The sequence below is a fragment of the Pinus tabuliformis genome, chromosome 6 (genome assembly GCF_031772625.1).
Source record: "Pinus tabuliformis cultivar Carrire ecotype Pingquan chromosome 6, CPIR1, whole genome shotgun sequence".
NCBI lineage: Eukaryota > Viridiplantae > Streptophyta > Pinopsida > Pinales > Pinaceae > Pinus > Pinus tabuliformis.
In genome coordinates this window covers 40,276,647-40,420,825 of record NC_142292.1, presented here as the reverse complement: position 1 = coordinate 40,420,825, position 144,179 = coordinate 40,276,647, and positions in this window count along the sequence as shown.

The window sequence follows — 144,179 nt, the reverse complement described above, 5'->3', positions numbered from 1 at the left end:
ACAGGAACGAACCACTCCTTCTTAGGGTTCGAATTTAAACTAAGTTGGACTCATCTAAAGGATGAGCTTATAATCAAGCAAATGTTATCCTCCTCAAGCTTGTCAAAAATAAAGAGGTACTTGCCAGAAATGGTGGGGGAAAAGAGAGAAAAATGAGCCTGCTTGTCATACTTTGTAACCACTCTTGAACACGACACTTTTATTCACCTGGGTTGGGAAATCCTTTGCCTAATAGTTGATCAAACTACATTGAAAGTCTTCAGCCGGTTTCTGGGTATTAACTTTGGGTCAATTATCACCAAGCCATCTGTCGTGTCGTTATGTGTTCAAGAGGTCACTGGCAATAAGCCATTCATCTGCAAAATATCTGTCATCCATCTTGACCATCCTTGAGTCAGTCCTTGCAACTAAATTTCTTCAACTTGATCTATGATTTCGTGTTGTGGGCTTGCCTGCGACGGATCGCTTTCTATCGACTTTAGCTCATTATCTAGAAAGATGATCTAGAAATCGTTAGTACCTTGGGATTTGCATGCCTCAATGGCAGGTTTCTCGCCTTTGACGACAGGTTGCATCATTGACCTTCGATCAAAGGATTCCGTGACATGTTCGACATCAACACATTTATTCACATCTCATGGATTGTACTGGGTACTTTGAGAGCCATTGACATCACTGGTGGTTTCTCTCACACTTGTTAACAGTCTACATCATTGACTGGTAATCAAGTGGTTTTTACCATGTTCGACATCAACACATTCATTCGCATGGATACAATCGTACTGTTTCGGGAAGTAGAAATGAAGACCCTGGATCTAGTTTCCACAATCCAGGCTGCGAGGAATTTTGTATTCATTATATAATGGAATATTCATAAACAGATGGATGTGTCCATACTGTGTCCACATGAGTCTATACTTGTGATGTTTTACAAGATCATTCTTGTATCAGACCAATTGTTAGTTTTTAAGTCAGTTTTAATCTGAGTATGGGAATGCCTACCTCAGCGATGATATGATCTCATATATATATCTTTCATTGAATGTTTTTACAGGTTCCAACCGGGCTCTCCACAAGACGATCCTCGAAATGATAAAGTACTTCACTCTTCCTAAATGATAAATGAAATCCTCATCTACTACAGACTTCGCACTTTAGGGGGAAATCTGTTACACAAAAATATCGTCACCATGATTATTTGCAGTCAGTATGGGTCTATCATCACTTGTACTATCCTCCTAAGCAAGTCTCAAACCTCAGCTCTTCAAGTCAAGCTTTGAAAATAAGAGAAAGACATTAAAAATCAATGAAACTCTGGATCCGCACTTTCTCTCACTGCTATCTGCGGTCCCGCGCCTTCTGTTTACAAAAACTGTAGACCTGCCTGCTCTGTCCCTAAAGGTGTGGGTGCGGGTCCCTGTGAAAGTCAAAAAGGCGCAAGTTTATTCTAAAAAAACTCACTTTGGGTTAATTCTAGATGATTCTAGAAGGAAGTTTGACATGGATTTGCCACTCTTAGGTGGTTCATGCATCCCAAAAGAGAAGGAGCTAATCCCTTGATGAGAGGAGCTATCCCTTTGAAGGAGGGCTTTATCCCTTTGAAGGAGGACCTAGTAACTTCCCTCCATTGCACTATAAATTCAGGCATTGGGTTGGTTGCTGAAGAGGTTGGAAGCTGAACATTTTTTAGGGTAAATGCTGGTGAAATTAAGACTTCCTAGTTGAGCTTAAGAGGAGAGATCACATACCTTTTTGGCTTCATTGGGAAGTGAGTGAAACTTGTCAAGGTAGAGGAGACTTCTTGCTGGACCCTGGGAGGAGCTTGTACAACGTCAAGGCACAGGTTGTAAAGTTCTTCTTCTTTGGAATCAATACAATCAAACTCATTTTTCTCAACAAGTATCTCATGTTATTTGTTTCATGAACTCCTTGACTTTCATGTTAAATATGTTTTTATGATATTAGCTTTTCAGGTGCTATTTAATTTTTTTGCTTGTTTGTGTTTGCAGATTCGCGACAAAGAAGCTCATTTGGATCGAAGGAGCGAGAGCATCCACAAACTTGCATTGGACCTAAGGTAGGCCCTAAAACACTTGTCTGCCTTTGTTTATAAAAGCATATTTAGATAAAGATAGTGTCTGGTTGGTTTTCTTGTCATTAGGTATTCTTTAGATTCTAGGAAGGTATATCTTGTCTGCAAGATTGACTTATTTCGTGTGACAGACCCTAGTGAGGCCCTTGGCCTCTCTACTTATACATCTGAAGCTACCAACAAATTCCTTAAAATCAGGGAGGCTTGGCTCCCAAAACTCGAGATAGCTATCAATCATTTTCCACTTGCTCAGTTGCCTTTTAGTGCATGATTCGGCTGCTTGTACTCTGAGCTGAATGAAGGGGAATTTGAAGTGAGGAGAAATAAATGAGGGGGATTCCCTTCTATGAGTCCTCTCCTCTATCTAATTCAATCTATTGTTGCAGTTTGACCACTAGATCCTTGACTTTGACCTCGAAATCCATCAATAATCTACATTAAATACATGTTAGACCACATGGCATAATAACTAACTCAACTCACCCTATAAGCATAAATATAATCAGAAAATCATACAATAAGCTAAGAGAATTGTTTATTTGACTAGGTTAGGAGGTAAAATGAACCCATATAATTACTCATTTATGAGGCTCATCACTACATGTGGTTGATGAAATCTCAAAAAAAAAAAAAAGTATTTTTTTGGTAGAGTTGTCATGAAAAACATAAAAAGACAATAGTTTCAACAAAATATCATCTGGGGATAAATATTGAAGGGGTTTGAATAAGTAACATTCATTGAAGAGGAAACTACTAATAGGACCATTATTATGCAAAGGATATGGACCTTATAGATAAGGAAGTAAGGAATTTGCATAAACAATTAAAATCCATGGAGGAGGCATTATGAGTTAGACACACAAAGAGAAAACCTAAGAGAAAGGCCATAAGAAGTAAGCCTGAAGTTTAGAAGGCTCTACAAGAGGAAATGAAATCAATTCTTAGATGACTTAGACCTTGGAGAAGGCACAAAAGGAAGAGACAAAAGGGAATAAATATCCAAAATTAAAGGAACACCAATGTGATGATAAAACTATGAAGTCACTACTATTTGAATAATCATCGATTGACGAATCTTACTAGGTAGGAAAAACATATTTTCATGTTGAAACATAGTAGATAGTAGGTGAAGATATGGTTGTGGTAATACATTGGAGGAGTTTCCTTGAGAACACAGATATTATCTTATAATTTTCTTATTCATGAATGTGCATGCAAAGAAGCTAGCAGTAAGCTTGGAGTGGCAACAAAGGAGCATATCTTTGAGTTGGTAGCATTAAAAAATGAGGATTTTCACTATGTTGAGATAAGAAAGGAATAATGATTCCTGAAGAGTAATTGAGGGAAGTTGAGGATGAAACTACTTGTCAATGGCATCCTAAGTGGTTGAGATTAACAATGTTAATGGTTCCCTCATCGATTTGAATCCTAGCTAATGTGTTTGATATGGTTTACGAGATACTATATTAAACTAAGGGTTTATAATTCTAGTAGTTTGGTGTGAGTCTTTGTGGAATGGATGATTTTATGGTTCATTTATGTATTCCATTTTATTTATAAAAAAAAAAAGGCTAAGGGTGAAATGTGTTGGGTATGTGTTATATTCTTTGCATGTCTACGCCCACATGTTGTATGTTGCAATAGGAATAGTGAAGGGGTCACAAGGGGTGGAAGCTCCCTTGTGTGGGGGTTTAGGAGTAATTCTCCTAAAAACATTCATTTGGCTAGTTTTCTATGGCTATTTTTGGTGGTTTTCCACACATACTTTTCACTCTTAGCCATTTCGTGCTACATGATGGTTTAGCGCATGGTTTTGTAATTTCAGTTAAGGAAATACTATTACATTATAATATAGGGTAAATGGATATGGGATTTATGGATTTAGTTTGGGTGTCTAGTTTTATGCTAATGTGTGTGTGAAATTGTATATTTTATATATTAATAGGAATCTATTTGTAACAATTAATTATATAGGGTCAAAGCCTACAAAACTGTCAATTCAACATAAGTGAATGTGAAAATAGTCCATGAGGACATTGGCGAAGATGAGTCAAACACAATTGAGGGAGTACAACATGTGTCGAAGAGGATAAGTACAATGAGGATGCAAAATTTGAATTCAATTCCAAATTTGAAGGCATCAAAGTATAGAATGAATAACAATGAAGAAGCCGCCTATAATAGTAAGTGAAGGAAAAATATCAAATTAATGGAGATAAGAGAAAATGATGAGAAACATAACAAGTAATCCACAGCAAAGTTGATAAAGGATGATGTTACACGTAAATAATCATTTCTCACCTAAGGATGGAGAATCCCTAGAGGAAATCTCCATGAGACTAGTGGATTTAGCTAGAACATTTCATAGTTGTGAATACACATGTGTAGAGGAAGGAAGAAGCAACCTCTTGTTACTGCAAGTGAAGAAGAGGAAAACAACAAGAATGTTGTATAATTTGAAGGAAGATTTGAAGGAGATGACAATAATTAAAGTGTCACAAGATATGAAGATATTATAATCGATGAAGAGGTTGTAGGATATGAAATAGTGATAGAGGAAACAACGATGTCAAGAGTTGAAAGATAATACAACCATGGATAAGTTGTATACTCTTGAGGCATATTTGAAGGATAAATGATCAAAATAGATATCACAACAATGAGTGAGTAAATCAAAACAATAATAATGTTGCACCATCTAAGAATAAGCAATATGAAACAATAGAGAAGGATACATATAAATCTATGAGATTTAAAGAGGAAATATCTTTGAATGTTATGGAGGTAGAAGAATGACATAATTTTTTTCCATTACCCATTGTTATTTTGAAGGAGGAGGATCCCATACGAAAGAGGAGCATAATGATGCCATTTCCATAGAAGAAAAGTGTTCAATGGAAGAGAAGGAAACCCTTGCCATTACAAATGCAATAGTAAATTATAATAGAAAAATATGTGGGCATCCAAGGCTCCTTTTTTATCTAGTCACTTATTTGTTGATGAATGTATAGGGATAAACAATGGAATTAATGCTATAAATGAATAAAGCTAAGGCAGTAGATGGACTACTAAAGCTACAAAGTAGCATAAGAAAGGAAATAAATTAAAGATGATGACATTGAACTAAGTAAATAACCAATTTCTGTAATAAAGAAAGACTCTTGTATTGATGTAGAGGTATCAAAGAAGATGATGAGTATGTTGCTAAATGTATGTCAAAATAATACGGGGATGATGTGGATAGAATTGCAGCGATAAGAATGCAAAAAAGAGATTTTATGGTTTATTTGCAAGTAGTTTAAACATAATTTATGTGTTTTCCTGAGAAGAGAATGAGGAACAAGATATTGCATTTAGTATGCAAGCAGATTTAGTTGTGCATGTCACTAGTTACACACCAAAGGTGGAAGACGTGATGGAATAAAATATTTACATTGCATGTAGGCATGAAAGCCTATGATATGAGTGCACTAAAGAGGTTCATGTATCTTGAAGCATCAAGGAAAAAAATACAATCAAAATAAGGAAAAGTGAAGAAGGATTAGTGGAGGGAATTATGTTGATGAGGAGAAATAAAAGAAAAAAAAATGTGAGACCTTCAAATTAGAGGAATTTTTAGGTCTAAAAAAAATTCTTAAAATGAGAAATGTACTATCAAAATTGACATAAAAAAAAAATCAGTCAAATTTTTAAAAATGACATCAATTCTTATGATTAAATTGACATTATTTAAATTAATAATATTTTTTTCTCATATTCTAAACAGTAGATGAAAACTCATATTTAGCCATAATAATAAAATAAAGAAAATACTCATAATAAGAAAAAATATTTATAAATTGATTTTAAATATAATATAAATTTACTAATAAAGTAAAATACTTTTAAAACTCTTATAAAATAAAATACTTTACCTCTGTAGAAAATTATAATATTAATTCTAACTTTCACTTATTCATATATTCACTTACTTTATATTCAAAATTCAATTTCAAATAATGAGTATGCATGTTCATAAATTAGTTTGAATATTTACTCAATATTTATATGATATATCACACTAGTACTAACTTCAATTTTCATGTGGTTTCATAACATAATATGAATAGATTACACCTTGAACATTTTCACATAGACTCTTAACAGTATTTGAATATGGAAGAAGATGGCTGCGGAGCAGCTAGTCCCTGTCTTAGAAAGAAAATAATGGCGAGAGGAGCTTTTCCTGCCGGCAGCAAGCCTGTTGAAACACACATCTAAGAAGTAGCATTACCCCAGGTACAAATAGCACCACAGCAAGCAATGGTAGCAGAGTAAAAAGTCAGGAGTAGATTCAGAGCCTGTTGAAACAAAAGTTGAAGTGACATTGTTTTTCTAATGAACTCAGAATAGGTCATGTTGAAAGCCTCCAGAGAATGAGATTTGGACCTCAGTGATCAGTATCCACCAGAGCTTGTTGTTGTTCGTGATCGATATCGAGATCCAGATCCATAGCCATCAATCCTTTCTCGTTATACCCCATTCTTAGCAGTTTTTCATTTCGATGATCCAGAAGTCGAAGCAGTTGTTCCAACAGTGGCTTAGGAGGCACCACCACTACCAACGATTGCTTAAGCACCAAAAGTTGATTCATCAGTGCAAGCACCCGGACCACTATAAGCATCGACAGAAGTCAAGGCAGTAGCTCTCCTGGAAGTGTTTGTTGTATCAATTACGTAAGTAACTGATGACTTTCGAAGTGGAACGGATGGGAGAGGCGTCGACTGAATCAACTGAATCATCAACAACTACAGAATTTGGTCAATCAACAGAGTCGAAATGTTTCAATGGTTTTTCAGTAGTATTAGTAATTGCGGGTGACCTATGTTAGTAATTGAGCATGAAATTGTTAAAGCAAATATAATTATTGAGCAACACTTCGGTGGCAATATGCCGGATCATGGAAACCCTTGTCAAACGTTAAAATGTGTTGCACATCAAACAAAACTCTAACAAATTAGGAATGTGAATTAATGTTATGTGATTTAGGTTGTATCATATATATATTGTATCATTAAGTTTAGGAGGAGGCGACAAGTATAAGGCCATAAATTCTTATCGCTCCTGCACCAAGGTAAGGTAAGGTCCACCTGTAAATCAAAGACAACGCCAGATAACTCGGATTACTCCAAAACTATTACTTTCAAAGGACAAATCACATGCAATAGTTGTTCTCCTCAATATTAACGCTAAGAAAATCCCAAAACAATTTAGAGCACTCCATTAACGAGCTAGAATTAATAAAATAACTTGGAAATTATGTTCATCCTCCGCACTGCGTATGGGCGTGGAAAGTTTGGCAACGAAATGATAAATGGTAATAAAAGTAGGCTGTTACATAGTCGGTTACTCAAGTCAGAGTAGTAGTTAGGTACCCCAGATAGGAAGTATAAGTAGTCGCGGCCCACCAGGACTCTCCCAGAGTGAGTAGCCCACTTGTTAAAAGCGCTGGTTAGTAAAGACGTTCAAATTGCATGCAGCACACTTGTCCACTTTTTTCAAATTGGATGCAACCTACTTGTCCATCAACTATACCTCTGCCATCATCAGTTGTTGCGTTCTGCCATCAGTTGTTGCATTCCCCAGGCAGCTATACCTCTACCGTCAACTAAGAAGCTAAGTGACTAATTCAACCACCAGCTGCCCATGCCTCTGGATCTTCTACGTTGTTTATTTACTCAAAGCCTAAGGGTAGTGAGAGTTTTGAACTTCAGCATCTACGAATTTTAAAACCCGTCAATAGCAGATCGAATTGCATATCCACCAACATCAGAAACAAGACCAGATTATTTACCAGCTATTATACCAGATAGCCATCTATTAGCGATAGCTGTTGCACTATATGTTCCAAGCAGCGGTGTTTCGTTATTGTCTGTTCCTACTACTTATGATTTTGAAACAGGTGCTGGGTAGTGATCCAGATTTGGAACCACCCGCAAAAAAGGGAGTAGAGGATGCTAAGGTAGAGGGTAGCAGAGCATGGCCAGTATCAAAGGCAAGGGCTACATGAGTAGGTGTCTAGGAATACATGTTGTTCCAGTCTCAAAGTCTAGTATGCTGTTGTAGTGAAGCAACAGGTCAGTATTTCATTTCCACAAGATCTGGTTTAAATTCCATTTGTGGAATAATGCATCATACATAATAGCAAGGAAGCACTTTTCTCTCTCTTAGTTATGCGTTGATTTATTTTTCAAATTATCAGTGATAACGTAATCTGAATCGAGAGATGAGACAACAATGATGAAGCTTCTCCATAGCTTGTCTGCATGAGCGTACAATATGGTCTCATATGCCTATGTAGCAGTGTTTTCAATGACCACTGATTCTTACTAGGATGCAATGACCATTGATTCTTACCAGGATGGCTGGCTTGCCCTGTTCTTTCCCTCGTGCTCTAGTGCAGTGCCCTCAGACTTTAGACCGTGCATTCAGCTAATGGATGGGAGGAACTAGTCTAACCCTGGTTCAGGATTGATTGGTCATTTTACCAGCCAAGTGCCATATAGCACTCATCATCTGATCAATCGAGATTTGGATGTGAAAGCTTCATTAACAGAGTTAAATTTCCTATCATAGTACTATACCCATTTGTTTCTGGCTGACAGTGTTTTCTTAAAACAAAAACTAACAGTTACCTTCATGTCTATTTTTTAGTTTTTGTTTTCATTGGAAACAATCAAATCTAGCTAAGCTATAGAGTAAAAAATGAATGAAAATTTGCAAATAAGTTTGTAAATTTATGGAAATTGTTGGGAATTTGCTGAAAATTGAATGAATATTGTTGAAAATTTGTGATTGAATCATAAGAAACAACTATTGCATAAACAAAATCACTTGAATCACCCATTCCTTCCCTTCTGCATTGTTTCTCCCTATCCGTTGCAGATAACTCATTCTAATTAGCTCTTTATGTACCAAAAAGAGGTCGGACAAATTATGTACCAAAAAGAGGTCGGACAGGTTGTTGTTGTTGCTCATGCTCCACTGTGCAGAAGGAGATGTTGTTCTTGCTCATGTTCTAGATTTCACAGAGGCACAGATTTTGCAGAGGCACAAATCAGAGAGAGCCCAAGAATGTTGAGTTTTGCTTGCCTTTCATTTTAAGAATGTTCAGTCTTGCTTGCCTTTCATTTTAAGGCAGGCAATTAAAGTTGGTTGCTCTCATGCATTTGGAAATTTTGACATGGCATGGTATGCTGGCATGGTTTGACACGACTTTTCTCCAGACTGTACTTTAATGTGAATTTCAACTTATACTAATACCCAGTAGCGGTTGTTTATGAGCTAGCATTTAATTTTATCGACTAATGCTTACATTAGTTCACCAGTGCCAAAATGCCAAGCAACTAGCTAGTTTCAAAATATGTCGAGCAAACATAGATGATATGGTTTTTGCCTCCCCGCCTCGGGAAGAGGCCAAATAAGACTCCGAAATAAAATGGAGTGTAAAATACATAAAATATGTCATGTTCATTAAAAAAATCTTTGGGTAAAAAAAATTGAACTTGAGTAAAAACAGTTGAACTAATGCTAAGTTTGAAAATTTCGATTACTATAATCCCTGGCCATTAAGAGATGATAAAGACTAATAATTATACTTTATAATAATATTCATAATATAATATAAATATGTCACGTTTTGAATATTTTTACATAGACTCGTAATATAACTGGAATATGGAATAACCCTACTTTATTTTTTTTTTTAAATACTTTATAATATTCGTCATACTTTTAATATAATATACAAATTCTAATTTTCAATTATTTCGTTATATGATATGAATATGTTATATTCTAAATATAATATACACATTCTAATTTTTAATTATTTCATAATATGAATATGTCATATTCAGAATAGAATATCAATATTTATACTCTTATTTTTATTTGGATATATAGAATCTTTATATTTTATAATTTTAATCGTATTAGTCATACTTTATAATGATGACGATAATTATAATTAATGTTCACTAATACTAATATGGTTTATCAAATTTTAATAAAGTAATCGATTAACTAAGGCTCTTTAATATTTTATTTCTATGATAAAAAGAATATGTGGAAGTATTTCAAGATCATTGTAGTTTTAATGATTTAACAAGTCAAGTAGGTTGGTAGTGTGACAAATGTTTTGAAGGGCTAGGCAATCCAAGCGAATGTGATTTTCATCTTCAATTTTCTTAGTATTGCAAAGGGGGAAGATTCTTTCATCCCAAGGTGTTTTGGGAATAGACCAATGTCCAATTTCATTGCAAAGCTCATGAGAATTAGTTCTTATCTTTGCAATGTTCATTTTTCTTCTTATTACTGGGCAAGACAGAAAGATAATTCTTGTTAGCAAGAGTGGGATTGATCACCTCCTTATAGTACATTAGCTTCATTTTCCCCTCTAACTCCTTATCATCCAACAATTTATCACAATATCAGTTACACTTTAAATATACTATTAATACTAATTTCAATTTTTAATTAAGTTCATAACATAATACGAATATACCCTACTTTTGAATAAAATATAATATTAATACTCATTCTAAATGCACTTTCATATGGTATTAATACAATTTGAGTGGGCCTAATGGTTAAGAGCACGTGTTTCCTCCTAAGAGGACAGAGGTTCATAACTAGAAGAGATAGAGTATGTATGCCTTCATAGACTTAATAGTGAAATCGATGCGCGGGCTTCATGTCCCATAAATAGAAAAGTCTCATACACTAATTTGATGTATGACTTACCGTGATCTTAAAATTAAATAATAATAATAATAACATTATTTGAATTAAAATATTCATAATTTTAATATTATTTGATATAAATATTTTATAGTATTATTTCAAATAAATCTGTTAAATTTTTTTAATATAAAATATTCATAATTATTAAAATATTTATTCAAATTTTATAATATTAATTATACTCTAACCAATAAAATATAAAATTATTTACCCAATGAATATAATACTGAATCCAAATTGTAAATAGATTAATCCCACTTTAAATATAATATTAATACTTATTCCAACTTTCATGTAGATTCAACGTGATTTGATAGGGAATATTCATACTTTCTTTTATTATTATATTAGTACTAATTCTAACTTTAATGGGGTTCATAATAATACTAGGAATATGTCACACTTCGAATATGATATATGAAACGTTCATAGTCCCTAATATATTTTTTATATTTTAAAATATATGTATATCTATATAATATTGTATTATTTATATTATTTAAAATAAATTTTATTTTTAGTAATAAATTTTTTTATTAGTTTTATCTTAAAATATTTTTACAATTTAACTTATAGATACATAGATCTTATTGTAAGTGGTAAGTTGTTTTTATATATCTTTCCCAAAATCATTAATTTTTATTTTATTATCCTATTTTTTAGGAGTTTTATTTTAGATTTGAAAATTCCTCTAATAGGATTGTATGTACATAATATTAAGAGTTGTGTTTTTGGATAGTTGCTCAAAAACACGAAGCCATCATGTTTTGAGTTAGTTAAAAGATAAGAGTGAGGAGGGATTGTGCTAAGTTGGATATGGAGACATTTTGGTCCATGATAAGTTTTATTCACTTGTCATGAATATGGACTTAATGAGACATGAAAAAATGAGGAGAAGGAAAGTGGAGAACCAAGAATAATCTAAGGTATGTAGTTAGAGGGGAAGTAGAAGAGGTACAAATTTTCTACATCCATATATAATGGCTACTAGAATGGTATGTCTAGTAGAAACGTTTTAGTCATATCTTGTGGTCACAACACGAGGTTGTGATTTTATCTTACATAGAGAGCGTAATGCAAGGGCATTTCGTTGACTTTATCTAGAATTTCTAGACATCTCATTAATCCTATTCGATGGTCTAAATATTTTGTGGTGATTTATTAGATTCATGGGAAAAAATAGATTTGGTCACCATGGATTTCCAAACTGTATGTTCCGACCTCATTTGATGAATTGTAGGTGATCATATTAGGTTGAAGGATTATATTGGAATGAGTAGTGGGCCATCAAAATGTTTTTTAAGCATTCGATCTATTCCCATATCAAAATAGTTATGCATTCAAGTGTTTTGTTTTTGAGTGTTGGATATAAAGGAGAGTCAAAACACAATGAAGTTCTATCCATTAGATTATTTTCTCTTATTTGATGGTTCCCATTGTCCCCATGAAATTCCCTTTTTTTGACTAATGTTTGACACTTCCCTTAAAGAAAATATTCACTTTAACATTCTTCAATAAATTTAGTTAATGCTTTAGCACTTGAATTGAGGTTTTAAGCCATTTAGATTTGGTGGGTTAGATGGATACCATAGGGTACTCGCTTATAGGCTGAGCCTCATTCCTTTTTATGATAGGATCTTTAATCTTAAGGAGGAAGTATTTGTAAAGAGGGTTCATTATCTCCCTCGTGAAGAAGAAGAGATAGGGAACAAGAGAATGAACAATTCATGGAGAAGACAAAAGAGGAAGAGGTAACTTATCAAGTTCAGGTTATTAACATTGTTTTATATTTTAACAAAATATTGATCACTTCGTCAATATAAATTCCATTTAAAAAAATGTATTCATCAATTCATTAGTGTTAAGGGAATAATTACCCTAGGGCTTTGGGTCAAAACCCTATCAGAGAAGGAGTAATCTACAACAAGAAACACGCATACAACTCAGGCAACATGCTTAAACAAACTAACTATGTGAGGATTAACATACCCAAATGTCCTTCGTTTGGGTAGTTCCATCCAGGGTTCAAACCCTTTGCAACTCCTAATGATATTTGAACCTACAAATCAACCAATTTGAATACACATAGCAACATATAGATAAATCATTTTAGTGGAATCAAATTTATATCATATAATTAGATGGTTAGTTATACATTGAAATAGTCATTCATATATAAACCATAACAATCACATCTGATGCATAAACAAAGGCGATCTCAGGGAAAAGACAAAATTTCTTTTTGTTGTAGAAAACTATAGTAAACATGGAAAGAGTTCACCTGAGTCTTCCTCTTCTGGCTCCAAGCGGGACCGTCCTCCAGGTCTGTCCAGTCCCAGTCTTCAACATCCTCCTTCCATAACCAATACCATGATATCTCCAACAAGTGAAAGAATATCAATACTCAAGAAAACAAGGGTTTCCTGAAATTGGGGAAGTGCTTGAAGCACAAGGATACTTCAAACTTGATCAGGGGATAATCTCAGTATAGTAATTCTATCATTTCTCTCCCCCTTAAGGCCTTCCCATTGAAGTCTTTTTATACTTCTCCCAAATTAGTTTTTTAGTTGGGAAATAGTTGGGAATAGTTGGGCCATGGGCACTAGGAGGTAATCAACAAGTAAAACACGTGATCTTCGCCCATAATTAAGGAAATTTATTTTTTTAAATGTTTTAACACATATACGTGGGTTGGGTATGCCCTAACTCGCGTGTACACACTTTTATCATAGGGAAAAGTAGCATATAGGGAGTAAAACACTGTTTTTAAGATATTTGGACCAAGTCTGGAAGGAGGGGTTGCCCTAGGCCATAAACCAAGCATCAAAAACATCAAGGGTGATATTTGGAGCTATAATAGATGCCCCCTAATATATGAGGTCATAAGGGGTACATGATGGCCAAAATGTATTAATTATATGGAAAGGAAACCTATCAAAACTTAAGAAGGACTTCACCAGATTTTAGCCTCCCAAGCCATCGAAAAGAAGATCAGAAAGAAACAATTGTCTGAGGCAGGCATACCCATGCTCAGAGAAATTAAAGCATGCCCGCATATCAAGTACAATCGGATCCACTATGTATACAAGTATAAAGAACTAAAAGTACATAATGGATCATCTGATCGTGATCGAACAAGTAAATGTCTGAATATCACATATAATAAGATGATCAATGAAGCTGAAATATTACATTGATCACTGATGTCAAGAACTGATCCCAGTAGTACCAAATGAACATGATGGAATAAAATGATACTACATCACAACTCGGATGCCAACATATAAGATGCCACTGTGAAGGACTACAACATATAAGGTGGAATGGTGTCAACTAGCAGCAACATGAGCAACTGACAGGTGAACCAAAGAATGTTGATACAACCCGAGGTCTTCACCGACCGCTGTGGTACATTTCTGCACAATGGGAATAAATGATCTGAAATCAACCATGTGAGAAATCATTATATTACCCATCATTGATGTATACCATTAACAAACGCGAGACTACTCACCGATAATGATAATGAGAGTCAAGGCACCCTGTAAAATCTCACAAGTGTGAATAAATGAGCTGAAGTTGAACACCTAGAAGAGTCTATCAATTAGGGGACAATGATGGTTTCCCACTATCGATAGCAAAGGATCTGCCACTGATGACTGCAAACTACAAGGTACTGCCAAATGGACTCTAGATGTTTGCCCCAAAGCAATGAATCGTAGTCAATAGGAAAAGATCTGCTAGAAGGAAGGAATTAAGGCATCCTTCATCAATCTAGTGCAAGTGTAACCCGTATGCCAATAATGTGGAAGGAATCAGATGAAAAAGATGTAGTAACCCAACCGAAGCACGTTTCTGGCTTACACAAGATGTAGCTAGCGCATGATAGAAACCCTCTGAACCAACCAATAATGAAATTTGACATAGAGGCGAGGTATCCACCAATAGGGTCAAATGGAAACCAAGGCACTGCACGAATCCCAATGTGTGATAATGAAAGCTGATTTCGAACACAAGGGAAACCACTCAGTCAAAGACCCATGATACTAATCGATGTTGAGCACAAGGTGACCTATCAATAATGAAAATAGGGCCAGGGTGCGGCTCTAGGCTTTCCCTCAAAGAAATATGTCATCATCGATAAGGACAAGAGCAGCCAGAAAGAAGTCAATGGAGACATTCTCAAACCAGCACGACTAAAAGACCAATATAACTAATGTGATAACAAACAAGACACTGAAAACAGGAATGATCGAATGAAAAATAGGTCAAGAGACACTGCAGAGAGGCCAACTCAAGCTTACTTCCCTTGAAAAAAAGCACAACTCAACGATGACTATGTGGTAGCATATGATAACTCTGTATAAGTTCATCATGCAGGAGGCATGAACGAACTCTCCATATGATTGGAAGAGATAACCAATCGGAGGAGAACTGACTCAATAACAAGTTTAAGTCGTACCTAAGTCAAATTAAATCCTGCCCAATTGGAGGATAGACTTTCTTTTGAGTGCTTTGTTCAAGGGCGACACAACTGAATCTAGTTGCCAACAATATATGGAAATGTTGTCCCGTTCCCACTCTTTTTGGAATATATAATTTTTTGTCTTTTTCTTTAAGCTGGAAAAAGAATAAAAGAATGCTATAGTACAGTGGAAAGAACGAATATCAGTGAAACAGATGATCTAGTTCCTAGGATGGGAACAATCCTATGCTCAATGCAGGGAGGCGAAACTGGTCAAGGAAACTCAAAGGGATGTTCCTTCCATGGGTCTGAGGGTGTGTCAAGTTGTAGAAGCTAAGGGATTGTAAGTTTGAGTTTGTAGAAGACATGGTCAAAAAGTGGCTTAAACATGAGTCCAAGTGAAACCGGCTCAAGGCCAAAAGGTGCAAATGGTCAAAATGCAATGTAGTAGTACAACTCAACACAAAGGAGCCTCTGGGGTATAAGGTCAGAATGAAGTGAAGAAGCAAAGAGGAATGAGTCTTCAATGCACAAGTCGTGGCGGGACTAGAGAGGACTCTCGAGCCTACTCAATAAAATAGCATGGGAAACCAATGTTAGTGAGGAGCTAACTACGATGCCCATGTAAAGGATGGCTCTACCATCGTGTCATGACCTAAAAATTGGTGAGTGAACATGGTTTACTCACCATAACACGATGGGATCGACCCTATGGAAAGTGTATTGACAAATGGAGGCTAGTATGCAAAATGCAACGGAAAAAATGGTTTCCATAACCTATATGCCAGTGAGTAAACGATACCTGCCATGACAGGTTAGCAGTGATGGAACCATTGTGAAATTCCAAAGAAGCGTCCAAATGTCCTGAAAAAACAACTTATTCCCGACAACGCAAGCTCACAAGTTAAAAGATTCATGAGACGAAAAAAATCAAGTTTTGAAAAAATTTGACATTTTCGAAGCTTATAAAATGACTTTTTGACTCACCATTTGTACCATTTGTGTCGAGAGAAAAAGCTTTGGAGAAAAAAGAGCACACTTTCCCCCCAAAGAATTGGACCATTCAAATTGGATCAAAATCATCAGGTAACCCCCAATTCAAGCTTGCATTACTTTATGATTGTTTTTAGAAATTTTAATTTAGGTTTGACCGTAGGAATTTATGTTAAAAATTTCAACGTGATGTATACGCAGGTTGGATATTATAAACCCACATACACGCAGGACCTCCACGTGACTATTTATGAAAGGGACCCACGTATACGCAGTTTGAAATTTAAAAACAAAAATCTAACAGTTGAAATTATGTTTTCTTTCAGGATGACAATCACATGGAGAGAGAGGGAGCATACTACCATTGATAATGAAGTTATGAATGATCAGCAGGCCTTAGATCCATTGAGGGGATGTGGCTTATTGAAAATTTTCAAAATGCCAAATATGAAGGCCAATACCCATTTGCTTGAAATGTTAATACACTATTGGAGTATCAAAGATGATGCACTTATGATTGATCAAATGCCTTTGAGGATAGAGGTAGAGGATATTTACTTTATCACTCGTCTCTCTCGGAGAGGAGAAGTTGTAAATTCGACTGGCCGGACACAAGGTAGTCTTTCAGTGCAAGACTATGTACATATATACTATCCTAGGCATCTGAAGAAAATTAGGAGCGAGATTCCAATAAAACATGTGGAGAGCTAGTCCCTCAAGATCTTACTTTTCACCATAGCCAGGATAAACGGATCAGCCTCATTGCACCAAGTGTCACGAGTATCCATGAGCTTGGATATGGAGTGTCTCACCACTATTTTTGATTGGTGTACACCTCTTCTTATCAATACGAAGAGCCAATTGTCCTCCATTCAGAAAGGACAGACCAAAATTTTATTATATGGGACCATTTTGTGCTCCCTTCTTCTTCGAGAAGGTTCCTGGGTTGCGCCCCAGAGTATTAGTGTCTATTACTAGCCCCTGAGATCCTCAGATGGGTACATGGGCCGACCTAATGAAACACCTTGGAGGCAGGGGCGTGCCGAGGATCGCTTTCAATGATGAGTTCTTCTCCTAGTGGGAACAACAAATCATCATTGTGGATGACTATCCCTATGCTGGCATGGATTTTAGAGGAGATCTGGATTTGGTGCTGCCACCAAACGCAGCATGGGGAGAGATAGGTAACCATTTTTTAAGTTTTATCAATTTTAAGATTTTTTATGTTTTTCAAATATGAAAATGAACTTAAAGATATGTTTGATGGGATTAAAATATTGATATAATGATCATGTTCCAGATGTGGGTCCGGTATGACCAGACATATTTCCGCGACACAGGCATTGCGGAAGAGGTGCTGAAGAGGTGACTGCTGAGATAGGGAGGGTCTTATATGAAGTCCAAAGAAACTTGGTGAGGTTGACTCACCAGGTACTGATGGTGGCATAGAAGACCTACCTGAGGAGATGCAGCACTACGTGGTAGGAGTACCAGGAGACTGGGTTCGCATTCTTCGGCGTGTGGCCAATGCAGTGGTCACGTTCTTAGCTGCTCATCCTGAGCTGGGTCATAGATAAAATGGACATGATTATGGGCATTTAGTCTCAATTTTGTATATTATTTTTGAAACACTTTATGTACACACGGGCAGTTTTATGATATATATATATATATATATATATATATATAGTTCCAAATTTTTTATGTTTGTTTTTATCTTGATGAATGAATGATATGCCAATCTAATGTTTGATTAGGGATAGAATCCGCTAATGAATTGTCCGATAGTGGAATGTGAAAATAAGTAATAAAAACAAATGATCTTTGCAACACCCTCACTCTCAAAAATTAGCTATATAAATAAGGATCCGAAACCCGATAAATGTTATTCAATTGTGACAATACCAGCTGTGAGTTAGATACACTACCAAGGAATCCATTCCATAAGAAATAGCTTCGGATAGTAAATTAATGACGACAATATATTCAGCAATATTATTTGACGCAGAACCAATACATAATGCCCCTGACACCATCAACTGACCAGTTGGATAATAAATCACCCAAGCTGCGAAAGCAAGGTTCCAAGTGTGTTGACTAGCACCATCAAAAAATCCAAAATAGACCAAGTCATCTATCAACACCTGCCAAAACAGATCAAAAAAGTGTCGATATCACAAAAACTCCCAATAACATACGTACAAAAATACAAAATATACAAAGAGTCCATTGCTTGGGCGTAACCTAAGCAAAGTACTTCTTGAGGTAGAACCCATCAGGGGGCACCCCCGGCTGGTTCCTAGAGACGTTTACGGGTACATTTCTTGAACCAATCAATATATGACCTTCGGCAGATAAATGTGTTGGAGCGAAAGTGTTTGACACTATACAAACATTTCTAGTAAGTAGAATGGAGGACCTAGATTCGACTTCTTACAAAGGAGGATGAAGATATGAATGATGATGTAAATCTTCCAATGGTTGATCTACAACTATCATTTCTTCGAAAATTGCTTCGTCAAATGGAAAAACTATATCTAAGTAATCCATAGGAGAAGTAGAGTCAAGCGTCCAAGCAGAAGCCACATCACCATCTAACTCCTCCTCTAAAAAAGGAGTTGGATGGTCATCTATAGACTTATCGATAAATCCATATCTAAGTTCTGCCGTAGACATAGGAAATGCTATTCCACCCACCTGACCCGTTCGCAGATGAAGGTAAGGTTCCAGGATCTGAAAAATAATGAGTTTGAACAAATTCTTTTTGTAAAGGCTCCTTGGAGGATGAAATCGTATCGATTCTAGCTAAAGGAGGGGGAAGATAAAATACACCCATCAAGGAAGAGCACATCCCAACTCCTAGATTCTCGACATGTTGATGGGGGTTATCCACCAACGGAATAGTATAATCTGAAGTTGCACGAGGGTCAACTAGAGAATAATCCAGTTGATGAACTTTAACAATTTTCCCCTCATGAGGAAAACAAAGGATGTGAAACAGAGTCGAAATTACGACATCCATTTCATAAATCCAATTCCGTCCTAAGAGGAGATTGTAATCGAGGTTGGCATCAATGATTTCTATTTTGACATTAACGACCTTTCCTCCAACACATATAGGAAAACATGAAATAATTCTGTGTGGCCTATGAAAATGACCATCAAATGTTGTTAAGAGAGTCGGTGAAGGAACGACTGAAGGTGATCCAATTGCCTTCCAACATGACTGTAACGACCCATTTATAAAAGTTAAGAAAAGTTAAGAAATGATATATATATAATAATAATTAATTAATATAAAGTTATAAACCTTTTATTTTAAATAATATTAATAAAAAGATATATGATAATCATATTAAATGTAAAGTTCAAATTCAATAAGTTAGAAACTTAATACTAAAATAAAACACATTAATAGGACAAAAGGGCAAACCATAGCTAAATGATAAGGAACGGGATAAGCATAGGTCTGAGAGCGTGGCAACAGGGAGGGAGGTGGTGGTTGCATGCGGGAGGGCGGCCACCGCCAAGCCCGTGGATAAAATCAGAATTGTGAACCGAGTACGGGGGAGGAATGGAGGAGAAGCCAAAGGAGGAATTCAGCAGTGAAGTGAGAGAAGGAATTTAGCAGGGAGAGAGGTCTGACATTGGAAGAGCTTTAATCCGACTGAGGTTCTGGGCATGGGGGACAGTGGGCTTCTGTGAGAAGCTTGCTGGATTGAGCAACCAGCCTCTGCTCAATCAGGTTGGGTGGAATTGGTCTCCCTGGGTAATTGGAGAAAACAGCAACAGTATCGTCAACTTCACGGGATCAGCTAGCAGTTCAGGTAAGTACAAATCAAATTTTTATGCTTCCTGCTTTCAAGTTTATGAGTATTACAATGACATAGACATTACATATGTGGAAGCTCCCTCATCTATAACTGTCCAAAAAATATTGGTTTTCCGGTAAGTAGACTTTATCTGGAAAGCCATATGATGAAGGAGTCTCTTTTTGACATTGAGCATATCAAAAGTGAGTGCTGAAGAATTTTTTGGATCTACTACCCCTATTGCTGAAAGCAAAGCACTTCTTTGAGAAGGACACAACTAGAGTACCTCTAAAGTAGACATAGCGAAAGGACTTTGAGCCAGATCTTCCACAATGGAGTAGTTCTAGGCTGCCCTAGCATTAGGGTTGATAGTCGCACACTTGGCGGAACCTTTCGGTATCCGAGGTATAGACTCGACAGAGGGTTGCTAAATATGAAGTGGACCCGTAGTTCTAGGAACAGATTTATCCTTAGATGTTTCTGCTTCACCATAATCTCATGACCGTGTAGCCACATTGACATTATAAATCATCATGAAAACATTTGAGGAATTGTCCCCCTCCTGGTTGCCCCCTGTAGAGGTACTAGGATTTGAGTTCGGGCCAGAAAGTAGCTACTACCCTTAGGGCAAAAGGGTTAGTTAAGAGATCTTGGGAGCTAGAAGACCCTTGCTGCACTAACAAGCACTGAGCATATTCAATTTTTGGCCAGAGATGAGTCAAATGGTCTCCACTACATAACTTGCATGGAAATTTAACTTTCTTCTTAGATTCTTTTCCACCCCCACCAACACCATTTCCGGGCTTGTTCACATTACCCTTCCCATCCTGATTCTTCTTTTTACCTCATCCCTTCTTCTTCCCATCGGAATTTTGATTTCTTGAACAACATTTACGGAAGAAGGTTGGGAAGTTGAAGGAGTAGACGGTGCAGCCTGATTGGAAGAAGCAGTTTGTAGAGACAACTGCTGCAATTGGCTTAAAAGGTTCACTCCATTTGCATCAATCGATCCAACAATACTGTCAGCATGCGGAATTGGCTTCGGTTTGGCTATATCAACGGTGGATCTAGGAGCATCAGGCAAGATTTTCTCAAGAGTCCTAGACTAAGAATATATCAGTTCTAAATGTTGGGAGTGAAAGATAGCCTGCTCTTCCGAATAAATGCTAGATATAGAAACATCCTTGGAAATCTCAGGTTGTAACGATTTTAAAAACCATTCAAGATGGAATTCAAGTGGAATTTCGGCTTTGATGAGCCTCTTTATTCGTTTCCATTCATAGATATGATCCAAAATGTGAGTGGTTGTGTCCTGATGAAAATTGGCCAGAAGTTTAGTTCCAGCTTCATAACGAATAGGCAACTGAAAATGGTTTACTAAAATGTTAGCCAAATCGGCAAAAGACATAAAGATGCCCCCAGGAAACTCTATATACCACTTAGCTGCATTCCCTGTTAAGATGTGCTGAAATAATCTCAACCTGATCAAATCATCGATCAGGGAGATAGATGAGCACCATAAATGGAACGTGGTTACATGGTCATCTAGGTCTTCACCACTCTTCCCTTCGAATTTAGAAATATCTGATGGAAGTTTTGTTGGGACTGGAGGCCAAGCTAGATTGTATCTGATTGGATCATTCGTCAACTTAGTCAAGTCTGGAAGATTAAGCGTGGCCAGAAATGGAAGTCGTGGAGGTCCTTGGGGATTCCACCCAGATTGGGCAGGGTTCCCAAAAGTCTGAAAATAATGACCTGGATTTTGAAAGGCACTAGGTTGCCTGAAGTAACTGGTAAAACCTACTGAATAAAAAGGTGACCCTTGTGGTCCAAAAAAACTCAAAGTTTGACCAACTCCAACCGAAAAACCTTCGTAACCAGCAAATTTTCCCCCTAGCGAATTATTGTAAGGTGCTGACAGCCCCTGGTAGGGGTTCCAAGCATTAGCTAAGGGTGGAAAACTTTGAAATGAATTCACTGAGGAATACGGCACATTCCCTTGTTGGCTAAAAAATTGATTCCCAGTTCCTATCCCACTATCCGCAAGGTTTGTCCAACTCTGGAAGGGATTACTATCTTGACCTATGAAAGGAAAAGGCATAGACCCCACTGTCGGATTGGATGTGATATATGACAAATTCGAAATGGGAAACCCTAAAAAGAGGCCGATCTACTCATCATGGACGTGGAAGCAATTAATGGTACACTTAATTGAATTGAAGGAATACCTTGAGAGGGCATTTCAAAAGGGAAGAATCCTAAACTGGATGCATTGGATTGAGAACTTCCACTCGTCGACGGAATGGAAGTAGACCCAAATAAGGATGTGCTAGCAGTAGACCCAAATAAGGATGTAGAGGGGATGGAAATAGTTCCTCCCCCTTGCACTGACATAGGAGTCTGCACACTCACAACACTCGTGGTGGATGCCATGCTTCCAGCAGTGGTCATCGAAGGGATAGAGGTGTGTGGACATGTGCTTGAAGGCCTGTGAGTTGGAGTTCCAAAGTATAACAATATGTCTGGATGATCGGGAGGTAGAGGAGAATTTGGAGCCGAAACCAACTCTACAAACTCTTCCACTTCAATATTATCTTCCGAATAGAAGAATACCCGAGAAAGAACTAGTGCGTTCCTCTCTAACTCTGTAGTAGTACCGGGTCTATCTTGTGAACTAATGCCCCTAAGCATAGGATCAATCTCCAATGCGCCTGCTGCCACTGGTTGAAAAACACTGGTATAATTACTCCTACGCCTTCTAGGAGAAGGCTCTGGACTCGTAGGTGAAAGCCCACGAAGTCTACAAGACCGCCGAGGTGGTCAGTCAGCCACTTTGAATCATTTTTATAATATTTACTTAAAGACTCAAAAAAAAGTGAAAGCTAGGCCGACTAGGAGCGCAAAACACTCACTAAAAATGTCCCTAAAGAATTCAGCAATCAAACAACTTCCAAGTATTTACGCTCTGGGTGACTAGGACCAGACACCAAAATACAAGAAAGTTAATAATAAGGGCCTCCAAAAATAGACTAGGGTAATTACGCCCCAGGTCTACTAGCGAAGGTATCCAAGGTAGTTACGCTGACCTCCAGACAATAGCCTTTACCGGTGCAAGCTCCCAAGCTTCACAAGGGTTCTCTCCAGAAGTACTGTTGAATGTGATGCAACATCACTTCAGGTGCCACAGGATTCCCCTCCGTAGCCACCTATTTAGATCCCTAGGATAGGCAACTAAAGATACCAACTCGTATCAGAATCCAGGCAGAACAGTCATGAGCTAAGATCCGACAAGTAAGAGAGGGGGTATCTCTCGTAGTTATCTTCATAAACCCTCATGCTTAACTCCCAGTCACGAAGCTTTCCCAGTATCCCTAACACTATTGGATTTCACTCTTTAATCAAACTTCTATGTTTTACAATTTAGAATGGCCTTGGAGAGTTTACTCTCCACTCACCTAATCCAAGGCCCTAAATAAACATAAAACTTGTTGGTGTATCTGGTTGACAATATAAAAAGTTCTAGTTTATTTTATTAAGCGCTTGATTTTAAGTGGTTGTTCTTCTTAAGTCAAGGGACAATGTGGAAATGAAACCAATGGTATTTTTATGACGCAAAATAAATTAATGAAAAACAAACTTATATGCAATGCACTTGTTTGTTCTTCGATGAAAAGAAACTTCTGCTTGGGTTCTAAGAAACTTCTATAAAGCAAAAACTTTTTCCTTTTCTTTTCTTATAGCAGACTTCACACTCACAAAAACTAAAAACTATTGATGCTTTAATAATGCAAAACTACCCTAATTCAAGGTGTACATGATAATGCAAAATTCTAGATTACTCTAAAAAGAGATGAAAGCAATTGTTTAAAACTTTTTAATAAGCCAACTTAAATGTTTGAAGGGAATGCGAGTTTCAAGTACAAATTTTCCTCCAAATAAGCAAGGCAAATCTTGAAAAATCATCATTCACTTTCACAAAATCAAAGAAACAGAAATCAAATTTGGCAAAAGAAAGCAAAAACAATGTTTTTGAACAACTTTTTTTTTTCAAGAAGCGATGAAAAACAACTTTTCAAAAGTACTCAAAATGCCACCAAAGACTCAAAGACCGAAAGCAAATCACAAGGAAACTTTGTAAGTTAGCAATTCAACACGAATGAAAACTTGAACAAAGAAAGGTGTTTCAACTTTCACTAAATGATACAAAAGCAGCAAAAAGAGCTTTGAGAAACTAATCAAGAAATCAGGAAAGACAAACTCTCAAATTCATCAACAAGAAACTTTCAAAAAGAAAAAAAAGTGTGTGGCCACAAAAATGAAGGGAAGCAATGCAAGCAGACCAATAATGAAGTTTGACACAAAGATTACAAACAATCTTCTGTTCTGGAAGAACAGAACAATCAAGAACCTCTATGAGAAGCCTTGTGTGTCCAAACACAAATCATAAAACTCACTCTAACATAAACCGAGGCCAAAACTATTCAAAGCAAAAGAGAATTCAAAACAGTAAGCTCACTGAATAATTAAAATCTAGAGACAGAAACTGACCACTCAAAAACCACACAAACCAAGAAACAAACTTTTCTGGGCAGAAATATTTGAAGAAAGCATGCAACAAATTGTATACGCGACTATGTCCCTACACAGGTGCATGTACACACACTTCTGCCAAAATAAAATCGCGTATACGTAGTTTCAGTTCATAGAAACAAGCCTGTGTACACTTCTGTAAATAGACAAAGGTGCATATATGAAGTTTTACAAGAAAAATAAAAAATGAGGCCTGATGAAGAAGATCAGACTTGCAGTCTGAGTTCCTACAGGGGTAGGCAATACTATCACAGCAAGCAAACTAAGAATTGAGCCTCGACTAACATTGAACAACCCAAACTAGGAATAACAAGATTGTTATCCGCAGCGGAGTCGCCAATTCTGTTAAGGGAATAAGTCCCCTAGGGCTTTGGGTCAGAACCCTATCAGAGCAAGAGTAATCTACAACAAGAAACATGCATGCAACTCAGGCAACAAGCTTAAACAAACTAAATATGCGACGATGAACATACCCAGATGTCCTTCATTTGGGTAGTTCTAGCCAGGGTTCAAACCCTCTGCAACTCCTAACGATCTTCGAACCTGCAAATCAACCAATCCAAATACACATAGCAGCATATAGATAAAGCATTTTAGTGAAATCAACTTTTTATCATATAAGTAGATGGTTAGTTATACATTGAAATAATCATTCATATATAAATCATAACAATCACATCTGATGCATAAACAAAGTAGAGCTCAAGAACAAGACATCGTTTCTTTTTATTGTAGAAAACAATATCTTAAACATGGAAAGAGTTCACCTGAGTCTTCCTCTTCTGGCTCCAACTGGAACCGTCCTCCAGGTTCGTCTAGTCCCAGTCTTCAACAACCTCCTACCATAACCAATACCATGATATCTCCAACATGTGAAAGAATATCAATACTCAAGGAAACAAGGGTTTCCTGAACTTGGGGAAGTGCTTGAAGCACAGGGATACTTCAGACTTGATCAGGGGATAATCTCAGTATAGTAATTCTATCATTTCTCTCCCCCTTAAGGCCCTCCCATTGAAGTATTTTTATACTTCTCCCAAATTAGTTTTTTAGTTGGGAAACAGTTGGGAATATTTGGGCCACGGGCACTAAGAGGTAATCAATAGGTAAAACCCATGATCTCTGCCGATAATTAAGGAATATTAATTTTTTTAAGTGTTTTAACTTATATACGCGGGTTGGGTATAAACTGACCCACATGTACATGCTTTTATCACAGGGCAAAGTAGCGTACATGGAGTAAAACATTGTTTTTAAAATATTTGGACCAAGTCTGGAAGGAGGGGTTGCCCTAGGCCATAAACCAAGAATCAAAAACACCAAGGGTGATATTTGGAGCTATAAAAATTAGTATAAATTCAAATAATTCCACAAATAGAGAATTGAAATGGTGTTTAGAAATTTTAAATAACTATATTTTTACTATGGCTAGAAAAAATTATTTCCAGTATTGTGTTACCTAATCCCAACTCATAGAAAAATTTTGTGGTTGTTTTTTTTTTTTTCCTATATATATATATATATATATATATATATATATATATATATATATATATATATATATATATATATATATATATATATATATATAGAGAGACTCTATTAAGAAACATGTTGAAAGCATACATTACTCATTGGTAAAAACAAAATTCCCACAAACATCAATTTTTTGATGTTAGACATATTAACAAATTAAAAAATGTGCATGGATACTTGACATCAATTGAGAAATGTATTAGATGAAAATTAACTAATTAACATTGAATAATAAATATTTATCAGGGTGGGAGAAACATACAACAAGAAAAAAATCACCAATTTTAATTTATTTTTTAATCTTTTTTTTCATCAAATATATTTTATGAGAGGTTACTAGAATTTATGGACGAAGGTTTAGTTTTAGGGATGAAATTTTGGTAAGGATGATATGGACGAAGGTTTAGTTTTAGGGATGAAATTTTGGTAAGGATGCTTCATACTCTCCCTTACGAAGAAGAATATATGGATATGAAGAGTGGAGAATTCTTGGAGAAGAAGAGGAAGAGGGAGCTCATAGGACATGAAGAAATAATTCATACTTATGATATAATGAAATCATTATAATTAGAGTACGCTTATTCTAGAATTCTACATGTGATCAAAGATGAGGAGAATAAGAGAATTTAGGGATGGAGATCACAAAGAATCAACTAAGATATTGTGGAGAATGTTATTGATACAGTTGAACAAATTATCCATATTGGAAATATTTGTATAAGCACCTCAATGATTATTATGAGGCATCATGTTGTATTGGTGAGTGAGGGTGTGAGTATTATTACTATAAATTAATACAATGTGATATTCTTATTCTAAATGTGATATTTTTGTTTGTAAAGGTTACTCATAATACTAACAAGAATAAAGAGATGGAGCTCATGAAACAAGGATATGGACAATTCATAGAGGAAGGAGGGTTAATATGAATATAGAAGAAGGAGATAGATAGAAAATGAAAGAGGAAAGAATGCAAAGGAGAAGAGGAAGAGGAATGGGAAAGAAATGAAGAATAGTAGAGGAGTGGAATAAAAAGGAATAAAATAAGCAGAGTATAAGAGCTAAGAACGAAGAAATTACAAGTGAAGGAAGAAGAATATATAAAAAAGGGAGGTTGAGATAGTTGCAACAAGTTGTTAGGTAGAACTATCATTAATATATTATATTCATAGAATAATGTGGTTACTACAATAGAGGTTAAAAAAATAAATATAATAATAAATAATAAATGAAGAAGAGAAGGAAAACTAGAGAAGGCAAAGAAAAAGAAGAAAATATAGGAGGACAAGAGAAAAAATAGAAAAGAATAAGAAGGAGAATAAAAAGAGTTTGACGGTCGCAAAGTAGAGGAGGCTTAGGTTAAATTGATTTCATTTATTTTTTGTTTGTCATCTCTCTGAAAAGTATTTTAATCCTCAATGAGACAGACCAATAATCCCTCCAAATATTGTTTTTGGAGAGAAGGGAATTTGGATTTATAATTAGTTAGTACTTGAAGCCTATTGTGGCATACACATGTCATTTCATAAATTTGGAGTTTAATTGAAATGTTAGTTATGATTTTTTTGTTTTCATCCTATGTTATAATGTTTTAAATTATATATGTGCTTTCTATATTTTTTGCATCCTCTAAGTGTATATTGGTAGTATAATGTGATTGTAGTTTCATGCTAGCATAGGCTACAATAATTTGCATTAGATTAAGAATATCTATATTGTATATTGAAAATCCGTCAAAATAAAGAAGACTGGGTAGACTTTTTTAAGGAATAGATCCAATTCGCAATGGGTAGACTTCTAGGGGAACAAATACAAATAAATCCAACTAGTGGTTAGAAATATATTCATGTTAAAAAAATGAATAGTCACATAGTAAAAGGAGAAATTTGCACTATGAGATGGAGTAATAGTGGGGAGACATGGAATTTGTTTTTGATTATTAAACAACCCATGGGCCTAAATTTCTCTATGCATAAAAGAAACCATTAGGGTTTTGAATATTGATGGGTATATCTTAAATCTACATGTGGTTGAAGGAATATGTAAAAAATATATTTTTGGGTATAGTCATCATTAAAGTCCCAAGAGGGCCATAGTTTCCACAAAATATCATTCAGGGAGAAATATTGAAGTGTTCTGAATAAATTAAAGTCATTGAAGAGGAAGCTACTAGTAGGACCGTTATCATGGAAGGGATATGGAGCTCATAAAGAAGGACGTGAGGGATTTATATAGACAACTAGAGGCTATGGATGAGGTCCTATGAGTTAGACCCACAAAGAGAAATGTTAATAAAAATGCCATAAATAGTCAACTTGAAGTAAAAAAGTCCCTAAAAGAGGAAATGAAATCAATATTTAGATTATTTATAGCCTTGGAGAAGGCCCAAAAGTAAGAGACAAAGTGGAATAAATATGCAAAATCTACAACAATGAGAGGACAAAATTGTGAAGGCAATACTATTTGAAGAATTGTTGGTTGATGAATCCTACTAGGAAGAACAAGTTTATTTTCATGTTAAAAGGGAGTATATAGTCGATGAATACCTAAATATGGAAAGGCATTAGAGGAGTTTCCTTGGGACCATAAATTTTATCTTATAACTTTCTTGTGGATGATTGTACATATAAATAAGATAGCAATAAGCTTGGGGATGCAAGGGAGGAGCAAAACATTAAACTCATAGCATCAAAATATGAGGAATGTGACTATGTTGAGATAAGAAAATAATAACAATCCATATATAGTAATTTATCCAAGTTAAGGATAAAACTATTTTTTATGGGAATCTTGAGTGGGTGCGACTAACAATGATAATGATGCCCACCTTTGTATGAACCTTGGCTAACTTGTTTGATATGGTTTGTGAGATATTACATCAGAACAAGAGTTTATAGTAGTAGAAATGTGGTGTGATCCTTGGTGGTGTGGATGATTATATGTTTTATTTATTGATTCCATTTTCCCAAAAAAATCTTAAAGGTGAAACTATCAATTCAACAAAGGTGAAAGGGATAATAGTCCATGAGGACATTGCTGAACATGAGTCAAATATCGATGAGGAAGTGACAATAGGTGCTAAAGAGGACAACAGTAATGAGGAATTCAAATTTGGAAGTTAGTTTTAAATTAGAAGGCATTAAAGTGTAGAAGGGTTAACAAATTGAAGAAGCCTTCTATTAGAGTAAAATAGAAAATTTCAGATCAATGGAGATGAAAAAAATGATGAAAAAAAAATCATATAATGGCTACTGAAGTTGATATAGGATGATGATACATAAATAATCATTGTTCATCTAAGGATGGAGAGTCCCTAAAGGACATTTCCATTAGAGCCGTGTATTTAACTAACAAATTTCATATTTTTGAATATGTAGGTGTAGAGGAAGGAAGAAGAAACCATATTGTTGCTACAAGTGAAGAAGAGGAAAACAATAAGAATTTTGTAGAATTTTAGGAGAGATTTGAAGAGCATGACAATGACCAAAATATCACAAGAGTGGAAGATACTATATGCCATGTTAAAGTTGTAAAATATGAAATATGTTGGCATTATGACTAATATGTTGTCCCTGATGGAAACGGCATGAAAAATATGTCCTTGATGTCAACTTGGCTATAAAATTATATGTTATAGAATTGTGATTATAATATGATGTGTTATAGAACTACCGCTCATGACATGAATGATCGTACAAGAATTGCTAAGAATAAGTGATGCAGGAGCATTCACCCAAGAGAAAATCATTGTAATTAAGTAGACATAGGGGGTCATGCATTTTTAAGAAGTTGGATTCCTAAGTGATAAATTAATGTAATATTAGGCTTTTGAGCATAGAATAGGAATTAATTGGATAATGAGAAGAAGTGGTAAATACTCTCGAATTAAATGAGAACCTGAGTGGTGAATTAGTGACAAGAGTCAAAAGTCAAATAGAACTCTTACAACAGTTCCATGATTCGAGGAACTAGGAAGATATTTTAGTAATTAATTAAAGTAGGAGTGGAGAGAACATTTAGGATTCAGTTCAATAGATTTAGGAGTCGAACTAGGATGAGTTCAAAAGAACTAACTGGCATAAATGTAAGCCTACAGGCATAGCTCAGAGGAGGCCACTGATATTGAATAAAAATCTTGTGAGAGATAGAGGTATCATTATATAATCATTGTTGATATTTATTAATACAAGCAACTCATTTTCAAGTTGGAATGTGTGTTTCGAGTGTTGAATTGTATGTGAATTCGTAGGTTCTGTAACAGGGGTTGCAGGAAGAGTTCTGTAGAACACGCAAAGGGAGGAGATGATACAGCGAATCGTAATGGATCATTGAATCCATTCGAAGGATCCAAGAGGACAGTGATAAAAGGAGCATATGAAGTTAAGCTAGGAGGAAGAGTGTATAGCGAAATAACAGAGGACGAGAACCTTTGAAGAAAACTGAACCATAAAGGAAAATTGAAGAAATAGCATAAAACACAAGTGAAAGGAAGATGAGTGAAGTGAAGGAAGAATGAACAACAAGTGTTAGATCTTATAGATCAACATCCAGGATCCAATCGTACAGGAGATGGAGAAAGATCGCATCGGCGAAGTTCAACGAAGGAAGGTGGGGTTTATGTAAGAAGTGGATTTCGGGTGGTGAAGAAACTATAAGCAATATTCTTCGGCTTGGCTCTGATTCCATTAATTGGAGGACATGTAGCACAAGGTTTTGGAAGAAAACCGCATATCGAGTAGTTAAATCCCGTTCTCATCATCTACCCGAAGTAAATAGAAATCATCATATTTAAAGGAGGAAGACCGACGGTAGAGGATCATCATTGTGTTTTGCTGGTCGGGTAAATCGGCAATCGGAGAAGGTGAATATCGGAAGTTAAAGTGGAAAGGCTCAAAGGAGGTGGACCCAATGATAACTATAGTCACATTTGTAATGTTTTTGTGATCCGCTTATGGGTTTCAGAGCAGAGTTTTAATATAATTCCTTTGCATTATATAAAGTGCATGGACGAGTCTCTTAATGCAAAAGTGGTGTTAGGGATTCTGATAATCGCATATCGGAGTCGGAGAGGTGATGATGTATATGTATATGTGGTGTGCACGCGAAGGAGCCGATTGCAATCAGCGATAAAGGTGGTGTCTCGGGATCTGTGCGGAAGTCATATGAACGGCGGAAAAAGGTGTGTTATGCACATAATTCCTTTATAAAAGGGTTTAGAAGGAAAATAGTGTTGATAGAGCATTTCATGCGATATAACATATATGAACCAAGGTTTTGAAAGGGAAAGGTTATATATGTGTGGTTTAAGGGTTATAAAGGTTAACAAAGGTTTCTAGAGAGTGATAGAGTTCCAATAAGAAGGATATAATGAAATACTTTAATAAATGGATAAATGAAGGCTTGAGGATTAATTTAACTCTCGATAGGAGGTTTAAGCGGGGTGATTGGTTCCGATATAAAAGGAACTGTGGCTAAAAGGGCCTTAACCATGTATGGTTGAATATTTGACTCCTTTGTGAGTCAAATACCTGGGACAGATGTATTTATGCATGTTTATGCTTACTATGGGTATGTGCGGGGGTAACCCTGCATCATAGTGGTATCAGAGCAAGTTTGTAATCAAAGCAGGTTGTAATTAAAACCATTGAGGTTAAACAAAACAGAGAAATTCTATGTGAACGAATTAAAAGTAGAGTTATGTGTTAAGGTGTTTATGCAGGCAATGAAGGATCAAATTCTAATTTGATAGAAGGAAGGCACACAAAGGTGATGTGTAGGAAAACATACAGATGTAAGAGACAGAGGAAATCCATTCAAAGTAAAGGTGGAATGGTGAAACAAGATCACGGTGAGATCTTGAAAGTGGGTAATATGTTCTGTTTTAAATTGAGAATGTGTGTTTTTACACTAATGCACAAATGATAGCAAGAGAAGCTGTGAGAGGAGAACTAGATGTGTTCTTGAAGACAGAGTAAGGAAAATACTCTGATGGAGAAGTGGCAGTGAACCTAAAGAATCCAACAAGAGATTGGACAGAGAGGACAGCTGAAGTGTTCTCAAGAGAAAGTGAGAGATTTAATAAGCCTAGAAGGAGCAAAGGTGTTGCTCAAGAGGAGGTTCCAAACAGAGGACCATGCTTACCAAAAGATTGAGTCAGAAGAGGTTCAGAGAGAAGCCACAACAAAGGATATGAGAAAAGAAATGCCAAAGAAAATGGCAAGAGGATGAGTCAAGAGGAAATTGACCAAGAGATTGTAGAGTTAAAAGAGCAACTCAATGCATTAAGAAGAATACTAAAGGAAAACTAGAGACTAGGTTGGGTCTTGAGGAAGAAGCCAGTGAAGTGGCATGAGATGCAGAGAAGGCTACAAAAAAAGCAAGTCAAGTGGCTGATGGAAAAGCTCAAGGAAGCTAAGTTGGAAATGGAAGAGTCCATTTGTGAACCAGAAAAGGGAGAAATTCTGGGAGAAAGTGAAGATGAAGACTTGAAGACTAAAACTTCAAGTGAGGCTAAAGGGTCACATGGTTTTAAATCTGACAATTTGTGTATGTTTCCAGGTGAAATATGTAAAGAAGGACAATTTGCTGATATTGTAATAAAGGAGGAATAAGACAAGTAGAATCAAAATTCTGTTATGGGAGAAGATGAGATAGATAGGTCTCATATATAGTTGGAGAAGGATATCAAGCAACCAAGTGAAGGGCTTGAAGAGATTGAAGAGGAGACCACCGAAGAATTTGTGAGTCATAAAGAGAACTTGGAAAAGCAAGGAGACATGATGGCTGAAGCATCCAGTGAGACCACAGGGTCTTATGTTTTTAAAACTGATAGTTTGTGTATAATGGCAGGTATTGCAGGGAAAAAGCAGCCTTTTGAAGATATCTCCAGAGGAGATGAAGATCTAGAAGTAAAAGGTGACAAAGAAAACTTCTCAGAAGAAGAAGAATTTGACTGCATACAGAAGAAAAAGTCTATGGATGAGTCTAAAGAAGCTGTCATAGAGATGAAGAATCGGGATCTTATTCTGATGAAGAATGAAGGAATATTGTCTTAGAAATGTAATTAAATGAGTTTGATTAATGTTATTGATGAAAAACAAATGCAGGAAAATGTTAATGCAGATGGTGAGACAAGGATAACTCTAGGAGAATATTTAAAGAGGGACAGTAAGGAAAAATTTACTGAAGAAAAACAAAATATGTTAGCTGAAATCATAGTAAAGGATCATCAATTCACCATGATGATAGGCACAGTGGAAATAGCCATGGAAGTTGTTGAGACAATCAAAAAAAGAGAAGGACATCTACTGAAAGATGTTAAGGAAGAAGAAGACTACGCGAAAGACTTAACAAAGGGAAAAAGCACATCTGATGATTTATCAATAACAAAGGAAGGTATGGAAAATTGTGTACAATTTCCAAAGTCTACTCCAATTGAAATTATTGAGTTATATAGAAAATTATATTTTCAAAGAAGGGAGTTGGAAAAATAGAGAATAGATGTTCAAGAGAGATTGCTGAAAAAGGAAAACAAAAACATTGTCATGAATGACAATCATAAGAAAAAGGAGATGGATATGAAAGTTCAGCAGATTGACACTGCAAAGGAAGGAGTTCACTATGGTGGACAAGAGCAGGAAGACATCATTAGAGCAGATGATGTGGAAGAGAGACTAGTTGATAGTCTCATGAGTTCTTTTGAGAATTCAAATTAGCATACTGATGTGTTGACAGAGGAGAAGGAAACAGAGCAACAAACTGAATTGTTGCGAGAGGAAGATAAGGCACATAAGCCTTATGTTTTTTATTTTAACAAGTGTTTTGTGAATGAAGGTTTAGTTGGAGATGCTGGAGGAAATTTGCCACAGATGAGTAGCCAAATAAATATGAGAGAAGAATATTCTATGGAAGGATTCAATCCATGGAACAAAGATGCTCAATTGCTAGAGAGAATGTTGGAAAGTCATGATTTAGTGCAGACAGAAACAATCATGAAAGAGGGTAAGGATGATAGGGAGGTAGCAAGAAAAGCAAAAGTCAGCATAGCAAGCAAAGAAAAGTTGGAGTAAAAAAACCAAAAGTTAGAACAAGAGAAAAAGAAGAAGAAAAAGTAAACCAACAGCTACAAAGAGAAAGTAACTAGCAGCATTTTAAAGAATTAGTGGACAACAACAACAACAACCTGAAACAAAAAGAAGGAGGTGGAAATATGAAGCAGAACATGGACCAGTACAAGGATGTACTAGAGACAGAGATTGAAGAGATGTGGCAACTGATGATGAAGCAGTCCAAATGGAGAAAAATGGTAGCAGCAGGAAGAAATATCAACCAGAACTTGAACCTGATTGACAAGAAGAAGAAGAAAGAGAAGAAGACAACAGAAGTGCAGCAACAGCAAAGAACAAGACATTTGGACAATTACAAAACAAAGTGTGGGATCCAAGAAGATAAATATCAGAAGACACATGATCAAGAGATCATGAATATTTTCTACTTTGGGAGTCTGATGCAGGAGCATTCACCCAAGAGAAAATCGTTGTAATTAAGTAGACATAGGGGGTCATGTGTTTTTAGGAAGTTGGATTCCTAAGTGACAAATTAATGTAATATTAGGCTTTTGAGCATAGAATAGGAATTAATTAGATAATGATAGGAAGTGGTAAATAATCTCGAATTAAAGGAGAACCTAAGTGGTGAATAAGTGACAAGATTCAGAAGTCAAATAGGACTCTTAGAACAGTTCCATTATTCGAGGAACTAAGGAGAGCTTTTAGGAATTAATTAAAGTAGGAGTGGACAAAAGATTTAGGAGTCAGTTCAATAGATTTAGGAGTCGAACCAGGATGAGTACAATAGAACAAACTAGCATAAATGTAAGCCTAGGGGCAGAGCTCAAAGGAGGCCACTGATATTGAATAACAGGCCTGTGAGAGACACATGTCTCATTCTGTAATCATTGTTGATATTTATTAATACAAGCAACTCATTTTCAAGTTGGAATGCGTGTTTCGAGTGTTGAATTATATATGAATTCGTAGGTTCTGTAACAGGGGTTGCAGGCAGAGTTTTGTAGAACACGCAGAGGGAGGAGATGATATAGAGAATCATAATGGATCATTGAATCCATTCGAAGGATCCAAGAGGACAATGATCAAAGTAGCATACGAAGTTAAGCTAGGAGGAAGAGTGTGCAATGAAATAGGAGAGGACGAGAACCTTTAAAGAAAACTAAACCACAAAGGAAATTTAAAGAAATAGTGTAAAACGAAAGTGAAAGGAAGATGAGTGAAGTGAAGAAAGAATGAACGACAACCGTTAGATCTTATAGATTAATGGCCAGGATCCAATCATGAAGGAGACGGAGAAAGATTGCATCAGCGAAGTTTAACGAAGGAAGGCGGGGTTTATGTAAGAAGTGGATTTCGGGCGACAAAGAAACCATAAGCGGTATTATTCCGCTTGGCTCCGATTCCATTAATTGGAGGACATGTAGCACAAGGTTGTTGAAGAAAACTGCGTATCGGGCAGTTAAATCTCGTGCTCATCATCTACCCAAAGTAAATAGAAACCGTTAGATTTAAAGGAGGAAGATCAACGACAGAGGGTTGTCACTGTGTTTTATTGGTCGGGTAAATCGGCAATTGGACAAGGCGAATATCGGAAGTTAAAGTGGAAAGGATCAAAGGAGTTGGACCCGATGATACTATAGTCATGGTTGTAATGTTTTTGAGATCTGCTTATGGGTGAGAGAGCGGAGTTTTAATGTAATTCCTTTGTATTATATAAAGTTCATGGCCGAGTCTCTTAATGCAAAAGTGGTGTTAGGCATTCCAATAATCACATATCAGAGTCAGAGAGGTGATGATATATATGTATATGTGGTGTGCACGCGAAGGAGCCGGTTGCGATCAGTGATAAAGGTGGTGTCTCGGGATTTGTGCAGAATTCGTACAAAGGGTAGAAAAATGTGTGTTATGCACATAATTCCTTTATAAAAGGGTTTAGAAGGAAAATAGCACCAATAGAGCATTTCATGTGCTATAACATACATGAACCAAGGTTTTTAAAGAGAAAGGCTATATATGTGTGGTTTAAGGGTTATAAGGGTTAACTAACATTTCTACAGAGTGATAGAGTCCCAATAAGAAGGATATACTGGAAGACTTTAATAAATGGATAAATGAAGGCTTGAGGATTAATTTAACTCCCAATTGGAGGTTAAAGTTGGGTGATTGGTTCTGATATAAAAGGAATTGTGGCTAAAAGGACCTTAACTATGTATTGTTGAAGATTTGACTCCTTTGGGTGTCAAATACCTGGGATAGATGTATTTATGCATGTTTATGCTTACTTTGGGTATGTGCAGGGGTAACCCTGCATAAATAAGGAAGAGTATTGACAACTTAGTCACAAGATGCATGAAAAATGTGAAGTTTGAAAAGTATAAGTGACCCCTGTGAAGAAGGTTCACATACATATGCAAGTCTAATGAAAAAACGTTGCATACATGACCCTACCCATGGAAGATAGAAAACCATGAGATTCTACCATGGTAATCATCCACAATATTGTGACAACAACATCTATTTGATCCCGTCAACAATTACAACCAACTACTACGAAATAATTTTCATGTGGTATTGGCAAGGTAAATAAATATATAAGGAGAAGGAGATCAAGGAGTCGGGTGTGCATTTGATGGGTTGTTCATGTGTGATCTGATTTGGAATAGGTGTGCACCATGGAGAAAGTAGAAGGCTCAAGTTTGAAATATCTAAAAATTTATTAAAAATTAATGGATATGCTTGATTGATTTACTAATGTTAAGTAAATAACAATGCAATATTTGTAGTGATAGTGGAGTTGTGATCTAAATGTGTTAGTAGAGATCTATGATTTTGACAGTGAAGTATGCAAAATCTGTGTTTGACATGAATTTTGTTTGCATAGGTGATCTAATTCATTATTTTGAGACCTATACGTAGGTTGTATTCATGAGTATCACATAGATATGTGGATCTACCTTACACCAACCATGTATATGTTCTGAAGTGTGTTATTACTACTTTATCTGGGTGGTTGACAATTGTTCTTCCTACTAAATAATGTTTATGATGATGATTAATTTTCTTTGAACATACATAATGGTTTGGATTTGGTATTCAGTGGTCTGAGATCTATACACTAATGCTATGCATGAGAAACACATATATACATAGATCCCCTTAATGTCATTCACGTATATATTCTAATTTGATCAACTTTTGCATTGTTTTTTGGTTATGGAAATAGATTGATTTTGTATTATTTGTTGTTGATTGTCAAGGATGTTTTGATAAGAATGTTTGGCATCTGATTGGTGACCTAAGATTGCTTATGTGTGTTGAGTTTTATTAGTGATTGTTTGGTTGTGCATTGGTATGATTTGGTTGAAGTCATTCAATATTGGTATTCAGTGATACAATGGTTGTTTCAATGATTTAGTTATTCAGTGATTCAATTTTTAGTGATTAGTGTTTGGTATCTTGGTATTTTGCTTGAGCATATTATTGGGTGTGGGTCGAGTTGAAAATTTGATGAAAGGTGGCCTACAGGTTGGTTTTTGATTGAGATAGATGGATCCAATTTGAAATATTATTAAATGTGGTCCTCAGAGGTGTTGAGGGTTGGAGCCTTTAGTAAGGGAGTCAAAGTTTCCTTCCGGTAGTAGTCGATAAACTTGATCAGGGGGTTATCGCTCCCTTCCAGTGGATGCTGGAGAACAATAGGAGGTTTCAGCCTCCCATATGTAGGATTTTGCGTGATGGAAAGGGTTTGCACCAATAAAATATTGTAAGAAACCTTTTCTTTATAATAAAATAAGAAGAAAAAACAACAACAACGGTGGTTTCTCCCACATTGGGTTTCCACCTAAAATCCCATTGTTATTATTTGTTGATGTGTTTCTTACCTATTATGGTTTATCTACTCTTTACTGATCATTCTAGTTGCATAATGAATGGATAATGAATTAATGATGTAATGTTTATGAACTAATGATGCAATGGTTAAGTTTAACAAATTATGGAAATTGTGAAAAGTTGGTAATTTGCACATACACAAATTTCATTCATCGAAGGCGCATACACACGCAAGTTGTGTGAATAATAGTAGCATACACGTCTCTGACATTGAGATTGAAGATTAAGTGAAATAAAAATATTGTTTCTTATCTGGTATGATCTATCTACTCTTTACTGCTCATTTTTATTGCATAATGATTAGATAATTAATTAATGATGCAATGGTTAAGTTAAACAACTCATGGATATTGTGGAAAATTGGTAATCTACACTTACGCAAATTTCATTCACCGAAGGTGCATACACACACAATTTGTGTGAATAAGAGTAGCACACACTTCTATCACATTTAGATTGAAGATTAATTTAAATAAAAATATTGATTCATCGTGCACCACCCCCCTGCTCGTATGTTTCCTAACAAAGTGGTGATAAAGGAAACAACCATTTCAAGAGTTGAAAGGTCAACCATGGAGAAGTTGTATACTCTAGAGGCATACTCAAAATAGAAATTATGGAAATAGGTATAATAACAATGAGTGAGGACCTCATAACAACGAATAATGTTGCAATATTCGTGGATGAGAAATATGAAACAATAGAGAAGGATGCAGATAAAGATAATGGAATGGAATAGGTAATAACATTAAAGGCTATTCAGGATGAAGGAAGACACAAAAATGTTTCCATTATCCACTGTTATTTTTTGGGAGGAGAATCCTATATGCAAGAGGAGCATATTAATGAAAGGAAGGTACATAGGGATTATGGGCATGAGGATGACGTTATTTCCATATAATAAAAGTGTGCGACATAAGAGAAGGTAGCCCATAGAGTTGTAATTACAACAATTAAAGTTGTGGAAGAAAAATATGAGAATACAAATAGAGCCCTTATTGTATATAGTCACTTATTTGTTGATGTGTGCGTAGGAATCAATAATGGAACTAAGGCTATAAAGGAATAAAGGGAAGGCATCAAATGGACTACCAAGGCTATTAAGTAGCATAAGAAATGAATGAAATTAAATATTATGACGATGAGCTAAGCATAGAACCAATGTACATAATAAAGAAATACCCTTTTGTTGATGTGAGGTAGCAAAGAGGATGAGGTATGTTGTTAAATGCACGCAAAAAGAAGATGGGGACGATGTGGAGAAAACTTCAACAAGAAGCATGTAAGAAGAAAAGTTTTGGTTGATTTACAAGTAGTTTTCCTAAGGAATAAAATGAGGAAGAAGATAATGCATTTAGTATGCAAGCAGATTTAGTGGTACACGTCCCTATTTACACACTTGAGGAGGAAGATGTGTTGGAATAAAATATTTACATTGCAAGTAAACAAAGAAAAGCCTACGATAGGAGTGGAGTGAAGATGTTGATGTATCTTGAAGCATCATGGAAAAATATACTATCCAAATATGGAAAATTGAAAGAGGGTTAGTGTATGGAATTATGTCGAAAAGGAGAATTGTGGGCCTTCAAATTAAAAGAATTTGGAGGCCTAAAAAAATCCTAAAATAAAAAATTTACTATTAAAATCAACTTTAAAAAAACCAAACATATTTTTAGAAATGACAACATCTTTTGGGTTTGAGTCGGCATTTTTTAAGTTAGTAATGTTTTTTTTTCATATTTTAAAGGTGAATGAAAACCCACATTTAGCTATGATTGATGTAAATAAAATATTCTTAATGGGAAAAAACTCATAAATTATTTTTAGATATATATAATTGTACTCACAAAATAAAATAATCTTAAAATACTTATAAAATAAATTACTATGGATATATAAAAATTGAAACAATTATTCCTCTTAACTTACTTTATATTCAAAATTTAAATAATAAATATATATTTTCAAAATTTACACCTATCTATTCATATGATAGAATATATCACATTTCCAATATGATATTAGTACTAATTCCTAACTTTCTAAAAAAATTCATAATATAATACAAATATGTCACATCTTGTAATTGTATTAGTCCTTATTCCAATTCTCACATAGAATCATCACATAGTTGAATATGGAATAGTAATACTTTATAATATTAATCACATTTTGAAATACTTTATAGTATATGTCATACTTCCATTTCATGTTATAATATAAATATGTCATACTTCTAAAATATTAATAGTTATTATTATTTTTTAATATAAAATATTCCTATTTTATATTATTAATTACATTGTAAAATATTTATTCATACTTATATTATTTATGCTATTAATTACATTATTTATATTATTATAAAATATTTATTTAAATATTAGTGTTTTTGAATATTTCTAATAATCTTGAAATTGTGATAGGGAAGTATTATAATATTAATAATATTATAAAATATTTGTTCCAATTTTATAACATTAATTATATTATTTTAATTTTATGATGTAATATTTAACAACAGACCACCTCGCTACGTTTAGGATCATTGTGGAGGAATGTCGTAAAGATAAATCTAACCTCTTTTGTTGCTTTGTGGGCTTTAGAAAGGCTTTTGATACGGTTCCTAGAAACAACCTTTGGAATAGATTATAAGAGCTAAAGGTTCCTTTCGAGTTGAGAGCTACCGCTATAAGGTTATACGAGAATGTAATTGCCAAGCTAAAAAGAAATGAGGGGTGGTCGAAAGATATTGAATGTAATATCGAAGTTAAACAAGGTTTCCCCCTCTACCCAACCCTATTTAGCATTTACATTGACAAGCTTGAAGGTTATTTAGAGGAAGCAGGATGTGTTGGTACGATATTAGCTGGGATAGTCATCATCCTTCTTCTCTATGCTGATGATATTGTTCTTCTCGCAAGGTGCCCATCTGATCTTGATAAACAACTTAGGATTCTTAAGGATTTCTGCTCTACCATGGGTATGACTGTTAACACTGACAAAACAAAAGTTATGATTATCAAATCCAAGAAGGACACTTACGCTAATTTTATGTATGAAAATAATAACTTGGAGGAAGTGTATTCTTACAAGGACCTAGGAATTGATATTCATCACAAGCTCAATTGGAACTATAACATTGAGAAAAGGATTAATGTGTGGTGGAAAGCTTATTTTGGTCTTGAAAATAATTGTAAAATGACAAACCTCGTAATGTGGGATAAAAAGAAGTTCCTCTTTGAAACTTTAGTCACTCCTGTTATTTTATATGGATGTGAGGTCTGGGGTTGCAGCATCTTTTGAGAATCCTCGAGAAAGATTGAGCAAATCCAAAAGCGTTTTATAACGTATAGCCTGAAAATTAAAAGCAATACACCCTATCCTATTCTCGTTATAGAAGTAGGTCATTCCCCTATTGAAAGCTTAGCTATGACTAGGCTTCTGTTGTACAAGCACAAACTCAATAACATAGGAGATCATAGACTTCCTAAGCTAGCTCTAAATTCCAGCCAAAACCACCTAAGGCTCAAGCGGGGGTGGTATAAAGACACGAGGGCCTAGTTAAACCATTGGGAGGTCAATGAGAATGATGCATTGAAAAACATTAATAACATAAAAAATATTGTTACCTATAATTTCAAAGAAAGGATGTGGTGTGAAAAAGATTTAGCAGCTAAAAGAAAATTAAGTTATTATAAGAAGGTCATCAACCCCACCCTAGAAGATCAAAAGTATCTCTCTGTTTTAACTAGCTCAAAGAAGAAAATTAATACAGCGAAGATTAGAACAAACTCTCATGAGCTCCATAGCGAAACTGGTCATTGGGTAGTTCCTAAAACACCATGGATGGAAACGACCTACCATCTTTGTGAGAATAGGAACATCGAGGATGAAAACCACTTCCTCTTAGAGTGCCCCACGTACAACCACATTAGATCTCAGTTTCATAATCTCTGTCGCAATACTGACCTTCCTAGCCTTTTATGATGTCAAAATTATAGTGAGCTCGGGAGGCTTCTCTCCAAACTTTTTGAGTATAGGAATAAAATCTTAAATCAAACTAAATAATTTGTTTCTTGAGGTCCGATAGACCAAAATTTGGCCTCAGTGGACGTTAACCATCATCATCATCATCGTCATATTTTATAATATTAATAGTATTTTGAATATATTATTAATTTTAATTTTCAAAAATATAACATAATATTAATATATTACACTTGTATAATATTAATATATATTTTAATTTTCATATATATATATATATATAATATTTTTTTTAAACATGTTTTTGATAATCATATCAAAATTTATTTGAATTCATTTATTAACACAAACGAACAAATATGGGTTTATAATAAATATTATAAAATATTTGTATTTTATAATGTCATTTAATATAAATATATCATAATATAACTATTATATTATATAATATTTATTATTTATTGTAATTTTTACTACATTTATAATTTAAATATAAATATTCAAATAATTTATATTATAATTACACTTCAAATATAATATTAATAATAATTTCACATTTTAAATAAATTGATAACATGTCATACTTTAAATATAATATTAATTATCAATATGTCATGTTACATGATTTCATAACTGATGCGGGAGCATCCAGCCAAAAAGGAAATTATTGTAAATAATAGACATAGGGGTCATGCATTAGTTAATTAGATATTCTCAAATAAAACTAGGAGAGATTTTAGGCATAAAGGAGTGGATGTGGATCATTAAGTGATAAGGAAAGCTTTTCTATTTTAGAATAGGAAAAAGACAGAATAAAGCTAAAAAGATGCTTTTTCCATATGTATGCATTGCATGAGCTTTAGTTAGGATTTTTAGAGCATGCTAAGTTAATGAATTAAGAAGCCTCCAAGGCATTGAGCAGAGAAGTGTGAGGAGTGAGTGTGAGAAGGAGGAAGATTTCTCCTTGGGAGCCTTCGGGCAGTTTGTAAGAAGGCCATAAATTTGCATATCTGGCCATATATGTGTATACTTGTTTATGTAAATATGAATATGTGAATTCAGTCATGAATGAACTTGTTTGGGTTAATAAATTCTGAGATATGGTTCTGTGTATAATGTAAGAAATCGATGTTTGATAATGTTGAATTTGTGTGAAGAGCGGTGGTTATATTTCCTTCATGCGCCATTGCTATGGTTGTTAATCATTTGGAATCCGCTTGCCTTTCATATAGTGCTGAGAACGAATTGTTATGCATGTTCAACATGTGTAGATTGAATGTGGGTGTATAAGGATAATTGTTTAATTAATGAATAACCACGAAATACAGTTGTATTGGGTCCGGACCTCTGATTCTTGTAATTGTTCAAACCTTCCAACGCATAGCCAGGACCGAGGGCAGCTCGAACAAACGATATAACTGTTTATATATCGGACTCCGGCAGCAACAGGCTTACCCATAGATATATATTAGCCAGGACCAGCATACAAGCCTCGGTTGCCTTCCGGACGGAGACAGAGAACGAGTTTGGAATTGGAAGCGAAATATTATAACCAGTGACATAAGTATCCCTGAGCCATCATTTCAAAGAAATGATAAAGAGCACGGCGGAATTGCGACTTGATACCTGCATCAACTTTAAATTACAGTCAACCGAGATCTATATGTTAGTGGGGTTCGGTCTTCATATGCCTGTTATAACTGCCGAGGAAGCTATATTCAGTTGAGTGTATTCTCCATCCATAAACCATAAGTGTTATATTTATGTATAGCCTCTGTTGCAGTGCGATATGAATTGGACATAATTCATCCGAATTGGATTTAATATGCACATATGTGCATTCCTGCGGCGAGGGTAAGACTCCATTTATAATATCGTGTTAATTAAACTCTGAGGTAAAGCGCACCGTTTTAAATTGTTCTCAGCCAATATATTTTGAGATTGATTATGGAATATATGCTGCGGTGGGTGTGGAAATTGTTTGTGGAAATTGAGTGCGTGAATTGGATTTGATTCTGAAAGCTTGGTTTTGTAATTCATGAAGATTACCATATTGTGAATTAAGTAGCCAAAAGACTAAGTATACACTCTGGTGGGTATTAAGGGCAAGCTTTTATATGCATGGGTGGAGGAAGATCCTGGTAGAAGTGGCCTGGGAGTGGTCTGGGCTACATCAGGTGGTATCAGAGCTAGAGTGAGCTAGAATAGTTCTGGTTGAAGATTCAAGTTTTTTAGTTAAGTTAATTGCATGTGATGAATGAATGTTGGATTTTGGAACTGATGAATATTGCAGCACATAGATGCAGTGCGTATGAGGAAGTGAAACAAGATCAACAGGATCTTGAAAGGTGAGCTGACAGGTATTAATTGTCTCTGGTTTAAAGGTTCTGCTTGATAATTTGATTACAGGCATAGGGAAGAAATCTCAGCAGGAAGAAGCAGATCACAGGTGGAGTGCAGTGATAAAGGAGTCGAGCAAGGGATTCTAAGTGAATGTGGCAGAACCTAAAGATTCAACAGAGGTTGAATAAAGTTGCAGATGAGAGAAGCTTACAGGAGCAGTAGAGGATGCTCGAAGGGTTCCAGCAGAGGACCAATGATTACCAAAAGACCAGATCCGGAGGGAAGGATTGGTGAGGTAAGTGGCAGCAAGAGATCTTGTTGTGGTAGGAGCTTCATGCAACTCATAGGTGAGGAACTTATGGCGAAGGAGATGACTACTGAAGGTCATAAAGGTGAGAGCAGAGGTTCAGAAAGAGGCCACAGAAACAAAGAGAAGAAATATGCCAAGGCGAAAGGCATAAGACAGCAGTTGACTCAAGAAGAGTATGAGAAAGAGAAAGTTGAGATAGCAGTTCAGATTGAGCTATTGATGGAGTTGTTACGGGAAAATGGGAAAGACCAGAGATATGGTTTACTGATGAGGAAGAGAGTGAAGTGGTAGAGGCTACAACAGAGAAGAGATTTACAGATAAGCATGCAGTTAACAGAGGAGAAGATCATTGATGATTTCTTGAGTTATTGGGAAAATCCAGACCAGATGGATAATGTAAAACCATATATTTTTGTAGCTGACAATTATGATGTGATTACGGGTTTTACTGAGGAGGATGTGCAACCTTGTGCAACTGTTACAGCACAAGAGGAAGTTCGTGTGGATGCAGAAGAAGTGGATCAGTCTATAGCACGGATAAGTAAAGCAACAGTTGAGACTGTTGAACTCTGTGATTTTCCAACTGACAGCTTTTGTGTGAATGCAGGGACTGTAAGTGATGATGAGATGCTTCAGCAATGCTACAGAGAAATTGCATTGTTGGAATATTGGTTGGAGAATCCAAATTATGACAAGGAGATTGCAGCAGATGAAAGAGTTCAGTACAGTGCACGAGAGCAGAAAGACATCCTGGAGGTAGATGGTAAGAAGGCGAGAGTAGCTGACAGTCTCATGGTGAATGCGAATCAGCATACTGATGTGCTGACAGAGAAGCTGGGAAGAAACTCAGAGCAGCATATTGAAGTGTTGCCAGAGAAAGCTGAGGGAAAAGTTGCAGATGAAATTGTAGATGAAATTGCAGGTGACAAGCAAATGAATGTTGCAGAGGGACAGGAAGTTTGGGAAGCAGCAACATTCATAGTGACAGCTAGAGAAACATGTGGGGCGACATTTATGATGGCAGCTGAGACAACACTAGCAGCAAAAGAGGCACTGATGCCTTATATTTTTTATTCTAACAATTGTTTTGTGAGTACAGGTCTTATTGAAGAAGCTGGAGAAAATCTGCTAGACAAAGAAATTGAAATGATGAGGCCGATGATCATGAAGGAATTCCGGAAGAGACCAGCAGCAGTGAAACAAAAGAGAAGCAGCAAGAGGAAGACAACAGAAGATTGCAAGAGCACAGCTAGTGGAGCAAAGCAGCATAAAATATGGAGACCTGGAGAAGAACAGAGAGAAGCAGCGGCAAGTGCAAAGTTACAACACAAGATATGGGATCCAGGCAAACATGGAGCTGAACACATGATGAGGAGATCATGAAATTTTTCTACCTTGGGAGTATGATGCGGGAGCATCCAGCCAAAAAGGAAATTATTGTAAATAATAGACATAGGGGTCATGCATTAGTTAATTAGATATTCTCAAATAAAACTAGGAGAGCTTTTAGGCATAAAGGAGTGGATGTGGATCATTAAGTGATAAGGAAAGCTTTTCTATTTTAGAATAGGAAAAAGACAGAATAAAGATAAAAAGATGCTTTTGCCATATGTATGCATTGCATGAGCTTTAGTTAGGATTTTTAGAGCATGCTAAGTTAATAAATTAAGAAGCCTCCAAGGCATTGAGTAGAGAAGTGTGAGGAGTGAGTGTGAGAAGGAGGAAGGTTTCTCCTTGGGAGCCTTCGGGCAGTTTGTAAGAAGGCCATAAATTTGCATATCTGGCCATATATGTGTATACTTGTTTATGTAAATATGAATATGTGAATTCAGTCATGAATGAACTTGTTTGGGTTAATAAATTCTGAGATATGGTTCTGTGTATAATGTCAGAAATCGATGTTTGATAATGTTGAATTTGTGTGAAGAGCGGTGGTTATATTTCCTTCATGCGCCATTGCTATGGTTATTAATTATTTGGAATCCGCTTGCCTTTCATATAGTGCCGAGAACGAATTGTTATGCATGTTCAGCATGTGTAGATTGAATGCGGGTGTATAAGGATAATTGTTTAATTAATGAATAACCACGAACTACAGTTGTATTGGGTCCGGACATCTGATTCTTGCAATTGTTCAAACCTTCCAACGCACAGCCAGGACCAAGGGCAGCTCGAACAAACGATATAATTGTTTATATATCGGACTCCGGCAGCAACAGGCTTACCCATAGATATATATTAGCCAGGACCAGCATACAAGCCTCGGTTGCCTTCCGGACGGAGACCGAGAACGAGTTTGGAATTGGAAGCGAAATATTATAACCAGTGACATATGTATCCCTGAGCCATCGTTTCAAAGGAATGATAAAGAGCACGACGGAATTGCGACTTGATACCTGCATCGACTTTAAATTACAGTCAACCGAGATCTATATGTTAGTGGGGTTCGGTCTTCATATGCCTATTATAACTGCCGAGGAAGCTATATTCAGTTGAGTGTATTCTCCATCCATAAACCATAAGTGTTATATTTATGTATAGCCTCCGTTGCAGTGCGATGTGAATTGGACATAATTCATCTGAATTGGATTTAATATGCACATATGTGCATGCTTGCGGCCAGGGTAAGACTCCATTTATGATATTGTGTTAATTAAACTCTGAGGTAAAGCGCACCCTTTTAAATTGTTCTCATCCAATATATTTTGAGATTGATTATGGAATATATGCTGCGGTGGGTGTGGAAATTGTTTGTGGAAATTGAGTGCGTGAATTGGATTTGATTCTGAAAGCTTGGTTTTGTAATTCATGAAGATTACCATATTATGAATTAAGTAGCCAAAAGACTAAGTATACACTCTGGTGGGTATTAAGGGCAAGCTTTTATATGCATGGGTGGAGGAAGATCCTGGTAGAAGTGGCCTGGGAGTGGCCTGGGCTGCATCAATAACATAATCTTAACATGTCACATAGATTCATAACATAACTTGAATATTCATACTTTATCATATTAGTCACACTTTGAGATACCCATTCATAATATTTAATATCAATCACATTATTAGATCTAAGACTTTTGTGATCCATAATGTACATAAATTTCTTTCAAATTAATCACATAATCAGAATTTGGTCAACATTTCAAACCAACTAATGTGATGCATCCTCATTTTGAAATCAGTCACACTTTAATTTTAATATAATACTAATTCTAACTTACAGTTAAGTTAATTGAATATATCGATATAATATTTCAGCTTGCAACTAGATTTTATTGAATATTTCAATATAATTGAATTGAGACTTCTGTGATCCATATCAAAATTTTGAAGAATTCTTCGGCGAAAATCACATGGAGAAATTTTTGTCGACGCGTTTCGAACCAACCAGTGTGGTTCATCATTAGGACAAGTTGAATGAGCAGATGTGGCTAAGCACTTTAAATAGACGGGGCAGAATATCCAATGACTCAGATTTCTCGATAAGGTAACCGCTAAAAAGACAATAACTAGATTTAACTTGATAACAACGAGTTTGCCCATGATAGGGGTATTATATTAATTTATATTATTTATTTATTTTATTTATATAAAAGAAAATTTCAGTTATTAATATAGAATAAATTAATATAACATAATAAGTAAATCATAAAATAAATTTAAATTAATTAATTTTAAATATATTAATAAACCTAAATTAATTTACATTTGTTAGAAATGTATACTAGAATAAGTAAAATTAATATATTATAATAAGTAAATCCTTAAAAATATTAATAATAAATAAATAATTTCAAATATATTAATATATTAATAAATTAAATTAATTTAAAATGGTTAGAAATATATACTAGAATAAATAATAATAAATAATAAATAATTTCAAATATATTAATTAATAAGAATAAAATTAATTTTAAATTGTTAGATAAAAATATTAAATATCCATCAAAAAAATTAGAGACCTCAAGGGTTGGAAATATAAAAATTAATTCAAGGTCTATTTAATGGTAAAAAAAAATTAGTATATTAAAATAGATTAATTTCAAATTAACTTTATGTAAATTAAGTTGAAATTGATACCCAAAAAATAAAAAAATAAAAATAAAAATAAAATAATAATAATAATTGTTACACAGTAATTTCTCACTGCCTTCCTGTCAGTTACCCTGCTGTGCCCAGAATTCACAATCACTAAGTTCTTGCTCCCTGAACTGGTTAAAAACCCATTTTTCCAAAGTTTTGTTCATCAGCGCGTCTGTTCGTAAAATAACCGTGATGACAGGCGCCTTGTAGTGTATGCTGTGCGCTGCCAGCGCGGAAGAACATCACTTTTCCGCGATGGCCTACAGCGCGCCTTTCCCGTGTGCTTCCGCGCTGATATGACTGTCCCAGTTATTGAGATGCGCCGACAGCACGGCAGTATCCTCATAATCCGCGTTGATCTAGTTTGGGCGAATTTGTTCAAACAACCAGCCTTCCAGATCACTCCAGGCTTGGTTGTTAGCTTTGTGAATATCGATTTCCTCCTATGGCATGTCTGTTCGACCCTTTTCAACAACTCCCCTTGAAGATAAGCTCATCCTTCCACCTTTAGGAGACTCCTTCTCCTATATAAACTCTCACCATTACCATGAGCAGCTAGTTAGACTTAGCTTGGAATAGCTTGGATTGTACAGAGCTTGTAGTGCTCAGATTGCTGCTATAGGTTTGGTGTGCTAGGTGTGGAAGTGACTGATTGCTTAGGGAAGGTTGTCTTGTGCCATTTGTGAGAGAGAGAGAGTTGTTTGTCTTGGGAGAATCATCCTCAAAGGTGAATGCTTGAGATACATGCTGACTGGCCCCTCCTGAGAAGGTTACCGACGTCAGAACATTTGGTTGTACTCTTCTCTATTCTGATTAATAATAGATGACTGCTATTATTGTTCCATTCTCATTTGTCTATGCAATGGTTAAATGTGAATTACATCTTTTCTGACTGATGTATGGTTGCTTTTACTAGATTTCACGCTTGCGTTTGCTCTCTATTCGTGTGTGCAGGTATCTATTCGCGGAGATCGCGGAGGATTGTGACCAGCTGAAGCGAAGGAACGAAGGCAACATCTCTTCGTCAAACGACAGCGCAGGAATCCAAGTAGGTGCTCTTTACCTCTTGTTTAATTGTAATTAGGAACATGCGTAGCAGCATTGTGTGATTGTTGCTAGACCCCTGCCGGGCTAGTAGGGATCGCCTCTATCCGTAGAGGGGATTTACCTCTCCAACAATTTGGCGACTCCGCTGGGGACCAGCCTTTTTGTCTCTTGAGTCCACTTTTGTGTTTGGCTTTGATTGACCTCTTTTCGAGTTTTTGGGATTGTCTCTGTTGCTTATGAACTTTCTGGGTGTTTCCGGGAAGCATCTTTATTGTTGAAAAGCTCCTGCCTTTGGTTTTGGAAGTTTTTATTTTGGCTTTCCTTGTTTTTTGCTCTCAGCGCGTTTTAATTCCGAACAGTCGCGCTGGCATCGCGCCCCCGTTTCTTTGTGCTTTCTGTCATCGCGTCTGTGTGTTTTATTTCCGCGCTGACCTCGTTTTTCTGAGACAGCGCGCTTTATCCATGTTCTTCCGCGCTGACGTCGCAAAGTTGCTACAGGCCTCCCCCTGTCAACTCCGAGTTGCTAAAGGCTACCCGCGCTGAGCCTGAAAAATTCATTTTTGACCAAATTAGCCTCCTGAACCTCTTGCTGTGACTTTCCCTTCTTCTCTCCACCTGTCTAATGACTTGTTTTTCACTGTCTGAACTCTGAACTGCTTGATTACGGAGCTTGGTTCCATAAAGTTTCGTTTTTGCTTGGTTCTTAAGTTTGCAAATACCTTCCCTCCTTGCTTTCGCTGCTTGGTTCGCGTTTCCATCATTACTTTTGCAATTGCTGGATTGTGTTAAGCCTCTAATTGACTGGTCGTGACTCTTGTCCGTCGGGTGTTCGCTTTTCTCTTTCGATTTCGCACTCTAGCCCTAGGACGTCTAGAGGCCGTGTGTGTGTCAACCTACCGTAGGGTTCTTGTTTGTTCGTTTGACCGATCGATTTCAGACTTGTCTTCGCATCTGTTCAATGATTGTTGGAGTGTTTTGGATTGTGTTTCCGAGTGGTTTCCTTTCGCTCCCTCCTTGTTTGCAATCCTTGCTCGTCTTGCAGAGCTTAGATCACATAGCTCGTGCAACACTTTGTTTTCCTTTGATTTGGAAACTTTGGTTGAGTGTTTTGGGAACTCTGTGTGCTTTCATTAAGTAGTTTGCTTGGTGTTCCGGTTCCTCCAAATTCCTTTAGGTGTTTTATGTCATTGAAAAGAAATCAAACTAGTAGCTTTGCTTTAAAAAAAAATTGAAAAGGAAAAGAACATTTCGTTGATTTGCATTTTCAAAAGAAAAGTTTCCTTTCCTCGCTTTAGTTGCATTAAGCTACTTGTTTGCTTGCACTTGTCTTGTTTAATCAAAAAATTTCTTGCCCTCTCGTAGCTAGAATTCATCGAACAAAACGGAATTCTTTGGCATATAGATTGCATCTAAGTAATTGTGAGCGAACATACGATAGAGCTTGAAATCGAAACTTAATCTCAAGATCAACTGTAAAATGAACCAAATGAATCTAAAAACGCATTGGAACTAAACGCAAATATCTAGAGGTCTAGGTTAGAGACGTGTTCCGGCGTCTTTAAACATAGTCACTGTTGTTTCACATTAGGTTGGGTGATTCCTCCTTCTGTGACTCGATAGTGGTCTAACACGGATTGCGCTCCCACGTACCGTCGCGTATATAGGGAGACCCCATTAGGCTTTTATCCTTTATCCATAGGAAGCCGAGTCGGCCGCCCTACGATTCGCAATGCAGTGAACACAGCATTCACGAAGATTGACCACCCGTACCCTAAAAAGTATTCTGTGGTTTTGCGAAAAGTTTGGCACACCCTCTACCTAGAGTTCCAGAGCAGTCACTTTTGATCCTTTTCGGACTCCCTAAACGAAAAGGTGCCTGTGAGCGTCTTGTCACTTCGTGCTCATTAAAAATTCGAAGGAGACTGGAGTCATCTTTTCGTCCTTTTCTCGACTCCTGAAACATGAAAAGGTCAAGTTTGGTTGTTGTGTTTTAAAATTAATTTGGCCACGATAACATCACCTATTTTAGATCTTGTGTGCAATAGTTTTGAGTAGGGTTTTATCGTTAGTTTCCTTTAGGTTTTCTAAGGGGTCTGGTCATCCTGGCTGACCCATCAACTCCCGGTCTAAGTGATCAAGGTTCTCCGTCCTCTGTTGTCCCAGAGGTACCAGTTGTAAGTGGTACTCTTCCCATTGTTCCGAGTATCCAGCCTATCAACGTACGTGCCCCAGACGACGAAGATTACATAGAGGATTGGAATCCCATTTGGGAGCCCGATTATACCCCCCGTACCCCTCGTACCCCTCTCGGTATGTCGTCTCCAATGTCTTCTTCCCACATGGATGAGACAGCCTCTAGCACCGGTGAGATACCCGTGGTCACAGACATCGAGACCCCGATCCCGGCTTCCTCTCCCCTCCCTCCACGATATCAATCAGTGAGGGATAGGTATGCTGCTAGAACGACTTCTACAACTATATGGGATCCTAATCTTGTTGCCTCCACCGGGCCTTTTGTTTCGCAGCCCCTTAGTACACCCCTTACGATAGGGCTTAACACGCCCGTCACCTCAGTTCCCACTCAACCTACTGTCTGTGTAGCACGTTCGACTCCGGCCGTCAGTGCCGTACCGGTTTCCTCGTCTGAAAACCCTCAAGCTGGTTCCTTTGTTGGTGGCATTCCAGGATCAGGACCGTATGATGCTTTTGGGGAACCCATAACGGACCCGGATTACGAAGGTCCCTTCTTTTTCTATGATGAAAGAGGTGAGTTCCTTGAGAGCATCTCAGGCCTCCCTCATCGCCCTTTCGAAGAAAACGAGGAACCCTTGAATGTCGCGTACGATCACGCTACTCATACGTTCATAGGGAGCCGGGATCCTCCCAGGCAGCCCATAGGACCACCCAATTCGGGCCAGCCATTCTACGTGCAAACCCCTCAGGGGCAACCACTATATGGCCCGCCTGACCCAGGACAATCTGGGGGCCCACAAGGTCAACCTTACCAGGAACAACCCATGGGCATTGGAGGTCCGCCATATCCATATCAAAATCAACCTACTGGACAAACAGAGCAACCGTCTTTTCAACAAGGCCAGCCCGGTTTCCAGCAAGGGTACCCCTCCGGACAAACTGGCTCAGTTTACAATCCTCCAAATCAACCAATGGTCCAGCAAGGGTATCCTCTCGGGCAGGGTGGACAACCCTATGTTCAACAGGGCCAACCTACCGCCCAGTCTGGTCAATTCCCTGGGCAGGGTGGACAACCCTATGTTCAACAGGGCCAACCTACCCCTCAAATCACTCATCCTTCTGGGCAAGGGGGGCAACCTGCTATACAGCAAGGCCAACCCTCTACTCAGCCCATACACCAAGGAGGGCAGCCTGTCGTACAGCAAGCCCAGCCCTCTTCTCAATCTGGTCATGCTGGGGGGCAAACGGGCCAACCGTCTATACAGCCAAACCAACCCGTTGTCCACCCTCATCGTCAACCTGGTCAAGCTGGCCAACCTCGTCATCAACCAGCTATCCAGCCAATTCGACCATCCGTTTCGCAAAGACAACCCTTGGTCGCACATGGACAACCTGGTGCCCAACAGGGCTACCCTGCCGGCCAACCAGGTCCATCTCGAGTCCGACCAAGTCAACCTTCGGGACATATGGCTACACCCCAGCCGGTTCAAGGACATTACTCTGGGCCTCAAACTCAAACAGGTTATCAACCCTCCTACCAAACGCAGCCTGCCTATCAGGCTCCGTATGGGACCGAGCAGTCATCTGGCTACCAGCAGCCCCAGGGGCAAAATCAGTATGCTCCTTATCAAAACTATCAGCAACCACAGGTCACTCCCTATCAAAATTATCAATATGGTCAACCTGTTGGGCAAGCTGCTAATACATGGGGAACCGGGGGGCAGACACAGGGACAGTCGTCCGCATATGGCCAAAATCCATACGGAAAAAACTCCTACGGACAAACTCCCTATGGACCAGGTCCATCGGGACAAAATTCCTACGCGTCGGGTCCTTTCGGGCCGGGCCCGTCCGGCCAAAGTTCGTGGGGGCAACCCCAATCTGGGTGGAACCCTAATGTCGCCTCGAATCCGCAGCCATAGATGTCCTTCAACCCGCAGCTACCATTTTTGGCAACGTTGGAACTACCCGATGTGTCCAAGTTAACAAACGACCCTATTTTGCATAACCCATATTGGCCACCGGTTCCAACCATAATACCAGGTGACTGTCCAAAGTTCGACGGCAAAGCCGGAGAGGATCCTCAGGCTCATGTAATGACTTATCACCTTTGGTGCTCATCTAATTCATGGCTTGACGATTCTATCCGACTTCGCCTCTTCCAGAGGACTCTCACCGGTTCTGCTGCTAAATGGTACATCGAGCTCAATCGCGGCATGTTTTCAGATTTTAACTCATTGGCTATGGCCTTTTTAACTCATTTTCAGTTACCCATTCGGTAGGAGACTGGGACCCATCTGCTCACGTCTCTAAAACAGGATACAGCAACGCACATCTCCGATCATATACATGAATGGAGAAGGCGCCGTCGCTTGATTAAATTTTGGATTCCTGATCAACTCCTGACCGACTGGTTTACCACGTCCTTTGTCCCTAAAATTGCCAAGGATATCGCAATGGGGGCGTGCGTAACTGAGGAGCAAGCAATCGCGCGAGCTCAATACCTGGACTTAGTGTACTCTCAGTCAGGTACTTTGTATGAGTATTTGCCAGATGCCCCGAGGCCCGGACAACCCAAAGCTCCACCAAAGCCTTCTCTTGATGGAGTCATCGGTTCCGTAAATTCATCATCTAAGAAATCAACCGCGAACTCTGGGAAGCAGAAACAAAACGCCTCTAATGAGAAGGCTTCTCAGAGCCAATCTATTCCTGGGAATACCTCCGAGGTAAATGCTGTTCAGTCCACAGCGGCAGACAAACCCTCGAAAGGCAAAAAGAAAGGAAAGGCCAAAGAAAAATCCGGACAGCCCAAGCAGAACCCTCCTAAACCTCCCTCCGAGGAAGGAGCCAAACGGAAGCCTAAATATCCTTGTCTCATTTGCGAGGAGGACCACTACACCAAGGATTGCCCCAGGCGGTCTGAGGTTAGTCGGCTTTTGAAAGGTGCTCCAGGGTCCCCGGCCGTGCTTAAAGAGCCTTTCCCATCCCAGCAGACGCATCAGGTGGCAGATCCCTCTCAATCCTCTTCCTCGTTCGGTTCTCAAGTGTTCATGGCTGGAACCATCCCCATCCATGTCACGACTCGAGCGAAAGATTATCCATCTTCAGCCGGGAAAGAGCCGGAGGTTCCCTCCAGCGCTCCTTCGTCCAGTTCTGGTCCCCTTCACATTGAACGGCCCAGCACCGAGACGATCCCCCGACCCCCTCCCAAAGGTGTACTCAGGAAGTCATCTTATAACCCCAATGCTCGTGCTGCCCAGCATTATAGCATTGTCGAGGACTTAGCTCAGGCTCCGTCTGCTATGTCCACATTAGAAGTCCTCCAGAGCTGCCCCTCCCAGAGGAAGTCCCTGCTATCAACGATTGGTGGCATAGACCCGGCAGATTCGGATTTAATCTCTTTTGATCTCGAGGGTTTCACGCAGAGATTGCCTCACCAGGTGGCTTTCCTTATACAAGTTCTCATCAATGGCAAAACGATCCATCGTACAGTCATCGATGAAGGTGCCTCGACCTGCATCATGTCGGTTGCTTGTTGGAAAGCTATTGGCTCACCTGCTCTGAGCCAGTCTCCTACCACCCTAGAGGCTTTCGATGGAAGAGAATCTCGTCCATATGGTATTCTCCCACGTTTACCTATCTCTTTAGAAGGGAAAACAGTAGAAGTCGAGGTTGAAGTCGTTGACGCTAATCTCACTTACAACCTTCTCCTTGGACGAAGCTGGACATATGCCATGCAAGCCGTGGCTTCCTCCTTATTCCGTGTCGTTCACTTTCCCCATCAAGGGAAAATCGTCACAGTGGACCAGTTGTCCTTTTTTGCTTCCTCTTCTGAAGGGAATGTACCATTCGTAGAGCATACCTCAAAATCGCTAGTGAGTGTGGGTGCTGGATTATTTAAAGATCCCTCCCTGATGGGAGTCTTTCCCCTCCCACCTCCAAATCTCGCCTCCGTTAACATGATCACAGTACGTTCTGATCCATGGGTTCTCCCTCCCTTGAATCAAGAAGACTCTTGGGGCGAGATGATGCCGTTGAGCCCTGCCGAGCTCAACTACATCGAGATAGTCGCTGCATCGGCTTCACCTCCTGAACCTGCTTTTCCAAGCAGCGTTCCCGATTCATATGACCACTCCCCTTGGTTGGGAGAAGAGGCCACTTCGGATCCTCTGAAGGAATCATTTCCCTCCGACGAGGCTATCATTGAGACTATGTCTCCCGAGGAGCTCCCTTGGTCAGATCACCACCATCGCTCTTCGTTTCTCCCTCCTCATTCGGAAATGGCCACATGTCCCGAGTGGTTTGCTTCATGTGTCCCATCTATCCCTCTCCAAACGCCTGTTCAGCTATATCAAGTGTCTTCGGAGGGAAACATGGGTAACACTACGCAGACTTTGGCTATCGACATCTCTGTCAAAACAGGGGTCGTCGAGAATATTTACATTGGGGTCACATGCACTCCTGAGGAAATTCAACTTTATACCGATTTATTTCGTGAATTCCGTGATGTTTTTGCATGGTCTTATGAGGAAATGCCCGGCATTGACCCCAGTATCGTGGAGCACGAAATCCCTACCTGTCCCAGCGCTAAGCCTGTTCGTCAGCGTTTACGCCCAGTGCACCCCCGAAAGGCTGCAGCCATCAAGGCCGAAGTTGAAAAACTTCTTCGAGCTGGTTTCATTTATGCCATTCCTCTCACGGAGTGGGTATCTAATATAGTCCCCGTAAATAAAAAACAGGGTACCATTCGGGTTTGTGTTGACTATCGCGATATCAATCGCGCCTGTCCAAAAGATAACTTTCCTACGCCTTTTATTGATCAGCTTATCAACGATTGCGCAGGAAGTGAAATTTATTCCTTCATGGACGGCTTCTTTGGTTATAACCAAATCAACATAGCCCCCACAGACCAGCACAAGACTGCTTTCATTTGTCCTTGGGGCACCTTCACCTACAAGAAGCTACCTTTCGGTCTTAAAAATGCCGGTGCCACTTTCTAGCGTGCGATGTCGTATGCTTTTCATGATATCCGACACATCGTACAACCTTACCTGGATGACCTACCGGCTCATTCAGCTAAACGTAAAGACCATCCATCTCATTTACGCGAAATCTTTCTCCGTTGTCGACACTACCGTATTTGACTCAATCCGCATAAATGTGTCTTCTGCGTAGAATCTGGCCGACTTCTCGGGTTTATCGTCTCCCGGGAGGGCATCTGTCTGGATCCCCTTAAGGTCGAGGCCATTTTGAATCTTCCTCCCCCTGCCTCTCTACAGCAGTTACAGAGCTTGCAGGGGAAAGCCAATTTTCTCAGACGATTCATCCCAAATTATGCCGAGGTGGCTAAGGGATTCACGCGATTATTGAAGCGAGACACGCCCTTTCGCTGGGACGCTATCGCTCAGCAATATTTTGAGCGTCTTAAAGACCTCCTGGTCTCAGCTCCGCTCTTAAGACCTCCAAATTACCACCGTGACTTCACCCTTTATTTGGCCGCCGCCGAGACCACCATCGGCATGGTTTTAGTGCAAGACAACGATGATGGCACCGAGCATGTTGTATACTATCTTAGCCGCAACCTTCTGGATACGGAAACTCGCTACGCATATGTCGAGAAGTTGGCATTGGCAGCTGTCTGTGCCGTCCAACGTTTCCGTCATTACATCCTGTTGCGCACAACGACCGTGATCTCTGATTGCAACCCCATGACCTATATTCTGTCACGTCAGTTGCTAGGGGGCAAATACTCGAAGTGGATCGTAATCCTCCAAGAGTTCGACTTGGAATTCACTGCAGCCAAGTCTAAGAAATCACTGGTCTTCGCTGAACTGCTCTGCTCCTTACCATCTCAGTCCGCACCATCTCGTTCAGAGGAGCATATTCCGGATGAAACACTATTTCTCATCAGCACTCTCGACCCATGGTACGGGGACATTATCGTATATTTACAAACGTCTTCGTTTCGTCCCAACACATCGAAAGATGCTCGACGACGAATTCGCCACCAAGCTCAACCATATCGCATTTTGGGCGATACCCTGTACCGCCTCGGCGTCGATTCTATTCTTCGCCGATGCTTAACTCTCGAGGAGGCTGAGCGAGTCTTGAATGACTGCCACTCCGGCGCTTGTGGCGGTCATATGTCCAGATACGCTACCGCTCAGAAGATCCTCCACGTTGGTTATTTCTGGCCTTCTATCTTCAAGGATTGCATCCTTGCTGTACGCGCATGTCACGAGTGCCAGGTTTACCACTGGAAGATGCGTGCACCTGTTGCACCACTGCACCCTGTCGTAACCGTAGGTCCATTTGCAAAATGGGGCATCGATTATACGTCCTGTAACCCTCGTTCGGCCGGGGGGCATGGGTACATTATCGTTGCTGTGGATTATTTCACCAAGTGGGCCGAAGCGATGCCTACATTAAACGAAGACGGTCATACAGCGGCGCAGTTTGTATTCAACCATATTATCACTCGTTTCGGAGTCCCTCAGGCTATTGTTACAGATCACGGAAAGCATTTTCGAAATCATATGATGACGGAATTAACGACCCAGCTAGGCTTGCGCCAAGATAGTTCGTCACCATACTATCCTCAATCAAACGGTCAAGTCGAAGCCGTGAACAAAGTTTTGATCACCATGCTTCAACGCACCGTCAATACACACAAGTCAAACTGGCATCTTATGCTTTTCCCAGCCTTGTGGGCCTACCGGACTTCTCTGAAGGATGCCACCGGTTTCACCCCGTTTCAACTGGTCTATGGACTGGAGGCTACCCTTCCCATCGAATGCGAGATTCCTTCATTGAAATTAGCTTTCGAGTTGCTTCCCAACACCACTCCGGTGGAGGAACGGCTTCTTTACCTAGAACGGTTAGACGAGACTCATCGTTTGGCTTCTCTGGCTATCGAAGCACAGAAGAAAAGAGTCAAGGCTCATTTCGACCAGAACATTCATCCGCGTTCCTTTGTTGAGGGAGACTTAGTACTGCTCTACGATCAAGCTAAGGATAAGCTGGGGGCAGGAAAACTCGAATCCATGTGGTTAGGCCCATACATCGTGAAAAGAGTTTTACAAAAGGGCGCATATGAGTTGATTGACTATGAAGGAAATCCTCTTGACAAGCCCCGCAACGGGCTGTATCTGAAGAAATACTATGCATAGCTTCACACATTCACTTTGTATATACGTGTGTTTTGTGTTTTTCATGCATGAGTTTCGTTTTTCTTTGGTATAAAGGCGTGTCTTACTCCTTATTATGCTTTCTCTTTCCTGCGCAGATGTCCAGTGCACCTTATGTTGGTTTCGCTGATGGTGCCTGCCGTAGCACTTGTCATTTGTCTTCGGCAGCGTGGGTGATCTACGATCCTCACGGAGAGTTGCTAGACCTTCAGGGTGTCTGCCTAGGTCGTACCACTAACAATGTTGCCGAGTACAGCGCTGTAATCGAATTACTTGCCGAAGCAGTTGATCTCGGCATCCGAGAACTAGTGGTGAACCTGGACTCCCAGCTGGTTGTCCATCAACTCAACAGGCAATATTCCGTCAGAGACCAGCGCATTTTAAGGTTGTACCTACGTGTAAGATTGTTGGAACGGAATTTTGATTACATTACTTATCAACACATTCCGAGACGATTAAATACGTTGACTGATGCATTGGCAAATCATGTATTAGATAGGCATTTGCGTAACAGATAAACATCATACAGGAAAGCATAGATAGCACAGTAAGACCATAAGCATGTGTAAATAAATCATTTCAAGCAAAGTTTGCATGTGTGTACTTTTAAGCTTGCATTAAAAATATAAAATCCATGGGTCATGTGTTGTGCAAATTCATACATAAGATCACAATTGTACTGAATAAATGCATAACTTAAATAACACATCATCACATGTAACAATGACCCATCCAAAAAAAACCGGTATGTATATATATATATATATCGTGTGGCGCACTAAGGCGCTCAAAAATAGATGTGCATGTCCAAAAATCTCAATACATCTGAGTCATATGTCTCAAAATAACAGTGGAAGTAAAACCTAGACAACTAAGGAGCCGGATGATGCTCTCTGTAATATACAGCGGCTTGTGCCACCCGCCTCAGAAGGCGGTGCACCCTGAGTTGCACCCCCACTATGTGGATCTGATGCTCTATGGGGACCTCCTCGACCCCCTGGTAGTCGGGCACTCCCTCCAGCAACCCCTCAAGGTTGCGAGCCACAGTCTCTGACGTGTCAACCCCTGGAGGGACTAAGGCCAAGACCCCAGCTCCCTGTCCTTCCCTCCGTGCTGTGGCAGCCAGGCCAATCGGTCTAGTAGGCCCCACATCTGCATACCATGACATTTGATTAAGACATGTACATAAAAATCCAAAAACATTAAAAAATTCAAAAATCAAAGTGTTATACCTGCATCATCCCACTGTTCACCTGGGGGCAGTACCAAATCAGGGTCATTGCGGAAATCCATACCCGCATATGGCCAATCCTGCACAAAGATCTCCTGCTGGTCCAGCCAGTCTCTGAAAAATGCTCCCCAACTATGTGGCCGGCCGCCACCCCCGCGTGGCATGATACGCGCCCACCGTGAGGCCCTCGTCTCCCGAGGATCCCTGGGAGCATCCACGGCCATCACCTGTAACCGCATAGCAGGCACTCGCTCTAGAATGAGCGGGATCAGGATCGACCCATAGCCGAACTGCTTCGTCTCCCCGCGACGACAGTTGCTCAGCTGCCTCTTCATGTTATTGGTCACTGCTGTGCACCAATCAAACACTGTAGGCTCAAGGCAATCCAGAGCTAGCATGAGATGAGTCTTTGAAGCCTCGTGGTTGGCCATACTACCTGCTGCCCGGGTCACCATGAACAGGATGGTGCGGAGCACTATGTTTCCCACCGTGGGGATCAAAACTTTCCCACTTCGCGTCTTCTCAGCCTCCGGACATACCCGAGTCATGAGAGCATCCAGAGTACCACCGCCAGGTCGCTATCCCTCTATGATGGGCCTCGCACCTCGGCGTGACAGCCCAGTCAAAAAGAAAATATCCATATGGTCGAACTCGATATCGTGACCTCGGATGGTGAATTTCCCATCCACCGGGTTCCATGCTCTGATCACGAGCTCAAGGAGGTCATGTTGAGCCCTTAGACGTGGCGTAAGGAAGAATTTCATAAAACCGCAAGCCCGCATGGCATTGCAGCAATTCACATCCCCCCAAGCGGCTATATCTTCCACATCGTGAACTCTTTCCTGCCATTGGAAAGCCATGATGTCCTGCACAAGCCATAAAAACAAGTTAGAAGTGCTGGCATTGAAAAATTCACGTTCATTTTTAAAACAAAAAAATTTTCCGCGCCAGCGCGGCTGTTTTTAAAACAGCCGCGCTGGCCATGGCGGCCCTTCGTTATTTTTCGAGGTCAGCGCGGAAGAACGCGGGTTTTCCACGCTGACCCGAAGTTGGCCACGTTTTGTTCTAATTTGGTCAGCGCAGACCCGTGGGGGATATCCGCGCTGACCGAGGGCGTATCCATGCACCAAGAATTTGCCCAATTGGGCAAATTCAACCGTTAAAATCCTATTAAAATTGACCAAAATGCAGGGCAAGGGAATGAGAACCTACCTGGAAGAAGCGGTTCGGAAAATGGTGTCTGTACGGGCTGGAAATCGCTCCATCAACTTTCTGGCTCCTCCACGTCCTTCACGTTCCAAAATAGTAAAATGGTAAAAATGACTTATTACTCCCCCCTATTTATCGTAAAAACTCATTAAAATGCCATATTTTTGGGTTTTTACCATTTTTAACCATAACTCTAGCCCTGAATTTGTTAAATGCATGTTTTAATATGTTTTTTACACATATCGAATGGATTTATGCGGGTAGTGCTCTTGTGCAGGTTCAGGTAAAGCAACTTGGTCATGACGGTCCGCCGTTCATATGATCCCCAAATGTGTCGTCTCTAAGCTCTTTTCCGACGTTAAACAAGAGAAGATAGCCGAGCTTCCTTTCAGCTCGTTAAAAGGAATGAAAGGCGGTCGTTTTAAGCTCTTTTTTCGACCAATGAACTAAAAAGATTGCCGGGTGTTTGTCGTTTCGCGCTCGATATCGGCTCTAAAACGACGTGTTTTCGACCGCTTTTTACTTTTTCGGGTCGAAGGCACTATTCACAAAAAGTACTCCTCGGTCGTGATGGCCGGGCGGTTCTTTCGAGCATAGTTTTATACTTTTTCGGGCTCGAGAGACACAACTGTACGAAAAAGGACCCCCTTGGAGTCTCCTTTTTCGCATTCTTTTCAGACTCTCGAAATAAGAAAAGAGGCCGAGTTTTTCCTTTGTCAGGCTCGTTAAACACTCAATGACATCGGGTATTGTCATAATGACACACATCAAGCATATGCTATCCCCGTCAAGCTTGTCACCCAAAAATAATCGGGGTACCTACCAGAAATGGTGGGGAAAATGGAACTATGATTACAGTCACGTCGGCAGTACGTCGCTCTTGAACATGGCACTCCGCTGTTTCGTGTCTGGGTGGGGTCATCTCATTTTGTTTTCACTAGCCTCCATGGGTTTGGGATATCCTGTTTGGCCTCTCATTTGCTCATTTGCCATCATCACCTTATCCTTTGCTCATTTGATGTCAAGTACTGCCAAACCCGTCATAGTGCCGCCACATGTTCAAGAGAAGTTGTCCTCTGCCACAATGCAACCTCGTTCGCTATCTCACACAAATTATTATACCTCTGTCTCGTGTCGATGATGTGGGAACCATTATGGCCCACCTTCGATCAAGGTCCCTTCCCGTCGACTCCAACTCATTATCCGGGAAAGTGACTCAGAGACTCCTTTCAGGTGCCTTGGAGCCTGCATGCCTCAATGGCAGGTTCTTCGTGTTCGACGCAAGGCTTGCATCATTGGCCTTCGATCGAATGATTCCGTGGGTGTTCGACTCCAACCCATTGATTCACACGCCACGGATTGTACCTATAGTACCTTGAGGACCATTGTCATTATTGGTGGTACCTCTCGCGTCTGTTAACAGTTTTCATCATTGACTGGTAATCAGACGATGTTCACGCATGTTCGACTTCAACTTATGTATTCACATGCTTGGACTTGTACTTCGTTCGGGTCGAGATGGAGCGCAAGACCCTGGATCCTTGTCTGCTATGATCCAGGCTACGAATTGTGGATGATCATTACATGACTCATTGATGGATGGCTGCGCCCATACCTGAGTCTTCACGGATGGCTGCGACCATACCTTATCATTCTTTTGGTCTCTTTAGCTGGGTGGCTGCGTCCATTCCACAGGCCATTTTCGCATGTCTTTTGGATGGCTGCGCCCATGCCTAGACTGCATGTACTTGATTATCAGAGATTTTCGGTCCTTCCTGGTGGCGTTCCAGTTCGGCGTGTGTTGTAAAGCATTTCACCCCTCCCACTCTCTCGGTCTTCATGCTTTAGGGGGCATCTGTTACACAGTAATTTCTCACTGCCTTCCTGTCAGTTACCCTGCTGTGCCCAGAATTCACAATCACTAAGTTCTTGCTCCCTGAACTGGTTAAAAACCCATTTCTCCAAAGTTTTGTTCATCAGCGCGTCTGTTCCTAAAATAACTGTGATGACAGGCGCCTTGTAGTGTATGCTGTGCGCTTCCAGCGCGGAAGAACATCACTTTTCTGCGATGGCCTACAGCGCGCCTTTCCCGTGTGCTTCCGCGCTGATATGACTGTCCCAGTTATTGAGATGCGCCGACAGCGCGGCAGTATCCTCATAATCCGCGCTGATCCAGTTTGGGCGAATTTGTTCAAACAACCAGCCTTCCAGATCACTCCAGGCTTGGTTGTTAGCTTTGTGAATATCGATTTCCTCCTATGGCATGTCTGTTCGACCCTTTTCAACAACTCCCCTTGAAGATAAGCTCATCCTTCCACCTTTTAGGAGACTCCTTCTCCTATATAAACTCTCACCATTACCATGAGCAGCTAGTTAGACTTAGCTTGGAATAGCTTGGATTGTACAGAGCTTGTAGTGCTCAGATTGCTGCTATAGGTTTGGTGTGCTAGGTGTGGAAGTGATTGATTGCTTAGGGAAGGTTGTCTTGTGCCATTTGTGTGAGAGAGAGAGTTGTTTGTCTTGGGAGAATCATCCTCAAAGGTGAATGCTTGAGATACATGCTGACTGGCCCCTCCTGAGAAGGTTACCGACGTCAGAACATTTGGTTGTACTCTTCTCTATTCTGATTAATAATAGATGACTGCTATTATTGTTCCATTCTCATTTGTCTATGCAATGGTTAAATGTGAATTACATCTTTTCTGACTGATGTATGGTTGCTTTTACTAGATTTCACGCTTGCGTTTGCTCTCTATTCGTGTGTGCAGGTATCTATTCGCGGAGATCGCGGAGGATTGTGACCAGCTGAAGCGAAGGAACGAAGGCAACATCTCTTCGTCAAACGACAGCGCAGGAATCCAAGTAGGTGCTCTTTACCTCTTGTTTAATTGTAATTAGGAACATGCGTAGCAGCATTGTGTGATTGTTGCTAGACCCCTGCCGGGCCAGTAGGGATCGCCTCTATCCGTAGAGGGGATTTACCTCTCCAACAATAATAATAATAATAATTTTACCATATTAAAATTAATTAATAGTTTAAATTAATTAATTAAAGAGGTTTAAATTAATTAATGTAGATAAATTAAGTTTAAATTAATAGTCAAAGAGTTTTCACATAAGAAAAAAAATAAATAAATAAAGAAATCTGTAAATAAATAAAATAAAATAAATAAATAATACTAATAATAAATAAATAAATTACCAAATTAAAAATTAATTTATCAATGGAATGAGGAAAAGAAAGAAAACGACTAGGAGGAGAGGGCTGGGATCCAGATCTTCCAGCCATTCTCTCTATTGACATTGTTTGGTATTTTTTCAATCTCCAAGGCTTCCCTAAATTTCCGGTGATGGAATTGCGACACTCTAGCAATTACACTAGCCTCCTCAATGCAGACATGATGATTCGTTTTCTCCACATGCTCTGCTAAAGCGGAAGACTTAGTTCTCATATGACTGAGGTCAGCGTGCTCACTAATCCTTTGATTAATGGAGCGACCACTCTCACCAATATAGGGGGGTCCCACAAGAACAAGGAATAATATAAACCCCTTTCATGTCCCTAGGGTTGATGGGATCCTTTACAGATCTGAGGGATTTACGAATGGTGTTGAGAGGTCTAAAAGTTGCAGGGACATTATGCTTCTTAAGAACCATTGCAATCTTATCTCTGGTCCCCTGAACATACGGAAGATGGACACTAGGAATCCGCTCTTTAGGCATCTTAGCTGCTTTGAGGAAAGCCTTATGTCCCAAGTGTCTTAGCTGCGTGGATTCCTAGTGTCCATCTTCCATATGTTCAGGGGACCATGGATAAGATTGCGAGGGTTCTTAAGAAGCATAATGTCCCTGCAACTTTTAGACCTCTAAACACCATTCGTAAATCCCTCAAATCTGTAAAGAATACCATCGACCCTAACGACATGAAAGGAGTTTATATTATTCCTTGTTCTTGTGGGACCCCCTATATTGGTGAGAGTGGTCGCTCCATTAATCAAAGGATTAGTGAGCACACTGACCTCAGGCATATGAGAACTAAGTCTTCCGCTTTAGCAGAGCATGTGGAGAAAACCAATCATCATGTCTGCATCGAGGAGGCTAGTGTAATTGCTAGAGTGTCGCAATTCCATCACCGGAAATTTAGGGAAGCCCTGGAGATTGAAAAAAGACCAAAGAATGTCAATAGAGAGGATGGCTGGAAGATCTGGATCCCAACCCTCTCCTCTAGTCATTTTCTTTCTTTTCCTCCCTTATTTCATGGATAAATTAATTTTTAATTTGGTAATTTATTTATTTATTTATTTACTCATTTATTTATTTATTTATTTACTCATTTATTTATTTATTTATTTATTTTTTAATGTGAAAACTCTTTGACTATTAATTTAAACTTAATTTATCTACATTAATTAATTTAAACCTCTTTAATTAATTAAATTTAAACTATTAATTTATTTTAATATGGTAAAATTATTATTATTATTATTATTATTATTATTTTTGGGTATCAATTTCAACTTAATTTACATAAAGTTAATTTGAAATTAATCTATTTTAATAGACTATTTTTTTTTACCATTAAATAGACCTTGAATTAATTTTTATATTTCCAACCCTTGAGGTCTCTAATTTTTTGATGGATATTTAATATTTTTATCTAACAATTTAAAATTAATTTTATTCTTATTAATTAATATATTTGAAATTATTTATTATTATTATTATTATAATAGTAGTATATATTTCTAAGCATTTTAAATTAATTTAATTTATTAATATATTAATATATTTGAAATTAATTTATTATAGTATATTAATTCTATATTAATAACCAAATTTTCATAATAATAATAATAATAATAATAATAATAATAATAAATACCCCTTATCATGGTCAAACTAGCCGTTATAACTAACTAATATTTTTATGTAACAATTCAAAATTCATTTTATTCTTATTCTTATTAATTAATATATTTGAAATTATTTATTTATTATTAATATTTTTAAGGATTTACTTATTATAATATATTAATTTTACTTATTCCAGTATACATTTCTAACAAATTTAAATTAATTTAGGTTTATTAATATATTTAAATCAATTAATTTATTTTATTTTATGATTTACTTATTATATTATATTAATTTATTCTATATTAATAACTGAAATTTTATTTTATATAAATAAAATAAATAAATAATATCAATTAATATAATACCCCTATCATGGTCAAACTAGCTTCTATGAAATCAAATCAAATCAAATCAAATCCAGCTATTGTCTTTTTAGCTCGAGAAATTGAGTCATTGGATATTCTTCCCCATCTATTTAAAGTGGTTAACCATATCTGCTCATTCAACTTGTCATGACGATGAACCACACTGGTTGATTCGAAAAGCGTACACAAAAATTTCTCCCCGAAATATTCTTCAAAATTTCAATATAATCTTTGCATTTATTAAATATGTCAATATAATATTCCAACTTACACGTGAATATGTCAATATAAATATTATATTAATATGTATTCAAAGTCTATTAGGCTTTTATGAAATAATTTAAATAAGAAAAGTTGTACCATTCAAATTCTATTAGAATTTTATGAAATAATTTGAATAAGAAAAGTTGTACGCATTCAAATTCTATTAGAATTTTATGAAATAATTTGAACAAGAAAAGTTCACATTTTATAATGTTCGTTGTATTTTGAATATCAATACTAGTTCCACCTTACACGTGGGTTCATTGAATATGTCGATGTAATATTTCAACTTACACGTAGATTTATTGAATATTTCAATATAATATTTGGATTTATTGAATATGTCAATATAATATTCCAACTTACACGTGAATATGTCAATATAATATTATATTAGTATGTATTCAAATTCTATTAGGATTTTATGAAATAATTTGAATAAGAAAAGTTCAAATTTTATATGGTTGGTTGTATTTTGAAATATTTATTTAGATAATATTGTATTATATTTTGTGGTGGTTTTTTTGAAGTGATGTTGGGTCGTAGTATATCATGTAACATTTTGTGGGGAATTTTATTTATCTTATGCTTCCAATTACTCATAAGGTAAGTGTATATTTTTTTCAAAATTATTTTCTTAATTTAATTTAATTTTTTTAATTATAGGTATTTTGTTATAGATGTCAAAATCTTAACTTATTAAGGGAGGCTGGTTAAACAAAGGCTTCCAAAATGTCTTTATAAACATTTCATTTCACTAGAAAAAAGGAGAAAAGAAATAGAACAAAATATAAAATTAGTTAGAATGGTTGAATACAATATTTTGTGGTAGATTTTTTTACTCTTTAGTAGATGTTTGTAATACTTTGCCCTCTATTTTTTTTACCATATCATGAATGCTTGGAATTACTCATAATCCAAGTGTATAATTTATTTTATCTATTTTATTTTTGTTTTTTTTATTTTTATTTTTATTTTTTAAATTATAGGTACTTCACTAAATATGTCAAACCTAGTAAGGGAGGCCAAGAAAAGTCATCCTATAAAATCTTTATGGATATTTCAATTCAATAGAAATAAGGAGAAAAGAAAGAGAAATAGAACATAAAATAGAATTAGTTATAATGATTGAACACAAATTAAATTTATATCTCATTTGGATGTTTGGATTTTTTTACCCTATAGGGAATGCTTGTAATTACTCATAACCTAAGTGTATAATCTCTCTCATTTCTCCTTTTTATTTTTATTTTTTAAATTATAGGTACTCCGCAGATATCTCAAAACCCTAACCTAACAAGGAAGGTGTTATAGCTCCAAATCTCACCCTTGATATTTGTGATGCTGCATTTATGGCCTAGGGCAACGCCTCCTTCCAGTCCTGGTCCAAATACTTAAAAAACAATGTTTTACTCCTTGTACGTGACATGGCCCTGAGCTAAACGCGTGTGTACGCAAATTAGTGTATACCCAACCTGCGTATATGACTTAAAACACTTTAAAAAAATAAATCTCCTTAATTTTGAGTGGAGATCATGGGTTTTACCTGTTGATTACCTATTAGTGCCTGTGGCCCAACTATTCCCAACGAATTCCCAACTAAAAACCTACTTTGGGAGAAGTATAAAAAGGCTTCAATGGGAAGGCCTAAGGGAGGAGAGAATAGAGAGAAAATTACTCTGCTGAGATTATCCCTGATCAGGTCTAAAGATCCTTGTGCTTTTCCATTCTTTGGAAACATTGGTAATCCCTTGATGGCCCCTTTAAATATTCCTGGATTGAATGTTGGACTACCAGTTTGGCTATGGTCCACACCGAATATTCCAGATGTTCTTGAAGCTTCTTAGTTGAATGCTTTATTTCAGGGGCATCACATAGATGTTAATCGTTCATATTCTTCAAAAAGAAATCTGGGATTCATCTTTCTCCTCCTTCTTGTAATAAGAAATCTAAAAAGAGGAGAAAGAGGAAGTCAAAGAAGAAGAATAATTCTATCCATTTATCTTCAACCTCTGCCAGTCATGTTGAAGATGAGCCTCCAGCCGCTGCAAGTCATTCTCGGGGCACAAGTCTAGTCACTGCAAGTCATGCTGGGGGCATAAGTCTAGTCACTGCAAGTCATACTAGCAAAGAGTCACCGACCTCTGCAAGTCATGTTCAGGACTCTCAACAAACCACTGCTAGTCATGTTGGCGAAATGGAGGTTGATAAGAAACCTAGACGTAGAAGTCTTAAACCTAAGCTCCCTTGTAAGATATGCAAGGGAGACCATCTTACTCATTTATGCCCTGGTATTCCAGAGGTACAAAGGATATGGTCCGAGTCTGGAAGTTCTTCTACTCTTGGATCTGATATGGTTTCTCATCAGTCTCATCCACCATTGGTTGATAATGTGGTTGTGCCAGTGCAATCTATGGCTGATTACACTCCTCTTTTAGGGGGTGAAGTGCCTAACAAAAGAGTCTGTTTGATCTCTAGTACAAAGCCTTTTGGTATAGGGGGCATTCTGGTTTCTTTGAATGATCCCCCTCCAAGTTCTAGGAGTGTTTCCTTTGATTGGGATAGTCTTGTCGAGCCTCGTCTTCCTTCCACTGCACCTTTCCAAATAAAGGTCAGAGTTAATTCCACAAATGCCTATCGATGTATGTTGGATGAAGGATCCTTTGCAAGTATTATATCCTCTTTGACTTGGAAAGATTTGGGCTCCCTAAAGTTGTTGACAGCTCAGAGTCAGTTGTTAGCCTATGACAGAAGGCCTAGTGAATCTATGGGTGTTCTTCCTCAATTTCCTACTACTTTAGGTGGGAAGACTATCTTAATCGATATGATGGTGGTTGATAGCACTTTAGACGTTAATATGCTACTTGGGTGTGATTATGTCTATGATATGAATTTTGTGGTGTCTTCGCTCTTTCGAGTGATGTGATTTCCTCATAAAAGGAATATTGTCACTATTGATCAACTTGCATCTGATAATTACCACCCTAATTTCACCTTACTGTAAAATACCCCTTGGTTTGTTCCAAGTGTTCAAGTAGACTCTACCCCACCATAGGTGAATTATGTGGCATTGAATCCTCTATGCTCAATCGCTGCTGAGAAGGATCCGTTGACTTATTTTTCTCCTTCTTGGGACTTGGTCCTGGCAATTGACCGAGAGATTCTTTCGATGGGGACATGGGACCCCTTAATTAGCTCTTTTGATCCTTGTAGTTCTCATGATTTCTCAGAACTTGATTTTCCTTCACAGGAGGAACTCTTTGAAGCCATGTTTTTTGACTACCAAAGGAGTGCTTGGCCTGAGCCTTGCAAGTGGTTGGTCCAGAAGAACTATTATGCGTAAGCTGCAAGGTTGTGTGGTTCCCTGTACCATATTGTATATATAAGGTACATATTTTCAAGTTTTGAATTCTATAACACAAGATTAAATATGAAGTTTATATGTCAGATGTATTAACTTCTTGTCTAGTGTTCCTATTTATGTTTATGGAACTTGGAAGATTTCTCCTTTGGAATTTTATGGTTGATCCGTTCTGACAGGTATTGGTTCTCGAAACTGGCATATAAGTTAGGTTTTCACCTGCATTGTGCACTTATCAGTTTCCTTTCCCATTTTGGCCTTAGGATCAGCCCCACCAAGTTATGGTGCAGAACCTTCTCATTGCTTAGAAGTATCATGAGTTGTGTGGTAGAGCCTACCTTATCATGGGTGCCCTAGGTAGTACCTTGTTGTCACTTGGCACTCATGTTGATTTTTTTATCAATAGGCTCGGGAGTCCTCTCTAGTCCCACCAGGGAAAATTTTAAGAACCCCCCCCCTAAATTTACAAATATAATAAATGGGCGAATCTCCATGGTATATAGGAAAAATGGAAGGCGATTTTATCAATAATATAATATGTATATATAATTTTTTGGTGAATCTCTCACCAGGCATGGCGAATATTTTACTCAATTATAAAATCTTGTAAGATCTTGGCGAGTCTTTCACTAAATAATAAAACTTTGTAAAGTCCTAGTGAATCTTAGCATAGGCTACATGCTCGTTTAATTCCCCCATTTAAATAGGCTACATTCCAGGTGAATACCATGGGTCAATACCATGTGCCATTTTGGTGAATACCATGGGTCAATACCATGTGCCATTTTTATTTTTATTAATTCTAATATTAGGGTTAATAATGGTTTTTTGCATGGTATTAATAACAATCTCGTCCATGGTATTTGTCCCATAGTATTTTGGCCATAGGTTTAACCTAAATATAACCCATTTTTTGAGTGTCCTTAAATATAAGGTGACTTATGGAGTAAATGTAAAAAATGTTTTATTTGTTTACCATACCTCTCGTTTATTTATATTTTTATTAATTTACCATACCTCTTTTACAAATATGGTATTTGGCCCATAGGATTCACTTAAATAAAACCTCTTTCTTGAGCCTTCATAAATAGAACGACTCTTATGGACTAAATATTAAAAGAGGTTTTATTTATTTTCGATACGTCTAGTTTATTTATATTTTTATTTATTTACCATACCTTTTGAGTAAGTATAAAAAGATGTTTTATTTATTTACCATACCTCCACTTTACTTATATTTTTATTTGTTTACACCCTTACATGTATATAAGGTGACTTATGGAGTAAATATAAAAAATGTTTTATTTATTTACCATACCTCTCATTTATTTATATTTTTATTAATTTACCATGCCTCTTTTATAAATATGGTATTTGGCCCATAGGATTCACTTAAATAAAATCTATTCTTGAAAATGGGCGAATGGATTCATTTAAATAAAACCTATTCTTGAAAATGGGTGAATGAAAGGTTGTAAGTCCTAATTTCAAGGGCTAAATTTACCCTTCTTACCCTCTCCCTTAAAATAAGGTGGGCTATTTGAGGTGATTTGTAAAAATGTACTATGATACAAAATATTCGCCCACTAAAAATTTAAAACCCCTTAATTTCGCCAAAGGGCGAACATTCGCCCCTAAAATCATCCTTGAGTCCCACCATGACTTATGCACTGAAGACTCATTCCTCTTTGCTTCTTCGCTTCGTTCTAGCAGTATACCCTAGAGGCTCGTTCGTGTTGAGTTGTACTACTACATTGCATATTGACTATTTGCACCTTTTGGCCTTTAGCTGGCTTCACTTGGACTCGTGTTTAAGCCAACTTTTGACCAAGTCATATGCGAAATAAAACTTGCATCCCCTTGACTTCTCCAACTTCACACACTATGACCCATGGGAGGAACACACCTTTGAGTGTCTTTGACCAGTTTTTGCCTCCCTGCATTGAGCATAGGATTGTTCCAATCCCAAGAACTAGATCATTTGCTTCACCGACACTCATTCTTTCCATTGTATTATAGCATGCTTTAATTCTTTTTCAAGCTTAATGAAAAAGATAAAAAACTTTACATATTCCAAAAAAGAGCGGGAATGGGACAATATTTCCATTTATTGTTGGCAACTAGAGTCAGATGTGTCGCCCTTGAACAAAGCACTCAAAAGAAAGTCTCTCCTACATTTGGGCGGGATTTAGTTTGACTTAGGTATGCTTTAATGTTGTTATTAAGTTAGTCCTCCTCTGATTGGTTATCTCTTCCAATCATATGGAGAATTCGTTCATGCCTCCTACATGGAAAACTTATACAAAGTTATCATATGCTACCACAAAGTCATCATTTGAGTCGTGCTTTTGTTCAAGGGAAGTAAGCCTGAGTCGGCCTCTCTACGGTGTATCTTGACTCATTTTTTAGTCGGCCATCCCTAGTTGTCAGTGTCTTTTCTATCATCACATTAGTTATATTGGTCCTTTACTCATGCCGATTTGAGAAGGTCTCCACTGACTTCTTGCTGGCAGGTCTTGTCCTTATCAATAATGACATCTTGCTATGAGGATAGGCCTAGAGCTGCACCCTGGCACTATTTTCATTTTTGATAGGTCACCTTGTGCTCAACATCGATCAGTATCATGGGTCTTTGACTGAGTGGTTTCCCTTGTGTTTTGCGTTAGCTTACATTATCACACATTGGGATTTGTGCAGTACCTTGGTTTCCATTTGACCCTATTGGTGGATACCTCACCTTTTTGTCAGATTTCATTATGGGTTAGTTAAGAGGGTTTCTGTCATGCACTAGCCACATCTTGTGTACACTGGAAATGTGCTTCGGTCAGGTTACTACATCTTTTTCGTCTGATTCCTTCCACATTATTGGCCTGCGGGTTACACTCACACTAGATTGATGAAGGATACCTTAATGCCTTCCTTCTAGTGAATCTTTCCTCATCGACTATGACTCATTGCTCTAGGGCAAAGGTCTAGAGTCCATTTTGCAGTACCTTGGGGTTTGCAGTCATTAGTGGCAGATCCTTTGCTATCAACAGTGGGAAACCATCATGATCTCATGATCGATAGATTCTTCCAGGTGTTCGACTTCAGATCATCTATTCACACTTGTTAGATTGTACTGGGGTACCTTGACTCTCATTATCATCATTAGTGAGTAGTCTCACGTTTGTTAATGGTATACATCAATGACTGGTAGTCAAATGATTTCTCACATGGTCGACTTCAGCTCATTCATTCCCATTGTATAGAAATGTACCACGGTGGTCGATGAAGACCTCGGGTTGCATCAGCATTCATTGGTTCACTTGACAGTTGCTCCTATTGCTGCTAGTTGATACCTTTCCACCTTATATGTTGCAATCATTCATGGCGACATTCTATATGCTGGTACCCGTGTTGGCAGTGTAGTACCATATTATTCCATCATGTTCATTTGGTACTATTGGGATTAGCCTTTGATATCAGCGATTAGCATCATCCTTCAACATCATTGACATTCTTATATGTGATATTCAAACATGTACTTGTTCTATCCTGATCAAATGATCCATTATGTATTTCTAGTCTTCTATACTTGCATACTTAGTGGATCCGCTTGTACTTATGCAGACATGCTTTACTTTCTCTGAGCATAGGTATGCCCACCTCAAACAATGTTTCTTTCTGATCTCCTTTTGTGGCTTGGCAGGCTGAAATTTGGTGAAGTCCTTCTTGGTTTTTGACAGGTTTCCTTTCCATGTACTTAATACATTTCACACATCATGTACCCCTTCTGACCTCATATATTAGGGGGCATCTGCTATAGCTCCAAATCTCACCCTTGATATTTGTGATGATGCATTTATGGCCTACGTCAAACCCTCCTTCCAGACTTGGTCCAAATACTTGAAAAACAGTGTTTTACTCCCTATACGCGACATTGCCCTGAGCTAAACGTGTGTGTACACGGGTCAGTTGTATACCCAACCTGCGTATATGTCTTAAAACACTTAAAAAAATTAAATCTCCTTATTTTTGGGTGGAGATCATGGGTTTTACCTATTGATTACCTATTAGTTCCCATGGCCTAACTATTCCCAATGAACTCCCAACTAAAAAACTACTTTGGGAGAAGTATAAAAAGGCTTCAATGGGAAGGCCTAAGGGAGGAGAGAATAGAGAGAAAATTACTCTGTTGAGATTATCCCTGATCAGGTCTGAAGATCCTTGTGCTTCTAGCACTTCCCCCACTACAGGAAACCCATGTTTCCTTGAGTTATGATGTCATTTCACTAGTTGAGATATCTTTGTGTGAGTCAGGGAATGAGCCTTTTGAACACTTGGGATTGGAAGGTTCCGCTTCGAGCCAATGTTGAGCGATAAAAGGTGTCTTTTTAACTCCTATTTATCTTCACATTAATTTTCAACCCAGGGACAAATTTTTATGTCAAGAGTGTACTCAGTCTGAGGCGGCTATTTACTCAAGAGTAATGTTTTGCAGTATAGTGCTTAAAATGCAAAAGTAAATGAATGCTAGAAACACAATCTAATTGGAACAGCAAGAAACTAAAATGTTCTGAACTAAATCATTCACTCAAACAACCATCAATTGAGGATACAGTAGCAATAACTCATTCCTCTAGAGATTGATGCAATTAAAATCAAACTGGAACAAGACAATCAATCTGGGAACAAGGAAGCAATAACCATTGTTCTCTATAGTTGACAGTCCTGCTTTAAAGCAATTAAAAGGAAATAGAAATTGAACTAAAGCTGCTATTGAAAGTAAACTAGGAAAACTCTTTAAAAGCAAACTGTTTGCAATTAATTAACATAAATGAACAGCAAAGTAAATGGACAACTAACTGTAATTAAAGGAATTAAACAACGAATCCTATTTAATAAATCTGAACATCAAACTTTAATTAATGGAATTGAATAAATGATCCTATTGAACAACAATCTGTAATGAATATCAATCAAACGGAACAACAAGTGGAATGAAACCATAATTGAAATAGAATAGGGAAGCTCTATTAAGGCATTAACAAGATAAATTATATAGTGTTGAGATTCTTGTTAAATAATAAAATAATAGCAACGCGATTCGTTAATATAACACATTGATATCAAAGAAATTAAACAACAAACTGATTAACTTGCAAATTGTAATAAAATCAAATAGGAACTATCTCAAAACAATAATGAAAAGGTAGAGATACAAACAGCGGATCGATCCACCAGGGTTGGGCCCTCAACCACCAGTGAAACGCCGCTAAGCTACTGCAGAACTAAGAAGTTAAATGGCAACACGTTCTTGTATTAATCATGCATAACAGCGTTTACAAACTGTTGATCTCTGTTTAATCAATGAGAGTCGATGAGGAATTGTATAATTACAACAAGAAATATTTCCATCTCTCAGCCATCCTCCCCTCTGAATTCATCATTCCTCTTCTCTGATCTCTGTTCTAATTTAAATACAGAGAGAGTAGAAAGCAGTTAAAACTGTGATGATTACAATATGATCATTATTACAAAATTGAATTGTTTCTAACAAATTCATCAACAAGAAAATATATTTCCATCCATCTTTCAACAAGAGCAAGGCGAATTTGGCTTTGCAGCTGAGATTTGGAAAACGGCCACACAGCAAATCTGAGAAAATCGTGCTCAAAGAACCGTACATTTCTCTCAATACAAGCCAAATTTGGGCAAAACATTCTTTAAAAAAGTTAGTTTGGTCCGTTCTGAACAAAGCCCATGTTCCGGATTTTCCAGATTCTTCTTCATTTGCCCAGAATCCCAATCGAAAACTGTCACTTCTTATTCCAGCGAATTTCGGAGTTGGAATATTTGATGATGATTTGGAGATAAAATCTATAATTTGACAAATATCTTGGAGGCTAAAATTTTGAGTGATGTTACAAAATATATTAATAAACTATCATTGATAAAATAATGCATAATCATCAATTTATTAAAAATAAAGGAGAATAAATAATATTTTTCCATAAGCGCATAAATCATTATAAGATGGAATTATATAATAAATTATGATAAATAACGTAATGAACAATGGTAGAAATGGGTGGAATAAGCGTTCAAAAGTGATAATAATAATAGCATAGTAACGGCCCAACATACCTCCACACTGAATAGATTGCATGTCCTCATGCAACAAAAAACTGAATATATTGCATGTCTTCATGGAACCCAAAGACAAAACCCATGTGTTAACCAAGCAATAAAAAATATTGTTCATCCCAGCTCATGAAATGGATAGAACAAATGAATTCTTCCTCAAATAATGAATATTAAATTTTAGAAATTTTTATGAAGGCGTAACAATTTGTACATTGACATTCAACTTATGTGTATATGAAGTTGTAGCAAAATATGATATAAGTAACGGCAACTTCATTAACCATTTTCCCAAAAACTACAAACTAGATTTTGTTGAAATGTTGTAGGTAAATTTATAATATATGAATGCTTCTATGATCCAAAAATCATATCATTTTGATGCACGGATCATGAGATATAAACAAAATGACTATAGGTGATAGTGCATGATTTCTGAAATATTACGAACTAATATAACTTGAAATTGTTTGGGTTTGTATATTTTAATGATACGTCTGTGTTTTCCAGAAATCACAAGAATTGAGTTCATAGTTTTAAAAATATGTGGAAATCAATTTCTGTAGTGTATAAAAATGAAATTGTATGCCTTAAATGAGGAAGAAAGTAGAAAACATCCATCATGCGTAGCAATTCCTCCTCCTCGTTGAAGAATTAGCATGACCTCATGCAATGCTAGAAAACAAATAGAGGTGGTTGCTAGCATCTATTGAATTCTATGCTTGGTGTAAAACAACATGGAATAAGGGAGGGGTTGAGAATGAATAAGAATAGCAGTGGATGATAAAGAATTTAAATGACATGGTCATAAGAAAGAAATGAATGAAAGTAACACTCCCCTAAACTGAAAGATGATATGCCGCTGAAAAATGGGAAATGGTAAAGATGTGGAATGAGGGATGATAAATAATGCTCAAAATGGATTTTCATGAAATTCTCCTAAATTCGTAAAAAATCATAAAATTATGTTATTTTACCTCAAGTTTTACCTCCAAAAGAAAAATTTGGAATGACATATATGGACTGACAGTTGTTGAAGCTGATGTAGGTAGAGTTGGTGTTGAAAGTGATGCAAAAAGTGGAATCCAGGTAAGCACATCAAGTTTGAACAATTGTTCGTGTTTGCGAGTTGCTCGAGCCTCTTTTGTTAGTTGTAATAGTGTGGTCATGCTACGAATAGAGTTTTGCCCATACTTGTTGTTTTCCTGTAAACAAATCACTATTTTGCATACAATGTTCTTGAATCCATAGTGTTAGTTTTGAATAGCAATAGATTAAGATGCATGCAAAAATTTCAATCAGAAAAACTTTTTGTATACATGCAATACTAATATTTTATCAAATAAACAAGTGATGGTAGATTGCAGTAATCATATCGCATGTAATCCCATAATGTATACATTCCCCCCTCCAATTGGAAAATGGATTTCATGACCATAAAGCCTATGAAAGGTGTTATGCTGGCGGAAAGGCAAGGGAATAAATAATACAACAGTAAATGAAGCAAAGTACACATATTAATAATAGGACGGCAAGATGTATGGTTATAATGAGAGCAGAGTGTGTAAACATAGTAATGAATAAAATATAGGGCGCTTTGGATTGATGATAAGTTATGCGAAAAAAGAAAAAGGACAGCAATATGCCAAAAAGATGCTTTACTGACGGTATTCTAGCTGAAAAATGATATAATTGATCAGAAAATAATTTCTCATGCGTAAAGGTTGAAAATAGGGAAAAATTTAAGGAAATAACTTCTCTGATAAAAAGAAAAAATAATAAAAAGGTCTTATAGTAATAATTGATGATAAGATATAACTTCAATACCATAAGCAGAGTCTCTGCTACCAGCAGGCGTCCATAGCCTTAGCAAAATTCTTTTTAACCCGTATGAGCCAGGATCCTCAATTTATAAATGGAGAGTTCCAATGTTGTTCTACAAAAGAGATCAGTGTGCTAGCATGGTAACCAGATAACCACACTGCCATTCACTAAGATGTAGCAAAAGTGATCAGACCGGCTCATGATGAGACCTCCTATGCCAAGGATAATTTGGCTATCCAATGTATCATAACCCTCATGTGGTGGCCATAATCGAAATGTCACTTTGTTACAGCCTTATGAACATGGTAGGTTGTCTCATAATGAGACCCCCTATCCTCCATCTATAAACAAAATTTTGTTGTTATGACACATTTTTATGATAAAAAGAGGGAGGCTCAGTACTCCTTAAGAGTAGGGATGGTGGAAGAAGTTGAACATGTCAATAGAAAAAAATATACCCATAATCTCATTTATTACAGACAGAGAAGATTATAACCAAGAAGGGTGGAATGGACATGGTATTAAGATGATCAATCAATATCATGTTCAATAGAAAACAATGCAGTAAAGTAGTATATAAATAATTGTGTCCTTTTGAAAATAATCTATTATCAAGGAGTTGTCGTGTTAAAAATCATAACGTGAAGGATATTAACTCACTTCAATAGAATCCATAATTCTTGTCCTCATAAAAGTAATGTACTTCATGCCATGAAAGGGATTCAGTAAAATGTGGTTGAGATGAGCTAGGAATAATCTCTTAAGAGGAAGGAAGAGTTGCTCTCGAAAATACTCCCAAAGTGTTGCTCCTTTGAAGAAACAACAAAAACACTAAAAAAAAAAGTGTTGTTCCTTGTAGGGAACAACAAAGAAAATGCATGCCAAAAAGAAAAAATACATACGAAAAGGTGTTGTTCCCTGTAGGGAACAACAAACAATGCATGTGAAAAAGTGTTGTTCCCTAAGAGGAACAAAAAAAAATGTAAAAATGTTTTTCCTTTGAAAAGGAACAACAAAAATGTGAAAGTGTTGTTCCTTCGGAAAGGAACAACAAAAATGTGAATGTGCAGAAGTGTTGTTCCTTTTAGAAAGGAACAACAAAAATGTGAAAGTGCAAAAGTGTTGTTCCTTTAAAAAGGAACAGCAAAAATTTGAAAGTGCAGAAGTGTTGTTCCTTTCGGAAAGGAACAACAAAAATGTGAAAGTGCAGAAGTGTTGTTCCTTTCGAAAAGGAACAAAAACGTGAAAATGCAGAAGTGTTGTTCATTTTGGAAAGGAATAGCAGAAACATGAAAATGCATAAGTGTTGTTCCTTTTAGAAAGGAACAAGAAAAATGTGAAAGTGCAGAAGTGTTGTTCCTTTCGGAAAGGAACAACAAAACGTGAAAGTGCAGAAGTATCGTTCCTTTAAAAAGGAACAAGAAAAATGTGAAAGTGCTGAAGTGTTGTTCCTTTAAAAATGAACAGCAAAAATGCGAAAATGCAGAAGTGTTGTTCCTTTTGGAAAGGAATAGCAAAACCATGAAAGTGCAGAAGTGTTATTTCTTTCGGAAAGGAAAAGAAAAAATGTGAAAGTGCAGAAGTGTTGTTCCTTTAAAAGGGAACAACAAAAACGTGAAAATAGTATGAAAGTGCGGAAGTGTTGTTCCTTTAGAAAAGAATAGCAAAATGCAAAATGAAAGCACGCAAAGAAAGAATTAGCTGTTCACTGCATTGATGCTTAGGATGGGCTACAATTTGAAGGAAGCAACACCTGAAACACAAAATATAAGAGAAATAAGAAAAGAAACAACATTTTATTTAAAAACAGTATGTAAATAAATAAATTAAGTTACAATAGCTATGATGTAAAAAATGATCTCTTTGAAAAATGTTTTGGCAGCAGTGACATGAATCTTCAAATGGAAATCAATTCTTTATTTCTTCTTGTTATGAATCTATTAGGTAATGAACTAGATGTAATTCCCTTGTTTCACTAAAATTTCTCTCAAGAATCGCTCGTCCATAAATTGACCTTCTTTGTTCTGCTAAGACCTGCAAAACACGAGTATCTACCTGAAATAAAACATTAAATCATGGAGAAAGAGAGGTGCGTGGGCTTCCCTAATCCAATAATTATGCAAAAAAACTAATAATTAGTTACTATGTAGAACAAATCACAGACAAAGTAAAATTAATTTATGACCTGCGAGAGAGCAGTGGCCAATCATGCTCACCAGCAGTGTTTCAATCATAACTTCTTTGTTTTTCGTCCGATTTGAGTGATTCCAAAGCCAAATGAGAGCTAATTCAAATTTTTATCTCCAGTAGCAGAAGGTTTTAAAAATTCAATGCTACGATATGTCAAATTTTCTTATAACAACCTACATAATAGAGTCATTTTCGATTTTCTAGCTTAGACTAACAATTGATATTTTAGGCATAGGTTTTTCGTTTGATGGCGGATTGAACCGACTCAAATTAGAGATTAAATTAGATTCATTTATTGATCTCTAATATAAATATTTTTTTAAGAAAAGAAGAAATGATGGGTCAAATACGTTAATGAACAGCCAAGAAAACAGAGTTTCAAGAGTGCTGATTTATGATAGGAAGTTAGTATTTTGATTATAACTCCTCCATACAATATTGAAAATGAGTGATTCCAATTTCCTTGTAAACTAAATTCATAGGGGAATCTACCATAGAAATAGGTTTTAAAATTATGGTCATTTAGGCCTCCAAAAACCGACTGTCCCAACTTTGTTCCTGAGCTGCCTGCTAGACACCCTGTCAATGTTTTGGTTCTAACTTTTTCGTTTCAAATCCAAATTGAGTGATTCAAATTGGGTTTCAGGATACTTAATATAGAAATAGGTTTTAAAAATATTCCCTTTTGGTCCCTCAAAACATGATTGTCCTCACTGTGTTTTCAAAAATTTAATCAAGCCCACAAGCAAAAAAATATGATATTCAGGCATTCTTTCCAAATTGGTGATAAAAATGAAAATGAGTGTTTGTAGAACTGTTATTTCCATTATAATTCATCTACATACACAAATGAATTAAAACATTTATCAGAGATTTTGATTTTCACAGCGTGTTGCAACAAAAAACAACTAGTTTTACATAAAAACAAAATCTATTTATTTATGTCCTTATTTATTTATTTTCTACACTATCCTACTTTGATTGAAAAATGAATATGACTACGTATAAGAGTACTTCCAATGGAACCATTTTCGAAATAGGGCTTCAAGTATGCACATACCCAAATTTGAAAAATGCATATTAATGAATATTAGGGTATGCGAAGCCAACTTCCCTTGAAAAGATGGTGTCAAAAATTGTTAAGTATGGAGTGATGCTACAAACAAATGATGGAGTGAAACCAATCTTCAATACATATTTTACTTTCTTGATTTCCAATTTCCATTATATCATGAAGTTCTTGAGCTTTTAAAATGACTTGTTGATGCATACTAAAAGAAACCTCATTTTCTTCCATAGCTTCTACAATTTTTGAATTTGAAACATTCTGAATCTCATTGTAAGTTTTTTCAAATGGCACATGTGAGATAGAATGGATGGGAAGGGTGGGAATATTTTGCAGTTCAACACTATAAGTATGTTGTACTAGTTTATTGTGGTGAGGGTGTGGAATGAGTTGAGCAGGAAATTGAGTACGGAATGGAGCATTGTGATGATGTGGTTGAGTGCATGATTTTGATGTGCAAGCAGGATGTTGTGGAAGATCTGGTGAAGAATATGGAGAATGTATTTGTGCTACAAGATGAAGGAGATTAGTCATGCAACCATAAAATGAACCGTGCCAAACTTGTAGACAAGATTGGTGGTGGTTATATTGCGATTGACATGTGTTACAGTAAAAAATGTCACCATGACTACTTACAGTTAGTATGGCTCAAATCAACAGTCATACTACCCTCTTAGGCAAGCCTTATGCCTCTGCTATCCATCTCAAACTCAAAGAAGAGAGAAAGTCTTGTAAAAAATGTGTTTATCTCTGGGGTCGGAGGTTCTCTCAAGCCTTACCTGCGGGGACGCTCACAATGTTCACAAAGTCTGCGTCTTTGGACGCTCTGTATGTCAAAGGACAGGTGCGTCCTTCTGTAAAAGGCAAAATGCGCAAGTTTCATCTTAAAAAAGTTACTTGTGGTTACTTCTAGAATTTTCTAGAGGTCGGTTTGATGAAATGGATGCGCCTCCAGTTGGTTCATGTATCTCTATTAAGGAGGAACTTATCCCATCAATAAGGGAGCTATCCCACCCAAAGAGGGGGATTATCCCATTGATGGTGGACCTGAATAACCTCTTTACAGCACTATAAATAAAGACCTTGGGCCAGAAGGAGGGGAGGCTGGAGCTATACATTTTCTTTGGGTAAATGCTGCAGGAATTAGGACTCCCATTTAGAACCTTGTGAGGAGAGATTGTCTTTGCTTGATTCTACTTGGAAGTGGGTGAGCTTTGTCAAAGTAGAGGAAAACCCTTGATGGACCCTGGGAGGAACTTGCACAACACCAAGGCCAGGTTGTAAGAGTTTCTTTGTTTCGTTATTAATACAAACTGATTTATTTTTCTCAATAGCTTGTGTTAATGAGTTATTTCATGTGTTCCTTGGTCTGCATGTTGAATACATGTTTTATTATATGAAATGCAAGTGCTTGGTAATTGTTTGATTGTTTGTGGTTGCAGGAATTGATGTGAAGGAGGAGCTCATCCGGATCGGCAAGGACGGACTACAACAACAGCGTTTTGGAATAAGGTAAGCCTAAACACTTGTAGTTTTCATGTTTTAAAAGGTATATTTAGAGAAAGATCACTCCATTTTGTCTTGTTTGTCGCTAGAGAGTTTAGACTCCTAGGGAGGTCAGTTGTGTCCGCACAAACGACTTTTTCCGCCACGACAAATTGGCGACTCCGCTGGGGATGATTCCATTGATGAGAAGAGTCTTTTCTTTTGTGTGAACTTTGCTTTGAGAAAATTGGTTTATTTTTCTGGTTTTGGCTCTGTGACCTTGTCTCTGGGTGGGTTAGCTTAGGATTAGTTTTATTTTGGGTTTTCTTGAGTTTTTCAGTAGGACGCACCCTCTGAGTGCTGCACAGTGCGTCCCTGGATGCACTGTCGCTGTGTGCACAGTGCGGGCCCGCACCTGTTCTAACGGGTTGCCTGCGTCCCCTGCTAAAATTTGAAAAAATTCCATTTTTTGCATTTTTTGCTCTTAGATTTTGTTTTTTTCTTAGTTTTTTCTGCCCAGATTCATTAGTCTCTTGCCATAAATCTTCACCTAAGCTTGTTTCATTGGCATTCCTGCTTTAGCTTTCATCAATTGGGTGTTTTGAGTCTCTTTTTTGAGAAATTCTTAATTTGATTTCCTTTGGTCATTACTTGGAGGTTTGGCTTAGTCTTTTCACAATTTTGCATCTTTTTGCTTCTGTTTTTGCAAAAAATTTCCCCCTCATTCGCCGGTGGGGGCTAAATTGTGTATGAGTGTTAATCGCCTTTGAGTGTTTTTATTTTTTGATCTTTGGAACTCTCACCCAATTTTCTCGACTTGCACTTGATTGGTTCTTAGATTGCATTAGAATCATCTTGTGTTTGAGAATTCTCTTGCATAGATCACATTTGCATAATTAGAATTCTCATCTTCAGAATATGAATGAAAAATGTGCATAGATTACATTTGCATACTTTTCAAGTGAATTGTGCTTAGATTACCATTGCATAGTTTACATTCTAAAAAATCAATCGTAGATTTAGATCAGCTTTCTTTGATTTGAATTTGCACAAAAAATAAAAATAAAAAAATGGTTTGGAATTGATTTGCATTAGTTTTTCTTGATGAAATTAGTGCATTAGAGAATTTGTTATACTTTCTCTTAGTGATTGATTTTTTGCATTGTTGGAAGTGAATGGAAAATCTCTCCTTACTCTAGTTAGGATTCATCGAATTGAAAGGATTGCATTATCATATTCGATTGCATTCAGTTGAGTCGGGTCATAACACCATTGGTTTCATATCCATTTACCCATTTGAGTAATAACAGCCTTAATAACACAGCTCTTACTTAAAATTCATCTAGTAATTTTTACATTTCTAGGGCTCTGAAGCACCAACATAGCTTAGGCTAGTGTCTTGGAGTAGGTGAGTAAATAACTCTCCAAGATAGTAAAACCAAACAAGTAGTCGATCTTGTGATAGAATCAAATCCAATTGTTACATTTACACTCTGGGAAAGCTCCTCTTAAAGGAGAAGCACGAGCTCGTGTCCAAACCAGTGAGGGGATCATTCCCCCCTCTTTGGGAACGACGCCAGACAGTACGTATTACAAACGGTAAACCTCGGATTAACCATTGTCGAGGAGCCAGGGGTCACTTATCGGTAAACCTTGGATTACTGTCAAGGAGCCGGTAAGGGGATTGAGCTTTCTACTCTGCCCTTGCGTGCTGTCGGAGTTTAGACTGTTCCCCCAGGTGTACTTGTGGCCGTTGGTAACCTTAGTGACCATAATCTCTAGGATTCTACCCAAGGTGACGGTGGAGGGAAGGTCCCACTGTACCTGGAGCAGACGTCGGCTATACTCACTTGGATTTTCTGGGGGGTTCACTTCACTCGAGACGGTTAAAGTGGAGGAACTTGGTCCAGTCTATTCATTAAGCAGGTTGTCGGGGTAACTTTTCCACCCACTATTTCTGTACTGGATTCTGCGAGGTTGGGCTTAATCACCAACTAGTGTTTTCGGTCCAGAAGGCTACTGTTTGTGTGTGGTTTGACTCCTAGATTTGATAGCGCGTGTTAATTTGTTTGTTTTTACTTTTAGAGACCATAGGTGTGAATTGTGAATTTTAATTGTTAAGTGTGAATTGTGAATTGTTAATTTTAGTTTTAGATTGTTAATAAAATTCACTGAAGTTGAGTATAATGGCAAATGTTTCGGAATTTATCAACCTAGGAACCCCTCCTAATGAGAATCCTAGTACTTTTCCTTACTTTGGAAATGTTGGTCCTCCTTATATGGCTACTTTGTCATTACCTGGATTTACAATAGGTTTACCGATATGGCTATTTTCAACTTCGTTGGCCCAAAATACTCCGATTGTTCCACCTCAACCGGATGCTTCACCTCAACAGAGTTCACCATCTCAACATCACCAACCTTCTATTGACCCTTTACCTTCTTCGCCTAATTTTTCTTCCTCCATTTCTTCCTCTTCGCCTGGTAAAAGCCTTGATGCTAGTAACCAGGAGGCTAAGAAGAAGAAGAAAGGGAAGAAGAAGAAGAAGAAGAAGAAGCAAGATAAGAAAGAAGTCAACCAACCAACCATGGCTGTAAGTGTTAGTTGTGTTGAGGAAACTTCCGACATGCATCGTAAACCCAAATACCCTTGCAGGCTTTGTAAGGGTGACCACTTCCTTGTCAATTGTCCTGGTATTCCAAAGGTCTTGGAAGTATGGTCGAAAAAATCTCATCAACTTTCCGTTGATCCATCAACCAGTGATAGTCAGGTTCCTGGGAAAGAGGGTAAAGTTAGGTTTCCTTGTAAGTTATGCAAAGGGAGTCATCAAACTCACATTTGCCCTCACATGGATGAAGCCTCAAAATTGTTGGAAAAACTTACTGTTCCACAGCAAGAATTTCCAACTGGTTACCGTAAACTTTCTCCCAACCTACCGTCAACTGACAGAATGATTGATCTAAATTCAAGTACAGTCGATCACACTCTTCCATTGGAGAGTGAAACTCATGTCACTCAGGTTGATGATCCATTAGTTGATCAAGTGGTCGATTCAATTTCACATTCGGTCGATCTCACTTTCCCTTTAGAGAGTGAACTTCGTACCGCTCAGGTTCTTCTTGTTACATCAGATTCTTCTATGCCGGGGGGCATTTCACCTGTTTCTACAGAACCCCCTCCAAATGCTGAGGTCTTTTCCTTTGATTGGAATAGACTGACAGAACCTCGTCTTCCTTCCTCCATCCCTTTCCAAATCATTGTCAAGGCTGGTGGTAGGGACATACATCGTACTCAGGTAGATGAAGGTGCTTCTGTTAGTATTTTATCCTCAACTGTTTGGAAAGCTTTGGGTTCCCCTCAGCTTGCGCCTATTACGCAGAATCTGAAAGCTTTTAACAGAACCATTAGTGAACCTTTAGGGATCCTTCCTAAGTTTTCTATTACCTTGGAAGGTAAAACTGTCTGTATTGATCTTATGGTAGTTCGAGGTCCCTTGGATTTCAATTTACTCCTTGGGCGAGACTATGTTTATGCATTGAAAGCTGTCGTATCGACACTCTTTCGCGTGATGTCTTTCCCTCACAATGGCAGTATTGTGACTGTAGACCAGCTTTCGTTCCCTAGTCTTGCTTCAACTACCAATAATATGACACCCCTAAATGTTCCTGATTCTAAAGTGGTATCTACCCTGCCACGGGTTAATTATGTGGCAACTGGTCCCATGTTTTCAGTTACCGAGGTAAGTGAGCCTCTCACTGTTGATTTAGATCCGGTAATTGACGTGGAAAACTCTATGGGATTATTTGAACACGATGTTCTTATCCCTTTTGAGTCCCTTGACATGTGTTCCTTCCAAAGAACTATTCTTCCTTCTGATGAAGACCTTTTGGAAGCCATGATCAAGGTGTGTCCATTGACATGTCTTTCTTCCAGTTGGCAGCCATGATCAATGTTACGAGGATAGTTTGTTCCTGTCTCAACCTCGTTAAAAAATGAAACTGGATGTACGAGGATAGTTTGTTCCTCTCTCAACCTCGTTAAAAAATGAAATTGGATGTTACGAGGATAGTTTGTTCCTCTCTCAACCTCGTTAAAAAATGAAATTGGATGTTACGAGGATAGTTTTTTCCTGTATCAACCTCGTTAAAAAATGAAACAGGCTAGTACGAGGATAGTTTTTTCCTGTATCAACCTCGTTAAAAAATTAAACAGGCTAGTACGAGGATAGTTTTTTCCTGTATCAACCTCGTTAAAAAATGAAACAGGCTAGTACGAGGATAGTTTTTTCCTGTATCAACCTCGTTAAAAAATGAAACAGGTTAGTTTGAGGACAGTTCCTGTTACTGAGTCAACCTCGCTAAAAAATGAATCAGGTTACGAGGATAGTTTGTTCCTGTCTCAACCTCGTTAAAAAATGAAACTGGATGTACGAGGAAAGTTCCTTTTACTGTGTCGACCTCGTTAAAAAATGAATCAGTGAGCATGAGGATAGTTCTTTTACTGAGTCAACCTCATTAAAAAATGAATAAGCTAGACTTTAGGATATGTAGTTAGATTGTAGAAACTAGGGTTTTCAGGACAGTTCCTATTACTGAGTCAACCTCGTTAAAAAATGAATCAGGGTTATGAGGATAGTTCCTGTTACTGAGTCAACCTCCTTAAAAAATGAATCAGGTATGAGGATAGTTCCTGTTACTGAGTCAACCTCGTTAAAAAATGAATCAGGTATGAGGATAGTTCTTTTCTTGTGTCAACCTCCTTAAAAATGAAACAACTCCCGTTTCAAGTTAAATATTGAAAGTAAACCTTCATTCCATCCACCTCATTGAATGTAATGAAGCCTGGGGGGCATGTACCTCGCTTTGCATCATTATGCTGGGGGCATGTGAACTTTTAGAGCATAGTTCCTTGTCTTGTGTCAAGCTCGTTAAAAAATGAAACAAGGGTAGGTTACGTAGGTAGATTGTAGAGTGTAGTCATGAGCATAGTTCCTTGTCTTGTGTCAAGCTCATTAAAAAATGAATCAAGGATTTTAGAGCACAGTTCCTTGTCTTGTGTCAAGCTCGTTAAAAAATGAATCAAGGTTTTTAGAGTAGATTTTTCGTTAGGTAGATTGTCGAGAGTAGTTTTGAGCATAGTTCCTTATCTTGTGTCAAGCTCGTTTAAAAAATGAAACAACTCCCACAAGTCTTTCCAAGATCTTGAAAGTAAAGCTTCATTCCATCCACCTCATTGAATGCAATGAAGCTTGGGGGGCATGTACCTCGTTTTGCGTCATTATGATGGGGGCATGTGAACTTATAACAAGCATAGTTTTTCGTTTCAAGCTTGGGTAAACATGAAACTGAATCCGAGCATAGTTCTTTTCCTGTGTCAAGCTCGTTAAAAAATGAAACAAATCCTCCTCTACTTGAGTCGAGAGATTGAATAGATCTCGTAAATGTTAAGTTGTATTTTTAGGTTAGTTATTTCAGTTTTTGCATAATTTTCTTACAGTTTTAGGTCGAGTCTTTCAAATGATCTCGTAACTCAACCTTCATTTCATCCAACTGGTTGAATGAAATGAAGCAAGGGGGCATGCACTCTAGCAGTTACGCTTAGGGGGCATCAAGCACAGTTTTCTCTCTGTTTCAAGCTTGTGTAAAAATGAAACTACTATGAAGCATAGTTTTACTCTGTTTCAAGCTTTTGTAAAAATGAAACCTAGCTCGAGTCAATTTCAGTTATTTTCAAGACTCGTTAAACTCATGAAAATCTCGAGATTATTTTGCCATCTTTCATTCTCGTAAAACAAATGAAAATGCCGAGTTCTTTCCGTCTTTTCCTGCTCGTAAATCAAATTGAAAGTCGGCCATATGAGTACATTTTTATCCCTTTTTCGAACTCGTTAAAACTTACGAAAAAGTGAAACCTCAGAGTCATCTTTTAAGCTCTTTTCTGACTCCTAAAACATGAAAAGATTGCTGAGCGTTTCTTTTACACTCGTTAAAACGGAATTAAAAGACGGTCCCCTTTTAGCTCTTTTCTGACCGCAAAATTAGGAAAAGATTGTCGGGTTTTTGTCGTTTCAAACTCGATAAGGAAATAAAACGACGTGTCCTTGATCGCTTTTTACTTTTCAGGTCAACGACAGTATTATGAAAGTACTCCTTGGTCGCAAGATCAAGCGGTTCCCCCAGGTATTATTTTATACTTTTTCGGGCTTGAGGGACACAAATGTACGAAAACGTTCAACGTGGAGTCTCCTTTAGTTTTTTCAGACTCTCTAAAATTGAAAAACGCCGAGTTTCTCCTATACTGGGCTCGTTAAACTTTTACAGTAGAGGACCTGTTCAATTACAAACAGGAACGAACCACTCCTTCCTAGGGTTCGAATTTAAACTAGGTTGGACTCGTCCAAAGGATGAGCTTACAATCAAGCATATGTTATCCTCCTCAAGCTTGTTAAAAATAAAGAGGTACTTGCCAGAAATGGTGGGGGAAAAGAGAGAAGAATGAACCTATTTGTCACCTTTTGTCTCAAAAGAAACTTTATTACCACTCTTGAACACGACACTTTTCATTCACCTGGGTTGGAAAATCTTTTACCTCACAGTTGACCAAACCACTTTGAAAGTCTTTAACCGGGTTTCGGGATTCACTTTGAGTTATTCGTCACCAAGCCATCTGTCGTGTCGTTATGTGTTCAAGAGGTCTGCGAGCAAAAATTTCATCTGCAAAATACTTGTCATCCATTTGACCATCCCTGAGTCAGTCCTCACAGCAACATTTCTTCAACTTGAACAATGATTTCGTGTTATGGGCTCGCCTGCAACGGGTCGCTTTCTATCGACATCGACACATTATCTAGAAAGATGACTTAGGAATCGACAGTACCTTGAAGTCTGCATGCATCAATGGCAGGTTTCTCGACTTTGACGTGAGTTTACATCATTGACTTTCGATCAAAGGATTCCGTGAAGTGTTCGACATCAAAACATCTATTCACATTTCACGGGTTGTGCTTGGTACTTTGAGAACCATTGACATCACTGGTGGTCTCTCTCACGCTTGTTAACAGTTTACATCATCGACTGGTAATCAAGTGGTTTCTACCATGTTCGACATCAAATCATTTAATCACATGGCTAGAATCGTACCAATTCGGGAGGTAGAAGTGAAGACCCTGGATCTAGTTTCTACCATCCAGGCTGCGAGGAGTTTTGTATTCATTATCTATGTAGACTAATCATAAACAGATGGCTGCGTCCATACTGTGTCTACAAAAGTCTATAAAAATGATGTATTGCAAGATCATTCCTGTATCAGAGTAGTTAGTCCATTAGTTAAAGTTTTGAATCTGAGTATGGGAATGCCTACCTCAGTGATGATATAATCTTATACATGTATTTTGTGTTGAAAATTGCAGGTTCCAACCAGGTCATCCACAAGACAATCCTTGAAATGATAAAGCGCTTCACCCTTCCTAGAATTACAAACCCTAATCTATTCCAGGCTTCGCACTTTAGGGGGCAATCTGTTACACTAAAAAATGTCACCATGACTACTTACAGTTAGTATGGCTCAAATCAACAGTCATACTACCCTCTTAGGCAAGCCTTATGCCTCTGCTATCCATCTCAAACTCAAAGAAGAGAGAAAGTCTTGTAAAAAATGTGTTTATCTCTGGGGTCGGAGGTTCTCTCAAGCCTTACCTGCGGGGACGCTCACAATGTTCACAAAGTCTGCGTCTTTGGACGCTCTGTATGTCAAAGGACAGGTGCGTCCTTCTGTAAAAGGCAAAATGCGCAAGTTTCATCTTAAAAAAATTACTTGTGGTTACTTCTAGAATTTTCTAGAGGTCGGTTTGATGAAATGGATGCGCCTCCAGTTGGTTCATGTATCTCTATTAAGGAGGAACTTATCCCATCAATAAGGGAGCTATCCCACCCAAAGAGGGGGATTATCCCATTGATGGTGGACCTGAATAACCTCTTTACAGCACTATAAATAAAGACCTTGGGCCAGAAGGAGGGGAGGCTGGAGCTATACATTTTCTTTGGGTAAATGCTGCAGGAATTAGGACTCCCATTTAGAACCTTGTGAGGAGAGATTGTCTTTGCTTGATTCTACTTGGAAGTGGGTGAGCTTTGTCAAAGTAGAGGAAAACCCTTGATGGACCCTGGGAGGAACTTGCACAACACCAAGGCCAGGTTGTAAGAGTTTCTTTGTTTCGTTATTAATACAAACTGATTTATTTTTCTCAATAGCTTGTGTTAATGAGTTATTTCATGTGTTCCTTGGTCTGCATGTTGAATATATGTTTTATTATATGAAATGCAAGTGCTTGGTAATTGTTTGATTGTTTGTGGTTGCAGGAATTGATGTGAAGGAGGAGCTCATCCGGATCGGCAAGGACAGACTACAACAACAGCGTTTTGGAATAAGGTAAGCCTAAACACTTGTAGTTTTCATGTTTTAAAAGGTATATTTAGAGAAAGATCACTCCATTTTGTCTTGTTTGTCGCTAGAGAGTTTAGACTCCTAGGGAGGTCAGTTGTGTCCGCACAAACGACTTTTTCCGCCACGACAACATGGTTGCTCTAACATGTGAGTATTCCATAATGGATTATGCACGTAAGAGAATGGAGAAGAAGTGTTTTGAACCATACCTGTAGGCCGTGATTTCCATGGTTTTAACCTTGTTACAGCTTCCTCATCTCTTTGATATGATACTTCCAGCATAGATAAGGAAGAACAACTATCTATGGGATGCTCCTTCCAGTAATGAGGGCAAAACACTTTATCAAATTCTTGATTTTTCTGAATCTGCAAAACATCCAATTGTGAATTTAGAGAGCTAATAAGATCAGTTTTAAAATGTTCAAATAAAACATTGATTTTAGCTCTTATGTATCCTATTCTTGTAGCAGATTTGGAAAAAAAAGAACAAACATCTCTAGGATTCTTACCAGCCTTGGAGATTCCTCTTGAATACCTTATGCATAATTCACAAACATCATTATATGACAACTAAAAAACATCACCTTTTCCTATCAAATTTAAGAGTTCTAAAAATTCATCTTTGATTCCTTTAATAATGAGTGTTTTTAAGATCTCTTTTTCCAAATGCTTATGTTTTGCTCTTTGAAGGTTGTGTAGGAGAGGTAAATCCCCTCTACGGATAGAGGCGATCCCTACTAGCCCAGAATGGGTCTAGCAACAATCGATCAATGCTACTGTGCAAGTTCCTAATTGCAATTAAAAGAGAGGTAAAGAACACCTACTTGGATCCCAACGCTATTGTTTGATGAAAAGATGCCGCTCTCTCTCCTTCGCTCTGGCCGGTCACGATCTTCCACGATCTCCACGAATAGATACCTGCACACACGAAGAGACAGACAAACACAAGCGTGAAATCTAATAAAAGCAATTATACGTCGGTCAGAAAGGATGTAATTCATATTAACCATTGCAAGACAAATGAGAATGGAACCATAACAGTAGTCATCTATTATTAAATCAATAACAGAGAAAGGTACAACCAATGTTCTGACGCTGAGTCCTTCTCTTGAGGGTCCAGCCAGCAAGTCTCTTAAGCATTAACCCTTAGAGGTAGATTCTCCCTACACAAAAGCTCTCTCTCACACAAGCAATACTCACAACCTTCCTTGAGCTTCCTCTAACAAAACCACACTTGTCGCACCAACTACCTACTAACAGCAGCAATCCAAGCACTATGAATTCCACACTATTCAAAACTATTCCAACTAGCTGCTCATGGTAATGGTGGAGGTTTAAGTAGAGAAGGAGTCTCCATGAATGGTGGAAAGACAAGCTTATCTTCAAGGAAGGTGGTTCCAAATGACGAACAGACATGCCATAGAAAGGAGGGTGACACTTACAAGGCTAACAACCAGGCTTGGAACCATCTGGAAGGCTGGCTGTTGGAACAAATTCGCCCAAACTGGATCAGCGTGGGTGCAACACTGAACTGACGCGTTGACAGCGCATCACAATAACAGTGGAGGCTGTGTCAGCACGGCTTGATACTTTGATAGGCTGCGCTAGCGCACAAAATCCTACCAGCGTGAGAAACCCGTGTGCTTCCGCGCTAGCAGCGCACCAGTAACACTATAAGCTGCCTGTCAGCGCGGTTATTTTAATAACAGACGCGCTGATGCAGTAAACTTTGGAAAAGTGGGTCATTTGTCCAATTTTAGAGAACATGAGCATGGTGCATTTGATTTCATGAGATATCAGGGAGACCGACAGGGAGACAGTGACAAATTACTGCGTAACAGATGCCCCCTAAAGCATGAGACCCGAGCGAGTGGGAGGGGTGAAATGCTTTACAAAACTGCTGAACTGGAACACCACCAGGAAGGACCTGCATGAATGTACAACCGATATCTCGATCACATGTAGTCTAGGCATGGGCGCAGCCATCCAAAAAGACATGCGAAGAAGGTCTGTGGTACGGACGCAGCCACCCAGCTGAAGAGACCATAAAAATAAGAGGGTATGGTCGCAGCCATCCCGAAGACTCAGGTATGGGCGCAGCCATCCATCAATGAGTCATGCAATAACAATCCACAAAATCGCAGCCTGGTTCATAACAGACAAAAAACCAGGGTCTTGGGCTCCATTCCAATCCGAACAAAGTACAAGTTCAAGCATGCGAATACATGAGTTGAAGTCGAACATGCATGAACATCGTCTGATTACCAGTCGATGATGAAAATTGTTAACAGACGCGAGAGGTACCACCAATAACGACAATGGTCCTCAAGGTACTTATAGGTACAATCCGCGGCGTGTGAATCAATGAGCTGGCGTCGAACACCTGCAGAATCATCCAATCGGAGGCCAATGATGAAAACCTCACGTCGAACACGAAGAACCTGCCATTGAGGCATGCAGGCTCTAAGGCACCTGAAGGGAGTCTCTAGGTCACCTTCCTGGATAATGAGCTGAAGTCGACAGGAAGTAACCTTGATCGAGGGTGGGCCATGATGTTTCCCACATCATCGACACGAGACAGAGAAGGATAAAAGATTTTGTGTGAGACATCAGAGGGAGGTGGTAATCTTGCAGAGGTCAACTCCTCTTGAACATATTGGTGGCACAACAGTGGATTTGGCAGTATCTGACATCAAATGAGCAGAGGTCATGGTGACAAGGAAATGAGCAGATGAGAGGTCAAACAGGATAACCCAAACCCATGGAGGCTAATGTAAAACAAGATGAGAAATCCCCACCCAGACACGAATGCAGAGGAGTGCCATGTTCAAGAGCGACATACTGCCGACACGACCATTATTACAGTTTCATTTTCCCCACCATTTCTGGCAGGTACCCTGGTTATTTTTGGATGACAAGCTTGACGGGGATAGCATATGCTTGAAGAGGTGTCATTTCGACAATGTCCGATGTCATTAAGTTTTAACGAGCCTGACAAAGGAGGAGCTCGGCGTCTTTTCCTGTTTAGAGAGTCTGAAAAGACAGCGGAAAAGGAAACTCCAGGGGGGTCCTTTTTCGTAAAGTTGTGTCTCTTGAGCCTGAAAAAGTATAAAACAATGCTCGAAAGAACCACCCGACCATTACGACCGAGGAGTACGTTTCGTGAATAGTAGCTTTGACCCGAAAAAGTAAAAAAGCGGTCGGAAGCACGTCGTTTTAGAGCCAATAACGAGTGCGAAACGACAAACACCTGGCGAGCTTTTTAAGTTACACGGTCGGAAAAAGAGCTTAAAATGACCGCCTCTCATTCCCTTTAACGAGCCGAAAGGAAGCTCGGCCATATTTTCTTGATTCATGTCGGAAAAGAGTTTAAAGACAACATTTTTTGGGACCAAGTGCATGAAGAATCGTTATGACCACGCTGGTTACTAGTACCTGCACAAGAACACCACCCGCATAAATCCGTTCGATATGCATAAAAACATAGTAAAACATGCATAAAGGCATAATTTAGTGATATTAGAGCTAAATCCATGGTGAAAATACGACAAAAACCCACATTGACAGGAAATTATAGCAAATTATGGGTTTTTTTACCATAAATAGGGGGGTAAAAGTCATTTTTTACCATTGTTACCATTTTGAGTTGTGAAGAACGTTGAGGAGCTGCAAGGTTGATGGAGCGATTTCCAGCCCATACAGACACCATTCATCCGGCAGCTTGTTCCAGGTAGGTTCTCCTCTCCCTGCGTTTCATTTTAAGCCTTTTTTTGAGCAATTCCACGGTGGGATGTGGCCCTTTGGGCAATTTTCTTGAGCGTTGGTGCGCTCTCGGTCAGCGCGGGTTTCCCGCTCGGGACCGCACTGATCGATTTATATTTACACGTACCACCACATGGGTCAGCGCGGAAAACACGTGTGCTTCCACGCTGACCCAGTGAAAAAACAACGGTGCGCCATTTTCAGCACGACTGTTTTAGAAACAGTCGCGCTGGCGCCGTAAAGATTCATTTTTTAAGAATTGGACGTACAAATATCAATGGTTAGCAACCTAATATTTTATCATGGTCTTGCAGGGCAAAATGTCTTTTGTTTGGCAAGAGAGATCTCACGATGATGAGGATATAGCTGCCTATGCACTTGCCGAATGCCGAAATGCAATGAGGGCATGTGGATTCTTGAAATTCTTCCTTACTTCGCGCCTGAGGGCGCAACCTGACTTGCTGGAGTTCTTAATCAGAGCCTGGAACCCAGTGGATGGCGAATTCACGATCCGTGGCCAAGACATCGAGTTTGATTCCACGGACATTTATTTCTTGACTGGATTATCGCGCCGGGGCCGAATGCCCATCCTGGAGGGGCAACGACCCAGCGGTGAGACTCTTGATCAGCTCATGGCTCGAGTGTGCCCACGGGCTGTGGAAAAACGGAGCGGGAAAGTTGGTATCCCGACAGTGGCGGACATGCCTCTTCGCACCATACTTTTTCTAGTGACACGGGCAGCGGGCTCTTTGGCCAATCATGAGGCCTCAAAGACCTAACTAATACTAGCTCTGGAGTGCTTATAGCCCACCATTTTCAACTGGGCAGCAGCTGTGACCACTAACATGAAGAGGCAATTGAACAACTGCCAACGCGGAGAGACGAAGCAATTTGCATATGGGTCGCTTCTACTTCCGCTCATGCTGGAGCAGGTGCTGGCCCTACAGCTACAGACCATGGTCGTGGATCCACCTAGAGGTCCTCGGGAGACGAGGGCCAGTCGATGGGCCCGCGTCATGACATGTGGAGGTGGAGGCCGCCCAGTGTCTTGGGGAGTGTATTTCCGAGAGTGGCTGGATCGCCAGGTTGTCATCGTGGAGGACTGGCCATATGCTGGCATGGACTTCCGCAATGATCCTGACATGCCACTGCCCGCGGGAGAGCATTGGGACGATGGAGGTATGACACTTGATCTTTTTTCAATATTTTTTGATGTTTTTTGATTTTTCATGTACATGTCTTAATAAATGTCATGGTGTGCAGATGTGGGACCCGTGAGACCCATCGGGCTAGCCCCAACGGCATGGAGAGAGGGACAAGGAGCTGGAGCCCTGGCCCTAGTTCCTCTAGGAGTTGATACGTCAGAGACTGTAGCTCGCAACCTCGAGGGTTTGCTGGAGGGGGTGCCAGATTACCAGGGGGTTGAGGAGGTCCCTATAGAGCATCAGATCCACACAGTGGGGGTAGCACCCAGGATGCACCGCCTTTTGAGGCGAGTGGCATGGGCAGCAATATTTTATAGAGAGCATAACCCAGATCAGTAGCTATCTAGGTTTTCCACTAATGTTTTGAGAGACATATGTCTCGGATATACTGAGGACACCGACTTTATTTTTTGGACATATACACTTATTTTTGAGCGCGTTAGTGCGCCACACGATATATCTATATATATATATATATATGCTGTTTTTGGATGGATCGTTTCACATGTGATGATGTTTTTTAATATGTTTATGCAAATGCTTAATACAAATGTAATCTATGTATCAGTTGCACAACATACAACCCATGTATTTTAATTTTTATGCAAGCTTAAAAACACATATGCAGGCACACATGCAAACTATGCTTGGAAAAGAAATTATTTACATATGCTTATTCTATGGTCTTATTATGCTTTCTATGTCTTCCTGTATGATGGTTATCTATTACGCAAATGTCTATCCAACACATGGTTTGCCAATGCATTAGTTAACGTATTTAATCGTCTCGGAATGTGTTGATATGTGATATAATCAAAATTCCTTTCTAACAATCTCACACGTAAATACAACCTTAGAATGCGTTGGTCTCTGACGGAATATCGCCAGTTGAGTTGATGGACAACAAGTTGAGAGTCTAAGTTTACCACCAAAGCACGGATGCCAAGATCGACTGCTTCGGCTAGTAATTCAATTACAGGCTGTACTCGGCAACATTGTTGGTGGTACGGCCCAAGCACACGTCTTGAAGATCTAGCAACTCGCCGTGAGGATCGTAGATCGCCCACGCCGCAGAAGACAAATTGCAAGTACTACGGCAGGCGCCATCGGCGAAGCCAACGTAAGGTGTATTAGACATCTGCACAAGAAGCAGAAAATAAAATAAGAGGAAAACACGCCTTCACACCAAAGCAAAACTAGAAATCATGCACACATGAAACTCTTGCTAAGAACACATGTATGTACAAACTAGGTGCACGAAATCATTCATAATATTTCTTCAAATAGAGCCCGTTGCGGGGCTTGTCAAGAGGATTTCCTTCGTAATCGATCAGCTCATATGCCCCCTTTTTCAAAACTATCTTCACGATATAGGGTCCTAGCCACATGGATTCGAGTTTTCCTGCCCCCATCTTATCTTTAGCTTGATCATAGAGCAGTACTAGGTCTCCCTCAACAAAGGAACGAGGTCGAATGGTATCGTCGAAGTGGGCCTTAACCCTCTTCTTCTGCACTTCAATAGCTAGAGAGGCTAAGCGACGGGTCTCGTCACTACAACAAAATAGGCAATTTGCGCCAGATTTAGCACCAGATTTTAGTGCATTTTTTTTCTCAATTGTGATGAGCAGCATGGCGCTAAATCTGGCTCTATTGTACAATTTTTAAAGCGTCCTTTTTTGCACCAAATTTTGCATCTTTTTTCATACCAAATTTTGCATCTTTTTTTATGCCAAATTTTCCATCATTTTTTGCACCAAGATTTTCATTTGGTTTTACAACATGTTTTGCTTCTATTTTTGTGCCATTTTTTGCATCTATTTTTGCATCATTTTTTGCTTCCTCTTTTGTGGCATTCTTTGCTTCTAGTTTTGTGTCATAATTTGCATCGAGTTTTACACCATCTTTGGCATTTGATTTAGTGCCTTTTATTACATCCAGTTTGTGCCAATTTTTGCATCTGGTCTTATGCCATTTTTTGCTTCTAATTTTGTACTTATTTTTACATCTATTTTTACGCCAGTTTTTCTGCCTTTTTTTACACCATTTTTCCATCGAATTTTGCACCATATGTTGAATCTAATTTAGTGCCAAATTTTGCATCCATTTTTGCATTTTATTTATCTCCCTTGTTTGCATCCTATTTTGCACCATATTTTGCATCTAATTTTGCATCATTTGTTGCATCCAATTTAGCATCATTTTTAACACCATTTCTTGCATCCTTTTGGGCATATAAATTTGCATCCTATGTTGAACAATGTGTTGCATCCACCTTTGCATCCCATTTTGTGCCTATTGTTACGTTCAATTTTGAGCCATTTTTTTCATCTACTTTTGCATTTTTTTTGCACCAAGTTTTGAATGATGTTTTGCACCTTATTTTGCATCCAATGTTGCATCTCAATTTGCATCCAAATTGAGCCATTTTTATGCCCATGTTTGCACCATTTTTTCTTCTTTTGTGTCCAATTTTGCACCATTTTTTATATTCAAATTTGTGTCCTTTTTGGTATCTAATTTTGCATCCTTTTTGGCATCCAAATTTGCATCTTTTTTTTTCCACATTTTATGTCCACGTTTGCATCTCATTTTGCACCTAGATTTTAGTTTGAATTTTCATCTAGTTATGCATCATTTTTGACATCCTTGGTTTCACCTTTTTTTAGTCCCATTTTTCATCTTGTTTTGTGTCTTTTCTTACATCCTTTTTACACCAAATTTTGCATCCTCATTTTGGTGTCCTTTTTTGCATCCTTGTTTGTTCCCAATTGGGTATCCTTTCATATGCCCTATTTGGTTCCCTTCTTTGTGTCTAGTGTTGCACTCTTTTTTAATTTTACTTTAAAACCCTTTTTGTGTCATTATTTGCATCTTGTTTTTATGGCTAGTTTAACATCCACTTCTACTCCCAATTTTGCATCCATTGTTACATCCACTTTTGGCTTCTTGTTTAGAGTTTTAATTTTATTTCCATTTATGACCCCCTCTATGGGTTCATTTTACTAATTTCATTTACATAGTGAAATATATTAAAGTTTCTAATTATCATTTTGCTGTAGGATTTAATGCATGGTTAGATGAACATAAAACCATCTCACTTTATCTCGAAAACCTAGGATAGACCAATTAAGAGAAAGGTTGTTCTATGCTCAAGATTCTTAGTAAATCAAGATGTAGAGTATAGATTAAGAAAAAGAGAAGGAATTCTTGTGAGTCCTCGCATGCAGGTCTTCTTGGAGTTTTTAGTATAGATAGGAAGCGCTCCTAGCTAGCTCCAAAGCTTGGTCCTACACATAAGAGAGAGAATAAAGCAACCTTCATAGAATAATATCTTGATAATCGAAACTATCAAAAACATATAAATATTATTGAATAAATAAGTATAAACCAAAATCTCATACATTCAATAGTTAGATAGAATGAGTAAAGAATGAATAGAAACATATGGAAGGAAGAATGACTGATCTATATTAATAAAGGAGTTGGAGGAAAGATACAACAATCATATGTAGTTGCAGCAACACCTCCCCCAACTCCTATCTCCAAAACTCTCCATCTCAAGATAGATCTCAGTAGTTTGACAATACAAGAATTCCCATCATTTTCTGAATGGCCAAGTCTCCAATATATAAGAAAGTGAAGGCTATGAATATTTCCCAAATTCCTCATTAGTTCAATTTGGGCAAAATCTTTTGGGCGAATAATATTTCCTCATATAAAAATGGTCTTTTCCACTTTTTAGATGCTTTTGTGCTTAGGAAAAAGCTTCCACATGCTTTATGGCTCTTTCCCACTTTTGTATGCTTTTATTTTTTAGGAAAAAGCTAAAGATGAGGATAAAGAGATCACATTCCACCATATGAGTTTCTGAAAGTGAAAAAAAGTGTCAAATTCAAATTATAGTTTGCTTATGCTTTAGCTTTTTTTTTAATATATATTTTGTTTTAGTATTTTTTTATTTTCTAAAAATATATATTTAGTTTTTGGTATTTTTTTTCGATAAGAAAAATTATATTTTGTTTTTATAAAAATGGATTTTAAACATTCCATGCATGCTAAATTTTTTATTTTATGATAGGAGTTTATATTATATATAAAAAAGTAACTTAATGCCATGTGTTGTGTCGTTGAGATGGGTATTATACATCTCTCCTTGCTAAGTTATAGAATGTGCTCGAGGTTTCTTAATGCAATAAAACTAATTATGTTCTTCATTATATCTTGAAATGTTCATCTTCAACCTAATAAAACAATAAAGTTAAAATAGGTTTGCCTTTGTCCTTTGTAGATCTTTGTCCCCATCAATCTTTTTCCTAATAGATTAATTGTCTTATGGTGGCCTTGATTGGTCACTTCCATTAGTTGCATGCTTTATAGTTTTCTGTTAGTGACATTTTTTAGGATTGATAATATGTTATTTAATTTATCAAAATGTGTTATTGTCCATATTATTGTTAAATATTAATATTAAATATGTTGGTTTTTTACCATGGTTTAGCAAAAACATTCCCAAAAGGTTTAGAGATTGTATTTTATAATGCAATGATTCATTGCTTGATGAAATTGTTTTGGATTTTGTTGTTTAATGATCCATTGGTTGATGAAATTGTTATGGATATTTTTTTTAGTATATTAATTGTATGTGATAAAGTCAAAAGTCACCTCTTTTTTAGATTTTCATTGGTCAATTTCCCTTAAGGCCATCAAGTTCACCATTCGGTCCCAGTTAAGGAAGTATAGGAGTCATGAAGTGGAATTGTCCAAGCACATAAATCTTGAGACATGTTTTTTTAGTCACATTATACTTCCTTTCTGTGTAAATTCTCGATGAAAATAGTCTCATGGAACATGAGGGGACTCAATAGTAAAGGAAAACAAAGACTCCTAAAAGAAAAATGGTACACAGAGCACCCATCAATAATTTTGATATAAGAAACAAAAATATTAAGTGAGGTTTTGCCTCATATAATTAGCAAATGGGGGAGGAATTTCCAAGTAGTAGTGATTTATTCTTAGAGATACTTGGGTGGAATGGTTATTATTTGAAATGATCAAGACATCAAGGTTACCAATATGTTTACCTCTTTTCGCATTATGACAATACAATTTTAGTTAATTGACATCGAGGACTACTACCATGTATCCAATGTCTATGACTCTAATATCGCAAATAGAAAACCTCTATTTGTCAGCTCTATTTCTAGCACAAGTGATTTATACTCCCCATATCCATGGATTATTGGGAGTGACTTCAATATTATCAAGTATCTCGAGGAAAAGAAAGGATGAATCACAATGTTTAACAAGATATTTTGTAAGCTATACCATTAAAGCCATAAAGCAGTCTCCATTAAAGTTGTCAAGCAATAAGTATCCAACCCATACATGTGGATCAATGAGACATAATACATGTGTGTGTGGTGACTAACTTAATACATTGTTCTAATAACTCCACAAAATTATGTATTTCACTCCGTCGCATAAATTGACAATAGTGTGACCTAAGTAAACCAAGAGTAGACATGAAACCCTTAGGCAACAAACATTCCCTAGATCCTCAACTAGGTGCTTAAATGATGAAGTGAAAATGCACGGGGAAAAGAGGATTCCATGATTTAACCATCATAAACATGTGATCAAGTGTGACTAGGAGTGTATATATTCATATATTTTCCAAAGAGGGAGTGAATACGTGAGCTACCATTCATTGGGCCTTATGTTTCTTTCTTTTTCTTTTTCTTATATATAGGAATTATGGAATAAGGTTTTCATAAGTTTGGCACAACTCATAGATATAACATTTACATGAATTTTCACTTCAACCTTAGAGTTTAGACTTAGATAAATCATTATAGTGTATCTTTAATGATTTTGGCTTTCACTTTTTTATTTTATTTCATCACAAATGACAAAAGGGGAAATATTTTGCCACAAATCTATGAATGCCTAATCATAAAGGCATCATGATATGAAAACAAATTAATGATGTTATTATCTATGAAAATGATGGGTATTCTTGAGAAAATCTTATGCTTATGGATGTCTCCTCTCTGGTTGAGAGAGGGTGAGGGTAGACACCATATTATCCATGTGTCGTGTACTATGGCCAGGACTAACAGTCGTAAGCCTAATAAAGACACCAGTAGGGAGAATGGTGGATTGGATAAACATCTTGGACCAATATTTCTTGATAATTTGTACTTTGACTAGGACTAACCGCCATAAGTCAAGTACATTAATCCAAGATGAGAATAGTCATGAGGATTGACATTTCCTAGTCTCAAATATTATGATAGTGGATTAGGAAATGATCATGTGAGGGCATACCTGGGGAACATCCTGGTGGGGTAAGTTCCTAGAGAGGCAGTGGTGTCCAAATTTATGCCTCTTAACATTGTGCTCTAATCTAATGGAGAGATAAACTTATTAGTCAAGGCCTTGCTATTTTGACAATGTTGGCTATGATGATGTAAATCATCATTGATGCTTATCAATCTAGATCCCTTCTTATATGAACATTTCAACTTGAGAGCACTTTTTGGTCTCATTATGAGTACCTCCCTAGTTTAGAGGGAGGGTCATCATCTTCATTATTGCCATCATCACCACCATCATCGTCATCATTATTGTCATCATTTCATTATCGTCATAATCACCATTCATGTCTTCATCATCATCATCATGATTATGGACATTGTCGTCAATTGTTCATAATTATAGGTATCGTAAGAAATATCATCAACCCAAAAAATGCGAGTGCTCGAAAAGGGTTGTTAGGACATATAATATATGCAAGAGAAAAAACAACTTTATTTTTTAGAGATGATCGATGATCATCATCATCACTACCATTATCATCGTCATTATAATTGTCATCATCCCCATCGTCATAACTAATATAATTTTTATCATAATTGTTGTCATCTTCATCATGAACATCATAATCATCATTCATGTCATTATTGTTGTTGATGATGACCAAGATGAAAATAATGCTAATGCTAATTAGATGATGATGACTTGGAAGATGACACCAAAGATAATTATTATGATTATGACCATGACAAAATTTAAAAATTGGGAAGAATGGCCAAGGTCGTTAGCATCGTCATCATCATTATCATTGTAACCCCCATCATCTTTATCATCATTGTCATTATCATAAAAATCGCAATTCATGTCATCATCATCATCTTCATTATCATCATCATCATAATTATTGACATTGTGATCATTTGTTCATAATTTTCAATGTCATAAAAAATGTAATCAATGCAAAAAATATGATGTGTTGGAAAAGGGATGCAAAAGCGAAAAAAAAAATGGGGGTAAAAATAGACACAAAATTGGATGAAAAGTGGACACAACAAAAGTAGATGCAAAACAAGACATAAAAATTGACACAAAAGTGGATGAAAAAGTAGATGCAATAGTTGGTGCAAACCTGAAAACAAAATAGGATTCAAACATGGATGAAAAAGTGGAAGAAAACATGGGAACAATAGTAGGCATAAAACTTAGCATGAATTGTGGTGAAACAAATGTGGATACAACAATGAATGTAAAAAAAAAATAGACACAAATTTGAATGAAAAAATGAGGAAAACTTGGATGCAAAAAGGGATGTAAACATGGGCCAAACATGGGTGCAATAGTGGACAAAAAATTAGTTGCAAAATTGGACGAATCAAAAGTGGATGTAAAAGTAGATTCAAAATGGGATGCAAAAAACATAAACAATATTTGATGCAAACTTGGACACAAAAGAGGATGCAAATGTGAATGCAATAGTGGAAGAGAATGTGGGCTACAACGATATGCATGAGATATGACACAAATAATAGAACAATAAAAGTGGATGAGAACTTGGATGTAATAATAGACACACAAAAAAGATGCAAACTTTGATGCAAGACAATATGTTATAAGGAATGTAAAAGTGGATGCAAACACGGGTGCAACAGGAGAAACAAAATTGGATGCAAAACATGGATGCAATGGAAGTACATGAAAAAGAAGATACAAAATGAGATGCAAAACCCAACAAAAAAGTGGATGCAAAAATAGATGCAATATTTTATGCAAAAGAGGATGCGAAGATGGATGCAAAATTGGAAGCAAAGGTGGGTACAACAGTAAGTACAAAACATGGCATAAATTGTACCACAACAAAAGTGGATGTAATGATAGATGCAAAAAACAAAGCAAATGAAGATGCAAAATAAGATGAAAAAAGGGATGTAAAAGTGGGCATAAACATGGATGCAACAACGAATGTAAAATAGGATGCAAAAATTGATGCAACAAAATTCGATGCAAAAGTAGATGTAATATGAAACACAAAACCTGATGCAAATCTTGATGCAAAAGTGGATATAAAAAGGGATGCAAAAATAGATGTAAAATTTGATGAAAACCTAGATGTATATGAGGATGCAATTGTGGATGCAAATTTAGAAACAAAGAAGGGTGCAAAGGGAGGTGTCAAACTAGGTGAAAATTATGGCACAAGAAAAAAGGATGCAATAGAGGACACAATAACAGATGAAAAAGAGGATGTAAATATGGAGGCAAAACAAGATGTAAAAGTTAATGCAACAAAATTAGATGCAAAACTAGACACAAACCTCGATGCAAAACTTGGCACAAAGGGGATGCAAAAAAATATGCAAAAATGGATGCAAAAAATGATTTAAAAAATGATGCAAAAGAGGATGCAAGAGATGATGCAAAAGTTGATGCAAGTGTAGGCACAAAAAGTGGATGCAATAGAGGATAAAAATTTTGGTGAAACAAAATTAGGTGCCAAACTTGATGCGAAACATGGTGCAAAGGATGGCACAAAACTTGGCATAAAACCTAGCATAAAATTTGGTGTAAAATCTGGTGCAAAACCTATTACAATACTTGGTGCTAAACTTGATGTAAGACTTGGTGCAAAACTCGGTGCAAACTTTGCATCAAGTTTTGCACCATATTTTATAAATGGACACAAATAGCACCAAAAATCAGCTCTAGACGCAAAAAAGGAAGAAAAAAGGGATGCTAATCACAAGGTTTTTTTGTAGTGCGTCTAGTCGTTCTAAATAGAGAAGTCGTTCCTCCACCGGAGTGGTGTTGGGAAGTAACTCGACAGCTAACTTCAACGAAGGAATCTCACACTCAACAGGAAGGGTGGCCTCTAGTCCATAAACAAGCTGAAAAGGAGTGAAACCGGTGGCGTCCTTCACAGAGGTCCGGTAAGCCCACAAGGCAGGGAACAACATCAGATTCCAGTTAGACTTGTGCGTATTCACGGTACGTTGGAGCATTGTGATCAAAACTTTGTTCACGGCTTCAACTTGGCCGTTGGATTGAGGGTAATACGGCGTCGAGCTATCTTGACGCAAGCCTAGTTGGGTCGTTAGTTCCGTCATCATATGATTACGGAAATGTTTTCCGTGATCTGTGACAATAGCCTGGGGGACTCCGAACCGAGTAATAACATGATTAAACAAGAACTGTGCCGCTGTGTAACCGTCTTCGTTCAGTGTAGGCATCGTTTCGACCCATTTGGTGAAGTAATCCACGGCAACGATGATATATCCATGCCCCTCGGCCGAACGAGGGTTACAAGACGTATAATCGATGCCCCATTTGGCAAATGGACCTACGGTAACAACAAGGTGCAGTGGTGTAGGAGGTGCACGCATTTTCCGGTGGTAAACCTGACATTCATGACATGCACGGACGGCAAGGATGCAATCCTTGAAAATAGAAGGCCATAAATAACCAGCACGGAGAATCTTCTGGGCGGTAGCATATCCGGACATATGGCCGCCACAAGCGCTGGAGTGGCAGTAATTCAACACTCGCTCAGCCTCCTCGAGAGTCAAGCATCGGCGGAGAACAGAATCAACGCCGAGGCGATACAGGGTATCGCCAATAATGTGATAGGGTTGAGACTGGTGATGAATCCTTCATCGAGCATCTTTTGATACATCAGGACGGAAGGAAGACATCTGCAAATACACTATGATGTCCCCATGCCAAGGGTCGAGGGTGCTGATGAGAAACAATGTTTCATCCGGGATATGCTCTTCCGAACGGGACATTACAGAAGGGGATGGCAAAGAACAGAGCAGTTCTGGAAAGACCAGAGATTTCTTAGACTTGGCAGCAGTAAATTCCAAGTCAAACTCTTATAGGATGACAATCCATTTCGAGTACTTGCCCCCCAGCAGCTGACGCGACAAGATGTAGGTCATAGGGTTGCAGTCGGAAATCACGGTCGTAGTACGCAACAGGATATAGTGCCGGAAACGTTGGACGGCGCAGACAGCTTCCAATGCCAACTTCTCGACATATGCCTAGCAAGTTTCTGTATCCAAGAGATTGCGACTAAGGTAATAGATAACGTGCTCGTTGCCATCATCATCGTCTTGCACCAGAACCATGCCGATGGTGGTGTCAGCGGCAGCTAGATAGAGGGAATAATCGCGGTGATAGTTCGGAGGTCTTAAGAGTGGAGCCGATACAAGGAGGTCCTTGAGTCGCTCGAAAGACTCCTGGGCAATGGCATCCCAACGAAAGGGTGTGTCTCGCTTTAATAATCGTGTGAAACCCTTAGCTACCTCGGCATAATTCGGAATGAATTGTCTAAGGAAATTCGCTTTGCCCTGCAGGCTTTGCAATTGCTGCAAAGAGGCAGGGGGAGGAAGATTCAGGATGGCCTCAACTTTGAGGGGATCTAGACGGATGCCTTCTCGGGAGACGATGAACCGGAGCAGTCGGCCAGATTCTACGCAGAAGACACACTTATGAGGATTAAGCCCTATGCGGTAGTGTCGAAAGTGGAGAAAAATCTTGCGAAGATGAGAAGGATGGTCCTGACGCTTAGCTGAATGAGCCGGAAGGTCATCCAGGTAAGGTTGTACAATGTGACGTATATCATGAAAGGCGTAAGACATTGCACGTTGAAATGTAGCACCGGCATTCTTTAGACCGAAAGGAAGCTTCTTATAGGTGAAGGTGCCCCAAGGGCAAATAAAAGCTATTTTATGCTGGTCCGTGGGTGCAATGTTGATCTGGTTATAGCCAGAGAAGCCGTCCATAAACGAGTAAATCTCACTTCCTGCGCACTCATCAATAAGCTGATCGATGAAGGGCATAGGGAAGTTATCCTTCGGACAAGCACGGTTGATATCTCGGTAGTCAACACAGACCCGGATAGTACCCTGCTTTTTATTCACGGGGACTATATTAGACACCCAATCCGTAAGAGGAATGGGGTAGATGAAACCAGCTTTAAGAAGCTTTTCGACTTCGGCCTTGATGGCTGTAGCCTTTCGGGGGTGCACAGGGCGTAAGCGCTGACGAACAGGCTTAGCACCTAGATATGTAGGTATTTCGTGCACCACTATATTAGGATCGATGCCGGGCATTTCCTCGTGGGACCATGCGAAGACATCACGAAATTCGCGAAACAAAGCAGTATAGAGCTGAACTTCCTCAGGAGTGCAAGTGACTCCAATATGGATGTGCTCGACAATCCCTGGTTTAACAGAGATGTCGATCGGTTGGGTTTGCGTGATATTGCCCATATTGCCCTCTGACACTTGATACATCTGAATGGGTGTTTGGAGGGGTGGGGATGGCACACAAGAAGCAAACTGCTCGAGACACGTGGTTATTTCCGGATGGGGAGGGAGAAACGAAGAGCGATGGTGGTGATCTGACCAAGGGAGCTCTTCGAGAGACATGGTCTCTATGATGGCCTCGTCGGAAGGAAATATTTCCTTCAATGGATCCGACGTAGCTTCAGCTCCTAGCCAAGGGAAATGATCATATGAATCGGGAACACTGCTCAGAAGAGCAAGTTCATCAGGGGAAGCCGATGCATCGACAATCTCGATGTAGTTGAGTTCGGCAGGACTCAACGGCATCATATCACCCCAAGAGTCTTCCTGATTAGCAAGAGGAAGAACCCACGGATCTGAGCGTACAGAGATCATATTGATAGGGGCGAGATTCGGAGGTGGGTGGGGAAAGACTCCCATTAAGGTGGGGTCTTTGAAAAGTCCAGCACCCACGTTCACGAGTGACTTTGAGGTATGCTCCACAAATGGCACATTACCTTCAGAAGAAGAGGCGAAGAAAGAGAGCTGGTCCACCGTGACAATATTCCCTTGGTGAGGGAAACGAATGACACGGAACAGGGAGGAAGCCACGGCTTGCATGGCATATGTCCAGCTCCGTCCGAGGAGGAGGTTGTAAGTCAAATTGGCATCAACAACTTCAACCTCTACTTCTACAGTCTTTGCTTCCAAAGAGATGGGTTAGCGTTGGAGGATACCGTAAGGGTGAGATTCTCTTCCATCGAAAGCTTTGAGCGTCATAGGGGACTGACTCAAAGCATGGGAACCAATCGCTTTCCAGCAAGCAACGGACATGATGCAGGTTGAGGCGCCTTCATCAATAACCGTACGGTGAATCGTTATGCTATTGATGATGACCTGTATAAGGAAAGCGACTTGGTGAGGCAGTCGCTGTGTAAAACCCTCGAGATCGAAAGAAATCAAATCTTAATCTGCCGGGTCGATGCCACCAATAGCTAATAGCAAGGACTTCCTCTGGGAGGGGCAGCTCTGGAGGACTTCTAAAGCGGACATAGCAGAAGGAGCCTGAGCTAGGTCCTCAACAATGCTATAGTGCTGGGCAGCATGAGCATTAGGGTTGTAAGATGACTTCCTGAGTACACCTTTTTGAGGGGGTCGGGGGATCGTCTCAGTGCTGGGCCTTTCGATGTGGAGAGGACCAGAACTAGACGGAGGAGCGCTGGAGGGGACCTCCGGCTCTTTCCTGGCACGAGATGGATAATCTTTTGCTCGAGTTGAAACATGGATGGGGATCGTACCAGCCATTAACACTTGAGAACCGAACGAGGAAGAGGATTGAGATGGGTCTGCCACCATTTGAGTCTGCTGGGAAGGGAAAGGCTCTTTGAGCATGGCAGGGGTCCCAGGAGCACCTTTCAATAACCGACTAACTTTGGACCGCCTTGGGCAGTCCTTAGTGTAGTGATCCTCATCGCATATGAGACAGGGATACTTAGGTTTTCGTTTAGCTCCTTCCTCAGGTGGAGGTTTAGGGGCATCCTGCTTAGGCTGACCAGATTTATCTTTAGCCTTTCCCTTCTTTTTCCCTTTTGAGGATTTATCCGCCGCGGTGGACTGAACGGCGTTTGCCTCAGAGGTACTTCCAGGATTGGATTGGCCCTGAGAAGCATCTTCATTAGAAGCATTCTGTTTTTTCTTCCCAGGGTTCGCAGCCGATTTCTTCGATGACGAATTAATAGAGCCAATGACTCCATCGACAGATGGTTTGGGAGGAGCCTTGGTCTGTCCAGGGCTCGGGGCGTCTGACAAATAATCATATAGAGTACCTGACTGAGAGTATACTAAGTCTAGGTATTGAGCTCGCGCGATCGCTTGCTCTTCAGTTACATAAGCTCCCATAGCAATGTCCTTCGCAATCTTGGGGACAAAGGAAGTTGTGAACCAATCGGTCAGGAGTTGATCAGGAATCCAGAATTTGATCAATTGACAGCGCCTTCTCCATTCATGTATGTGATCAGATATGTGTGTAGCCATATCCTGTTTGAGAGATGTGAGGAGATTTGTCCCAGTCTCCTACCGAATGGGTAACTGAAAATGAGTTAAAAACGCCATGGCCAACGAGTTGAAATCTTGAAACATGCCGCGATTCAGCTCAATATACCATTTAGCGGCTGAACCGGTGAGGGTTCTCTGAAAGAGACGAAGTCGGATAGAGTCATCAAGCCATGATTTCGATGAACACCAAAGGTGATAGGTCATAACATGTGCTTGAGGATCCTCACCTGCTTTGCCATCAAATTTTGGACAATCACCGGGTATTTTAGTTGGAACTGGTGGCCAATACGCATTATGCAGAATGGGATCATTCGTTAACTTGGACACATCCGGAAGTTCCAACGTCGCTAAGAATGGCAACTGAGGGTTAAAGGACATTTGTGGCTGTGGGTTCGAGGTAGTATTAGGGTTCCAACCAGTTGGTGGTTGCCCCCACGAACTCTGTCTAGATGGTCCTGGCCCAAAATGGCCTGGCGCATAAGAACCTCATCCCGATGGACCCGGCCCAAAAGGGCCTGGTGCATAGGGACCTTGTCCGTAGGGGTTCTGCCCATATGTATTTTTTCCATATGCAGGAAGTTGACCCTAGGTCTGCCCCCCAGTACTCCATGTATTAGCAACTTGACCCACAGGTGCAGCATACTGATAATTCTGGTAGGGAGTGACCTGCATCTGTTGATAATTTTGGTAAGGGGTAAACTGTGTTTGCCCCTGGGGTTGCTGGTAGCCATACATTTGCTGGGCTCCATACTGAGCCTGGTAAGCAGGTTGCGCTTGGTAGGAAGGCTGGGGTTGTGGCACGCCTTGCATTTGATAACCCATTTGAGTTTGAGGCCCAGAATAATGTCCTTGAACTGGCTGGGCTTGGATCATCTAGCCGAAAGGTTGGCCTGGTTGAACCTGGGATGGACCTGCTTTCTCAGAAGGATGTACTTGCTGGGTGTCAGGTTGTCCTTGAGCAACCACGTGTTGTCCTTGCGGAACAGATGGCCGAGCTGGCTGGATGGCTGGTTGACCTTGCGGTTGGCTAGCCTGTCCAGCTGGATGAGTAGGACAGACAGTGGGTTGGCCTTGTTGCACAGAGGGCTGGCCCGTTTGCCCGGAGGGTTGTACTGGCTGAGCAGTGGGTTGGCCCTGCTGTACGTAGGGTTGCCCCCCTTGCCCAGAAGGTTGCATGGTCTGAGCAGCGAGTTGGCCCTGATGTGCGTAGGGTTGTCCCCCCTGCCTAGAAAGATGACTAGACTGGACAGCGGGTTTGCCCTGCTGCACGTAGGGTTGCCCCCCCTACCTAGAAGGATACCCTTGTTGGACTGTTGGTTGACCTTGAGGGGTGTAATTTTGCCCAGCTTGTCTAGTGGGATACCCTTGCTGAAAACCAGGTTGGCCTTGTTGGATGTAAGGCTGCCATGGCTGACCAGACGGATAGCCTTGTTGGATACCGGGTTGCCCTGGGTAACCAGAAGGTTGACTCTGATAGGAAAAGGATGGACCTCCCATGGCCGAAGGTTGTCCCGGGTAGGGTTGTCCTTGTGGGCCCCCAAATTGTCCTGGGTAAGACTGGCCATACAGTGGTTGCCCTTGGGGGGCTTGCACATAAGGTGGCTGGCCTAGATTAGGTGGTCCTTGGGGCTATCCAGGAATTGCCCGGCGCCCTCGAAAAGTATCAGTAACGGGATCATAAGAAACGTCCAACAGTGTTGAGACTTCAACGAAAGGTTGACGAGGCAGGGATTGAACGTGCTCGAGATACTGGCCGTTAGCATCATAATAAAAGAGTGGACCTTGATAATTCGGGTCCACAATGGGTTGCCCATGGGCATCGCTCCTGGAACAGGACCAGAAGAGGGTTAAGCACTTTGTGCAGGATCGATGACTCCAGATGAAACCTCTGGTTGGCCACTGCCCACTTGACTGTGAGAGGGACCGGCCCCAGAGTTTGTAGATGAAGATGCTGTCACAACACTTACAACTAGAGTTGAGTACGCTACACAAACAGTTGGATTTGTGGGAACTGAGGTAACAGGCATATTAGGGGGTTGCGAAAGAAAGGGCTCTGTGGTGGCAATGACACTAGGATCCCATATAGTCGTAGAAGGCCTTCTGGCAGCTATTCTATCCCTCATTGATTGATAGCATGGAGGGAGTGGAGAAGTAGCTGGAATGGGAGTTTCAATACTTGACACCGCGGGTGTCTCACCTGCGTTGGGTGATGTCTCATCCATTTGGGAAGTTGACTTCGGAGACGACATGCCGGGAGGGGTAACAGGAATATCGTCTTCGTCAGGCTCCCAAATAGGGTTCCACTCTTCTTCGTAATCCGGATCGCCCGGGGCACCTACGTTGATAGTCTGGATACTCGGGATAACCGGAAGAGTATCGCTTACAACTGGTACCTCAGGAGCAACAGAAGATGGAGAACCTTGATCACTTGGACCTGGGAGTTGACGGGTCAGCCAGGATGACAAACCCCACACAAAACCCTAAGGGAAAATAACGACAAAGACCCTAGTCAAACTAACGCATACCAAATCTAACCAGATAATGTTATCGTGGCCGAATAAATTTTTAAGACACAGGAACTGAACTTGACCTTTTCATGTTTCAAGAGTCGAGAAAAGGACAAAAAGATGACTCTAGTCTCCTTCGAATGTTTAATGAGCACGAAGTGACAAGAAGCTCGCTGGCACCTTTTCATTTAGGGAGTCCGAAAGGATCAAAAGTGACTTCTCTGGAGACTCTAGGCAAAGGGTTTACCAAGCAATCCGTAAAACTGTTTATACACCTTGGCAATCGTATGAGAACCAAGGACTTTCCGTACTGCAGTCAATCTTCCCGAATGCTGTGTTCGGTGAGTTACGGCTCGCAGGGCGGCAGACTCGGCTTCCTATGGATCAAGGTCGATAACCTAGTGGGGTCTCCCCTATATACGCGACGGTACGTGGGAGCTCAAATCCGTGCTAGACCACTATCGAGTCACAAGAGGAGGAATCACCCAACCGTAATGTGAAACAACAGTGACTAGGTTTAACGATGCCGAAGCACGTCTCTAGCCTAGACCTCTACAATATGAGCGTTAAGTTCCAATGCGTTTTTAGATTCATTCGGTTTATTTTAAGGTTGATCTTGAGTTAAGTTTCGGTTTCAGGCCTTATCGTATGATCTCAAACAATTACCTAGATGCAAACTACATGCCAAAGAATACCATTTTGTTCGATTAATTCTAACTATGAGAAGGTTAAGAGCTTTCAATCAAACAAAATGAGCTCAATTAATCAAACAATCTAATGCAGCTAATGACAAAGAAATGAAATTTTTCTTTTGAGAACACAAATCAGAGATGCTCTTCCTTTCATTAACTATTGAATGCAAAAGATGCTAGCTTGATTTCTCTTTCAATGGCACTAATGCACTTTAAAACTAATTTTGAGAGACAGCAACACTGAGCAAAAAGACTTAAAATCACTCAATGAAAAGCGCAACAAGCGTGAAAAGAGCCGATTGAACCCTAGCAACTGTGATCTGTGCCTGGGTAGTGAAACAATCGAAGGATTGGTTCAACAACAATCACCTGAAGCAATCAAGCAAAGAAGGCAAAAAGAGGAAGGCTTCCGCAATAGCAAAGGCAAGCAGCAACGAACTTTTGTGAACAGGTGAACAAGTGAGCAAAACAAAGTCAATCCAGTGAAACGGGATGATGGCACTAGGTCACGGGACACAAAAATGAAATCCGTGCAACAAGACTTCGCAAGCAAGTGTGTAACAGTTCTAACAACAAATATCAAGTCATAAACCAAGTAGAAAAAGCTGGAGATAGGCAAACAAATAGGCTCAGGAGGCAAAATTGAAATAAATTCAATTTTACAGGATCAGCGTGGGTAGCGCTCAGCAACTGTGCGCTGACAAAGGGTCACGCGTAGCAACTTGGCACTGTCAGTGCAGAAGGACACGGATTAAGTGCGCTGGTTCAATTTCAGAACCGTCGCGACTGTTTTATGTACAAGCGCGATGACAACAGGTTTAAAGGAACAACTATGCGCTATCAGCGCAACTGTTTTGATATAAACCGCGCTGAGGTTAAAAAGAGGCAAAATCAAGCCCAAAAACTCCCAAACCAAGGCCAGAACTCTTTAAACAATTAAGACACTTCCCAGATTGAACCAGGAGGGCTAAAAGCAGAGAACTAATCCCCAATTTCAAAAAGAGAGAACAATCAAATTCAAACACAAAGATGGACAAAAGAGACAAAAGGCCAGCTCCCCAGCGGAGTCGCCAAATTGTTGGAGAGGTAAATCCCCTCTATGGATAGAGGCGATCCCTACTAGCCCAGAATGGGTCTAGCAACAATCGATCAATGCTACTGTGCAAGTTCCTAATTGCAATTAAAAGAGAGGTAAAGAACACCTACTTGGATCCCAACGCTATTGTTTGATGAAGAGATGCCGCTCTCGCTCCTTCGCTCTGGCCGGTCACGATCTTCCACGATCTCCGTGAATAGATACCTGCACACACGAAGAGACGGACAAACACAAGCGTGAATTCTAATAAAAGAAATTATACATCAGTCAGAAAGGATGTAATTCAAATTAACCATTGCAAGACAAATGAGAATGGAACCATAACAGTAGTCATCTATTATTAAATCAATAACAGAGAAAGGTACAAACAATGTTCTGACACTGAGTCCTTCTCTTGAGGGTCCAGCCAGCAAGTCTCTTAAGCATTCACCCTTGGAGGTAGATTCTCCCTACACAAAAGCTCTCTCTCACACAAGCAATACTCACAACCTTCCTTGAGCTTCCTCTAACAAAACCACACTTGTCACACCAACTACCTACTAACAGCAGCAATCCAAGCACTATGAATTCCACACTATCCAAAACTATTCGAACTAGCTGCTCATGGTAATGGTGGAGGTTAAAGTAGAGAAGGATTCTCCATGAATGATGGGAGGACAAGCTTATCTTCAAGGAAGCTGGTTCCAAATGACGAACAGACATGCCATAGAAAGGAGGGCGACACTTAAAAGGCTAACAACCAGGCCTGGAACCATCTAGAAGGCTGGCTGTTGGAACAAATTCGCCCAAACTGGATCAGCGCGGGTGCAACACTGAACTGACGCGCTGACAGCGCATCACAATAACAGTGGAGGCTGTGTCAGCGCGGCTTGATACTTCGATAGGCTGCGCTGGCGTACAAAATCCTACCAGCGCGGGAAACCCATGTGCTTCTGCGCTGGCAGGGCACCAGTAACACTATAAGCCACCCGTCAGCGCGGTTATTTTAATAACAGACGCGCTGATGCAGTAAACTTTGGAAAAGTGGGTCATTTGGCCAGTTTTAGAGAACATGAGCATGGTGCATTTGATTTCATGAGACATCAGGGAGAATGACAGGGAGACAGTGACAAATTACTGCATAACAGGTTGTAATGAAATCAATCTACATAGTCCTCCAAGCTTTCATATTCCCCTTGTATCATATCGAAAATATCTTCATCATCCTTGCAATAGTCTTGGTACTTCTTCAAGAATATGTTCTTCATGTCCTCCCATGTTTGGATGTAGTTCCCACCTAGGCTCATGAACCATCGGAGAGCCACTCCTTTTAGAGTAAGAGGAAACAATTTCAACCTTTGATCATTAGTACAATAATCATATCCTCTACAAAGTATTTCAAACTCAAGTAAAAATGTATCTGGGTCTTCATTTGTCAAACCATAAAAATTTGGTAGAGAAGATGGGGGAATTATGTGCATTTGTGTCACTCCTCCTAGATCTTTGATAGGAAATTCAAAAGTAGAAATGTGAGCCATTTCTTACCATAATAGAAGATGTTCTTCATGTGTTTATTTGAGGCTCCTTCTTCAAATGTTCCTGTCAATTGGTTAGTGAAATGGGTGGTGCTTACATCACCACTTGAGAGAAATCATGAGATTTGTTTTTCAAAATTTCTATTTTTATTTTTTTTATTCATTCACAAAGAAATTCAAACATCTATTTCTACCATAAGTTCTTTAACAGTTATGTTGGAAAGCGTGCAGGGGAGGAGGGCTTCTACATGCTCTATACATAGGTTCTTACCTTTCGTTTTTAATACCTAATTCTTTCCTAACAGGTACTCATCAGATGCACACTACTCTTTAATAATGGATACACTCTTCCCAACAACGGCGCCAAAATGTTGAGCAATAAAAGGTGTATTTTTAACTCCTATTTATCTTCACATTGATTGTCAACCCAGGGACGACTTTTTATTTCAAGAGTGTACTCAGTCTGAGGCAGCTATTTACTCAAGAGTAATGTTTTGCAGTATAGTGCTTAAAATGAAAAAGTAAATGAATGTTGGAAACACAATCTAATTGGAACAGCAAGAAACTGAAATGTTCTAAACTAAATCATTCACTCAACAACCATCAATCGAGGATACAGTAGCAATAACTCATTCCTCAAGAGATTGACGCAATTGAAATCAAACTGGAACAAGACAATCAATCTGGGAACGAGGAAGAAATAACCAATGCTCTCTATAGTTGACAATCCTGCTTTAAAACAATTAAAAGGAAATAGAAATTGAACTAAAGATGCTATTGAAAGTAAACTAGGAAAACTCTTTAAAACCAAACTCTTTGCAATTAATCAACAGAAATGAACAGCAAAGTAAATGGACAGCAAACTGTAATTAAAGGAATTAAAGAATGAATCCTATTTAATAAATCTGAACAACAAACTTTAATTAATAGAATTGAATAACCAATCCTATTGAACAAAAATCTGTAATGAATATCAATCAAACGAAACAACAAGTGGAATGAAACCATAATTGAAATAGGACAGTGAAGCTCTATTAAGGCATTAAAAAGATAAATTATACAGTGTTGAGATTCTTTTTAAATAATAAAAGAACAGCAATGCGATTCATTAATATAACACACTGATATCAAAGAAATTAAACAACAAACCGATTAACTTGAAAACTGTAATAAAAACAAATATGAACTATCTCACAACAATAATGAAAAGGTAGAGATACAAACAGCGGATCGATCCACCAGGGTCGGGCCCTCAACCATCGGTGAAACGCCGCTGAGCTACTGCAGAACTAAGAAGTTAAATGGCAACACGTTCTTGTATTAATCATGCATAACAGCGTTTATAAATAGTCGATCTCTGTTTAATCAATGAAATTCGATGAGGAATTGTATAATTACAACAAGAAATCTTTCCATGTCTTAGCCATCCTCCCCTCTGATTTCATCATTCCTCTTCTCTGATCTCTTTTCTGATTTTAATACATAGAGAGCAGAGCACAGTTACAACTATGATGATTACAATATAATCATTATTAAAAAATTGAATTTTTTCTAACAACTTGATCAACAAGAAATTATATTTCCATCCATCTTTCAACAAGAGCAAGGCGAATTTGGCTTTGCAGCTGAGATTTGGAAAACGGCCACACAGCAAATCTGCGAAAATTGTGCTCAAAGAACCTTGTGTTTCTCTCAATACAAGCTGAATTTGGGCAAACCATTCCTTAATAAAGTTAATTTGGTCCGTACTAGACAAAACCCATGTTTTGGAGTTTCCAGATTCTTCTTCATTTGTCCAGAATCGCAACCGCAAAACTGTCACTTCCTATTCCAACGAATTTTTGAGTTGGAATATTTGATGATGATTTGGAGATCAAATCTATAATCTGACAAATATCTTGGAGGCTAAAATGGTGAGTGATGTTACAAGATATATTAATAAATTATCAATGATAAAATCATGCATAATCATCGATTTATTAAAAATAAATGAGAATAAATAATATTTTTCCATCAGAGCATAAATCATGAATTATATAATAAATTATGATAATTGACATGATGAAGAATGGTAGAAATGGGTGGAATAAGCATTCAAAAGTGATAATAATAATGGCATATTAACGTCCCAACAGCCAGCAAGAGGAAGATTCAGGTGATATCATTCCTTGCTTTGTTTTAGTTATATGCAATAAAGAAACATTTGTCTTGTTCCTGAAATCAATATTCTTTATGCATATGATGTTATTGTTATGGTTTACATATGAATAATTGTTTCAATTGTATAACTAACCATCTTTCAATATGTTATAAAGTTGATTTCTATATGATACTTTATCTATATGTGGCTATGCTTCTTTTAATTGGCTGTTTTGCAGGTTCAAGGATCGAGAAGAACTCCAAGAGGGTTTGGACCCATGCTAGATCTACCCGAGCGAAGGACCCCCAGGTCCACCTCTCTTCGCGTAGTTTTCTTATTTAAGTATCATGGTTGTGTGGAATGCTTGCTTTTTACTATAGATAACCCCTGCTTTGGTAGGGTGTTGACCCAAAACCCTAGGAGACTTTGTCCCTCAACAGGAGGTGAAGAAAAGTCACCCTAGAATGTCTTTATGACCATTTCAATTCAATAGAAAAAAGTAGAAAAGAAAGAGAAATAGAACATAAAGTAAAATTAGTTACAATGATTGAACACAAATTTAATATGTTAGAGAATACAATATTGGGGTATCAAATTGAAATAATAAATAAATGGAAGATGAGATACAAGAAATGTAAAAGATAAAACAAAAAATAAGTGATTGAAGAAAACTGCACCTTGAGAGATGAGATTAAAGAGTTAAAAGAAAAACAAAATAGCAATTTGGACGTAAGTAGTACACATAAAATCCATCAAGAGGAAATTAACAAGCTAATAGAGTTGGATAATGAATGTAATAAAAGAACCTTGAATCTTATAATTATCGGTATAGAAGAATAGAAATATGAGGACATGGATAAAAGAACTAAAAAATAAGTCACAAATTGAAAAACGTTGTCTCATATAAGAAAGAAGGTTGGGAAAGGTACTCGAGCATAAATATAGATTGATTCATGTTAGGGTGAGCTATAATGATCATATACTTTCCATACTTAAAAAGTCTCCAAGTCTAAACAGACAAGCATATTTATAAATGAGGACCTCATCAAAACATACCAGGTTCGAAATGCGTCAACCAAAATCTTCAATGTGATTTCTTCTAAAAACTATTTTATACATTATAAGGAAGGAGGTTCAAAGGTAAAAGAACCCAAAAAAAGGACCAACAGGAAATCATTAGAAATAGAAAAGCCATTATTAGGGATAGATACTGAAACGAGTGTAATAAATATGAATTTGGAACGTTTTGAATCCTCTTTTGGAACTATCTTTGCTTTCCATGTTGTAAAGGTCCTGTCAGCACCTACATCTGGCTTAGGCTGAAGAAGGCAAAAATTAGGGTAACCACAAACCACGCTCAGTCTGGTAGCTAGCCCTACTAGAGCAGAAGAGGGCTCTCTCCAAGTCAAGCTCAGCGAATGGATAGCAAAAATGGTTTGAGATGACTTGCAATGTGATATTTACCTTAGGCTAGTAAGTGAAAAATGATTTTGGAAAATATTTTCGAAGTAACTGAACTTCTGAGATGTATATGGGACTAGCGCTTAACAAAGAACAGAGAATTGAGGATGCAGGCACAGATTATTCCGTGAGGCAAGGTAGGCGGGAAGCGCAACAATTTTAACTTAAGGTGACGCGGAATGGAAAGATTGTCGAAGATAGTGAAAAGGGCATGGTCGCATGAATCCTTTTCAACAGAAGAATAACACTGCACATGAAATTTTCCCACAGGCAAAGCAATATAAATTGAATTTACCTAATCTCACTTAGAAAATTTCACTGAAATGAAAGATGAAATGAATTATGAAACATAACAAGATACATATGGAACATAAGAACACATTTGCTACACTCACTACCACAGGAATCTCACGAAACAGAGCCGCTGCCTTTCATTAACTCTCTGTCAAAAATACACAGTGCAAAAACAGAGTTTCTTTCCCACAGTCTCTCAGAAGTTACAAGCCAGCCAACCCTTTGCAAATAAAATGTATACAATATATAGAATGTGTGGAGAAGAGATGGAACGCCCAGGGGTTGGGAAGTTACTCAAATCATTTCGAAATGGAGATGGAGAGCCAACCATCAGCTACAGGTGCAGCGCTCTCAAGCATGACATTTGGCTGTGGTGACCCTTTGCATTCTTTGCCACTTGGATAGATGCCCACCAAGAGAGAAAACTCTTTAAAATCTTCCTTTGGTGCCAAAAAACTGAAGAGTGGATGACCGGGCCCACTTGGAGAAGTTGAGAATCGAAATTTCACAAAACGGGAGCAAACTGGGCAAAATTTCCTCTGTACGCCGCGCGCTTTTCTCTGTGTGTCGCGCTACTTTGGGGCATGTTTTGGGGCACTTTCAGGTGTCACAAATGTGCCCAAGTGGGACTGTTGGAAAGCGTGGCCTGTCTACTTTCTAACCTCGCTGGAATTTTTGAATTTGGTGCTCATTTTCCCCTCCAAATATTCATTCTCACAAGACTACTTTCTGTGTGTCCAAAAAGTGGCAGAGAGGCCATTTTTGGGTGTTTTTTGACCTTTAGGAGATCCAAAACTTATCAAAATTTCTTGCCCGAACACCAGTAGACGTATTTTTTGATGCTGAATCCAAATATGCAAGCCATTCCTCATTTTGAGCTCTAGAATTTTAGCGCAGTGCGGGGTGCGCGATGCATAGGGAGAAAAACCCTGTTTTTTGACCAAAAATTTTCAAAAAACACAAAATTTCCCCAAATTTTTTGCAATTTGTGTTGGGGGCTCTCTATGGAGTGCCATGCTGAGCCAAGGAAGCCTCAGCCAAGATTCTAAGCCTATCTTTCTCTTTTGCATGTTTTGCCCTTCTTGTGGCTTTCCTCAATTTTGCTCTCAAACTCAAGTTCTGTGCCCTGTAATGACGAGCCATGTGTCTCAACAGTGCATTGTCTTCATTGGCCTTGTTCAACATATTGTCCAGGTGCATGTTAACTCTCTCGAGAACAGACTCACGATCATCCATAACATGTTGCTCCAATGAAGTGAATTTAATCCTCCTCTGCTGGGCAGTTAGGCGATCCTCACGGATGTTTTGCAGCTCCATGATCACATCCTGGTCTTCCAGCTGTTTGTTCCTCTGCTCCAAATACCTGATGTTCCATTTGGCCATCTCCAACTTGACTGACAATGAGTGAATCTCTATCTCTTGCTCCTGGAAGATCTCTTTCAGCTGTGCACTTTGCGGACGTGTATCTATATCATCATCATGAAGGAGAATGAATTTAGTCTCTCTTTCACCTAGTGGCACACCTGAAGGCCCCTCCTCATGCTTGGGCTTCTTGCCCTTGTCCTGTACCTATATTGCCAATGTAGGAAGCGAGGCCCCTTCCACCCCGGGTGGAGATAACACTCGCTTTGCTGCTACAAACAAAGGCCTGGTGCCTTTCGGATAACCTCTCTGATATGTGATGGAAAATGGCACCACAGTGGTCTCATGGTGCTCATGCTGATGAGAAGGACCACCTATCCCATGCTTTGCCTCTGATACTACCTGTGGAGCGCTGAAGAATTCACGGGAGATGAAGTCCTCCCAAGCAATTCCCTGCAATCCCAACTGATGATCCACCAAAATCTGGATAAGAGCGAAGTGATATACACTGTTGAGTTGTTGCCGAGGGGTCTTGTGCTGCATGAACTTTTTCATTTTCTCTATGTTCCCGCAGATGAAAAATGGGAGGTTCATCATACGCACCCTGGTAAAGTGCATGAGAAACCTGATGTGATAGGCATAAAGGCAAGAAAACCTCCCCTCACAACTGAAGTATTTCATGATCAACTTCATGAGCGGAGCATACTCATCTCTCAAAAATATGAATGGGAAAACTCTAGTGAGCTGACTCAAACAACTGGCCTTAATGTAAGGCTCATAAAGTGCCGTCTTCACCTTCATCTTATTGTGCCACTGTTCTCCAACATTTGGTATGCCTGTTGCCTCTGATATGGTTTTGGGTGTCAATGTGAAAGTGACCCCTGCAAAGATAGACTGGCCTCCATGTAGGTGAAGTGCAAAAAGACGGGCCAACTCATGATGAATTCTGACATTTGCCACCCTCTGACAAAATTCGAAACATGCTAAGTGCTGGAAACAAGACATAGCGAGAGGGCATGCCTGCAACTCAGTGAGGGTGTTTGGTTCATCCCTGACATGTATGCCACTCCTAGGTCTTCGGGGAGCTTGTTCTCCTGAAGCTGTGTCATTGTGTGTATCCCCCTCATAATCTGATGAATTTTCTGATGCCATCACTGCTGCTTGTACCCTGAGTTTAGTGCTGCCCTTTGAATTCAATGACACTGATGAATGCTCTGAAATATGTTACCAAGGGGACAATAAAACAGGGGAGTGTTAGAAGGGGAATGATGAAAAGGGGAATAGGGGTTTGAAGGGGAAATTTATCAGGGACTTGGGAGTGTTTGGGGTGTGTTTTGAATGGCGTAGGGTTAAGGAACTTTTGCGCTATATGAGTAAAGGGGACAAAGGGATATGATTGCAATGTAGCTAGGGTAACTATTAGGGGAAAATGCTCCCGGGGAATTTAGCAGATAGAGGTAGGGTAGGAGCATATTTAACCATCAAGTTACTGTAGCAAAAACCCTAGCTTTTTTTACCCTTTTGTGTCATTTTTGTGTTTTCTTAAAAAAATTTGTTTTTGGTCTCATGGTCACCAACATCATATTTTTCTTTAAGCTTAGGATTAGTGGTGAAAAGATTTATGTGCACTTTGCAATTTTAAGAACCAATTCCAAAAATTTTGGGCGATTCGATACATTCTTAGGCTCACAGGCCTGTGTGCCGCGCGCCTTGCCCAGTGCGCCGCACTCCGGGTATGCGCTGGGCTAGTGCAATGTTAACACTGTGGTCGGGCTCCCAGTGTGCTGCGCGCCCTGAGTGCGTTGCACCACCATGTGTGTGCGCCGCGCACTATAAAGGTCGCCCAAATTTGCTTGAAAAATAGGGGAGAGGGTTTGAGGGTGGTTTCTTTAGGAGACATGGTGGAATGGGGGTGGAAATGATGAGGAGTGAGGGGACAAGGGGAAGGGAGCAAAACCTTGGTGGCATCATCAGAAACTTGCAACCCCATCCATTGTTTTTCATGGTGAATTTTTCATGGTTGGCCATTGTGCTTTGGATATCATTCAACCTCTTCACAAATACCATATTCTTGACAAAACTTGATGAGGAGGTGATGTTACAAGGCTTACCTTTCAATTTGATCGCTTTTTCCAAGTTTTGAAGTGGTTTGGCACCGTTTTGGGCTGCTGGACTGTGTGCGATGTGCGCAATCCCCAGTGCGCCACGCACCTTGTATGTGTTGCGCCCGTGTAATCTTTCAACTGCAGGCTGGCTGCGTGTGCGTCGTGCCCGGTGAGTGTGTCATTCTCCTGCCTGTGTGCACCGTGCTTCCCAAATCACCTCCCAACTCACTCAAACGCTCACCATATCAACTTCACACCTTTGCAAATGTCTTCTCCAAGTCATTTAGCAGCACAATACCTCTGCTTTGGGTCAAAACATGTATATATAGGCTTGAGAGAAACTGGTTTGATTTTTTCTTCCTTGAAAACCCCCTTTCTAATGTTTTTGTTTTGCACTTTATTTTTTTCATTGACTTTTTAAAAACTCTGGCTTTTCATTTTTCTTCGAAATTTGGGCTCAAATAATGAAATTTTCGGCATTTCTTTACAGGGACTGTGTGACTAGGCCTCTGGCTTTGAAATCCATGACTGCATCTGAAAATGTCAACTGGCGATTTTTTGGAAAATTTTGTCATATTTGACCTTGTTTTACTTTTATTCAAAACAGAGTTTTGAAGAAAAGTCGATGTCTCTTCAGGTGATGATGAAGCTTTCTGAATTGTAGCTGTATAAGGTCTCCTTTTGGCCTACATGGCTTGTTCTGGACATGTTTTTCAAGGAACAAACTGATGAATTTCTAGACCCTAACAATAAAAATGACTTTGTCCTACAATATGACCAGTCCTTGACTATCATGAATTTCATTGATTACGGACCAATTCACAAACCAACAGAGGCCAGACATGAGGGGAAATGAGTAGCATGACTTTCTCCATCATATCATGGCATGTCCCTAGCGAAATTCAGTTTTGTGGATGGAGCGGGACACCTAAAATTTAAATGCACAAAGAGCTTTGATCTCTGATGGAGGGCTGACCAGACCGACTCTAACATTGGCTCCAATGGGGGATGGTAGATCCTTGGAGGTGCCAAGAATAGAATATCTCTGGAAGAGCTAGATAGTGCCTCTTTGTCCATTGGGTTATGGAGTCATCATTTGATAAAAAGCGCAAGTCTCTTACTTATTTACAAAACTGAAGTAACCAAGAAATTCACTCAAACTTGACGATTGGAATAACTCAAAAACTTACTGTACATACTGAAATGAAACTGAAATAAAAATGGTATTTACAATGACAGTGGAAGCAGTGTTAATAGATCAACAATGATACCGCTTGAGCAGACGACCATTGATCGGCCCTCCAGGACAGTCTTCCCCATCCGTTTATTTAAGAAGAAAGGCATTTTGATCCCTGTATGCTGCGATCTTGAAAGGACCTTTCCACAGATTTTCGAACTTTCCGTGCTTGCCTTTCTCCTCATTTCTTGCATCCCATTTCAGCACCGCATCATCCAACTGAAATTTGTTCGCTTTTGCTTTTCTGTCATAGATTTTCTTTATCTTCTCCTACAACTTGGATGTGTTTTTGAAAATTTCCTCTCTTGTTTGCTACAAGTGGATCATTTGATTCAGCCTTCTCTGCATGGGATCTTCCTCACTGTCGGCCTCCTGAAGAAGTTTGACCACCGGGGCAGCAAGAGAAGTGGGAAATACTGTGTCCACTCCATAAACCAGCTCAAACGGTGACATACCAATAGACTTTTTCTGACTGATTCAATCTGCCCAAAGTGCATGGACCAGCCTCTTGTTCCAACTCTTTTTATTAATTTCCAGCAGCTTCTTGATGATGTTGACCAAAGATTTATTCGAAGATTCCGCCAATCCATTTCCTTGCGGATGATAGGCAGTTGAATGACCCAAAATTATGTGATATTTGTGACAAAATTCTACCATCCTTTTCGATTTAAAGGCTGCTGCATTATCAATGATTATTTTGTTTGGACAACCAAAGCGAGACAAGATGTTATTTTCTAGAAATCAGATGATTACTGTGTCCGTCGCTTGTCAAGTAGGTGTTGCCTCAATCCACTTTGTGAAGTAGTCCGTCACTGTAAGGATCCACCTATGCTGTCCGGAAGATGCGGGATGAATTTCCCCAATGAAATCCAACCCCCATTGCTGGAATGGAGTGCTCACTTCGATAGGCTTGAGTGGCAAAGGCTATAGTTTCTGTTTTCCTTCGAAAATTTGACACTTATGACAGCGCTTTACCATCTTGTGCACATCAGTAAACAAAGTAGGCCAGTAGTACCCCGCTCTTAAGATTTTGTTCGCTGTTGACTTCCAAAAACGATTTCCACCACACTCTCCTCCATGGAAGTCCTCCATGACTTTATTTGCCTCTTCTTCCACCAGAAAATTTAGCAAAATGCCACCGGGATCTTTCCAACACAGTGCAAAATTCAAGATACAAAACTTGGTAGCTTTCAATTTAAGTGATCTCGCTTTGTTTCTAGCCATGTCGGGTGGTGGTGATAGATTTTTTAGCACATAGATTATATCAGAATACCATGGGGACAAAGCAAACATTTCAGATACCTGAACTGAATTTCCTTCATCATTCTCATCGGACATGGCAACGATCAGATTTATGTCCAATGCATGCAAATTTGACTCAGCCATTAGCTTCGCCAGTCCCTGTCCTTTGACCAACTTTGTAGGCTTTATCTCCACATCATATTCTAGCAAGGTTGTGATCCATTTGCCTCTTCTCCCTTCCGGATCAGTCTGCACTAAAACATCTTTCACAACAGTATTAGGAACATAGGCCAGAATGTGAGAGTGCAAGATATACACCCGGAAATCCTTCAGTGCCCTTACCAATGCCAGGTCTTGCTTCTCAATGATGTTGTATTTCAAAGTTGCATCCCTTATAGCCCTGCTGAGGAATGCAATGGTCTTTTCATGATCATCCCTCTTCTGCAATAGTACCGCTGCCATAGTGTGCTCAGAAGCAAATGAAAACAATATGAAATCTTGAGTATAATCTGGGCTGACTAGAACTGGAGCTGAAGAGAGGGCCAATTTGACCAAGTTGAAATATTTTATAGCCTCATCCGTCCATTTCACCTGGTTGTCCTTCTTAAGCATGTTGGTCATTTATTTCAAGTGTTCCGCAAGATTGGGCACAAAGCGACACAGAAAATTCATCTTACCATTAAATGACTGTATCTCCTTTTTGTTCCTAGGCAGATCAATTTTTTGAATTGCTTGGACACATGCTGGGTCTATGTGGATGCCATCTTTCGAGATGATATGGCCAAGTAATTTTCATTCCTCCATGGAAAACAAGCTCTTCTTAGGATTCAACGATAAACCATATTTCCTACATTTTTGAAAGACAATTTTTAGGTGATGCATATGCTGTTCATCAGATTTTGAAAACACCGTCAAGTCATCCAAGTACACCACCAAAAACACATCCTTCTCATTTGCAAACGCCAAGTCCATTGCACGTTGAAATGTGGCACCTGCATTCTTCAAACCGAATGGAATTTTGGCATAGTGAAATGTCCCCCATGGAGTTGTGAATGCTGTCTTATCCATATCATCTTCATGGAATGAAATTTGGTTATATCTGGAATAACCATCAAGAAGAGACATACGAGATGCCCCCACTACTCGCTGAAGTATATGGTCCATCTTGGGCAGCGGATAGTTTTCCTTCAATGAGACCTTGTTTAGATTTTTGAAATCAATGCATAGGCGGATCTCATCGGTCTTCTTTCGTACAGGCACTAAGTTAGATATCCAATCTGAAAATATGATAGGCACAATGATACCTAACTTGTACAACCTATTTACCTCTTTTTCGATGGAAGGCAACAACTTTGGATTGATCCTTCTCAGCTTTTGTCTAAATGGTTTCTGATTGGGCTTGATAGGTATGGTGTGCTGAATGATGTTCGTATCATATGTCTTTAAATATAAATAATCCCAAGCAAATACATCTGCAAATGAAGCCATAAAACTGATATATTTGTCCTTGATCTTTGGCGGTAGTGTCTTAGACAATTTTACCAATTTTGGATTTGCTGTTGTACCGATGTTGACTTCTTCTACACCTTTCTCCATGGGCTACAAATTTGTCTTGCGGGCTACATCATCCTAATCGAAAAGTTCTTATAGGGGTATCAAGCCCTTAGGAATGATGTTGTTCTTTAGCTGCAATATGTCCATTTGATTGATTTGTACTTCTTCTATACCATTCCCTTTGTTCTCATCGTTTTCCACATCGATTAAGGTTTCTTTGAAAGTCTTGCCTTTGTTGAGTAGAAAATCCTTAATCTCCTCATCATCTTGAAACACTTGCCAATGTCGTTGATTGTCTGGAATGGTTGGAAGGTGCTTGACATGGATTTAAAATTTATTGCTGGAGTTCATGGGGATCTTCAAGCTGCTCGTTGCCTTGGCAAGAGCATCAGCAATACTATTTTTTATTCGTGGCACACATGTCAAGGTGTATTTGGAAAATAGCTTCAAGGTGTCCAACACTGCATTACGATAGGCCTGCATCCTAGGATGTTTTGCTTGATATTCACCTCTGACCTATTTTATTACCAAATCAGAGTCGCCATATATAAAAATCCTCTTTGCGTTCAGCTTTCTAAGAATCTTCAGGCCAGCAATCAGAGCTTCATATTCAGCTTCATTATTTTAACATTCAAAGGCCAGCTTGTAAGAGCAAACTCTCACGCTACTAGGCACTTTGTTTGGGGCGGAGAAATGGATGCATACCCAAATACCAATACCAGCTCCATCATTCCCTACTACCCCATCAAAATCCATGGTCCATAAGCCTTCTTCTTCTTCTTGCGAGTGCTGAAAATCTTTTTGCTGTCCATTGTTAGTTTGTTGTCCATTGTTCGTTTGATGTCCATCATTTCCAACTGATTGCCCAATCTTTTGTTGCTTTTCTTTTCTTTCTTTCTTCAAAATCTCTCTAAAATTTTCTGTTATCTCTGGAATGTCATCTGCTTCTACCATCTGACTATCTATTTCATTTAAACTATCTGAAAATAAAACAAAAGACTCTAAATCTGTATGTACATAGTTTATAGGATGATTTATCGGTTTCTCCTTGCTTGTGATCATATACTTCATCTTTTGTTCCCGATATAATTTCCTCATCTGTCCAAACACCGGGATTGTCACATAGGAGAAATCCATCTGTAGTGTCCCCTTCAATTTTTCCACCCAAGACTTGGAAAGAAGCATACCAAACCTTGGAGGAATGTCTGCTACCACTACGTCCATCAGAACATTTTCCATAAGAAGCTGATCCAAACACACAACTAAGTCTTTGATAAGCCCTATGCACCTCACTCTGTTGGAGTCGAATGAATAGAGATCATGATATTGGCGGGTGATGTCTAGACCAAGCTCATCCATGATAGCCTTGGGCATGAGTCCGAAATCGAACATGGCATTGTGTAGCACAAAGTCATGCAAGCGTAAACTGATATAAAAGGGAGGCACCTCGCTCTCAAGATACTCACCATTCGTCGCTGGCCCAAAAATCATTTTAGGCTGATCATCTTCCAAGTTTACCATGTCAGACATTGGGTCCAAATTCAACATTTTAGAAATTTTTCCTCTATAGCTGCTGTTCTTCATGATTTCAGTCAAAGGGATGGATACCTTTTTCTTAGAAATCTCATTCTCTAGGCTGCAGGCGGGAGTTCTTTCTACCTCTTTGACTGGGACCTCCTTCCTTTCCTTGTCTTTTGAGGTGGCCGGGTGCTGTGATTGTTCTGCTGATTTTGATTTGCTGCTCTCCGAAACAACCGCCTCCTTTCCCTTTCTTTGTGTAGCTAATAGATCTTTCTTTGTTGTTTCATCCTCCTTCTTTTTCTGAATTTGTTTAGACGGTACATCTCTGTTTCAAAGGGAATATCACTGTTGTTGTGTGGACAAAGCATTCATATACCCCATTTGATATTCTTCTGACTCTTCTTCCAACACGGTTTCATTCGCTAGGATAAAGTCGGTGTCTTGGTGTGTAGCTGAATTCACTGCACATTCTTTTTCTTCAGTGATGTAAGTAGGCAGCTCATCTGGAGTAAAAAGATGGTTTTCCTCGCCTATTACATTCCCTTCCTCATCTGATTCTGGTCCATGTACAAAATTTTGCTGCAAAGGTGTTTGTATCAGCTGTTGTGCTGTCTGCTCTTGAGTCCAATGATCTCTTTGTCTTATCCTATATTGTGGTTGTTGTTGGCCACAAAAGTTAGGATTCCTAACTTGTGGCTCTGGCTTGTCAAGTTTTACCCTTTCGAGCATTTGTTCTACCTTCTTGAGTAGCTGACCCATTGAAGAAGATTCTTCTTTCACTGTGGTTTTCTTCTCTGCTTTCGCTCTTTCTCTTTTGGACAGCAGGTTAGCCTCAATGCTAACTGGAATTTTCTGCATATCTTCCATTATAGTCGGTTCTCTCTCTCTCAATTGGTATGCCATGTCAGCATCAAAACCATCCAGAAAATTCATCATTGCTAGTCCCACAAGTGGCTTTAGATGATCTGGGATATCATTGTAGACTGCATTAAATCTAACACAATAATCTTGGACCGACTCACCGGCATTCCACTTGATTTGTTCATACTCGGCCAGAATTTGAAGGGGATTCTTTTTTACTTCCCACCTATTCAAAAATTGTCTTTGTAGCTCTGCCAAGGTGGTGATACTTGCAGCTGTCAAACCTCTGAACCATTTCCTCAGATCACCTGCAAATGTTTGTACAAAGAACCTCATTGCCACGTTCTCCTCATCGATCTCATGAAGTTCATAGAAATCTGCCATTTTATCCACATGTTGTTGAGCTGTAATGTTGTTAGGAGTGCCATCAAAAAACGGGGTTTTACTTTGATAGTCATTTGGCATGTCATCTAGGACTCGGGGCAGAACAAAAGGAGAAAAACGGGAAGCCATCATTCTCGGTGGATTTGGCCTTGGAGGTGTTGGAGGAGTGTGCACATTTTGCAAGGGGCTTGCACTTGGAGTTTGGGGCTATGTGGCAATGTAGTTATCGATTAATCTATTAGCTATTTCCGTCTCAAGGTCTACAAGAAATTGCGGACCGGGGACGGTGTAATCGACAGCCTTTTCGGATTTAGATTCAAATAGTGATACCTCAAATCGTTCGTCAAACTCAAGCTCCTCAAGATACTCAAAAATGTCGGGACATGAAGGGGATTTGAACACGGGGGTTATGGTGCTTTCTTGACGAAGGAGTCTTGGGATCAAATTTGGATTTTCGTAAATGTGAGGAGGGTCCATTTTCAGATTCGCTCTGATGTATCGTCTTGAAGCTAGCGTGCTATTGAGAGGAATTACGGGACACAACCAACTTACTCAGCCTTTCCAATCCTAAGCTCATCATCCGAGAGCCTAGAATTCTTATGAAACAAGGGGATTTGATTTTCAACTTAAGTCCCCAATGGAGTCGCCACTATGTTAGCACCTAAATCTGCCTTAGGCTGAAGAAGGAAAAAATTAGGGTAACCACAAACCATGCTCAGTCTGGTAGCTAGCCCTACCAGAGTAGAAGAGGGCTCTCTCTGAGTCACGCTCAGTGAATGGATAGGTAAAATGGTCTGAGATGACTTGCAATGCGATATTTACCTTAGGATAGTAAGTGAAAAATGATTTTGGAAAATATTTTCGAAGTGACTAAACTTCTGAGATGTATATGGGACTAGCGCTTAGCAAAGAACAGAGAATTGGGGATGAAGGCACAGATTATTCCGTCAGGCAAGGTAGGCGGGAAGCGCAACAATTTTAACTTAAGGTGACGCGGAATGGAAATATTGCCGAAGATAGTGAAAAGGGCATGGTCGCATGAATCCTTTTCAACAGAAGAATAACACTGCACATGAAATTTTCCGACAGGCAGAGCAATATAAATTGAATTTCTACCTAATCTCACTTAGAAAATTTCACTAAAATGAAACATGAAATGAATTATGAAACATAATAAGATACATATGGAACATAAGAACACATTTTCTACACTCACTACCACAAGAATCTCATGAAACAGAGCCGCTTCCTTTCATTAACTGTCTGTCAAAAATACACAGTGCAGAAACAGAGTTTCTTTCCCACAGTCTCTCAGAAGTTACAAGCGAGCCAACCCTTTGCAGATAAAATGTATACAATATATAGAATTTTTGGAGAAGAGATGGAATGCCCAGGGGTTGGGAAGTTACTCAAATCATTTCGAAATGGAGATGGAGAGCCAACCATCAGCTATAGGTGCAACGATCTCAAGCATGACATTTGGCTGTGGTGACCCTTTGTATTCTTTGCCACTTGGATAGATGCCCACTTGGAGAGAAAACTCTTTAAAAGCTGCCTTTGGTGCCAAACAATCAAAGAGTGAGGACCGGGCCCACTTGGAGAAGTCGTGACCTCGAAATTTTGCGAAACGGGAGCAAACTGGGCAAAATTTCCTTTGTGTGCCGCGCGCTTTTCTCTGTGCGTCGCGCTATTTTGGGGTAGTTTCAGGTGTCCAAAATGTGCCCAAGTGGGCCTGTTGGAAATCTTGGCCTGTCTACTTTCTAACCCCACTAGAATTTCTGAACTTGGTGCTCATTTGCCACTCCAAATCTTCATTCTCTCAAGACTACTTTCTGTGTGTCCAAAAAGTGGCAGAGAGGCCATTTTTGGGGTTTTTTGACCTTTAGGAGACCTAAAACTTATCAAAATTTCTTTCCCGGACACTACTAGACATATTTTTAATGCTAAATCCAAATATGCAATCCATTCCTCATTTGGAGCTCTAGCATTTTAGCGCCACGCGGGGTGTGCGACGCACAGGGAGAAAAACCCTGTTTTTTGACCAAAAAATTTCCAAAAACACAAAATTGCCCCAAATTTTTTGAAATTTGGGATGGGGGCTCTCTATGGAGTGCCATGTTGAGCTAAGGAAGCCTTGGCAAAGATTCTAAGCCTGTCTTGCTCTTTTGCCCATTTTTCCCTTCTTGTGGCTTTCCTAAATTTTTCTTTCAAACTCCTTATTCGGGCTCTCAAACTCAAGTTCTGTGCCCTGTAATGACGAGCCACATGTCTCAGCAGTGTGTTGTCTTCATCGGCCTTGTTCAAAATATTGTCGAGGTGCATGTTAACTCTCTCAAGAACAGACTCATGATCATCAATAACCTGTTGCTCCAATGAATTCAATTCAATCCCCCTCTGCTGGGTAGTTAGGCGATCCTCACGGATATTCTGCAGCTGCATGATCACATGCTAGTCCTTCAGATGTTTGTTCCCCTACTCCATATATCTGATGTTCCATTTGGCCATCTCCAGCTTGACTGACAAGGAGTGACTCTCTTTCTCTTGCTCCTGGAAGATCTCTTTCAGTTGTGCACTTTGCAGACGTGTATCTGTATCATCATCATGAAGGAGAATTGATTCGGTCTCTCTTTCACCTGGTGGCACACCTGAAGGCCCCTCCTCATGCTTGGGCTTCTTGCCCTTCTCACGTACCTGTATTTTCGATGTAGGAAGCGAGGCCCCTTCCACCCCGAGTGGAGATAACACTCGCTTTGCTGCTGCAAACAAAGGCCTGGTGCCTTTGGGATAGCCTCTTTGATATGTGATGGAAAATGGCACCACAGTGGACTCATGGAGCTCATGCTGATGAGAAGGACTACCTATCTCATGCTTTGCCTCTGATACTACCTATGGAGCGCTGAAGAAGTCACGGGAGATGAGGTCCTCCCAAGCAATGCCCTGCAATCCCAACTGATGATCCACCAAAATCTGGATAAGAGCGAAGTGATATACACTGTTGAGCTGCTGCCGAGGGGTCTTGTGCTGCATGAAATTTTTTATTTTCTCTATGTTCCCGCTGATGAAAAATGGGAGGTTCATCATACGCAGCCTGGTAAAGTGCATGAGAAACCTGATGTGATAGGCATAAAGGCGATAAAACCTCCCCTCACAACTGAAGTATTTCATGATCAATTTCATGAGCGGAGCATACTCATCTCTCAGAAATCTGAATGGGAAAACTCTAGTGAGTTGACTCAAACAACTGGCCCTAATGTAAGGCTCATAAAGTGCCCTCTTCACCTTCATCTTATTGTGCCACTGTTCTCCAACATTTGGTATGCCTGTTGCCTCTGATATGGTTTTGGGTGTCAATGTGAAAGTGACCCCTGCAAAGATAGACTGACCTCCATGTAGGTGAAGTGCAAAAATACGGGCCAACTCATGATGAATTCTGACATTTGCCACCCTCTAAAAAAATTCGAAACATGCTAAGTGCTGGAAACAAGACATAGCGAGAGGGCATGCCTGCAACTCAGTGAGGGTGTTTGGTTCATCCCTGACATGTCTGCCACTCCTAGGTCTCCGGGGAGCCTGTTCTCCTGAAGCTGTGTCATTGTGTGTATCCCCCTCATAATCTGATGAATTTTCTGATGCCATCACTGCTGCTTGTACCCTGAGTTTAGTGCTGCCCTTTGAATTCAATGACACTGATGAATGCTATGAAAATCTGTTACCAAGGGGACAATAAAACAGGGGAGTGTTAGGAGGGGAATGATGAAAAGGGGAATAGGGTTTAAGGGGAAATTTATCAAGGATTTGGGAGTGTTTGGGGTGTGTTTTTGATGGGGTAGGGTTAAGGAACTTTTGAGCTATATGAGTAAAGGGGACAAAGGGATATGATTGCAATGTAGCTAGGGTAACTATTAGGGGAAAATGCTCCCGGGGAATTTAGCAGATAGAGGTAGGGTAGGAGCATATTTAACCATCAAGTTACTGTAGCAAAAACCCTATCTTTTTTTACCCTTTTGTGTCATTTTTGTGTTTGCTTAAAAAAAATTGTTTTTGGTCTCATGGTCACCAACATCATATTTTTCTTTAAGCTTAGGATCAGTGGTAAAAAGATTTATGGGCACTTTTGCAATTTTAAGAGCCAATTCCAAAATTTTTGGACGATTTGGTGCATTCTTAGGCTCACAAGCCTATGCAGCGCACGCTTTGCCCAGTGCGTTGCGCGCCGGGTATGCGCCACGCCAGTGCAATGTTAACACTGTGGCCGGGCTCCCAATGCGCCGCGTGCCCTGAGTGCGCCGCGACACCATGTGTGTGCGCCGCGCACTGTAAAGGTCGCCCAAATTTTCTTGAAAAATAGGGGAGAGGGTTTGAGGGCGGTTTCTTTGGGAGACAAGGTGGAATGGGGGTGGAAATGATGAGGAGTGAGGGGACAAGGGGAAGGGAGAAAAACCTTGGTGGCATCATCGCAAACTTGCAACCCCATCCATTGTTTTTCATGGTGAATTTTTCATGGTTGGCCATTGTGCTGTGGATATCATTTAACCTCTTCACAAATACCATATTCTTGACAAAACTTGATGAACAGGTGATTTTACAAGGCTTACCTTTTAATTTGATCACTTTTTCCAAGTTTTGAAGTGGTTTGGCATTGTTTTGGGCTGCTGGACTATGTGCACCGTGCACAATCCCCAGTGCACCACACGTCTTGTATGCGCCGTGTCCGTGTAATATTTCAACTACGGGCTGGTTGTGCGTCGCGCCCGGTGAGTGCGTCGCGCTCCTACTTGTGTGCGCCGTGCTTCCCAAATCGCCTCCCAACTCACTCAAATGCTCACCATATCAACTTCACACGTTTGCAAATGTCTTCTCCAAGTCATTTAGCAGCAAAATACCTTTTCTTTGGGTCAAAACATGTATATATAGGCTTGAGAGAAACTGGTTTGATTTTTTCTTCCTTGAAAACCCCGTTTCTAATGTTTTTGTTTTGCACTTTTTTTTTCATTGACTTTTTAAAAACTCTAGCTTTTCATTTTTCTTCGAAATTTGGGCTTGAATAATGAAATTTTTGGTATTTCTTTGCAGGGATTGTGTGTCTAGGCCTCTAGCTTTGAAATCCATTACTGCATCTAAAAATGTCAACTGGTGATTTTTTGGAAAATTTTGTCATAGTTGACCTTGTTTGACTTTTATTCAAAACAGAGTTTTGAAGAAAAGTTGATGTCTCTTCAAGTGATGATGAAGCTTTCTGAACTGTAGCTGTATAAGGTCTCCTTCTGGCCTGCATAGCTTGTTCTGGACATGCTTTTCAACGACCAAACTGATGAATTTCTAGACCCTAACAATAAAAATGACTCTGTCCTACAATATGACTAGTCCTTGACTATCATGAATTTCATTGATTACAGACCAATTCAATAACCAGCAGAGGCCAGACATGAGGGGAAATGAGTAGCATGACTTTCTCCGTCATATCATGGCATGTCCCTAGCAAAATGCAGTTTCGTGGATGGAGCGGGACACCTAAACTTGAAATGCACAAAGAGCTTTGATCTCTGACGGAGGGCTGACCAGACCGACTCTAACAGGTCCTACGATAAGTTTTATTTTAAGTGAAATTGATATCATTTTTCTAGATGAAACTTTGGAGTATGATGAGTCTATGGTCCCTAACATAGATGGATTCATTTTTTGTGAACTTGGAATAAAAAATCCTCTCCCAAAGGAATTGGAGGAATATCCAATTATATAAAAAATAAAGACTCTCCCCATACTCGTCTTCATAAGATAAATGCCCTCAATTGGTACATTTGTATTTAAATATTTGACATTAATGTTAAGAGATTTATGCCATGATTTTTTATTTCGTACCTATCAACTTTACTTTTTATAAGAATAAAAATCTACATAAGAAATTCTGTTATAATACCTTATAGTAGGATATCCATAGTTTAAGGTCTTGGCTTGAGGGGGCTTGGACATAGTTTCAGAGTTAGTTGTGCTAACCAACAAAACCCTAAACTACCGGCGATTTCAGCAACAACCTGCTTAGCGCAGACTGTAGTCTCACCCGAGGTAGTATTAGGGGATGCTAGAACCAGGTTTCTACATCTAGAAGGTTATGTGACATGGAGTTAGGGTGTTTCTAAAGTTTTGGGCCTGATCTGACCTTTGCGAGACCTTATCCCCAAGATTCCCAAAACATGGACGATTTTAAGCTAAACAGAGTTATTAACTTTGTGTAAACATCTAATCGTGCATAAAATCAAATATAATAGTAGCTCTAGATCTTCACAGAGAAATAAATATGAAAATACAGATAACTAGCATTCAAGTGCATGCAAATATAGAAAACATTGAAGTATATAAATTGGACACAAAATTGCTTCAAATATTCTTTATTACTTCATATCTTCCATATACAAGATTTCCAGATCCTACGCACACAACTGCAGAGGCCCACATTATTACAGATCCATTTGGGCACATCAACCCCAACTTACAAATGGATACTATTAGGGCCCATCAACTCCTAATGCAGTTGTTACATGCCCTAAAGAAGTTAAACATCATAATGCCTCACTTCCAAAGAAGTTCCATCACTGAAAACATCCAAAAATTGCCTCTAAGAAGATTACCGCAAGTAGGCGTTCATTAGTGTGCGCTGCAATGCAAACCATACACTGTCAGGGTGCTATGCAACGCACTTGGTCCCTCTTTGGCCTACGCTGGGTGAATTTGAGCGAATTTCTGTGACGGTTTGAAAGATTCCTTATCCATTAGATGCCTCTAGAAGTTTCTCAAGGCTATCCACTCCTTTGAGTTCACATTTAGATGAGGAAGGGAGTTAAGGAACATCAATCCCCTTATCGCTTCTTCCATGGAACTGAATTCTAAATTTAGGAGGGCATTCATTATCACCATTCATGGCATAAATCCCTTCATTCACCTATAAAAATACCACTCATCTAAGTGATTAGGGGACTAGAAATTATTGAGTTATAGGGAGATGTTGTTGGCATGAGATTTGAGTTGATTGCAAGTATTGTAATGATGTCAAAGTGTTTTGCTTGTTGTGAGGAGAGGATGGGATTGAATTGGAGGAATGATGCTAAATCAGGCCAATTGGGTTGTAATTCTTTCTTTCACTAATAAAGTGTTCAAAGCTTTTTCCATATGCTTGTATTGTATTTTGATGCTTTCATATGCTTATCATGTACTTGATTCCATGCTATGTTTAATCAATAGATCATTATCATATGCTTTGATGGGTTCTTGTTTCTATCTGTGTGTAGGTACTTCTCAAGCAGCTTAAGTACAGGAAGGAGCAACAGAATCGGTCACGGAAGATAAAGAACAAGCGGAAGCTACAAGTAGGTTCTCTATTCTCTTATTTTATCTATTGTTTATAGAAAAGGTAGAGAATGCTTTGTACTATTGTTTCTAGATTAAGCTACTAGTCTAGATGGTTAGGCATTTATCCAAGAACACTAAAACTTCCCAAAACAAATTTGTGACTCCACTAGGGAATGATCATCCATATTAGTAGCTTATCAACCTCTTAAGGCATTTCTACATACTGTACTTGTGGTCGTTGATTGAATTTCAGTCTTCTTTCGTTGAAAATTGAGTCGAAACTATGTCAAAATTGCCTTTAGAATGTCTTACAATCATCAGCGCAGTCCAATGAAGGACACAGTGTGCTGTAGTGCACTTCTCGCATAGACCTAGTGCGATTCAACACACTGTCCTTAATTACTGCTTGCGCTGATCCCTTGAGGGTCAGTTTCCCATCTAGGAACTGAAAGTTTTTGCCAATTTTCTCTTGTTTGAATGATTTGTTGAATGTCAATGATGTTTTGTCTCTGAAAATAGTTTTTAACTTCCTTAATTTGGCCCTACTTAGACTAGGATTGATAAATGTTTCTTATGTGTTTACTTTTTCATTTTCAATCTATAGTTGAAAGTTAGTTTTGATCGATCGATCTTTAGCGAAATAAATTTTCGTAAAATCGTCTTTTCCTTCGAAAGTTGAATTTTCGTCAAATCTTCATTCATGAAAGATCGATTGGTTGATGCATATGATTAGTCTTTTCGTTGAAAGTGTCGTAATTCTTCATTTCTTTGAAAATAAATTATCTCTAAATCTTCATTTTTACAAAAAGAGTTTGTTGATCGTTTGTGCATTAGTTTTCCTTATTGAATCATTCACATTAAGGGAAATTGAAAAGAAATACATGCATCTTGCATTGAAAATATTTTGTGTGTGATAAAAGGAATAGTGTAGGGAATTTTCATTTAAATTGTGCCCTTTGCTCTTTGATCAAAAGAAATCTGATTGCTCTATCCCTAAGTAGCTAGGATTTTCATTGTTAAAACTGAATGGAAAGTATGCTTATCATGATAGTTGCATTCCTAGGAATTGCAAACATACATCACATGGTGAACCTTGAAAGGAAAATTCTAAAGAAGTTCAACTTAAAACTTATCTGAAATTACCTAATGGAGCATTGTCACTTAACAAAAAACATTTAGAGGTCTAGGCTAGAAATGTGTTCCAGCGTCGTAAAACAAAGCAGTTGTCGCTAACTTTTCTGCAACACATCCCAAGTGTGATACCTCATTCCATGTACGTGATTATATCATAGCTCACCCACGTACCTTTGGGTATATAGGGCAGTTTTGCAGTACGTAAAGTATATGGGAATGCTCTCACTGTGTGGTTTTGCATTAGACAGTGCTTATATAGACTGGGCCTCCACGTACCTTCGAGTATATATGGGAGGAAAACTCTAGGTTTGTATCCATCCTTAGCTAACCAAGTCGGCCACCTTGTATATTGTGATACACCGAACACAACATTCGGGGAGATTACCTGCCCGCACTTCTTGGTTTGCCAGGAGGTATTCTGCAGTTCACAGTTGCTTGGTAAACCATGTTGCCTAAATTATCCCTCTTTTGTTTTGTTATGTTACTTTGATTAAAATAAATTTAATTGACTGCGGATAACATCCTCCTCGCTCCCTCCTTAGTTTATCTTAGGCTAAAACATATGGCAACAACTCCGGAGTCCACCTATCAAGGAATTCCTTTTTATGGGAATCCTAGTCCTTTTCCTCCTTTCGGAAATATTGGTGCTCCTTATATGGCTACATTGTCCCTTCCAGGATTTACCATTGGCTTGCTAGTATGATTGTTTTCAACCTCCTTGGTTCAAAATGTCGTGATTTCTCCGCAATCGAGTACTACTCCAACTAGACAAAATCAACCTCCAGTTGATCCTAAAGTTGACCCTTTGCCTTCTTCCTCCCCTTCTTCCTCTTCACCTGGTGAAAGTATTGGTACTAGTAACCAGGTGGCTAAGAAGAAGAAGAAAGGGAACAAGAAGAAGAAGAAGCAAATTCAGCAGAGGGCTAACCAAGCAACCATTGCTTTGAATAAAACATATGATCAGAAACCATCTGTCAAGCCTCAAAAAGTTCGATATCCATGCAAACTTTGTACGGGAAGCCATTTTATTTGAAATTGGCGTGGTATTCCTCAGATATTAGAAGAATGGTCTTCTCATTCACATCATCATATGCCATCAACTTTTAGAGATCATGTTGGTGACACACCATCAACTAATGGTAGTAACGTTCATGGAAAGAAGGGAAAATTTAAGTTTCCCTGTAGGTTATGTGAAAGGAATCACCCCATTCACCTTTGTCCCTATCTGGATGAAGCCCAAAACGTGTTGAATAACCATCCTGCTTCACGTAGCAATTTTCATCTGGTTGCAAGAAACTATCCCTAAATCCTTCACTAGTTGATGAATTAACTGACCAAAATCAACCATCGGTCAAACCCACTCTCTCTAAAAGTGAATCCTATGAGTCTATACTCGACCCAAATCAACAGGTCGAGGTAATAGTTGACCCAATTTCACCTTCAGTTAATCGTACCCTTCCCGAAGAGAGTGAATATGATACCACTCAAGTTCTTTCTGTTTCTTTAGATTCTAATGAGCTTTAGGGGAAACCCGCCTATTCCATCAAGATAGGAGGAAAATCCTCCTGCACTCATATCTCAAGGGGTTAATTCTCTTGTTCTTATGGTACGCCCTCCAAGTAGTCTAGTAACTTCCTTTGATTGGAGCTGGATGGCAAGATTTTGTCTTCCTTCTTATGTGCCTTTCCAGATCGTAGTACAAGTTTGTAATATGATTGTACCCGACACTATTATAGATGAAGGTGCATCAATGAGTATCCTTTCCTCAACTACTTGGAAAGTGCTTGGTTCACCACTGCTTGTGCCTGTTACACAGAATCTGTTGGGTTTTAACAGAGGAACTAGTCAACCATTAGGGATCCTCCCTCAGTTACCTATTACTTTGGGAGGAAAAATAGTTTATTTGAACGTGATGGTAGTCCCAGGCCCTTTAGATTAAAATTTACTTCTTGGGTGCGACTATTTTTATGACATGGGAGCTATTGTTTCCACACTCTTTCGAGTGATGCGTTTCCCGCATGAAGGTAGAAATGTCACCATTGACCAGCTTTCATTTCCCGGTCCAAATATAGCTCCTAGTCAACCATCCTCCATAATTGGTCCTTTTGTGTCAATGGTATCATCCCCACCACGGGTTCATTATGTGGCAACCTATTCGATACCTACATCAACTAACGATCAATTAAGTGATGTTGTACATCATGTACTGGGGGTATTGGAACCAAATCTCTCCTTCGTGACCTCTTATGAGTTATGATTGAAAATATGATGAGGATAGTTCTTTTACTGTGTCAACCTCGTTAAAAAATGAAACAGATGCCATGAGGATAGTTCTTTTACTCTGTTAACCTCATTAAAAAAATGAAATAGGTCCTCGAGGATAGTTCCTGGTCTTGTGTCAACCTCGTTAAAAAATGAAACAAGGAATATGAGGATAGTTCTTTTACCTTTTTCCCTATCTAGATGAAGCCAAAAAAGTGTTGGATAACCATCCTGCTTCACTACAACGATTTCCATCTGGTTACAGAAGACTCTCCCTTTCATCATGCTGGGGGCATGTAAACCAAGCTCAAGCATAGTTTTTCGTTTCAAGCTTGTATAAAAATCAAACTGAATCCAAGCATAGTTTTTTGTTTCAAGCTTGTATAAAAATGAAACTGAATCCAAGCATAGTTTTTCATTTCGAGCTTGTATAAAAATGAAACTAAATCCCAGCATAGTTTTTCATTTCAAGCTTGTGTAAAAATGAAACTCAATCCAAGCATAGTTTTTCGTTTCGAGCTTGTATAAAAGTGAAACTGAATCCAAGCATAGTTTTTCGTTTCAAGCTTGTGTAAACAAGAAACTTAATCCAAGCATAGTTCCCTATGGTTCAAGCTTGTGTAAAAATGAACCCGTTTCCATTTTAACACTTGTGATTTCCATTATATCAGCCTTTTCATCAGATGAGCCTTGGTTGTTTTAATCCCATCGCCACCATCCCTTTGGCTAATCAGACACTTTCACTTGGTTTTTTTATCCTTTTTTGAGGAACAATTGCAACGAGTGGTCTTATTAGCCAGCCTCTTCACATAATCAACATGTTTTCAGAAGTTCCCACATCACCATAACCAGTTGCTACCCTAGACACCACTCGTTCCTCAAAATGGAGTCCTCTTTAAGCTCTTTCCAGACTCTCTAAATCTGAAAAGGTTTTCGAGCGCTTGTCCTTCCCAGCTCGTTAACGGATTGGAAACGATATCCCTCTTGTATTATTTTACGCCTTTTCGGATTTGAGAGATTAATTTACGAAAAAGAACTTGTGGAGTTTTCTTTTCATCCCTTTTCAAACTCTCTAAACATGAAAAGGACTGAGTTATCTTTGTCACTAAACTCATTGAAAACATCAAAAAGCGACAAACTTGTTCATGTTGACAAGACTGAGTTTCACCTTCGCTAGACTCGTTAAAGCATAAAATAGCGATGGATTTGCCCGAAGGGTGAAATTATACAACAAGCATATGTTATCCTCCTCAAGCTTGATAAAAAATAAATAGCTACTGGTCAGTAATGACTGGGGAAAATTGAAAAAAAGGGAAAACACTTTATGGTAGCAAGTCACTCTTGAACATGACACTTTCACCTCATCACCATGACTATGTGGGTTGGGTCTTTCAGCTTGATGGTGATCACACCATTTGTCTATCATACCATTCATTACTTGGTTGTGGGTCAATGCTACCAATTCATCTTAGTGGCGCCGACATGTTCAAGAGAAGTCATTCAGTTCAAAACCTCATCCTTTGTGATACCGTAAACCTTCATTTTCATGACTGTCATTCCTAAACCTTGTGTTGTAAATCGATTCTCATCTCAAAAATTATTTACCTTGTTTCATGTCGTTGATGTGGGATACATCAAGGCCCTCCTGTGACAAGTCGCTTCTTGTCGACATCAGCACATTATCCAAGAAGTTGACTTAGAAACATCCCTTCAATACCATGAAGCTTGCATACATCAATGGCAGGTTTCTCACTTTCGCCGATAGGTTAACATCATTGACCTTCGATTGAAAGACTTTGTATGGTGTTTGACATCACATCATTTATTCACACCATGCGAAATGTATTATAGTACCTTAAGGGTCATTATCATTATTGGTGATTCCTCTCGCGTTTGTTAACAGCTTACATCATTGGCTGGTAATCAAACGATGTCTTCCCATGTTCGAATTCAGAACATCTATTCACATGGTTAGACTTGTACTTGAGTGAAAGGTTGAACAAGATTGAAGATCCCAGATCTAGTTTCATCCATCCGGGCTGCGATATTTTTAAGAGTACCACATCAAATGTACAATGGCATTACATTGATGGTCATCCATTCATGGGTCTATATCTGTAGACGACTATATTTGTACATGTAATGAAATTTTATAAGCTGAGCAAGGGTATGATTTCCCTCAGCTAGTTCATGAGAAAAATCAAAATATCATGATATATGTATTGTAATTGATGCAAGTCACCTTCTGTTTCGAAACCTCCTCTCCTCGTGATAAAGCATTTCACTCGACATATATATTTATGACTTCATGCTTTAGGGGGAAATTATTACAGATCCATTTGGGCACATCAACCCCAACTTATAGATCGATACTATTAGGGCCCATCAACTCCTAATGCAGTTGTTACATGCCCTAAAGAAGTTAAACCTCATAATGCCTCACTTCCCAAGAAGTTCCATCACTGAAAACATCCAAAAACTACCTCTAAGAAGATCAGCGCAGGTAGGCCTTCATTAGTGTGCGTTGCAATGCAAACCATACAATATCAAGGTGCTATGCAACGCACTTGGTCCCTCTTTGGCCTACGTTGGGTGAATTTGACCGAATTTCCATGAGGGTTTGAAAGATTCCCTATCCATTGGATGCCTCTAGAAGTTTCTCAAGGTTATCTGCTCCTTTGAGTTCACATTTGGATGAGGAAGGAAGTTAAGGAACATCAATCCCCTTATCCCTTCTTCCATAGAACTGAATTCTAAATTTAGGAGGGAATTCATTATCATCGTTCATGGCATAACTTCCTTCATTCACCTATAAAAAGACCACTCATCTAAGTGATCAGGGGGCTGGAAATTATTGAGCTATAGGCATATGTTATTGGTATGAGATTTGAGTTGATTACAAGTATTGTAATGATTTCAAAGTGTTTTGCTTGTTGTGACGAGAGGATGGGATTGAACTAGAGGAGTGATGCTAAATCAGGAAAATTGGGTTGTAATTCTTTCTTTCACTAATAAAGTGTTCAAAGCTTTTTCCATATGCTT